Genomic DNA, 144,179 nt, shown 5'->3' on the forward strand with positions numbered 1-144,179 from the left:
TCATCAACACTCTGATAGTCCACAGATTACAGAATGGCTCCATATGTGCATCGGAAACTACTACTGGACTTCCAGGGAACGATCAAAGCGTGGACTGTTTGAGACATTACTCCCATCGAGGAAAGTGCAAACGGTGACTTTTGTATTCAATCCCGATGCAATTTCTGTGTTTCACCAACACTCTGATAGTCCACAGGTTACAGAAGGCCACCAGATGTGCATCCGAAACTACTACTGGTCTTCCAGGGAATCATCAAAGCCTAGACTGTTTGAGACATTAGTCCCGTGGAGGAAAGTGCGCATGGTGAATTCAATCGCGATACAATTTCTGCGTTTCATCAACGCTCTGATTGTCCACAGATTACAGAATGCCACCAGATGTGCATTGAAACTACTACTGGTCTTCCACTGAACGATCAAAGCGTAAATTGTTTATGACATTACTCACATTGAGGAAAGTGCGCATGGTGACTGTTGTATTCAATCGCGATGCAATTTCTGTGTTTCATCAACACTCTGATATTCCACAGATTACAGAATGCCTCCAGTTGTGCATCGGAAATAACTTCTGGTCTTCCAGGGAACGATCAAAGCGTAGACACCTTGAGATACTACTCCCATGGAGGAAAGTGCGCATGGAGACTGTTGTATTCAATCCCGATGCAATTTCTGTGTTTCATAAACAGTCTTATAGTCCACAGATTACAGAATGCCTCCAGATGCGCATCGGAAACTACTACTGGTCTTCCAGGGAACGATCAAAGCGTAGACTGTATGAGACATTACTCCCATGGAGGAAAGAGCGCATGGTGACTGTTGTATTCAATCCCGATGGAATTTCTGTGTTTCATCAACAGTCTGATAGTCCACAGATTACAGAATGCCACCAGATGTGCATCGGAAACTACTACTGGTCTTCCAGGGAACGATCAAAGCGTAAATTGTTTATGACATTACTCACATTGAAGAAAGTGCGCATGGTGACTGTTGTATTCAATCCCGATGCAATTTCTCTCTTTCATCAACACTCTGATAGTTCACAGATTACAGAATGCCACCAGATGTGCATCGGAAACTACTACTGGACTTCCAGGGAACGATCAAAGCGTGGACTGTTTGAGACATTACTCCCATGGAGGAAAGTGGGCATGGTGACTTTTGTATTCAATCCCGATGCAATTTCTGTGTTTCATAAACACTCTGATAGTCCACTGATTACAGAATGCCTCCAAATGTGCATCGGAAACTACTACTGGTCTTCCAGGGAAAGATCAAACCGTAGACTGTTTGAGACATTACTCCCTTGGAGGAAAGTGCGGATGGTCACTGTTGTATTCAATCCCGATGCAATTTCTCTGTTTCATCAACATTCTGATAGTCCACAGTTTACAGAATGCCTACAGATGTGCATCGGAAACTACCACTGGTCTTCCAGGGAACGATTAAAGCGTAGACTGTTTGAAACATTACTCCCATGGAGGAAAGTGCGCATGGTGACTGCTGTATTCAATCCCGATGCAATTTCTGTGTTTCATCAAAACTTTGAAGGTCAACAGATTACAGAATGCCTCCAGATGTGCATCGGAAACTACTACTGGTCTTCCAGGGAACGATCAGATCGTAGACTGTTTGAGACATTGCTCCCATGGAGGAAAGTGCGCATGGTGACCGTTGTATTCAATCGCAATGCAATTTCTGTGGTTTATCAACACTCTGATAGTCCACAGATTACAGAATGCCTCCAGATGTGCATCGGAAACTACTACTGGTCTTCAAGAGAACAATCAAAGCGTAGACTGTTTGAGACACTACTCCCATGGAGGAAAGTGCGCATGGTGACTGTTCTATTAAATCGCGATGCAATTTCTGTGTTTCATCAACACTCTGATAGTCCACAGATTACAGAATGGCTCCATATGTGCATCGGAAACTACTACTGGACTTCCAGGGAACGATCAAAGCGTGGACTGTTTGAGACATTACTCCCATCGAGGAAAGTGCAAACGGTGACTTTTGTATTCAATCCCGATGCAATTTCTGTGTTTCACCAACACTCTGATAGTCCACAGATTACAGAAGGCCACCAGATGTGCATCGGAAACTACTACTGGTCTTCCAGGGAATCATCAGAGCCTAGACTGTTTGAGACATTAGTCCCGTGGAGGAAAGTGCGCATGGTGAATTCAATCGCGATACAATTTCTGCGTTTCATCAACGCTCTGTTTGTCCACAGATTACAGAATGCCACCAGATGTGCATTGAAACTACTACTGGTCTTCCACTGAACGATCAAAGCGTAAATTGTTTATGACATTACTCACATTGAGGAAAGTGCGCATGGTGACTGTTGTATTCAATCGCGATGCAATTTCTGTGTTTCATCAACACTCTGATATTCCACAGATTACAGAATGCCTCCAGTTGTGCATCGGAAATAACTTCTGGTCTTCCAGGGAAGGATCAAAGCGTAGACACCTTGAGATACTACTCCCATGGAGGAAAGTGCGCATGGAGACTGTTGTATTCAATCCCGATGCAATTTCTGTGTTTCATAAACACTCTGATAGTCCACAGATTACCGAATGCCTTCAGATGTGCATCGGAAACTACAACTGGTCATCCAGGGTAAGATCAAAGCGTAGACTGTTTGAGACATTTCTCCCATGGAGGAAAGTGCGCATGGTTACTGTTGTATTCAATCCCGATGCAATTTCTTTGTTTCATCATCACTCTGATAGTCCACAGATTACAGAATGCCTCCAGATGTGCATCGGAAACTACTTCTGGTCTTCCAGAGAACGATCAAAGCGTAGACTGTTTGAGACATTACTATCATGGAGGAAAGTGCGCATGGTGACTGTTGTATTCAATCCCGATGCAATTTCTGTGTTTCATCAACACTCTGATATTCCACAGATTACAGAATGCCTCCAGATGTGCATCGGAAACTACTTCTGGTCTTCCAGGGAATGATCAAAGCGTAGACTATTTCAGAATTACTCCCTTGGAGGAAAGTGGGCTTGGTGACTTTTGTATTCAATCCCGATGCAATTTCTGTGTTTCATAAACACTCTGATAGTCCACAGATTACCGAATGCCTTCAGATGTGCATCGGAAACTACAACTGGTCATCCAGGCTAAGATCAAAGCGTAGACTGTTTGAGACATTTCTCCCATGGAGGAAAGTGCGCATGGTTACTGTTGTATTCAATCTCGATGCAATATCTGTGTTTCAACAACACTCTGATAGTCCACAGATTACAAATGCCTCCAGATATGCATCGGAAACTACTACTGGTCTTCCAGGGAACGATCAGTGCGTAAACTCTTTGAGACATTGCTCCCACGGAGGGAAGTGCGCATGGTGACTGTTGTACGCAATCCCGATGCAATTTCTGTGTTTCATCAACAGTCTTATAGTACACAGATTTCAGAATGCCTCCAGATGTGCATCGGAAACTACTACTGGTCTTCCAGGGAACGACCAAAGCGTTGACCTTTTGAGACATTACTCCCATGGAGGAAAGTGCGCATGGTGACTGTTGTATTCAATGCCGATGGAATTTCTGTGTTTCATCAACAGTCTGACAGTCCACTGATTACAGAATGCCTCCAAATGTGCATCGGAAACTACTACTGGTCTTCCAGGGAAAGATCAAACCGTAGACTGTTTGAGACATTACTCCCTTGGAGGAAAGTGCGGATGGTCACTGTTGTATTCAATCCCGATGCAATTTCTCTGTTTCATCAACATTCTGATAGTCCACAGTTTACTGAATGCCTAGAGATGTGCATCGGAAACTACCACTGGTCTTCCAGGGAACGATTAAAGCGTAGACTGTTTGAAACATTACTCCCATGGAGGAAAGTGCGCATGGTGACTGCTGTATTCAATCCCGATGCAATTTCTGTGTTTCATCAAAACTTTGAAGGTCAACAGATTACAGAATGCCTCCAGATGTGCATCGGAAACTACTACTGGTCTTCCAGGGAACGATCAGATCGTAGACTGTTTGAGACATTGCTCCCATGGAGGAAAGTGCGCATGGTGACCGTTGTATTCAATCGCAATGCAATTTCTGTGGTTCATCAACACTCTGATAGTCCACAGATTACAGAATGCCTCCAGATGTGCATCGGAAACTACTACTGGTCTTCAAGAGAACAATCAAAGCGTAGACTGTTTGAGACACTACTCCCATGGAGGAAAGTGCGCATGGTGACTGTTCTATTAAATCGCGATGCAATTTCTGTGTTTCATCAACACTCTGATAGTCCACAGATTACAGAATGGCTCCATATGTGCATCGGAAACTACTACTGGACTTCCAGGGAACGATCAAAGCGTGGACTGTTTGAGACATTACTCCCATCGAGGAAAGTGCAAACGGTGACTTTTGTATTCAATCCCGATGCAATTTCTGTGTTTCACCAACACTCTGATAGTCCACAGATTACAGAAGGCCACCAGATGTGCATCGGAAACTACTACTGGTCTTCCAGGGAATCATCAAAGCCTAGACTGTTTGAGACATTAGTCCCGTGGAGGAAAGTGCGCATGGTGAATTCAATCGCGATACAATTTCTGCGTTTCATCAACGCTCTGATTGTCCACAGATTACAGAATGCCACCAGATGTGCATTGAAACTACTACTGGTCTTCCACTGAACGATCAAAGCGTAAATTGTTTATGACATTACTCACATTGAGGAAAGTGCGCATGGTGACTGTTGTATTCAATCGCGATGCAATTTCTGTGTTTCATCAACACTCTGATATTCCACAGATTACAGAATGCCTCCAGTTGTGCATCGGAAATAACTTCTGGTCTTCCAGGGAACGATCAAAGCGTAGACACCTTGAGATACTACTCCCATGGAGGAAAGTGCGCATGGAGACTGTTGTATTCAATCCCGATGCAATTTCTGTGTTTCATAAACAGTCTTATAGTCCACAGATTACAGAATGCCTCCAGATGCGCATCGGAAACTACTACTGGTCTTCCAGGGAACGATCAAAGCGTAGACTGTATGAGACATTACTCCCATGGAGGAAAGAGCGCATGGTGACTGTTGTATTCAATCCCGATGGAATTTCTGTGTTTCATCAACAGTCTGATAGTCCACAGATTACAGAATGCCACCAGATGTGCATCGGAAACTACTACTGGTCTTCCAGGGAACGATCAAAGCGTAAATTGTTTATGACATTACTCACATTGAAGAAAGTGCGCATGGTGACTGTTGTATTCAATCCCGATGCAATTTCTCTCTTTCATCAACACTCTGATAGTTCACAGATTACAGAATGCCACCAGATGTGCATCGGAAACTACTACTGGACTTCCAGGGAACGATCAAAGCGTGGACTGTTTGAGACATTACTCCCATGGAGGAAAGTGGGCATGGTGACTTTTGTATTCAATCCCGATGCAATTTCTGTGTTTCATAAACACTCTGATAGTCCACAGATTACCGAATGCCTTCAGATGTGCATCGGAAACTACAACTGGTCATCCAGGGTAAGATCAAAGCGTAGACTGTTTGAGACATTTCTCCCATGGAGGAAAGTGCGCATGGTTACTGTTGTATTCAATCCCGATGCAATATCTGTGTTTCAACAACACTCTGATAGTCCACAGATTACAAATGCCTCCAGATGTGCATCGGAAACTACTACTGGTCCTCCAGGGAACGATCAGTGCGTAAACTCTTTGAGACATTGCTCCCATGGAGGAAAGTGCGCATGGTGACTGTTGTATTCAATCCCGATGCAATTTCTGTGTTTCATCAACAGTCTGATTGTCCACTGATTACAGAATGCCTCCAAATGTGCATCGGAAACTACTACAGGTCTTCCAGGGAAATATCAAACCGTAGACTGTTTGAGACATTACTCCCATGGAGGAAAGTGCGCATGGTCACTGTTGTATTCAATCCCGATGCAATTTCTCTGTTTCATCAACACTCTGATAGTCCACAGATTACAGAATGCCTACAGATGTGCATCGGAAACTACCACTGGTCTTCCAGGGAACGATTAAAGCGTAGACTGTTTGAAACATTACTCCCATGAAGGAAAGTGCGCATGGTGACTGCTATATTCAATCCCGATGCAATTTCTGTGTTTCATCAAAACTTTGAAGGTCAACAGATTACAGAATGCCTCCAGATGTGCATCGGAAACTACTACTGGTCTTCCAGGGAACGATCAGAGCGTAGACTGTTTGAGACATTGCTCCCATGGAGGAAAGTGCGCATGGTGACTGTTGTATTCAATCCCAATGCAATTTCTGTGGTTCATCAACTCTCTGATATTCCACAGATTACAGAATGCCTCCAGATGTGCATCGGAAACTAATACTGGTCTTCAAGAGAACAATCAAAGCGTAGACTGTTTGAGACACTACTCCCATGGAGGAAAGTGCGCATGGTGACTGTTCTATTAAACCGCGATGCAATTTCTGTGTTTCATCAACACTCTGATAGTCCACAGATTACAGAATGGCTCCATATGTGCATCGGAAACTACTACTGTACTTCCAGGGAACGATCAAAGCGTGGACTGTTTGAGACATTACTCCCATGGAGGAAAGTGCGAACGGTGACTTTTGTATTCAATCCCGATGCAATTTCTGTGTTTCACCAACACTCTGATAGTCCACAGATTACAGAAGGCCACCAGATGTGCATCGGAAACTACTAGTGGTCTTCCAGGGAATGATCAAAGCCTAGACTGTTTGAGACATTAGTCCCGTGGAGGAAAGTGCGCATGGTGAATTCAATCGAAATACAATTTCTGCGTTTCATCAACGCTCTGATTGTCCACAGATTACAGAATGCCACCAGATGTGCATTGAAACTACTACTGGTCTTCCACTGAACGATCAAAGCGTAAATTGTTTATGACATTACTCACATTGAGGAAAGTGCGCATGGTGACTGTTGTATTCAATCGCGATGCAATTTCTGTGTTTCATCAACACTCTGATATTCCACAGATTACAGAATGCCTCCAGTTGTGCATCGGAAATAACTTCTGGTCTTCCAGGGAACGATCAAATCGTAGACACCTTGAGATACTACTCCCATGGAGGAAAGTGCGCATGGAGACTGTTGTATTCAATCCCGATGCAATTTCTGTGTTTCATAAACAGTCTTATAGTCCACAGATTACAGAATGCCTCCAGATGCGCATCGGAAACTACTACTGGTCTTCCAGGGAACGATCAAAGTGTAGACTGTTTGAGACATTACTCCCATGGAGGAAAGAGCGCATGGTGACTGTTGTATTCAATCCCGATGGAATTTCTGTGTTTCATCAACAGTCTGATAGTCCACAGATTACAGAATGCCTCCAGATGTGCATCGGAAACTACTACTGGTCTTCAAGAAAACGATCAAAGCGTAGACTGTTAGAGACACTACTCCCATGGAGGAAAGTGCGCATGGTGACTGTTCTATTAAATCGCGATGCAATTTCTGTGTTTCATCAACACTCTGATAGTCCACAGATTACAGAATGGCTCCATATGTGCATCGGAAACTACTACTGGTCTTCCTTGGAATGATCAAAGCGTAGACTGTTTGAGAATTACTCCCATGGAGGAAAGTTTGTGTTGTGCCTGTTGTATTCAATCCCGATACAATTTCTGTGTTTCATCAACGCTCTGATAGTCCACAGATTACAGAAGGCCACCAGATGTGCATCGGAAACTACTAGTGGTCTTCCAGGGAATGATCAAAGCCTAGACTGTTTGAGACATTAGTCCCGTGGAGGAAAGTGCGCATGGTGAATTCAATCGAAATACAATTTCTGCGTTTCATCAACGCTCTGATTGTCCACAGATTACAGAATGCCACCAGATGTGCATTGAAACTACTACTGGTCTTCCACTGAACGATCAAAGCGTAAATTGTTTATGACATTACTCACATTGAGGAAAGTGCGCATGGTGACTGTTGTATTCAATCGCGATGCAATTTCTGTGTTTCATCAACACTCTGATATTCCACAGATTACAGAATGCCTCCAGTTGTGCATCGGAAATAACTTCTGGTCTTCCAGGGAACGATCAAATCGTAGACACCTTGAGATACTACTCCCATGGAGGAAAGTGCGCATGGAGACTGTTGTATTCAATCCCGATGCAATTTCTGTGTTTCATCAACAGTCTTATAGTCAACAGATTACAGAATGCCTCCAGATGCGCATCGGAAACTACTACTGGTCTTCCAGGGAACAATCAAAGCGTAGACTGTTTGAGGGATTTCTCCCATGGAGGAAAGTGCGCATGGTGACAGTTGTATTCAATCCCGATGCAATTTCTGTGTTTCATCAACGCTCTGATAGTCCACAGATTACAGAATGCCACCAGATGTGCATCGGAAACTACTACTGGTCTTCCAGGGTACGATCAAAGCGTTCACTCTATGAGAAATAACTCCCGTGGAGGAAAGTGGGCATGGTGACTGTTGTATTCAAATCTCGATGCAATTTCTTTGTTTCATCAGCACTCTGATTGTCCACAGATTTCAGAATGCTACCAGATGTGCATCGGAAACTACTACTGGTCTTCCAGGGAACGATCAAAGCGTAAATTGTTTATGACATTACTCACATTGAAGAAAGTGCGCATGGTGACTGTTGTATTCAATCCCGATGCAATTTCTCTCTTTCATCAACACTCTGATAGTTCACAGATTACAGAATGCCACCAGATGTGCATCGGAAACTACTACTGGACTTCCAGGGAACGATCAAAGCGTGGACTGTTTGAGACATTACTCCCATGGAGGAAAGTGGGCATGGTGACTTTTGTATTCAATCCCGATGCAATTTCTGTGTTTCATAAACACTCTGATAGTCCACAGATTACCGAATGCCTTCAGATGTGCATCGGAAACTACAACTGGTCATCCAGGGTAAGATCAAAGCGTAGACTGTTTGAGACATTTCTCCCATGGAGGAAAGTGCGCATGGTTACTGTTGTATTCAATCCCGATGCAATATCTGTGTTTCAACAACACTCTGATAGTCCACAGATTACAAATGCCTCCAGATGTGCATCGGAAACTACTACTGGTCCTCCAGGGAACGATCAGTGCGTAAACTCTTTGAGACATTGCTCCCATGGAGGAAAGTGCGCATGGTGACTGTTGTATTCAATCCCGATGCAATTTCTGTGTTTCATCAACAGTCTGATTGTCCACTGATTACAGAATGCCTCCAAATGTGCATCGGAAACTACTACAGGTCTTCCAGGGAAATATCAAACCGTAGACTGTTTGAGACATTACTCCCATGGAGGAAAGTGCGCATGGTCACTGTTGTATTCAATCCCGATGCAATTTCTCTGTTTCATCAACACTCTGATAGTCCACAGATTACAGAATGCCTACAGATGTGCATCGGAAACTACCACTGGTCTTCCAGGGAACGATTAAAGCGTAGACTGTTTGAAACATTACTCCCATGAAGGAAAGTGCGCATGGTGACTGCTATATTCAATCCCGATGCAATTTCTGTGTTTCATCAAAACTTTGAAGGTCAACAGATTACAGAATGCCTCCAGATGTGCATCGGAAACTACTACTGGTCTTCCAGGGAACGATCAGAGCGTAGACTGTTTGAGACATTGCTCCCATGGAGGAAAGTGCGCATGGTGACTGTTGTATTCAATCCCAATGCAATTTCTGTGGTTCATCAACTCTCTGATATTCCACAGATTACAGAATGCCTCCAGATGTGCATCGGAAACTAATACTGGTCTTCAAGAGAACAATCAAAGCGTAGACTGTTTGAGACACTACTCCCATGGAGGAAAGTGCGCATGGTGACTGTTCTATTAAACCGCGATGCAATTTCTGTGTTTCATCAACACTCTGATAGTCCACAGATTACAGAATGGCTCCATATGTGCATCGGAAACTACTACTGTACTTCCAGGGAACGATCAAAGCGTGGACTGTTTGAGACATTACTCCCATGGAGGAAAGTGCGAACGGTGACTTTTGTATTCAATCCCGATGCAATTTCTGTGTTTCACCAACACTCTGATAGTCCACAGATTACAGAAGGCCACCAGATGTGCATCGGAAACTACTAGTGGTCTTCCAGGGAATGATCAAAGCCTAGACTGTTTGAGACATTAGTCCCGTGGAGGAAAGTGCGCATGGTGAATTCAATCGAAATACAATTTCTGCGTTTCATCAACGCTCTGATTGTCCACAGATTACAGAATGCCACCAGATGTGCATTGAAACTACTACTGGTCTTCCACTGAACGATCAAAGCGTAAATTGTTTATGACATTACTCACATTGAGGAAAGTGCGCATGGTGACTGTTGTATTCAATCGCGATGCAATTTCTGTGTTTCATCAACACTCTGATATTCCACAGATTACAGAATGCCTCCAGTTGTGCATCGGAAATAACTTCTGGTCTTCCAGGGAACGATCAAATCGTAGACACCTTGAGATACTACTCCCATGGAGGAAAGTGCGCATGGAGACTGTTGTATTCAATCCCGATGCAATTTCTGTGTTTCATAAACAGTCTTATAGTCCACAGATTACAGAATGCCTCCAGATGCGCATCGGAAACTACTACTGGTCTTCCAGGGAACGATCAAAGTGTAGACTGTTTGAGACATTACTCCCATGGAGGAAAGAGCGCATGGTGACTGTTGTATTCAATCCCGATGGAATTTCTGTGTTTCATCAACAGTCTGATAGTCCACAGATTACAGAATGCCTCCAGATGTGCATCGGAAACTACTACTGGTCTTCAAGAAAACGATCAAAGCGTAGACTGTTAGAGACACTACTCCCATGGAGGAAAGTGCGCATGGTGACTGTTCTATTAAATCGCGATGCAATTTCTGTGTTTCATCAACACTCTGATAGTCCACAGATTACAGAATGGCTCCATATGTGCATCGGAAACTACTACTGGTCTTCCTTGGAATGATCAAAGCGTAGACTGTTTGAGAATTACTCCCATGGAGGAAAGTTTGTGTTGTGCCTGTTGTATTCAATCCCGATACAATTTCTGTGTTTCATCAACGCTCTGATAGTCCACAGATTACAGAAGGCCACCAGATGTGCATCGGAAACTACTAGTGGTCTTCCAGGGAATGATCAAAGCCTAGACTGTTTGAGACATTAGTCCCGTGGAGGAAAGTGCGCATGGTGAATTCAATCGAAATACAATTTCTGCGTTTCATCAACGCTCTGATTGTCCACAGATTACAGAATGCCACCAGATGTGCATTGAAACTACTACTGGTCTTCCACTGAACGATCAAAGCGTAAATTGTTTATGACATTACTCACATTGAGGAAAGTGCGCATGGTGACTGTTGTATTCAATCGCGATGCAATTTCTGTGTTTCATCAACACTCTGATATTCCACAGATTACAGAATGCCTCCAGTTGTGCATCGGAAATAACTTCTGGTCTTCCAGGGAACGATCAAATCGTAGACACCTTGAGATACTACTCCCATGGAGGAAAGTGCGCATGGAGACTGTTGTATTCAATCCCGATGCAATTTCTGTGTTTCATCAACAGTCTTATAGTCAACAGATTACAGAATGCCTCCAGATGCGCATCGGAAACTACTACTGGTCTTCCAGGGAACAATCAAAGCGTAGACTGTTTGAGGGATTTCTCCCATGGAGGAAAGTGCGCATGGTGACAGTTGTATTCAATCCCGATGCAATTTCTGTGTTTCATCAACGCTCTGATAGTCCACAGATTACAGAATGCCACCAGATGTGCATCGGAAACTACTACTGGTCTTCCAGGGTACGATCAAAGCGTTCACTCTATGAGAAATAACTCCCGTGGAGGAAAGTGGGCATGGTGACTGTTGTATTCAAATCTCGATGCAATTTCTTTGTTTCATCAGCACTCTGATTGTCCACAGATTTCAGAATGCTACCAGATGTGCATCGGAAACTAATACTGGTCTTCCAGGGTACGATCGAAGCGTAGACTGTTTGAGACATTACTCCCATGGAGGAAAGTGCGCATGGTGACTGTTGTATTCAATCCCGATGCAATTTCTTTGTTTCATCAACACTCTGATATTCCACAGATTACAGAATGCCTCCAGATGTGCATCGGAAACTACTACTGGTCTTCCAGGGAACGACCAAAGTGTTGACTGTTTGAGACATTACTCCCATGGAGGAAAGTGCGCATGGTGACTGTTGTATTCAATCCCAATGCAATTTCTGTGGTTCATCAACACTCTGATAGTCCACAGATTACAGAATGCCTCCAGATGTGCATCGGAAACTACTACTGGTCTTCAAGAGAACAATCAAAGCGTGGACTGTTTGAGACATTACTCCCATGGAGGAGAGTGCGCATGGTGACTGTTGTACTCAATCCCGATGCAATTTCTGTGTTTCATCAACAATCTTATAGTACACAGATTACAGAATGCCCCCAGATGTGCATCGGAAACTACTACTGGTCTTCCAGGGAACGACCAAAGCGTTGACTGTTTGAGACATTACTCCCATGGAGGAAAGTGCGCATGGTGACTGTTGTATTCAATGCCGATGGAATTTCTGTGTTTCATCAACAGTCTGATAGTCCACTGATTACAGAATGCCTCCAAATGTGCATCGGAAACTACTACTGGTCTTCCAGGGAAAGATCAAACCGTAGACTGTTTGAGACATTCCTCCCATGGAGGAAAGTGCGCATGGTCACTGTTGTATTCAATCCCGATGCAATTTCTCTGTTTCATCAACACTCTGATAGTCCACAGATTACAGAATGCCTACAGATGTGCATCGGAAACTACCACTGGTCTTCCAGGGAACGATTAAAGCGTAGACTGTTTGAAACATTACTCCCATGGAGGAAAGTGCGCATGGTGACTGCTGTATTCAATCTCGATGCATCTTCTGTGTTTCATCAAAACTTTGAAGGTCAACAGATTACAGAATGCCTCCAGATGTGCATCGGAATCTACTACTGGTCTTCCAGGGAACGATCAGATCGTAGACTGTTTGAGACATTGCTCCCATTGAGGAAAGTGCGCATGGTGACTGTTGTATTCAATCCCAATGCAATTTCTGTGTTTCATCAAAACTCTGATAGTCCACCGATTACAGAATGGCTCCATATGTGCATCGGAAACTACTACTGGACTTCCAGGGAACGATCAAAGCGTGGACTGATTGAGACATTAGTCCCATGGAGGAAAGTGCGAATGGTGACTTTTGTATTCAATCCCGATGCAATTTCTGTGTTTCACCAACACTCTGATAGTCCACAGACTACAGAATGCCACCAGATGTGCATCGGAAACTACTACTGGTCTTCCAGGGAATAATCAAAGCCTAGACTGTTTGAGACATTAGTCCCGTGGAGGAAAGTGCGTATGGTGAATTCAATCGCGATACAATTTCTGCGTTTCATCAACGCTCTGATAGTCCACAGATTACAGAATGCCACCAGATGTGCATCGGAAACTACTACTGGTCTTCCAGGGAACGATCAAAGCGTAAATTGTTTATGACATTACTCACATTGAAGAAAGTGCGCATGGTGACTGTTGTATTCAATCCCGATGCAATTTCTCTCTTTCATCAACACTCTGATAGTTCACAGATTACAGAATGCCACCAGATGTGCATCGGAAACTACTACTGGACTTCCAGGGAACGATCAAAGCGTGGACTGTTTGAGACATTACTCCCATGGAGGAAAGTGCGAATGTTGACTGTTGTATTCAATCCCGATGCAATTTCTGTGTTTTATCAACGCTCTGATAGTCCACAGATTACAGAATGCCACCAGATGTGCATCGGAAACTGCTACTGGTCTTCCAGGGTACGATCAAAGCGTAGACTCTTTGAGAAATTACTCCCGTGGAGGAAAGTGGGCATGGTGACTGTTGTATTCAATCTCGATGCAATTTCTTTGTTTCATCAGCACTCTGATTGTCCACAGATTTCAGAATGCCACCAGATGTGCATCGGAAACTAATACTGGTCTTCCAGGGAACGATCAAAGCGTAGACTGTTTAAAACATTACTCCCATGGAGGAAAGTTCGCATGGTGACTGTTGAATTCAATCCGATGCAATTTCTGTGTTTTATCAACAGTCTGATAGTCCACAGATTACAGAATGCCTCCAGATGTGCATCGGATACTACTACTGGTCTTCCAATGAACGATCAAAGCGTAGACTGTTAGAGACATTACTCCCGTGGAGGAAAGTGCGCATGGTGACTGCTGTATTCAATCCGATGCAATTTCTGTGTTTTATCAACACTTTGAAGGGCAACAGATTACGGAATGCCTCCAGACGTGCACCGGAAACTACTACTGGTCTTCCAGGGAACGATCAAAGCGTAGACTGTTTGAGACATTACTCCCATGGAGGAAAGTGCGCATGGTGACTGTTGTATTCAATCCCTATGCAATTTCTTTGTTTCATAAACACTCTGATAGTCCACAGATTAGAGAATGCCACCAGATGTGCATCGGAAACTATACTGGACTTCCAGGGAACGATCAAAGCGTGGACTGTTTGGGGCATTACTCCCATGGAGGAAAGTGCGAATGGTGACTGTTGTTTTCAATTTCGATGCAATATCTGTGTTTCATCATCACTCTGATAGTCCACAGATTACAGAATGCCTCCAGATGTGCATCGGAAATTACTTCTGGTCTTCCAGAGAACGATCAAAGCGTAGACTGTTTGAGACATTACTCCCATGGAGGAATGAGCGCATGGTGACTGTTGTATTCAATCCCGATGGAATTTCTGTGTTTCATCAACAGTCTGATAGTCCACAGATTACAGAATGCCTCCAGATGTGCATCGGATACTACTACTGGTCTTCCAATGAACGATCAAAGCGTAGACTGTTAGAGACATTACTCCCGTGGAGGAAAGTGCGCATGGTGACTGCTGTATTCAATCCGATGCAATTTCTGTGTTTTATCAACACTTTGAAGGGCAACAGATTACGGAATGCCTCCAGATGTGCACCGGAAACTACTACTGGTCTTCCAGGGAACGATCAAAGCGTAGACTGTTTGAGACATTACTCCCATGGAGGAAAGTGCGCATGGTGACTGTTGTATTCAATCCCTATGCAATTTCTGTGTTTCATAAACACTCTGATAGTCCACAGATTAGAGAATGCCACCAGATGTGCATCGGAAACTATACTGGACTTCCAGGGAACGATCAAAGCGTGGACTGTTTGGGGCATTACTCCCATGGAGGAAAGTGCGAATGGTGACTGTTGTTTTCAATTCCGATGCAATATCTGTGTTTCATCATCACTCTGATAGTCCACAGATTACAGAATGCCTCCAGATGTGCATCGGAAATTACTTCTGGTCTTCCAGAGAACGATCAAAGCGTAGACTGTTTGAGACATTACTCCCATGGAGGAAAGTGCGAATGGTGACTTTTGTATTCAATCCCGATGCAATTTCTCTGTTTCATCAACACTCTGATAGTCCACAGATTACAGAATGCCACCAGATGTGCATCGGAAACTACTACTGGACTTCCAGGGAACGATCAAATCGTGGACTGTTTGAGACATTACTCCCATGGAGGAATGTGCGAATGGGTACTGTTGTATTCAATCCCGATGCAATTTCTGTGTTTCACCAACACTCTGATAGTCCACAGATTACAGAATGCCACCAGATGTGCATCGGAAACTACTAATGGTCTTTCAGGGACGATCAGTGCGTAAACTCTTTGAGACATTGCTCCCATGGAGGAAAGTGCGCATGGTGACTGTTGTATTCAATCCCGATGCCATTTCTGTGTTTCATCAACAGCCTTATAGTACACAGATTACAGAATGCCTCCAGATGTGCATCAGAAACTAATACTGGTCTTCCAGGGAATGATTAAAGCGTAGACTATTTGAGAATTACTCCCTTGGAGGAAAGTGGGCATGGTGACTTTTGTATTCAATCCCGATGCAATTTCTGTGTTTCATAAACACTCTGATAGTCCACAGATTACCGAATGCCTTCAGATGTGCATCGGAAACTACAACTGGTCATCTTGGGTAAGATCAAAGCGTAGACTGTTTGAGACATTTCTCCAATGGAGGAAAGTGCGCATGGTTACTGTTGTATTCAATCCCGATGCAATATCTGTGTTTCAACAACACTCTGATAGTCCACAGATTACAAATGCCTCCAGATGTGCATCGGAAACTACTACTGGTCTTCCAGGGAACGATCAGTGCGTAAACTCTTTGAGACATTGCTCCCATGGAGGAAAGTGCGCATGGTGACTGTTGTATTCAATCCCGATGCAATTTCTGTGTTTCATCAACAGTCTTATAGTACACAGATCACAGAATGCCTCCAGATGTGCATCGGAAACTACTACTGGTCCTCCAGGGAACGATCAGTGCGTAAACTCTTTGAGACATTGCTCCCATGGAGGAAAGTGCGCATGGTGACTGTTGTATTCAATCCCGATGCCATTTCTGTGTTTCATCAACAGTCTTATAGTACACAGATTACAGAATGCCTCCAGATGTGCATCGGATACTACTACTGGTCTTCCAATGAACGATCAAAGCGTAGAATGTTAGAGACATTACTCCCGTGGAGGAAAGTGCGCATGTTGACAGCTGTATTCAATCCGATGCAATTTCTGTGTTTTATCAACACTTTGAAGGGCAACAGATTACGGAATGCCTCCAGATGTGCACCGGAAACTACTACTGGTCTTCCAGGGAACGATCAAAGCGTAGACTGTTTGAGACATTACTCCCATGGAGGACAGTGCGCATGGTGACTGTTGTATTCAATCCCTATGCAATTTCTGTGTTTCATAAACACTCTGATAGTCCACAGATTAGAGAATGCCACCAGATGTGCATCGGAAACTATACTGGACTTCCAGGGAACAATCAAAGCGTGGACTGTTTGAGGCATTACTCCCATGGAGGAAAGTGCGAATGGTGACTGTTGTATTCAATCCCGATGCAATATCTGTGTTTCATCATCACTCTGATACTCCACAGATTACAGAATGCCTCCAGATGTGCATCGGAAATTACTTTTGGTCTTCCAGAGAACGATCAAAGCGTAGACTGTTTGAGACATTACTCCCATGGAGGAAAGTGCGAATGGTGACTTTTGTATTCAATCCCGATGCAATTTCTCTGTTTCATCAACACTCTGATAGTCCACAGATTACAGAATGCCACCAGATGTGCATCGGAAACTACTACTGGACTTCCAGGGAACGATCAAATCGTGGACTGTTTGAGACATTACTCCCATGGAGGAATGTGCGAATGGGTACTGTTGTATTCAATCCCGATGCAATTTCTGTGTTTCACCAACACTCTGATAGTCCACAGATTACAGAATGCCACCAGATGTGCATCGGAAACTACTACTGGTCTTCCAGGGACGATCAGTGCGTAAACTCTTAGAGACATTGCTCCCATGGAGGAAAGTGCGCTTGGTGACTGTTGTATTCAATCCCGATGCCATTTCTGTGTTTCATCAACAGCCTTATAGTACACAGATTACAGAATGCCTCCAGATGTGCATCGGAAACTACTACTGGTCTTCCAGGGAATGATTAAAGCGTAGACTATTTGAGAATTACTCCCATGGAGGAAAGTGGGCATGGTGACTTTTGTATTCAATCCCGATGCAATTTCTGTGTTTCATAAACACTCTGATAGTCCACAGATTACCGAATGCCTTCAGATGTGCATCGGAAACTACAACTGGTCATCCAGGGTAAGATCAAAGCGTAGACTGTTTGAGACATTTCTCCCATGGAGGAAAGTGCGCATGGTTACTGTTGTATTCAATCCCGATGCAATATCTGTGTTTCAACAACACTCTGATAGTCCACAGATTACAAATGCCTCCAGATGTGCATCGGAAACTACTACTGGTCTTCCAGGGAACGATCAGTGCGTAAACTCTTTGAGACATTGCTCCCATGGAGGAAAGTGCGCATGGTGACTGTTGTATTCAATCCCGATGCAATTTCTGTGTTTCATCAACAGTCTTATAGTACACAGATCAAAGAATGCCTCCAGATGTGCATCGGAAACTACTACTGCTCTTCCAGGGAACGACTAAAGCGTTGACTGTTTGAAACATTAGTCCCATGGAGGAAAGTGCGAATGGTGACTTTTGTATTCAATCCCGATGCAATTTCTGTGTTTCACCAACACTCTGATAGTCCACAGACTACAGAATGCCACCAGATGTGCATCGGAAACTACTACTGGTCTTCCAGGGAATAATCAAAGCCTAGACTGTTTGAGACATTAGTCCCGTGGAGGAAACTGCGTATGGTGAATTCAATCGCGATACAATTTCTGCGTTTCATCAACGCTCTGATAGTCCACAGATTACAGAATGCCACCAGATGTGCATCGGAAACTACTACTGGTCTTCCAGGGAACGATCAAAGCGTAAATTGTTTATGACATTACTCACATTGAAGAAAGTGCGCATGGTGACTGTTGTATTCAATCCCGATGCAATTTCTCTCTTTCATCAACACTCTGATAGTTCACAGATTACAGAATGCCACCAGATTTGCATCGGAAACTACTACTGGACTTCCAGGGAACGATCAAAGCGTGGACTGTTTGAGACATTACTCCCATGGAGGAAAGTGCGAATGGTGACTGTTGTATTCAATCCCGACGCAATTTCTGTGTTTCATCAACGCTCTGATAGTCCACAGATTACAGAATGCCACCAGATGTGCATCGGAAACTGCTACTTGTCTTCCAGGGTACGATCAAAGCGTAGACTCTTTGAGAAATTACTCCCGTGGAGGAAAGTGGGCATGGTGACTGTTGTATTCAATCCCGATGCAATTTCTTTGTTTCATCAGCACTCTGATTGTCCACAGATTTCAGAATGCCACCAGATGTGCATCGGAAACTAATACTGGTGTTCCAGGGAACGATCAAAGCGTAGACTGTTTAAAACATTACTCCCATGGAGGAAAGTTCGCATGGTGACTGTTGTATTCAATCCCGATGCAATTTCTGTGTTTCTTCAACACTCTGATATTCCACAGATTACAGAATGCCTCCAGTTGTGCAATGGAAATAACTTCTGGTCTTCCAGGGAACGATCAAAGCGTAGACACCTTGAGATACTACTCCCATGGAGGAAAGTGCGCTGGGGACTGTTGTATTCAATCCCGATGCAATTTCTGTGTTTCATCAACTCTCTGATAGTGCACAGATTACAGAATGCCTCCATATGTGCATCGGAAACTACTACTGGTCTTCCAGGGAACGATCAGAGCGTAAACTCTTTGAGACATTGCTCAGATGGAGGAAAGTGCTCATGGTGACTGTTGTATTCAATCCCGATGCAATTTCTGTTTTTCATCAACAGTCTTATAGTCCACAGATTACAGAATGCCTCCAGATGCGCATCGGAAACTACTACTGGTCTTCCAGGGAACGATCAAAGCGTCGACTGTTTGAGACATTACTCCCATGGAGGAAAGAGCGCATGGTGACTGTTGTATTCAATCCCGATGGAATTTCTGTGTTTCATCAACAGTCTGATAGTCCACAGATTACAGAATGCCTCCAGATGTGCATCGGATACTACTACTGGTCTTCCAATGAACGATCAAAGCGTAGACTGTTAGAGACATTACTCCCGTGGAGGAAAGTGCGCATGGTGACTGCTGTATTCAATCCGATGCAATTTCTGTGTTTTATCAACACTTTGAAGGGCAACAGATTACGGAATGCCTCCAGATGTGCACCGGAAACTACTACTGGTCATCCAGGGAACGATCAAAGCGTAGACTGTTTGAGACATTACTCCCATGGAGGAAAGTGCGCATGGTGACTGTTGTATTCAATCCCTATGCAATTTCTGTGTTTGATAAACACTCTGATAGTCCACAGATTAGAGAATGCCACCAGATGTGCATCGGAAACTATACTGGACTTCCAGGGAACGATCAAAGCGTGGACTGTTTGAGGCATTACTCCCATGGAGGAAAGTGCGAATGGTGACTGTTGTATTCAATCCCGATGCAATATCTGTGTTTCCTCATCACTCTGATAGTCCACAGATTACAGAATGCCTCCAGATGTGCATCGGAAATTACTTCTGGTCTTCCAGAGAACGATCAAAGCGTAGACTGTTTGAGACATTACTCCCATGGAGGAAAGTGCGAATGGTGACTTTTGTATTCAATCCCGATGCAATTTCTCTGTTTCATCAACACTCTGATAGTCCACAGATTACAGAATGCCAAAAGATGTGCCTCGGAAACTACTACTGGACTTCCAGGGAACGATCAAATCGTGGACTGTTTGAGACATTACTCCCATGGAGGAATGTGCGAATGGGTACTGTTGTATTCAATCCCGATGCAATTTCTGTGTTTCACCAACACTCTGATAGTCCACAGATTACAGAATGCCACCAGATGTGCATCGGAAACTACTACTGGTCTTCCAGGGACGATCAGTGCGAAAACTCTTTGAGACATTGCCCCCATGGAGGAAAGTGCGCATGGTGACTGTTGTATTCAATCCCGATGCCATTTCTGTGTTTCATCAACAGCCTTATAGTACACAGATTACAGAATGCCTCCAGATGTGCATCGGAAACTACTACTGGTCTTCCAGGGAATGATTAAAGCGTAGACTATTTGAGAATTACTCCCTTGGAGGAAAGTGGGCATGGTGACTTTTGTATTCAATCCCGATGCAATTTCTGTGTTTCATAAACACTCTGATAGTCCACAGATTACCGAATGCCTTCAGATGTGCATCGGAAACTACAACTGGTCATCCAGGGTAAGATCAAAGCGTAGACTGTTTCAGACATTTCTCCCATGGAGGAAAGTGCGCATGGTTACTGTTGTATTCAATCCCGATGCAATATCTGTGTTTCATCAACAGTCTTATAGTACACAGATCACAGAATGCCTCCAGATGTGCATCGGAAACTACTACTGCTCTTCCAGGGAACGACCAAAGTGTTGACTGTTTGAGACATTAGTCCCATGGAGGAAAGTGCGAATGGTGACTTTTGTATTCAATCCCGATGCAATTTCTGTGTTTCACCAACACTCTGATAGTCCACAGACTACTGAATGCCACCAGATGTGCATCGGAAACTACTACTGGTCTTCCAGGGAATAATCAAAGCCTAGACAGTTTGAGACATTAGTCCCGTGGAGGAAAGTGCGTATGGTGAATTCAATCGCGATACAATTTCTGCGTTTCATCAACGCTCTGATAGTCCACAGATTACAGAATGCCACCAGATGTGCATCGGAAACTACTACTGGTCTTCCAGGGAACGATCAAAGCGTAAATTGTTTATGACATTACTCACATTGAAGAAAGTGCGCATGGTGACTGTTGTATTCAATCCCGATGCAATTTCTCTCTTTCATCAACACTCTGATAGTTCACAGATTACAGAATGCCACCAGATTTGCATCGGAAACTACTATTGGACTTCCAGGGAACGATCAAAGCGTGGACTGTTTGAGACATTACTCCCATGGAGGAAAGTGCGAATGGTGACTGTTGTATTCAATCCCGATGCAATTTCTGTGTTTCATCAACGCTCTGATAGTCCACAGATTACAGAATGCCACCAGATGTGCATCGGAAACTGCTACTGGTCTTCCAGGGTACGATCAAAGCGTAGACTCTTTGAGAAATTACTCCCGTGGAGGAAAGTGGGCATGGTGACTGTTGTATTCAATCTCGATGCAATTTCTTTGTTTCATCAGCACTCTGATTGTCCAAAGATTTCAGAATGCCACCAGATGTGCATCGGAAAGTAATACTGGTCTTCCAGGGAACGATCAAAGCGTAGACTGTTTAAAACATTACTCCCATGGAGGAAAGTTCGCATGGTGACTGTTGTATTCAATCCCGATGCAATTTCTGTGTTTCTTCAACACTCTGATATTCCACAGATTACAGAATGCCGCCAGTTGTGCATCGGAAATAACTTCTGGTCTTCCAGGGAACGATCAAAGCGTAGACACCTTGAGATACTACTCCCATGGAGGAAAGTACGCTGGGGACTGTTGTATTCAATCCCGATGCAATTTCTGTGTTTCATCAACACTCTGATAGTGCACAGATTACAGAATGCCTCCAGATGTGCATCGGATACTACTACTGGTCTTCCAATGAACGATCAAAGCGTAGACTGTTAGAGACATTACTCCCGTGGAGGAAAGTGCGCATGGTGACTGCTGTATTCAATCCGATGCAATTTCTGTGTTTTTTATCAACACTTTGAAGGGCAACAGATTACGGAATGCCTCCAGATGTGCACCGGAAACTACTACTGGTCATCCAGGGAACGATCAAAGCGTAGACTGTTTGAGACATTACTCCCATGGAGGAAAGTGCGCATGGTGACTGTTGTATTCAATCCCTATGCAATTTCTGTGTTTCATAAACACTCTGATAGTCCACAGATTAGAGAATGCCACCAGATGTGCATCGGAAACTATACTGGACTTCCAGGGAACGATCAAAGCGTGGGGTGTTTGAGGCATTACTCCCATGGAGGAAAGTGCGAATGGTGACTGTTGTATTCAATCCCGATGCAATATCTGTGTTTCATCATCACTCTGATAGTCCACAGATTACAGAATGCCTCCTGATGTGCATCGGGAATTACTTCTGGTCTTCCAGAGGACGATCAAAGCGTAGACTGTTTGAGACATTACTCCCATGGAGGAAAGTGCGAATGGTGACTTTTGTATTCAATCCCGATGCAATTTCTCTGTTTCATCAACACTCTGATAGTCCACAGATTACAGAATGCCACCAGATGTGCCTCGGAAACTACTACTGGACTTCCAGGGACGATCAGTGCGTAAACCCTTTGAGACATTGCTCCCATGGAGGAAAGTGCGCATGGTGACTGTTGTATTCAATCCCGATGCCATTTCTGTGTTTCATCAACAGCCTTATAGTACACAGATTACAGAATGCCTCCAGATGTGCATCGGAAACTACTACTGGTCTTCCAGGGAATGATTAAAGCGTAGACTATTTGAGAATTACTCCCTTGGAGGAAAGTGGCCATGGTGACTTTTGTATTCAATCCCGATGCAATTTCTGTGTTTCATAAACACTCTGATAGTCCACAGATTACCGAATGCCTTCAGATGTGCATCTTAAACTACAACTGGTCATCCAGGGTAAGATCAAAGCGTAGACTGTTTGAGACATTTCTCCCATGGAGGAAAGTGCGCATGGTTACTGTTGTATTCAATCCCGATGCAATATCTGTGTTTCAACAACACTCTGATAGTCCACAGATTACAAATGCCTCCAGATGTGCATCGGAAACTACTACTGGTCTTCCAGGGAACGATCAGTGCGTAAACTCTTTGAGACATTGCTCCCATGGAGGAAAGTGCGCATGGTGACTGTTGTATTCAATCCCGATGCAAATTCTGTGTTTCATCAACAGTCTTATAGTACACAGATCACAGAATGCCTCCAGATGTGCATCGGAAACTACTACTGCTCTTCCAGGGAACGACCAAGGCGTTGACTGTTTGAGACATTACTCCCATGGAGAAAAGTGCGAATGGTGACTGTTGTATTCAATTCCGATGGAATTTCTGTGTTTCATCAACAGTCTGATTGTCCACTGATTACAGAATGCCTCCAAATGTGCATCGGAAACTACTACTGGTCTTCCAGGGAAAGATCAAACCGTAGACTGTTTGAGACATTACTCCCATGGAGGAAAGTGCGCATGGTCACTGTTGTATTCAATCCCGATGCAATTTCTCTGTTTCATCAACACTCTGATAGTCCACAGATTACAGAATGCCTCCAAATGTGCATCGGAAACTACTACTGGTCTTCCAGGGAAAGATCAAACCGTAGACTGTTTGAGACATTACTCCCATGGAGGAAAGTGCGCATGGTCACTGTTGTATTCAATCCCGATGCAATTTCTCTGTTTCATCAACACTCTGATAGTCCACAGATTACAGAATGCCACCAGATGTGCATCGGAAACTACCACTGGTCTTCCAGGGAAAGATCAAACCGTAGACTCTTTGAGACATTACTCATATGGAGGAAAGTGCGCATGGTCACTGTTGTCTTCAATCCCGATGCAATTTCTCTGTTTCATCAACACTCTGATAGTCCACAGATTAGAGAATGCCACCAGATGTGCATCGGAAACTATACTGGACTTCCAGGGAACGATCAAAGCGTGGACTGTTTGAGGCATTACTCCCATGGAGGAAAGTGCGAATGGTGACTGTTGTATTCAATCCCGATGCAATATCTGTGTTTCATCATCACTCTGATAGTCCACAGATTACAGAATGCCTCCAGATGTGCATCGGAAATTACTTCTGGTCTTCCAGGGAACGATCAAAGCGTAGACTGTTTGAGACATTACTCCCATGGAGGAAAGTGCGAATGGTGTCTTTTGTATTCAATCCCGATGCAATATCTCTGTTTCATTAACACTCTGATAGTCCACAGATTACAGAATGCCACCAGATGTGCATCGGAAACTACTACTGGTCCTCCAGGGAACGATCAGTGCGTAAACTCTTTGAGACATTGCTCCCATGGAGGAAAGTGCGCATGGTGACTGTTGTATTCAATCCCGATGCCATTTCTGTGTTTCATCAACAGTCTTATAGTACACAGATTACAGAATGCCTCCAGATGTGCATCGGAAACTACTTCTGGTCTTCCAGGGAATGATTAAAGCGTAGACTATTTGAGAATTACTCCCTTGGAGGAAAGTGGGCATGGTGACTTTTGTATTCAATCCCAATGCAATTTCTGTGTTTCATAAACACTCTGATAGTCCGCAGATTACCGAATGCCTTCAGATGTGCATCGGAAACTACAACTGGTCATCCAGGGTAAGATCAAAGCGTAGACTGTTTGAGACATTTCTCCCATGGAGGAAAGTGCGCATGGTTACTGTTGTATTCAATCCCGATGCAATATCTGTGTTTCAACAACACTCTGATAGTCCACAGATTACAAATGCCTCCAGATGTGCATCGGAAACTACTACTGGTCTTCCAGGGAACGATCAGTGCGTAAACTCTTTGAGACATTACTCCCATGGAGGAAAGTGCGCATGGTGACTGTTGTATTCAATCCCTATGCAATTTCTGTGTTTCATAAACACTCTGATAGTCCACAGATTAGAGAATGCCACCAGATGTGCATCGGAAACTATACTGGACTTCCAGGGAACGATCAAAGCGTGGGCTGTTTGAGGCATTACTCCCATGGAGGTAAGTGCGAATGGTGACAGTTGTATTCAATCCCGATGCAATATCTGTGTTTCATCATCACTCTGATAGTCCACAGATTACAGAATGCCTCCAGATGTGCATCGGAAATTACTTCTGGTCTTCCAGAGGACGATCAAAGCGTAGACTGTTTGAGACATTACTCCCATGGAGGAAAGTGCGAATGGTGACTTTTGTATTCAATCCCGATGCAATTTCTCTGTTTCATCAACACTCTGATAGTCCACAGATTACAGAATGCCACCAGATGTGCCTCGGAAACTACTACTGGACTTCCAGGGACGATCAGTGCGTAAACCCTTTGAGACATTGCTCCCATGGAGGAAAGTGCGCATGGTGACTGTTGTATTCAATCCCGATGCCATTTCTGTGTTTCATCAACAGCCTTATAGTACACAGATCACAGAATGCCTCCAGATGTGCATCGGAAACTACTACTGCTCTTCCAGGGAACGACCAAAGCGTTGACTGTTTGAGACATTACTCCCATGGAGAAAAGTGCGAATGGTGACTGTTGTATTCAATTCCGATGGAATTTCTGTGTTTCATCAACAGTCTGATTGTCCACTGATTACAGAATGCCTCCAAGTGTGCATCGGAAACTACTACTGGTCTTCCAGGGAAAGATCAAACCGTAGACTGTTTGAGACATTACTCCCATGGAGGAAAGTGCGCATGGTCACTGTTGTATTCAATCCCGATGCAATTTCTCTGTTTCATCAACACTCTGATAGTCCACAGATTACAGAATGCCTCCAAATGTGCATCGGAAACTACTACTGGTCTTCCAGGGAAAGATCAAACCGTAGACTGTTTGAGACATTACTCCCATGGAGGAAAGTGCGCATGGTCACTGTTGTATTCAATCCCGATGCAATTTCTCTGTTTCATCAACACTCTGATAGTCCACAGATTACAGAATGCCACCAGATGTGCATCGGAAACTACCACTGGTCTTCCAGGGAAAGATCAAACCGTAGACTCTTTGAGACATTACTCATATGGAGGAAAGTGCGCATGGTCACTGTTGTCTTCAATCCCGATGCAATTTCTCTGTTTCATCAACACTCTGATAGTCCACAGATTAGAGAATGCCACCAGATGTGCATCGGAAACTATACTGGACTTCCAGGGAACGATCAAAGCGTGGACTGTTTGAGGCATTACTCCCGTGGAGGAAAGTGCGAATGGTGACTGTTGTATTCAATCCCGATGCAATATCTGTGTTTCATCATCACTCTGATAGTCCACAGATTACAGAATGCCTCCAGATGTGCATCGGAAATTACTTCTGGTCTTCCAGGGAACGATCAAAGCGTAGACTGTTTGAGACATTACTCCCATGGAGGAAAGTGCGAATGGTGACTTTTGTATTCAATCCCGATGCAATTTCTCTGTTTCATTAACACTCTGATAGTCCACAGATTACAGAATGCCACCAGATGTGCATCGGAAACTACTACTGGTCCTCCAGGTAACGATCAGTGCGTAAACTCTTTGAGACATTGCTCCCATGGAGGAAAGTGCGCATGGTGACTGTTGTATTCAATCCCGATGCCATTTCTGTGTTTCATCAACAGTCTTATAGTACACAGATTACAGAATTCCTCCAGATGTGCATCGGAAACTACTTCTGGTCTTCCAGGGAATGATTAAAGCGTAGACTATTTGAGAATTACTCCCTTGGAGGAAAGTGGGCATGGTGACTTTTGTATTCAATCCCGATGCAATTTCTGTGTTTCATAAACACTCTGATAGTCCACAGATTACAAATGCCTCCAGATGTGCATCGGAAACTACTACTGGTCTTCCAGGGAACGATCAGTGCGTAAACTCTTTGAGACATTGCTCCCATGGAGGAAAGTGCGTATGGTGACTGTTGTATTCAATCCCGATGCAATTTCTGTGTTTCATCAACAGTCTTATAGTACACAGATCACAGAATGCCTCCAGATGTGCATCGGAAACTACTACTGCTCTTCCAGGGAACGACCAAAGCGTTGACTGTTTGAGACATTACTCCCATGGAGAAAAGTGCGAATGGTGACTGTTGTATTCAATTCCGATGGAATTTCTGTGTTTCATCAACAGTCTGATTGTCCACTGATTACAGAATGCCTCCAAATGTGCATCGGAAACTACTACTGGTCTTCCAGGGAAAGATCAAACCGTAGACTGTTTGAGACATTACTCCCATGGAGGAAAGTGCGCATGGTCACTGTTATATTCAATCCCGATGCAATTTCTCTGTTTCATCAACACTCTGATAGTCCACAGATTACAGAATGCCTCCAAATGTGCATCGGAAACTACTACTGGTCTTCCAGGGAAAGATCAAACCGTAGACTGTTTGAGACATTACTCCCATGGAGGAAAGTGCGCATGGTCACTGTTGTATTCAATCCCGATGCAATTTCTCTGTTTCATCAGTACTCTGATAGTCTACAGATTACAGAATGCCACCTGATGTGCATCGGAAACTACCACTGGTCTTCCAGGGAACGATTAAAGCGTAGACTGTTTGAAACATTACTCCCATGGAGGAAAGTGCGCATGGTGACTGCTGTATTCAATCCCGATGCAATTTCTGCGTTTCATCAAAACTTTGAAGGTCAACAGATTACAGAATGCCTCCAGATGTGTATCGGAAACTACTACTGGTCTTCCAGGGAACGATCAGAGCGTAGACTGTTTGAAACATTGCTCCCATGGAGGAAAGTGCGCTTGGTGACTGTTGTTTTCAATCCCAATGCAATTTCTGTGGTTCATCAACACTCTGATAGTCCACAGATTACAGAATGCCTCCAGATGTGCATCGGAAACTACTACTGGTCTTCAAGAGAACAATCAAAGCGTAGACTGTTTGAGACACTACTCCCATGGAGGAAAGTGCGCATGGTGACTGTTCTATTAAATCGCGATGCAATTTCTATGTTTCATCAACACTCTGATAGTCCACAGATTACAGAATGGCTCCATATGTGCATCGGAAACTACTACTGGACTTCCAGGGAACGATCAAAGCGTGGACTTTTGAGACATTACTCCCATGGAGGAAAGTGCGAATGGTGACTTTTGTATTCAATCCCGATGCAATTTCTGTGTTTCACCAACACTCTGATAGTCCACAGATTACAGAATGCCACCAGATGTGCATCGGAAACTACTACTGGTCTTCCAGGGAACGATCAAAGCGTAAATTGTTTATGACATTACTCACATTGAGGAAAGTGCGCATGGTGACTGTTGTATTCAATCCCGATGCAATTTCTGTGATTCATCAACGCTCTGATAGTCCACAGATTACAGAATGCCACCAGATGTGCATCGGAAACTACTACTGGTCTTCCAGGGTACGATCAAAGCGTAAACTCTTTGAGAAATTACTCCTGTGGAGGAAAGAGGGCATGGTGACTGTTGTATTCAATCCCGATGCAATTTCTGTGTTTCATCAACAGTCTTATAGTACAAGGATCACAGAATGCCTCCAGATGTGCATCGGAAACTACTACTGCTCTTCCAGGGAACGACAAAAGCGTTGACTGTTTGAGACATTAGTCCCATGGAGGAAAGTGCGAATGGTGACTTTTGTATTCAATCCCGATGCAATTTCTGTGTTTCACCAACACTCTGATAGTCCACAGACTACAGAATGCCACCAGATGTGCATCGGAAACTACTACTGGTCTTCCAGGGAATAATCAAAGCCTAGACTGTTTGAGACATTAGTCCCGTGGAGGAAAGTGCGTATGGTGAATTCAATCGCGATACAATTTCTGCGTTTCATCAACGCTCTGATAGTCCACAGATTACAGAATTCCACCAGATGTGCATCGGAAACTACTACTGGTCTTCCAGGGAACGATCAAAGCGTAAATTGTTTATGACATTACTCACATTGAAGAAAGTGCGCATGGTGACTGTTGTATTCAATCCCGATGCAATTTCTCTCTTTCATCAACACTCTGATAGTTCACAGATTACAGAATGCCACCAGATTTGCATCGGAAACTACTACTGGACTTCCAGGGAACGATCAAAGCGTGGACTGTTTGAGACATTACTCCCATGGAGGGAAGTGCGAATGGTGACTGTTGTATTCAATCCCGATGCAATTTCTGTGTTTCATCAACGCTCTGATAGTCCACAGATTACAGAATGCCACCAGATGTGCATCGGAAACTGCTACTGGTCTTCCAGGGTACGATCAAAGCGTAGACTCTTTGAGAAATTACTCCCGTGGAGGAAAGTGGGCATGGTGACTGTTGTATTCAATCTCGATGCAATTTCTTTGTTTCATCAGCACTCTGATTGTCCACAGATTTCAGAATGCCACCAGATGTGCATCGGAAAGTAATACTGGTCTTCCAGGGAACGATCAAAGCGTAGACTGTTTAAAACATTACTCCCATGGAGGAAAGTTCGCATGGTGACTGTTGTATTCAATCCCGATGCAATTTCTGTGTTTCTTCAACACTCTGATATTCCACAGAATACAGAATGCCTCCAGTTGTGCATCGGAAATAACTTCTGGTCTTCCAGGGAACGATCAAAGCGTAGACACCTTGAGATACTACTCCCATGGAGGAAAGTGCGCTGGGGACTGTTGTATTCAATCCCGATGCAATTTCTGTGTTTCATCAACACTCTGATAGTGCACAGATTACAGAATGCCTCCATATGTGCATCGGAAACTACTACTGGTCTTCCAGGGAACGATCAGAGCGTAAACTCTTTGAGACATTGCTCAGATGGAGGAAAGTGCCCATGGTGACTGTTGTATTCAATCCCGATTCAATTTCTGTTTTTCATCAACAGTCTTATAGTCCACAGATTACAGAATGCCTCCAGATGCGCATCGGAAACTACTACTGGTCTTCCAGGGAACGATCAAAGCGTAGACTGTTTGAGACATTACTCCCATGGAGGAAAGAGCGCATGGTGACTGTTGTATTCAATCCCGATGGAATTTCTGTGTTTCATCAACAGTCTGATAGTCCACAGATTACAGAATGCCTCCAGATGTGCATCGGATACTACTACTGGTCTTCCAATGAACGATCAAAGCGTAGACTGTTAGAGACATTACTCCCGTGGAGGAAAGTGCGCATGGTGACTGCTGTATTCAATCCGATGCAATTTCTGTGTTTTATCAACACTTTGAAGGGCAACAGATTACGGAAGGCCTCCAGATGTGCACCGGAAACTACTACTGGTCATCCAGGGAACGATCAAAGCGTAGACTGTTTGAGACATTACTCCCATGGAGGAAAGTGCGAATGGTGACTGTTGTATTCAATCCCGATGCAATATCTGTGTTTCATCATCACTCTGATAGTCCACAGATTACAGAATGCCTCCAGTTGTGCATCGGAAATAACTTCTGGTCTTCCAGGGAACGATCAAAGCGTAGACACCTTGAGATACTACTCCCATGGAGGAAAGTGCGCTGGGGACTGTTGTATTCAATCCCGATGCAATTTCTGTGTTTCATCAACACTCTGATAGTGCACAGATTACAGAATGCCTCCATATGTGCATCGGAAACTACTACTGGTCTTCCAGGGAACGATCAGAGCGTAAACTCTTTGAGACATTGCTCAGATGGAGGAAAGTGCCCATGGTGACTGTTGTATTCAATCCCGATTCAATTTCTGTTTTTCATCAACACTCTGATAGTGCACAGATTACAGAATGCCTCCATATATACATCGGAAACTACTACTGGTCTTCCAGGGAACGATCAGAGCGTAAACTCTTTGAGACATTGCTCAGATGGAGGAAAGTTGCGCATGGTGACTGTTGTATTCAATCCCGATGCAATTTCTGTGTTTCATCAACAGTCTTATAGTCCACAGATTACAGAATGCCACCAGATGCGCATCGGAAACTACCACTGGTCTTCCAGGGAACGATCAAAGCGTAGACTGTTTGAGACATTACTCCCATGGAGGAAAGAGCGCATGGTGACTGTTGTATTCAATCCCGATGGAATTTCTGTGTTTCATCAACAGTCTGATAGTCCACAGATTACAGAATGCCTCCAATTGTGCATCGGATACTACTACTGGTCTTCCAATGAACGATCAAAGCGTAGACTGTTAGAGACATTACTCCCGTGGAGGAAAGTGCGCATGGTGACTGCTGTATTCAATCCGATGCAATTTCTGTGTTTTATCAACACTTTGAAGGTCAACAGATTACGGAATGCCTCCAGATGTGCACCGCAAACTACTACTGATCTTCCAGGGAACGATCAAAGCGTAGACTGTTTGAGACATTACTCCCATGGAGGAAAGTGCGCATGGTGACTGTTGTATTCAATCCCTATGCAATTTCTGTGTTTCATCAACAATCTGATAGTCCACAGATTAGAGAATGCCACCAGATGTGCATCGGAAACTACTACTGGACTTCCAGGGAACGATCAAAGCGTGGACTGTTTGAGACATTACTCCCATGGAAGAAAGTGCGAATGGTGAATTGAATCCCGATGCAATTTCTGCGTTTCATCAACACTCTGATAGTCCACAGATTACAGAATGCCACCAGATGTGCATCGGAAACTACTACTGGACTTCCAGGGAACGATCAAAGCGTGGACTGTTTGAGACATTACTCCCATGGAGGAAAGTGTGAATGGTGACTGTTGTATTCAATCCCGATGCAACTTCTGTGTTTCACCAACACTCTGATAGTCCACAGATTACAGAATGCCTCCAGTTGTGCATCGGAAATAATTTCTGGTCTTCAAGGGAACGATCAAAGCGTAGAAACTTTGAGGTACTACTCCCGTGGAGGAAAGTGCGCATGGGGCTGTTGTATTCAATCCCAAAGCAATTTCTGTGTTTCATCAACACTCTGATACGGCACAGATTACAGAATGCCTCCATATGTGCATCGGAAACTACTACTGGTCTTCCAGGGAACGATCAGAGCGTAAACTCTTTGAGACATTGCTCAGATGGAGGAAAGTGCGCATGGTGACTGTTGTATTCAATCCCGATGCAATTTCTGTGTTTCATCAACAGTCTTATAGTCCACAGATTACAGAATGCCTCCAGATGTGCATCGGATACTACAACTGGTCTTCCAATGAACGATCAAAGCGTAGGCTGTTAGAGACATTACTCCCATGGAGGAAAGTGCGCATGGTGACTGTTGTATTCAATCCCGAGGCAATTTCTGTGTTTCATCAACACTTTGAAGGTCCACAGATTACAGAATGCCTCCAGATGTGCATCGGAAACTACTACTGGTCTTCCAGTGAACGATCAAAGAGTAGGCTGTTTGAGATATTACTCGCAAGGAAGAAGGTTCACATGGTGACTGTTGTATTCAATGCCATTGCGATAACTGTGTTTCATCAACACTCTGATAGGCCACAGATTACAGAATGCTTACAGATGTGCATCGGAAACTACTACTGGTCTTCCAGGGAACGATCAAAGCGTAGACTGTTTGAGACATTACTCCCATGGAGGAAAGTGCGCATGGTGACTGTTGTATTCAATCCAGAGGCAATTTCTGTTTTATCAACACTCTGATAGTCCACAGATTACATAATGCCTCCAGATGTGCATTGGAAACTACTACTGGTCTTCCAGGGAACGATCAAAGCGTAGACTCTTTGAGACATCACTCCCATGGAGGAAAGTGTGCATGGTGACTGTTGTATTCAATCCCGATGCAATTTCTGTGTTTCATCAACTCTCTGATCGTCTACAGATTACAGAATGCCTCCACATGTGCATCGGAAACTACTACTGGTTTTCCAGAGAACGATGAAAGCGTAGACTGTTTGAGACATTACTCCCATGGAGGAAAGTGCGCATGGTGACTGTTGTATTCAATCCCGATGCAGTTTCTGTGTTTCATCAACACTCTGATAGTCCACAGATTACAGAATGCCTCCAGATGTGCATCGGAAACTACTACTAGTCTTCCAGGGAACGATCAATGCGTAGACTTTTTGAGACATTACTCCCATGGAGGAAAGTTCGCATGGTGATTGTTGTATTCAATCCCGAGGCAATTTCTGTGTTTCATCAACACTTTGAAGGTCCACAGATTACAGAATGGCTCCATATGTGCATCGAAAACTACTACTGGTCTTCCGGGGAATGATCAAAGTGTAGTCTGTTTGAGAATTACTCCCATGGAGGAAAGTATGTATGGTGACTGTCGTATTCAATCACGATACGGTTTCTGAGTTTCGTAAACACTCTGATAGTCCACAGATTACAGAATGCCTAAAGAAGTGCATCGGAAACTACTACTGTCCTTCCTGGGAACGATCAAAACGTAGACTGTATGAGACATCACTCCCTTGGAGGAAAGTGCGCATGGTGAATTTAATCCCGATGCAATTTCTGTGTTTCATCAACACTCTGATATTCCACAGATTACAGAATGCCTCCATATGTGCATCGGAAACTACTACTGGTCTTCCAGGGAACGATCAGAGCGTAAATTCTTTGAGACATTGCTGAGATGGAGGAAACTGCGCATGGTGACTGTTGTATTCAATCCCGATGCAATTTCTGTGTTTCATCAACAGTCTTATAGTCCACAGATTACAGAATGCCACCAGATGTGCATCGGAAACTACTACTGGTATTCGAGGGAACGTTCAAAGCGTAAATTGTTTATGACATTACTCATATTGAGGAAAGTGGCCATGGTGACTGTTGTTTTCAATCCCGATGCAATTTCTGTGTTTCATGAACACTCTGACAGTCGACAGATTACAGAATGCCACAAGATGTGCATCGGAAACTACTACTGGACTTCCAGGGAACGATCAAAGCGTGGACTGTTTGAGACATTACTCCCATGGAGGAAAGTGCGAGTGGTGACTGTTGTATTCAATCCCGATGCAATTTCTGTGTTTCACCAACACTCTGATAGTCCACAGATTACAGAATGCCACCAGATGTGCATCGGAAACTACTACTGGTCATCCAGGGTACGATCAAAGCGTAGACTCTTTGAGATATTATTCCCGTGGAGGAAAGTGGGCGTGGTGACTGTTGTATTTAATCCCGATGCAATTTCTTTGTTTCATCAGCACTCTGATTGTCCACAGATTTCAGAATACCACCAGATGTGCATCGGAAACTAATACTGCTCTTCCAGTTATTGATCAAAGCGTAGACTGTTTGAGACATTACTCCCATGGAGAAAAGTGCGCATGGTGACTGTTGTATTCAATCCCGATGCAATTTCTGTCTTTCATCAACACTCTGATATTCCACAGATTACAGAATGCCTCCAGTTGTGCATCGGAAATAACTTCTGGTCTTCCAGGGAACGATCAAAGCGTAGACACTTTGAGATACTACTCCCATGGAGGAGAGTGCGCATGTGGACTGTTGTATTCAATCCCGATGCAATTTCTGTGTTTCATCAACACTCTGATAGTGCACAGATTACAGAATGCCTCCATATGTGCATCGGAAACTACTACTGGTCTTCCAGGGAACGATCAGAGCGTAAATTCCTTGAGACATTGCTCAGATGGAGGAAAGTGCGCATGGTGACTGTTGTATTCAATCCCGATGCAATTTCTGTGTTTCATCAACAGTCTTATAGTCCACAGATTACAAAATGCCTCCAGATGTCCATCGGAAACTACTACTGGTTTTCCAGGGAACGATCAAAGCGTAGACTGTTTGAGACATTACTCCCATGGAGGAAGGAGCGCATGGTGACTGTTGTATTCAATTCCGATGGAATTTCTGTGTTTCATCAACAGTCTGATAGTCCACAGATTACAGAATGCCTCCAGATGTGCATCGGATACTACTACTGGTCTTCCAGGGAATGATAAAAGCGTAGACTGTTACAGACATTACTCCCGTGGAGGAAAGTGCGCATGGTGACTGTTGTATTCAATCCCAATGCAATTTCTGTGTTTCATCAACAGTCTTATAGTCCACAGATTACAGAATGCTTCCAGATGCGCATCGGAAACTACTACTGGTCTTCCAGGGAACGATCAATGCGTAGACTCTTTGAGACATCACTCCCATGGAGGAAAGTGTGCATGGTGACTGTTGTATTCAATCCCGATGCAATTTCTGTGTTTCATCAACTCTCTGATCGTCTACAGATTACAGAATGCCTCCACATGTGCATCGGAAACTACTACTGGTTTTCCAGAGAACGATGAAAGCGTAGACTGTTTGAGACATTACTCCCATGGAGGAAAGTGCGCATGGTGACTGTTGTATTCAATCCCGATGCAGTTTCTGTGTTTCATCAACACTCTGATAGTCCACAGATTACAGAATGCCTCCAGATGTGCATCGGAAACTACTACTAGTCTTCCAGGGAACGATCAATGCGTAGACTTTTTGAGACATTACTCCCATGGAGGAAAGTTCGCATGGTGATTGTTGTATTCAATCCCGAGGCAATTTCTGTGTTTCATCAACACTTTGAAGGTCCACAGATTACAGAATGGCTCCATATGTGCATCGAAAACTACTACTGGTCTTCCGGGGAATGATCAAAGTGTAGTCTGTTTGAGAATTACTCCCATGGAGGAAAGTATGTATGGTGACTGTCGTATTCAATCACGATACGGTTTCTGAGTTTCGTAAACACTCTGACAGTCCACAGATTACAGAATGCCTAAAGAAGTGCATCGGAAACTACTACTGTCCTTCCTGGGAACGATCAAAACGTAGACTGTATGAGACATCACTCCCTTGGAGGAAAGTGCGCATGGTGAATTTAATCCCGATGCAATTTCTGTGTTTCATCAACACTCTGATATTCCACAGATTACAGAATGCCTCCATATGTGCATCGGAAACTACTACTGGTCTTCCAGGGAACGATCAGAGCGTAAATTCTTTGAGACATTGCTGAGATGGAGGAAACTGCGCATGGTGACTGTTGTATTCAATCCCGATGCAATTTCTGTGTTTCATCAACAGTCTTATAGTCCACAGATTACAGAATGCCACCAGATGTGCATCGGAAACTACTACTGGTATTCGAGGGAACGTTCAAAGCGTAAATTGTTTATGACATTACTCATATTGAGGAAAGTGGCCATGGTGACTGTTGTTTTCAATCCCGATGCAATTTCTGTGTTTCATGAACACTCTGACAGTCGACAGATTACAGAATGCCACAAGATGTGCATCGGAAACTACTACTGGACTTCCAGGGAACGATCAAAGCGTGGACTGTTTGAGACATTACTCCCATGGAGGAAAGTGCGAGTGGTGACTGTTGTATTCAATCCCGATGCAATTTCTGTGTTTCACCAACACTCTGATAGTCCACAGATTACAGAATGCCACCAGATGTGCATCGGAAACTACTACTGGTCATCCAGGGTACGATCAAAGCGTAGACTCTTTGAGATATTATTCCCGTGGAGGAAAGTGGGCGTGGTGACTGTTGTATTTAATCCCGATGCAATTTCTTTGTTTCATCAGCACTCTGATTGTCCACAGATTTCAGAATACCACCAGATGTGCATCGGAAACTAATACTGCTCTTCCAGTTATTGATCAAAGCGTAGACTGTTTGAGACATTACTCCCATGGAGAAAAGTGCGCATGGTGACTGTTGTATTCAATCCCGATGCAATTTCTGTCTTTCATCAACACTCTGATATTCCACAGATTACAGAATGCCTCCAGTTGTGCATCGGAAATAACTTCTGGTCTTCCAGGGAACGATCAAAGCGTAGACACTTTGAGATACTACTCCCATGGAGGAGAGTGCGCATGTGGACTGTTGTATTCAATCCCGATGCAATTTCTGTGTTTCATCAACACTCTGATAGTGCACAGATTACAGAATGCCTCCATATGTGCATCGGAAACTACTACTGGTCTTCCAGGGAACGATCAGAGCGTAAATTCCTTGAGACATTGCTCAGATGGAGGAAAGTGCGCATGGTGACTGTTGTATTCAATCCCGATGCAATTTCTGTGTTTCATCAACAGTCTTATAGTCCACAGATTACAAAATGCCTCCAGATGTCCATCGGAAACTACTACTGGTTTTCCAGGGAACGATCAAAGCGTAGACTGTTTGAGACATTACTCCCATGGAGGAAGGAGCGCATGGTGACTGTTGTATTCAATTCCGATGGAATTTCTGTGTTTCATCAACAGTCTGATAGTCCACAGATTACAGAATGCCTCCAGATGTGCATCGGATACTACTACTGGTCTTCCAGGGAATGATAAAAGCGTAGACTGTTACAGACATTACTCCCGTGGAGGAAAGTGCGCATGGTGACTGTTGTATTCAATCCCAATGCAATTTCTGTGTTTCATCAACAGTCTTATAGTCCACAGATTACAGAATGCTTCCAGATGCGCATCGGAAACTACTACTGGTCTTCCAGGGAACGATCAATGCGTAGACTGTTTGAGACATTACTCCCATGGAGGAAAGAGCGCATGGTGACTGTTGTATTCAATCCCGATGGAATTTCTGTGTTTCATCAACAGTCTGATAGTCCACAGATTACAGAATGCCTCCAGATGTGCATCGGATACTACTACTGGTCTTCCAGGGAACGATCAAAGCGTAGACTGTTAGAGACATTACTCCCGTGGAGGAAAGTGCGCATGGTGACTGCTGTATTCAATCCCGATGCAATTTCTGTGTTTTATCAACACTTTGAAGGTCAACAGATTACAGAATGCCTCCAGATGTGCACCGGAAACTACTACTGGTCTTCCAGGGAACGATCAAAGCGTAGACTGTTTGAGACATTGGTCTCATGGAGGAAAGTGCGCATGGTGACTGTTGTATTCAATCAGAATGCAATTTCTGTGGTTCATCAACACTCTGATAGTCCACAGATTACAGAATGCCTCCAAATGTGCATCGGAATCTACTTGTGGTCTTCCAGTGAACGATCAAAGCTTAGGCTGCTTGAGATATTACTCGCATGGAGGAAAGTGCGCATGGTGACTGTTGTATTCAATCCCATTGTGATAACTGTGTTTCATCAACACTCTGATAGTCCACAGATTACAGAATGCCACCAGATGTGCATCGGAAACTACTACTGGTCTTCCAGGGTACGATCAAAGCGTTGACTCTTTGAGAAATTACTCCGTTGGAGGAAAGTGGGCGTGGTGACTGTTGTATTCAATGCCGATGCAATTTCTTTGTTTCATCAGCACTCTGATTGTCCCCAGACTTCAGAATGCCACCAGATGTGCATCGGAAACTAATACTGGTCTTCCAGGGATTGATCAAAGCGTAGACTGTTTGAGACATTACTCCCATGGAGGAAACTGCGCATGGGGACTGTTGTATTCAATCCCGATGCAATTTCTGTGTTTCATCAACACTCTGATAGTGCACAGATTACAGAATGCCTCCATCTGTGCATCGGAAACTACTACCGGTCTTCCAGGGAACGATCAGAGCGTAAATTCTGTGAGACATTGCACAGATGGAGGAAAGTGCGCATGGTGGCTGTTGTATTCAATCCCGATGCAATTTCTGTGTTTCATCAACAGTCTTATAGTCCACAGATTACAGAATGCCTCCAGATGCGCATCGGAAACTACTACTGGTCTTCCAGGGAACGATCAAAGCGTAGACTGTTTGAGACATTACTTCCATGGAGAAAAGAGCGCATGGTGACTGTTGTATTCAATCCCGATGGAATTTCCGTGTTTCATCAACAGTCTGATAGTCCACAGATTACAGAATGCCTCCAGATGTGCATCGGATACTACTACTGGTCTTCCAGGGAACGATCAAAGCGTAGACTGTTAGAGACATTACTCCCGTGGAGGAAAGTGCGCATGGTGACTGTTGTATTCAATCCCAATGCAATTTCTGTGCTTCATCAACAGTCTTATAGTCCACAGATTACAGAATGCCTCCAGATGCGCATCGGAAACTACTACTGGTCTTCCAGGGAACGATCAATGCCTAGACTGTTTGAGACATTACTCCCATGGAGGAAAGAGCGCATGGTGACTGTTGTATTCAATCCCGATGGAATTTCTGTGTTTCATTAACAGTCTGATAGTCCACAGCATACAGAATGCCTCCAGATGTGCATCGGATACTACTACTGGTCTTCCAGGGAACGATCAAAGCGTAGACTATTAGAGACATTACTCCCTTGGAGGAAAGTGCGCATGGTGACTGCTGTATTCAACCCCGATGCAATTTCTGTGTTTTATCAACACTTTGAAGGTCAACAGATTACAGAATGCCTCCAGATGTGTACAGCAAACTACTACTGGTCTTCCAGGGAACGATCAATGCGTAGACTGTTTGAGACATTGGTCTCATGGAGGAAAGTGCGCATTATGACTGTTGTATTCAATCCCAATGCAATTTCTGTGGTTCATTAACACTCTGATAGTCCACAGATTACAGAATGCCACCAGATGTGCATCGGAAACTACTACTGGACTTCCAGGGAACGATCAAAGCGTGGACTGTTTGAGACATTACTCCCATGGAGGAAAGTGCGAATGGTTACTGTTGTATTCAATCCCGATGCAATTTCTGTGTTTCATCAACGCTCTGATAGTCCACAGATTACAGAATGCCACCAGATGTGCATCGGAAACTACTACTGGTCTTCCAGGGTACGATCAAAGCGTAGACTCTTTGAGAAATTACTCCCGTTTAGGAGAGTGGGCATGGTGACTGTTGTATTCAATCTCGATGCAATTTCTTTGTTTCATCAGCACTCTGATTGTCCACAGATTTCAGAATGCCACCAGATGTGCATCGGAAACTAATACTGCTCTTCCAGGGATTGATCAAAGCGTAGACTGTTTGAGACATTACTCCCATGGAGAAAAGTGCGCATGGTGACTGTTGTATTCAATCCCGATGCAATTTCTGTCTTTCATCAACACTCTGATATTCCACAGATTACAGAATGCCTCCTTGTTGTGCATCGGAAATAACTTCTGGTCTTCCAGGGAACGATCAAAGCGTAGACACTTTGAGATACTACTCCCATGGAGGAGAGTGCGCATGTGGACTGATGTATTCAATCCCGATGCAATTTCTGTGTTTCATCAACACTCTGATAGTGCACAGATTACAGAATGCCTCCATATGTGCATCGGAAACTACTACTGGTCTTCCAGGGAACGATCAGAGCGTAAATTCCTTGAGACATTGCTCAGATGGAGGAAAGTGCGCGTGGTGACTGTAGTATTCAATCCCGATGCAATTTCTGTGTTTCATCAACAGTCTTATAGTCCACAGATTACAAAATGCCTCTAGATGCGCATCGGAAACTACTACTGGTTTTCCAGGGAACGATCAAAGCGTAGACTGTTTGAGACATTACTCCCATGGAGGAAAGAGCGCATGGTGACTGTTGTATTCAATTCCGAAGGAATTTCTGTGTTTCATCAACATTCTGATAGTCCACAGATTACAGAATGCCTCCAGATGTGCATCGGATACTACTACTGGTCTTCCAGGGAACGATAAAAGCGTAGACTGTTACAGACATTACTCCCGTGGAGGAAAGTGCGCATGGTGACTGTTGTATTCAATCCCAATGCAATTTCTGTGTTTCATCAACAGTCTTATAGTCCACAGATTACAGAATGCTTCCAGATGCGCATCGGAAACTACTACTGGTCTTCCAGGGAACGATCAATGCGTAGACTGTTTGAGACATTACTCCCATGGAGGAAAGAGCGCATGGTGACTGTTGTATTCAATCCCGATGGAATTTCTGTGTTTCATCAACAGTCTGATAGTCCACAGATTACAGAATGCCTCCAGATGTGCATCGGATACTACTACTGGTCTTCCAGGGAACGATCAAAGCGTAGACTGTTAGAGACATTACTCCCGTGGAGGAAAGTGCGCATGGTGACTGCTGTATTCAATCCCGATGCAATTTCTGTGTTTTATCAACACTTTGAAGGTCAACAGATTACAGAATGCCTCCAGATGTGCTCCGGAAACTACTACTGGTCTTCCAGGGAACGATCAAAGCGTAGACTGTTTGAGACATTGGTCTCATGGAGGAAAGTGCGCATGGTGACTTTTGTATTCAATCAGAATGCAATTTCTGTGGTTCATCAACACTCTGATAGTCCACAGATTACAGAATGCCTCCAAATGTGCATCGGAAACTACTTGTGGTCTTCCAGTGAACGATCAAAGCTTAGGCTGCTTGAGATATTACTCGCATGGAGGAAAGTGCGCATGTTGACTGTTGTATTCAATCCCATTGTGATAACTGTGTTTCATCAACACTCTGATAGTCCACAGATTACAGAATGCCACCAGATGTGCATCGGAAACTACTACTGGTCATCCAGGGTACGATCAAAGCGTAGACTCTTTGAGAAATTACTCCGTTGGAGGAAAGTGGGCGTGGTGACTGTTGTATTCAATGCCGATGCAATTTCTTTGTTTCATCAGCACTCTGATTGTCCCCAGATTTCGGAATGCCACCAGATGTGCATCGGAAACTAATACTGGTCTTCCAGGGATAGATCAAAGCGTAGACTGTTTGAGACATTACTCCCATGGAGGCAAGTGCGCATGGGGACTGTTGTATTCAATCCCGATGCAATTTCTGTGTTTCATCAACACTCTGATAGTGCACAGATTACAGAATGCCTCCATATGTGCATCGGAAACTACTACCGGTCTTCCAGGGAACGATCAGAGCGTAAATTCTGTGAGACATTGCTCAGATGGAGGAAAGTGCGCATGGTGGCTGTTGTATTCAATCCCGATGCAATTTCTGTGTTTCATCAACAGTCTTATAGTCCACAGATTACAGAATGCCTCCAGATGCGCATCGGAAACTACTACTGGTCTTCCAGGGAACGATCAAAGCGTAGACTGTTTGAGACATTACTTCCATGGAGAAAAGAGCGCATGGTGACTGTTGTATTCAGTCCCGATGGAATTTCCGTGTTTCATCAACAGTCTGATAGTCCACAGATTACAGAATGCCTCCAGATGTGCATCGGATACTACTACTGGTCTTCCAGGGAACGATCAAAGCGTAGACTGTTAGAGACATTACTCCCGTGGAGGAAAGTGCGCATGGTGACTGTTGTATTCAATCCCAATGCAATTTCTGTGCTTCATCAACAGTCTTATAGTCCACAGATTACAGAATGCCTCCAGATGCGCATCGGAAACTACTACTGGTCTTCCAGGGAACGATCAATGCCTAGACTGTTCGAGACATTACTCCCATGGAGGAAAGAGCGCATGGTGACTGTTGTATTCAATCCCGATGGAATTTCTGTGTTTCATTAACAGTCTGATAGTCCACAGCATACAGAATGCCTCCAGATGTGCATCGGATACTACTACTGGTCTTCCAGGGAACGATCAAAGCGTAGACTATTAGAGACATTACTCCCTTGGAGGAAAGTGCGCATGGTGACTGCTGTATTCAACCCCGATGCAATTTCTGTGTTTTATCAACACTTTGAAGGTCAACAGATTACAGAATGCCTCCAGATGTGTACCGGAAACTACTACTGGTCTTCAAGGGAACGATCAATACGTAGACTGTTTGAGACATTGGTCTCATGGAGGAAAGTGCGCATTATGACTGTTGCATTCAATCCCAATGCAATTTCTGTGGTTCATCAACACTCTGATAGTCCACAGATTACAGAATGCCACCAGATGTGCATCGGAAACTACTACTGGACTTCCAGGGAACGATCAAAGCGTGGACTGTTTCAGACATTACTCCCATGGAGGAAAGTGCGAATGGTTACTGTTGTATTCAATCCCGATGCAATTTCTGTGTTTCATCAACGCTCTGATAGTCCACAGATTACAGAATGCCACCAGATGTGCATCGGAAACTACTACTGGTCTTCCAGGGTACGATCAAAGCGTAGACTCTTTGAGAAATTACTCCCGTTTAGGAAAGTGGGCATGGTGACTGTTGTATTCAATCTCGATGCAATTTCTTTGTTTCATCAGCACTCTGATTGTCCACAGATTTCAGAATGCCACCAGATGTGCATCGGAAACTAATACTGGTCTTCCAGGGAACGATCAAAGCGTAGACTGTTCGAGACATTACTCCCATGGAGGAAAGTGCGCATGGGGACTATTGTATTCAATCCCGATGCAATTTCTGTGTTTCATCAACACTCTGATAGTGAACAGATTACAGAATGCCTCCATATGTGCATCGGAAACTACTACTTGTCTTCCAGGGAACGATCAGAGCGTAAACTCTTTGAAACATTGCTCAGATGGAGGAAAGTGCGCATGGTGACTGTTGTATTCAATCCCGATGCAATTTCTGTGTTTCATCAACAGTCTTATAGTCCACAGATTACAGAATGCCTCCAGATGCGCATCGGAAACTACTACTGGTCTTCCAGGGAACGATCAAAGCGTAGACTGTTTGAGACATTACTCCCATGGAGGAAAGAGCGCATGGTGACTTTTGTATTCAATCCCGATGGAATTTCTGTGTTTCATCAACAGTCTGATAGTCCACAGATTACAGAATGCCTCCAATTGTGCATCGGATACTACTACTGGTCTTCCAATGAACGATCAAAGCGTAGACTGTTAGAGACATTACTCCCGTGGAGGAAAGTGCGCATGGTGACTGTTGTATTCAATCCGATGCAATTTCTGTGTTTTATCAACACTTTGAAGGTCAACAGATTACGGAATGCCTCCAGATGTGCACCGCAAACTACTACTGGTCTTCCAGGGAACGATCAAAGCGTAGACTGTTTGAGACATTACTCCCATCGAGGAAAGAGCGAATGGTGACTGCTGTATTCAATCCCGATGGAATTTCTGTGTTTCATCAACAGTCTGATAGTCCACAGATTACAGAATGCCTCCAGATGTGCATCGGATACTACTACTGGTCTTCCAGGGAACGATCAAAGCGTAGACTGTTTGAGACATTACTCCCATGGAGGAAAGTGCGCATGGTGACTGTTGTATTCAATCCCTATGCAATTTCTGTGTTTCATCAACACTCTGATAGTCCACAGATTAGAGAATGCCACCAGATGTGCATCGGAAACTACTACTGGACTTTCAGGGAACGATCAAAGCGTGGACTGTTTGAGACATTACTCCCATGGAGGAAAATGTGAATGGAGACTGTTGTATTCAATCCCGATGCAATTTCTGTGTTTCACCAACACTCTGATAGTCCACAGATTACAGAATGCCTCCAGTTGTGCATCGGAAATAATTTCTGGTCTTCAAGGGAACGATCAAAGCGTAGACACTTTGAGGTACTACTCCCATGGAGGAAAGTGCGCATGGGGACTGTTGTATTCAATCCCAATGCAATTTCTGTGCTTCATCAACACTTTGAAGGTCCACAGATTACAGAATGCCTCCAGATGTGCATCGGAAACTACTACTGGTCTTCCAGGGAACGATCAGAGCGTAAACTCTTTGAGACATTGCTCAGATGGAGGAAAGTGCGCATGGTGACTGTTGTATTCAATCCCGATGCAATTTCTGTGTTGCATCAACAGTCTTATAGTCCACAGATTACAGAATGCTTCCAGATGCGCATCGGAAACTACTACTGGTCTTCCAGGGAACGATCAAAACGTAGACTGTTTGAGACAATACTCCCATGGAGGAAAGAGCGAATGGTGACTGCTGTATTCAATCCCGATGGAATTTCTGTGTTTCATCAACAGTCTGATAGTCCACAGATTACAGAATGCCTCCAGATGTGCATCGGATACTACTACTGGTCTTCCAATGAACGATCAAAGCGTAGGCTGTTAGAGACATTACTCCCGTGGAGGAAAGTGCGCATGGTGACTGTTGTATTCAATCCCGAGGCAATTTCTGTGTTTCATCAACACTTTGAAGGTCCACAGATTACAGAATGCCTCCAGATGTGCATCGGAAACTACTACTGGTCTTCCAGTGAACGATCAAAGAGTAGGCTGTTTGAGATATTACTCGCATGGAGGAAGGTTCGCATCGTGACTGTTGTATTCAATGCCATTGCGATAACTGTGTTTCATCAACACTCTGATAGTCCACAGATTACAGAATGCTTACAGATGTGCATCGGAAACTACTACTGGTCTTCCAGGGAACGATCAAAGCGTAGACTGTTTGAGACATTACTCCCATGGAGGAAAGTGCGCATGGTGACTGTTGTATTCAATCCAGACGCAATTTCTGTGTTTCATCAACACTCTGATAGTCCACAGATTACATAATGCCTCCAGATGTGCATTGGAAACTACTACTGGTCTTCCAGGCAACGATCAAAGCGTAGACTCTTTGAGACATCACTCCCATGGAGGAAAGTGTGCATGGTGACTGTTGTATTCAATCCCGATGCAATTTCTGTGTTTCATCAACTCTCTGATCGTCTACAGATTACAGAATGCCTCCACATGTTCATCGGAAACTACTACTGGTTTTCCAGGGAACGATGAAAGCGTAGAATGTTTGAGACATTACTCCCATGGAGGAAAGTGCGCATGGTGACTGTTGTATTCAATCCCGATGCAGTTTCTGTGTTTCATCAACACTCTGATAGTCCACAGATTACAGAATGCCTCCAGATGTGCATCGGAAACTACTACTAGTCTTCCAGGGAACGATCAATGCGTAGACTTTTTGAGACATTACTCCCATGGAGGAAAGTTCGCATGGTGATTGTTGTATTCAATCCCGAGGCAATTTCTGTGTTTCATCAACACTTTGAAGGTCCACAGATTACTGAATGGCTCCATATGTGCATCGGAAACTACTACTGGTCTTCCGGGGAATGATCAAAGTGTAGTCTGTTCGAGAATTACTCCCATGGAGGAAAGTATGTATGGTGACTGTCGTATTCAATCCCGATACGGATTCTAAGTTTCGTAAACACTCTGATAGTTCACAGATTACAGAATGCCTAAAGAAGTGCATCGGAAACTACTACTGGCCTTCCTGGGAACGATCAAAACGTAGACTGTATGAGACATCACTCCCATGGAGGAAAGTGCGCATGGTGAATTTAATCCCGATGCAATTTCTGTGTTTCATCAACACTCTGATATTCCACAGATTACAGAATGCATCCATATGTGCATCGGAAACTACTACTGGTCTTCCAGGGAACGATCAGAGCGTAAATTCTTTGAGACATTGCTCAGATGGAGGAAAGTGCGCATGGTGACTGTTGTAATCAATCCCGATGCAATTTCTGTGTTTCATCAACAGTCTTATAGTCAACAGATTACAGAATGCCACAAGATGTGCATCGGAAACTACTACTGGACTTCCAGGGAACGATCAAAGCGTGGACTGTTTGAGACATTACTCCCATGGAGGAAAGTGCGAATGGTGACTGTTGTATTCAATCCCGATGCAATTTCTGTGTTTCATCAACAGTCTTATAGCCAACAGATTACAAAATGCCTCCAGATGCGCATCGGAAACTACTACTGGTTTTCCAGGGAGCGATCAAAGCGTAGACTGTTTGAGACATTACTCCAATGGAGGAAAGAGCGCATGGTGACTGTTGTATTCAATCCCGATGGAATTTCTGTGTTTCATCAACAGTCTGATAGTCCACAGATTACAGAATGCCTCCAGATGTGCATCGGATACTACTACTGGTCTTCCAGGAAACGATAAAAGTGTAGACTGTTACAGACATTACTCCCGTGGAGGAAAGTGCGCATGGTGACTGTTGTATTCAATCAAAATGCAATTTCTGTGTTTCATCAACAATCTTATAGTCCACAGATTACAGAATGCTTCCAGATGCGCATCGGAAACTACTACTGGTCTTCCAGGGAACGATCAATGCGTAGACTGTTTGAGACATTACTCCCATGGAGGAAAGAGCGCATGGTGACTGTTGTATTCAATCCCGATGGAATTTCTGTGTTTCATCAACAGTCTGATAGTCCACAGATTTCAGAATGCCTCCAGATGTGCATCGGATACTACTACTGGTCTTCCAGGGAACGATCAATGCGTAGACTGTTAGAGACATTACTCCCGTGGAGGAAAGTGCGCATGGTGACTGCTGTATTCAATCCCGATGCAATTTCTGTGTTTTATCAACACTTTGAAGGTCAACAGATTACAGAATGCCTCCAGATGTGCACCGGAAACTACTACTGGTCTTCCAGGGAACGATCAAAGCGTAGACTGTTTGAGACATTGGTCTCATGGAGGAAAGTGCGCATGGTGACTGTTGTATTCAATCAGAATGCAATTTCTGTGGTTCATCAACACTCTGATAGTCCACAGATTACAGAATGCCTCCAGATGTGCATCGGAAACTACTTTTGGTCTTCCAGTGAACGATCAAAGCTTAGGCTGCTTGAGATATTACTCGCATGGAGGAAAGTGCGCATGGTGACTGTTGTATTCAATCCCATTGTGATAACTGTGTTTCATCAACACTCTGATAGTCCACAGATTACAGAATGCCACCACATGTGCATCGGAAACTACTACTGGTCTTCCAGGGTACGATCAAAGCGTAGACTCTTTGAGAAATTACTCCGTTGGAGGAAAGTGGGCGTGGTGACTGTTGTATTCAATGCCGATGCAATTTCTTTGTTTCATGAGCACTCTGATTGTCCCCAGATTACAGAATGCCACCAGATGTGCATCGGAAACTAATACTGGTCTTCCAGGGATTGATCAAAGCGTAGACTGTTTGAGACATTACTCCCATGGAGGAAAGTGCGCATGGGGACTGTTGTATTCAATCCCGATGCAATTTCTGTGTTTCATCAACACTCTGATAGTGCACAGATTACAGAATGCCTCCATATGTGCATCGGAAACTACTACCGGTCTTCCAGGGAACGATCAGAGCGTAAATTCTGTGAGACATTGCTCAGATGGAGGAAAGTGCGCATGGTGGCTGTTGTATTCAATCCCGATGCAATTTCTGTGTTTCATCAACAGTCTTATAGTCCACAGATTACAGAATGCCTCCAGATGCGCATCGGAAACTACTACTGGTCTTCCAGCGAACGATCAAAGCGTAGACTGTTTGAGACATTACTTCCATGGAGGAAAGAGCGCATGGTGACTGTTGTATTCAATCCCGATGGAATTTCCGTGTTTCATCAACAGTCTGATAGTCCACAGATTACAGAATGCCTCCAGATGTGCATCGGATACTACTAGTGGTCTTCCAGGGAACGATCAAATTGTAGACTGTTAGAGACATTACTCCCGTGGAGGAAAGTGCGCATGGTGACTGTTGTATTCAATCCCAATGCAATTTCTGTGCTTCATCAACAGTCTTATAGTACACAGATTACAGAATGCCTCCAGATGCGCATCGGAAACTACTACTTGTCTTCCAGGGAACGATCAATGCCTAGACTGTTTGAGACATTACTCCCATGGAGGAAAGAGCGCATGGTGACTGTTGTATTCAATCCCGATGGAATTTCTGTGTTTCATTAACAGTCTGATAGTCCACAGCATACAGAATGCCTCCAGATGTGCATCGGATACTACTACTGGTCTTCCAGGGAACTATCAAAGCGTAGACTATTAGAGACATTACTCCCTTGGAGGAAAGTGCGCATGGTGACTGCTGTATACAACCCCGATGCAATTTCTGTGTTTTATCAACACTTTGAAGGTCAACAGATTACAGAATGCCTCCAGATGTGTACCGGAAACTACTACTGGTCTTCCAGGGAACGATCAATGCGTAGACTGTTTGAGACATTGGTCTCATGGAGGAAAGTGCGCATTATGACTGTTGTATTCAATCCCAATGCAATTTCTGTGGTTCATCAACACTCTGATAGTCCACAGATTACAGAATGCCTCCAGATGCGCATCGGAAACTACTTTTGGTCTTCCAGTGAACGATCAAAGCGTAGGCTGTTTGAGATATTACTCGCATTGAGGAAGTGCGCATGGTGAATGTTGTATTCAATGACATTGCGATAACTGTGTTTCATCAACACTCTGATAGTCCACAGATTACAGAATGCCTCCAGAAGTGCATCGGAAACTACCACTGGTCTTCCTGGGAACGATGAAAGCGTAGACTGTTTGAGACATTACTCCCACATAGGACATTGGGCATGGTGACTGTTGTATTCAATCCCGATGCAATTTCTGTGTTTCATCAACACTCGGATAGTCCACAGATTAAAGAATGCCTCCAGATGCGCATCGGAAACTACTTTTGGTCTTCCAGTGAACGATCAAAGCGTAGGCTGTTTGAGATATTACTCGCATTGAGGAAGTGCGCATGGTGAATGTTGTATTCAATGACATTGCGATAACTGTGTTTCATCAACACTCTGATAGTCCACAGATGACAGAATGCTTCCAGATGTGCATCGGAAACTACTACTGGTCTTCCAGGGAACGATCAAAGCGTAGACTGTTTGAGACATTACTCCCATGGAGGAAAGTGCGCATGGTGACTGTTGTATTCAATCCCGATGCAACTTCTGTGTTTCATTACCACTCTGACAGTCGACAGATTACAGAATGCCACCAGATGTGCATCGGAAACTACTACTGGTCTTCCAGGGAACGATCAAAGCGTAGACTGTTTGAGAATTACTCCCATGGACTAAAGTAGGCATGGTGACCGTTGTATTCCATCCCGATGCAATATCTGTCTTTCATCAACACTTTGATAGTCCACAGATTACAGAATGCCTCCAGAAGTGCATCGGAAACTACCACTGGTCTTCCTGGGAACGATGAAAGCGTAGACTGTTTGAGACATTACTCCCACATAGGACATTGGGCATGGTGACTGTTGTATTCATTCCCGATGCAATTTCTGTGTTTCATCAACACTCGGATAGTCCACAGATTAAAGAATGCCTCCAGATGCGCATCGGAAACTACTACTGGTCTTCCAGGGAACGATGAAATCGTAGACTCTTTGAGACATCACTCCCATGGAGGAAAGTGTGCATGGTGACTGTTGTATTCAATCCCGATGCAGTTTCTGTGTTTCATCAACACTCTGATAGTCCACAGATTACAGAATGCCTCCAGATGTGCATCGGAAACTACTACTAGTCTTCCAGGGAACGATCAAAGCGTAGACTGTTTGAGACATTACTCCCATGGAGGAAAGTGCGCATGGTGACTGTTGTATTCAATCCCGATGCAACTTCTGTGTTTCATTACCACTCTGACAGTCGACAGATTACAGAATGCCACCAGATGTGCATCGGAAACTACTTCTGGACTTCCAGGGAACGATCAAAGCGTGGACTGTTTGAGACATTACTCCCATGGAGGAAAGTGCGCTGGTGACTGCTGTATTCAATCCCGATGCAATTTCTGTGTTTCACCAACACTCTGATAGTCCACAGATTACAGAATGCCACCAGATGTGCATCGGAAACTACTACTGGTCTTCCAGGGTACGATCAAAGCGTAGACTCTTTGAGAAATTACTCCCGTGGAGGAAAGTGGGAGTGGTGAATGTTGTATTCATTCCCGATGCAATTTCTTTGTTTCATCAGCACTCTGATTGTCCACAGATTTCAGAATGAGACCAGATGTGCATCGGAAACTAATACTGGTCTTCCAGGGAACGATCAAAGCGTAGACTGTTTGAGACATTACTCCCATGGAGGAATGTGCGCATGGTGACTGTTGTATTCAATCCCGATGCAATTTCTGTGTTTCATCAACACTCTGATATTCCACAGATTACAGAATGCCTCCAGTTGTGCATCAGAAATAACTTCTGGTCTTCCAGGGAACGATCAAAGCGTAGACACTTTGAGATACTACTCCCATGGAGGAAAGTGCGCATGGGGACTGTTGTATTCAATCCCAATGCAATTTCTGGGTTTCATCAACACTCTGATAGTGCACAGATTACAGAATGCCTCCACATGTGCATCGGAAACTACTACTGGTCTTTCAGGGAACGATCAGAGCGTAAACTCTTTGAGACATTGCTCAGATGGAGGAAAGTACGCATGGTGACTGTTGTATTTAATCCCGATGCAATTTCTGTGTTTCATCAACACTTTGAAGGTCAACAGATTACAGAATGCCTCCAGATGTGAACCGAAAACTACTACTGGTCTTGCAGGGAACGATCAAAGCGTAGACTGTTTGAGACATTGGTCTCATGGAGGAAAGTGCGCATGGTGACTGTTGTATTCAATCCCAATGCAATTTCTGTGTTTCATCAACAGTCTTATAGTCCACAGATTACAGAATGCCTCCAGATGTGCATCGGAAACTACTACTGGTTTTCCAGGGAACGATCAAAGCGTAGACTGTTTGAGACATTACTCCCATGGAGGAAAGAGCGCATGGTGACTGTTGTATTCAATCCCGATGGAATTTCTGTGTTTGATCAACAGTCTGATAGTCCACAGATTACAGAATGCCTCCAGATGTGCATCGGATACTACTACTGGTCTTCCAGGGAACAATCTAAGCGTAGACTGTTTGAGACATTACTCCCGTGGAGGAAAGTGCGCATGGTGACTGCTGTATCCAATCCCGATGCAGTTTATGTGTTTTATCAACACTTTGAAGGTCAACTGATTACAGAATGCTTCCAGATGTGCATCGGAAACTACTACTGGTCTTCCAGGGAACGATCAAATCGTAGACTGTTTGAGATTTACTCCCATGGAGGAAAGTGGACATGGTGACTGTTGTATTCAATCCCGATACAATTTCTGTGTTTCATGAACACTCTGTTAGTCCACAGATTACAGAATGCCTACATATGTGCATCGGAAAATACTTTTGGTCTTCCAGGGAACGATCAAAGCGTAGACTGTTTGCGACATTACTCCCATGGAGGAAAGTGCGCATGGTGACTGTTGTATTCGATCCCGATGCAATATCCGTCTTTCATCAACACTTTGATAGTCCACAGATTACAGAATGCCTCCAGAAGTGCATCGGAAACTACCACTGGTCTTCCTGGGAACGAAGAAAGCGTAGACTGTTTGAGACATTACTCCCACGGAGGAAATTGGGCATGGTGAGTGTTGTATTCAATTCCGATGCAATTTCTTTGTTTCATCAGCACTCTGATTGTCCAGAGATTTCAGAATGAGACCAGATGTGCATCGGAAACTAATACTGGTCTTCCAGGGAACGATCAAAGCGTAGACTGTTTAAGACATTACTCCCACGGAGGAAATTGGGCATGGTGAGTGTTGTATTCAATCCCGATGCAATTTCTGTGTTTCACCAACACTCTGATATTTCACAGATTACAGAATGCCTCCAAATGTGCATCGGAAACTACTACTGGTCTTTCAGGGAACGATCAAGGCGTAGACTGTTTGAGACATTACTCCCATGGAGGAAAGTTCGCATGGTGACTGTTGTATTCAATCCCGAGGCAATTTCTGTGTTTCATCAACACTTTGAAGGTCCACAGATTACAGAATGGCTCCATATGTGCATCGGAAACTACTACTGGTCTTCTTGGGAATGATCAAAGCGTAGTCTGTTTGAGAATTGCTCCCATGGAGGAAAGTGGTTATGGTGACTGTTGTATTCAATCCCGTTACGGTTTCTGTGTTTCATAAACACTCTGATAGTCCACAGATTACAGAATGACTAAAGAAGCGCATCGGAAACTACTACTGGCCTTTCTGGGAAAGATCAAAACGTAGACTGTTTGAGACATTACTCCCACGGAGGAAATTGGGCATGGTGAGTGTTGTATTCAATCCCGATGGAATTTCGGTTTTTTTATCAACAGTCTGATGGTCCACAGATTACAGAATGCCTCCAGATGTGCATCGGAAATAACTTCTAGTCTTCCAGGGTACGATCAAAGCGTAGACTCTTTGAGAAATTACACCTGTGGAGGAGAGTGGGCGTGGTGACTGTTGTATTCAATCCCGATGCAATTTCTTTGTTTCATCAGCACTCTGATTGTCCACAGATTTCAGAATGAGACCAGATGTGCATCGGAAACTAGTACTGGTCTTCCAGGGAACGATCAAAGCGTAGACTGTTTGAGACATTACTCCCATGGAGGAAAGTGCGCATGGTGACTGTTGTATTCAATCCCGATGCAATTTCTGTGTTTCATCAACACTCTGATATTCCACAGATTACAGAATGCCTCCAGTTGTGCATCAGAAATAACTTCTGGTCTTCCAGGGAACGATCAAAGCGTTGACACTTTGAGATACTACTCCCATGGAGGAAAGTGCGCATGGGGACTGTTGTATTGAATCCCGATGCAACTTTCTGTGTTTCATCAACACTCTGATAGTGCACAGATTACAGAATGCCTCAATATGTGCATCGGAAACTACTACTGGTCTTCCAGGGAACGATCAGAGCGTAAACTCTTTGAGACATGGCTCAGATGGAGGAAAGTGCGCATGGTGACTGTTGTATTTAATCCCGATGCAATTTCTGTGTTTCATCAACAGTCTTATAGTCCACAGATTACAGAATGCCTCCAGATGCGCATCGGAAACTACTACTGGTCTTCCAGGGAACGATCAAAGCGTAGACTGTTTGAGACATTACTCCCATGGAGAAAAGAGCACATGGTGACTGTTGTATTCAATCCCGATGGAATTTCGTTGTTTTATCAACAGTCTGATGGTCCACAGATTACAGTATGCCTCCAGATGTGCATCGGATACTACTACTGGTCTTCCAGGGAACGATCAAAGCGTAGACTGTTAGAGACATTACTCCCATGGAGGAAAGTGCGCATGGTGACTGCTGTATTCAATCCCGATGCAATTTCTGTGTTTTATCAACACTTTGAAGGTCAACAGAATACAGAATGCCTCCAGATGTGAACCGGAAACTACTACTGGTCTTCCATTGAACGATCAAAGCGTAGACTGTTTGAGACATTGGTCTCAAGGAGGAAAGTGCGCATGGTGAATGTTGTATTCAATCCCAATGCAATTTCTGTGTTTCATCAACAGTCTTATAGTCCACAGATTAAAGAATGCCTCCAGATGTGCATCGGAAACTACTACTCGTCTTCCAGTGAACGATCAAAGCGTAGGCTGTTTGAGACATTACTCCCATGGAGGAATGTGCGCATGGTGACTGTTGTATTCAATCCAGAGGCAATTTCTCTGGTTCATCAACACTCTGATAACCCACAGATTACATAATGCCTCCAGATGTGCATCGGAAACTACTACTGGTCTTCCAGGGCACGATCAAAGCGTAGACTCTTTGAGAAATTACTCCCGTGGAGGAAAGTGGGCGTGGTGACTGTTGTATTCAATCCCGATGCAATTTCTTTGTTTCATCAGCACTCTGATTGTCCACAGATTTCAGATTGCCACCAGATGCGCATCGGAAACTAATACTGCTCTTCCAGGGATTGATCAAATCGCAGACTGTTTGAGACATTACTCACATGGAGGAAAGTGCGCATGGTGACTGTTGTATTCAATCCCGATGCAATTTCTGTGTTTCATAAACACTCTGATATTCCACAGATTACAGAATGCCTCCATATGTGCATCGGAAACTACTACTGGTCTTCCGGGGAATGATCAAAGTGTAGTCTGTTTGAGAATTACTCCCATGGAGGAAAGTATGTATGGTGACTGTTGTATTCAATCCCGATACGGTTTCTGTGTTTCGTAAACACTCTGATAGTCCACAGATTACAGAATGCCTAAAGAAGTGCATCGGAAACTACTACTGGCCTTCCTGGGAACGATCAAAACGTAGACTGTTTGAGACATCACTCCCATGGAGGAAAGTGCGCATGGTGAATTCAATCCCGATGCAATTTCTGTGTTTCATCAACACTCTGATTTTCCACAGATTACAGAATGCCTCCAGTTGTGCATCGGAAATAACTTCTGGTCTTCCAGGGAACGATCAAAGCGTAGACACTTTGAGATACTACTCCCATGGAGGAAAGTGCGCATCGGGACTGTTGTATTCAATCCCGATGCAATTTCTGTGTTTCATCAACACTCTGATAGTGCACAGATTACAGAATGCCTCCATATGTGCATCGGAAACTACTACTGGTCTTCCAGGGAACGATCAGAGCGTAAATTCTTTCAGACATTGCCCAGATGGAGGAAAGTGCGCATGGTGACTGTTGTATTCAATCCTGATGCAATTTCTGTGTTTCATCAACAGTCTTATATTCCACAGATTACAGAATGCCACCAGATGTGCATCGGAAACTACTACTGCTATTCGAGGGAACGATCAAAGCGTAAATTGTTTATGACATTACTCACATCGACGAAAGTGCGCATGGTGAATGTTGTTTTCAATCCCGATGCAATCTCTGTGTTTCATGAACACTCTGACAGTCAACAGATTACAGAATGCCACCAGATGTGCATCGGAAACTACTACTGGACTTCCAGGGAACGATCAAAGCGTGGACTGTTTGAGACATTACTCCCATGGAGGAAAGTGCGAATGGTGATTGTTGTATTCAATCCCGATGCAATTTCTGTGTTTCACCAACACTCTGATAGTCCACAGATTACAGAATGCCACCAGATGTGCATCGGAAACTACTACTGGTCTTCCAGGGTACTATCAAAGCGTAGACTCTTTGAGAAATTACTCCCGTGGAGAAAAGTGAGCGTGGTGACTGTTGTATTCAATCCCGATGCAGTTTCTGTGTTTCATCAACACTCTGATAGTCCACAGATTACAGAATGCCTCCATATGTGCATCGGAAACTACTACTGGTCTTCCAGGGAACGATCAGAGCGTAAATTCTTTGAGACATTGCTCAGATGGAGGAAAGTGCGCATGGTGACTGTTGTATTCAATCCCGATGCAATTTCTGTGTTTCATCAACAGTCTTATAGTCCACAGATTACAGAATGCCACCAGATGTGCATCGGAAACTACTACCGGTATTCGAGGGATCGTTCAAAGCGTAAATTGTTTATGACATTACTCACATTGAGGAAAGTGCGCATGGTGACTGTTGTTTTCAATCCCGATGCAATTTCTGTGTTTCATGAACACTCTGACAGTCGACAGATTACAGAATGCCACAAGATGTGCTTCGGAAACTACTACTGGACTTCCAGGGAACGATCAAAGCGTGGACTGTTTGAGACATTACTCCCATGGAGGAAAGTGCGAATGGTGACTGTTGTATTCAATCCCGATGCAATTTCTGTGTTTCACCAACAGTCTGATAGTCCACAGATTACAGAATGCCACCAGATGTGCATCGGAAACTACTACTGGTCATCCAGGGTACGATCAAAGCGTAGACTCTTTGAGAAATTACTCCCGTGGAGGAAAGTGGGCGTGGTGACTGTTGTATTTAATCCCGATGCAATTTCTTTGTTTCATCAGCACTCTGATTGTCCACAGATTTCAGAATGCCACCTGATGTGCATCGGAAACTAATACTGCTCTTCCAGGGATTGATCAAAGCGTAGACTGTTTGAGACATTACTCCCATGGAGAAAAGTGCGCATGGTGACTGTTGTATTCTATCCCGATGCAATTTCTGTCTTTCATCAACACTCTGATATTCCACAGATTACAGAATGCCTCCAGTTGTGCATCGGAAATAACTTCTGGTCTTCCAGGGAACGATCAGAGCGTAGACACTTTGAGATACTACTCCCATGGAGGAGAGTGCGCATGTGGACTGTTGTATTCAATCCCGATGCAATTTCTGTGTTTCATCAACACTCTGATACTGCACAGATTACAGAATGCCTCCATATGTGCATCGGAAACTACTACTGGTCTTCCAGGGAACGATCAGAGCGTAAAATCCTTGAGACATTGCTCAGATGGAGGAAAGTGCGCATGGTGACTGTTGTATTCAATCCCAATGCAATTTCTGTGTTTCATCAACAGTCTTATAGTCCACAGATTACAGAATGCTTCCAGATGCGCATCGGAAACTACTACTGGTCTTCCAGGGAACGATCAATGCGTAGACTGTTTGAGACATTACTCCCATGGAGCAAAGAGCGCATGGTGACTGTTGTATTCAATCCCGATGGAATTTCTGTGTTTCATCAACAGTCTGATAGTCCACAGATTACAGAATGCCTCCAGATGTGCATCGGATACTACTACTGGTCTTCCAGGGAACGATCAAAGCGTAGACTGTTAGAGACATTACTCCCGTGGAGGAAAGTGCGCATGGTGACTGTTGTATTCAATCCCAATGCAATTTCTGTGCTTCATCAACAGTCTTATAGTCCACAGATTACAGAATGCCTCCAGATGCGCATCGGAAACTACTACTGGTCTTCCAGGGAACGATCAATGCCTAGACTGTTTGAGACATTACTCCCTTGGAGGAAAGTGCGCATGGTGACTGCTGTATTCAACCCCGATGCAATTTCTGTGTTTTATCAACACTTTGAATTTCAACAGATTACAGAATGCCTCCAGATGTGTACCGGAAGCTACTACTGGTCTTCCAGGGAACGATCAATGCGTAGACTGTTTGAGACATTGGTCTCATGGAGGAAAGTGCGCATTATGACTGTTGTATTCAATCCCATTGCAATTTCTGTGGTTCATCAACACTCTGATAGTCCACAGATTACAGAATGCCTCCAGATGTGCATCGGAAACTTCTTTTGGTCTTCCAGTGAACGATCAAAGCTTAGACTGTTTGAGATATAACTCGCATGGAGGAAAGTGCGCATGGTGACTGTTGTATTCAATGACATTGGGATAACTGTGTTTCATCAACACTCTGATAGTCCACAGATGACAGAATGCTTCCAGATGTGCATCGGAAACTATTACTGGTCTTCCAGGGAACGATCAAAGCGTATACTCTTTGAGACATCACTCCCATGGAGGAAAGTGTGCATGGTGACTGTTGTATTCAATCCCGATGCAATTTCTGTGTTTCATCAACACTCTGATTTTCCACAGATTACAGAATGCCTCCAGTTGTGCATCGGAAATAACTTCTGGTCTTCCAGGGAACGATCAAAGCGTAGACACTTTGAGATACTACTCCCATGGAGGAAAGTGCGCATCGGGACTGTTGTATTCAATCCCGATGCAATTTCTGTGTTTCATCAACACTCTGATAGTGCACAGATTACAGAATGCCTCCATATGTGCATCGGAAACTACTACTGGTCTTCCAGGGAACGATCAGAGCGTAAATTCTTTCAGACATTGCCCAGATGGAGGAAAGTGCGCATGGTGACTGTTGTATTCAATCCTGATGCAATTTCTGTGTTTCATCAACAGTCTTATATTCCACAGATTACAGAATGCCACCAGATGTGCATCGGAAACTACTACTGCTATTCGAGGGAACGATCAAAGCGTAAATTGTTTATGACATTACTCACATCGACGAAAGTGCGCATGGTGAATGTTGTTTTCAATCCCGATGCAATCTCTGTGTTTCATGAACACTCTGACAGTCAACAGATTACAGAATGCCACCAGATGTGCATCGGAAACTACTACTGGACTTCCAGGGAACGATCAAAGCGTGGACTGTTTGAGACATTACTCCCATGGAGGAAAGTGCGAATGGTGATTGTTGTATTCAATCCCGATGCAATTTCTGTGTTTCACCAACACTCTGATAGTCCACAGATTACAGAATGCCACCAGATGTGCATCGGAAACTACTACTGGTCTTCCAGGGTACTATCAAAGCGTAGACTCTTTGAGAAATTACTCCCGTGGAGAAAAGTGAGCGTGGTGACTGTTGTATTCAATCCCGATGCAGTTTCTGTGTTTCATCAACACTCTGATAGTCCACAGATTACAGAATGCCTCCATATGTGCATCGGAAACTACTACTGGTCTTCCAGGGAACGATCAGAGCGTAAATTCTTTGAGACATTGCTCAGATGGAGGAAAGTGCGCATGGTGACTGTTGTATTCAATCCCGATGCAATTTCTGTGTTTCATCAACAGTCTTATAGTCCACAGATTACAGAATGCCACCAGATGTGCATCGGAAACTACTACCGGTATTCGAGGGATCGTTCAAAGCGTAAATTGTTTATGACATTACTCACATTGAGGAAAGTGCGCATGGTGACTGTTGTTTTCAATCCCGATGCAATTTCTGTGTTTCATGAACACTCTGACAGTCGACAGATTACAGAATGCCACAAGATGTGCTTCGGAAACTACTACTGGACTTCCAGGGAACGATCAAAGCGTGGACTGTTTGAGACATTACTCCCATGGAGGAAAGTGCGAATGGTGACTGTTGTATTCAATCCCGATGCAATTTCTGTGTTTCACCAACAGTCTGATAGTCCACAGATTACAGAATGCCACCAGATGTGCATCGGAAACTACTACTGGTCATCCAGGGTACGATCAAAGCGTAGACTCTTTGAGAAATTACTCCCGTGGAGGAAAGTGGGCGTGGTGACTGTTGTATTTAATCCCGATGCAATTTCTTTGTTTCGTCAGCACTCTGATTGTCCACAGATTTCAGAATGCCACCTGATGTGCATCGGAAACTAATACTGCTCTTCCAGGGATTGATCAAAGCGTAGACTGTTTGAGACATTACTCCCATGGAGAAAAGTGCGCATGGTGACTGTTGTATTCTATCCCGATGCAATTTCTGTCTTTCATCAACACTCTGATATTCCACAGATTACAGAATGCCTCCAGTTGTGCATCGGAAATAACTTCTGGTCTTCCAGGGAACGATCAGAGCGTAGACACTTTGAGATACTACTCCCATGGAGGAGAGTGCGCATGTGGACTGTTGTATTCAATCCCGATGCAATTTCTGTGTTTCATCAACACTCTGATACTGCACAGATTACAGAATGCCTCCATATGTGCATCGGAAACTACTACTGGTCTTCCAGGGAACGATCAGAGCGTAAAATCCTTGAGACATTGCTCAGATGGAGGAAAGTGCGCATGGTGACTGTTGTATTCAATCCCAATGCAATTTCTGTGTTTCATCAACAGTCTTATAGTCCACAGATTACAGAATGCTTCCAGATGCGCATCGGAAACTACTACTGGTCTTCCAGGGAACGATCAATGCGTAGACTGTTTGAGACATTACTCCCATGGAGCAAAGAGCGCATGGTGACTGTTGTATTCAATCCCGATGGAATTTCTGTGTTTCATCAACAGTCTGATAGTCCACAGATTACAGAATGCCTCCAGATGTGCATCGGATACTACTACTGGTCTTCCAGGGAACGATCAAAGCGTAGACTGTTAGAGACATTACTCTCGTGGAGGAAAGTGCGCATGGTGACTGTTGTATTCAATCCCAATGCAATTTCTGTGCTTCATCAACAGTCTTATAGTCCACAGATTACAGAATGCCTCCAGATGCGCATCGGAAACTACTACTGGTCTTCCAGGGAACGATCAATGCCTAGACTGTTTGAGACATTACTCCCTTGGAGGAAAGTGCGCATGGTGACTGCTGTATTCAACCCCGATGCAATTTCTGTGTTTTATCAACACTTTGAATTTCAACAGATTACAGAATGCCTCCAGATGTGTACCGGAAGCTACTACTGGTCTTCCAGGGAACGATCAATGCGTAGACTGTTTGAGACATTGGTCTCATGGAGGAAAGTGCGCATTATGACTGTTGTATTCAATCCCATTGCAATTTCTGTGGTTCATCAACACTCTGATAGTCCACAGATTACAGAATGCCTCCAGATGTGCATCGGAAACTTCTTTTGGTCTCCCAGTGAACGATCAAAGCTTAGACTGTTTGAGATATAACTCGCATGGAGGAAAGTGCGCATGGTGACTGTTGTATTCAATGACATTGGGATAACTGTGTTTCATCAACACTCTGATAGTCCACAGATGACAGAATGCTTCCAGATGTGCATCGGAAACTATTACTGGTCTTCCAGGGAACGATCAAAGCGTATACTCTTTGAGACATCACTCCCATGGAGGAAAGTGTGCATGGTGACTGTTGTATTCAATCCCGATGCAGTTTCTGTGTTTCATCAACACTCTGATAGTCCACAGATTACAGAATGCCTCCAGATGTGCATCGGAAACTACTACTAGTCTTCCAGGGAACGATCAAAGCGTAGACTGTTTGAGACATTACTCCCATGGAGGAAAGTTCGCATGGTGACTGTTGTATTGAATCCCGAGGCAATTTCTGTGTTTCATCAACACTTTGAAGGTCCACAGATTACAGAATGGCTCCATATGTGCATCGGAAACTACTACTGGTCTTAGATGGAATGATCAAAGCGTAGACTGTTTGAGAATTACTCCCATGGAGGGAAGTGGGTATGGTGACTGTTGTATTCAATCCCGATACGGTTTCTGTGTTTCATAAACACTCTGATAGTCCACAGATTACAGATTGCCTAAAGAAGTGCATCGGAAACTACTACCGGCCTTCCTGGGAACGATCAAATCGTAGACTGTTTGAGACATTACTCCCATGGAGGAAAGTGCGCATGGTGAATTCAATCCCAATGCAATTTCTCTGTTTCATCAACACTCTGATAGTCCACAGATTACAGAATGCCACCAGATGTGCATCGGAAACTACTACTGGTATTCGAGGGAACGGTCAAAGCGTAAATTGTTTATGACATTACTCACACTGAGGAAAGTGCGCATGGTGACTGTTGTATTCAATCCCGATGCAACTTCTGTGTTTCATTACCACTCTGACAGTCGACAGATTACAGAATGCCACCAGATGTGCATCGGAAACTACTACTGGACTTCCAGGGAACGATCAAATCGTGGACTGTTTGAGACATTACTCACATGGAGGAAAGTGCGCTGGTGACTGTTGTATTCAATCCCGATGCAATTTCTGTGTTTCATCAACACTCTGATATTCCACAGATTACAGAATGCCTCCAGTTGTGCATCAGAAATAACTTCTGGTCTTCCAGGGAACGATCAAAGCGTAGACACTTTGAGATACTACTCCCATGGAGGAAAGTGCGCATGGGGACTGTTGTATTCAATCCCAATGCAATTTCTGTGTTTCATCAACACTCTGATAGTGCACAGATTACAGAATGCCTCCATATGTGCATCGGAAACTACTACTGGTCTTCCAGTGAACGATCAGAGCGTAAACTCTTTGAGACATTGCTCAGATGGAGGAAAGTACGCATGGTGACTGTTGTATTTAATCCCGATGCAATTTCTGTGTTTCATCAACACTTTGAAGGTCAACAGATTACAGAATGCCTCCAGATGAGAACCGGAAACTACTACTGGTCTTCCAGGGAACGATCAAAGCGTAGACTGTTTGAGACATTGGTCTCATGGAGGAAAGTGCGCATGGTGACTGTTGTATTCAATGCCAATGCAATTTCTGTGTTTCATCAACAGTCTTATAGTCCACAGATTACAGAATGCCTCCAGATGTGCATCGGAAACTACTACTGGTTTTCCAGGGAACGATCAAAGCGTAGACTGTTTGAGACATTACTCCCATGGAGGAAAGAGCGCATGGTGACTGTTGTATTCAATCCCGATGGAATTTCTGTGTTTGATCAACAGTCTGATAGTCCACAGATTACAGAATGCCTCCAGATGTGCATCGGATACTACTACTGGTCTTCCAGGGAACAATCTAAGCGTAGACTGTTTGAGACATTACTCCCGTGGAGGAAAGTGCGCATGGTGACTGCTGTATCCAATCCCGATGCAGTTTATGTGTTTTATCAACACTTTGAAGGTCAACAGATTACAGAATGCTTCCAGATGTGCATCGGAAACTACTACTGGTCTTCCAGGGAACGATCAAAGCGTAGACTGTTTGAGATTTACTCCCATGGAGGAAAGTGGACATGGTGACTGTTGTATTCAATCCCGATACAATTTCTGTGTTTCATGAACACTCTGATAGTCCACAGATTACAGAATGCCTACATATGTGCATCGGAAACTACTTTTGGTCTTCCAGGGAGCGATCAAAGCGTAGACTGTTTGAGTCATTACTCCCATGGAGGAAAGTGCGCATGGTGACTGTTGTATTCGATCCCGATGCAATGTCCGTCTTTCATCAACACTTTGATAGTCCACAGATTACAGAATGCCTCGTGAAGTGCATCGGAAACTACCACTGGTCTTCCTGGGAACGATGAAAGCGTAGACTGTTTGAGACATTACTCCCACGGAGGAAATTGGGCATGGTGAGTGTTGTATTCAATCCCGATGCAATTTCTTTGTTTCATCAGCACTCTGATTGTCCAGAGATTTCAGAATGAGACCAGATGTGCATCGGAAACTAATACTGGTCTTCTAGGGAACGATCAAAGCGTAGACTGTTTGAGACATTACTCCCACGGAGGAAATTGGGCATGGTGGGTGTTGTATTCAATCCCGATGCAATTTCTGTGTTTCACCAACACTCTGATATTCCACAGATTACAGAATGCCTCCACATGTGCATCGGAAACTACTACTGGTCTTCCAGGGAACGATCAAGGCGTAGACTGTTTGAGACATTACTCCCATGGAGGAAAGTTCGCATGGTGACTGTTGTATTCAATCCCGAGGCAATTTCTGTGTTTCATCAACACTTTGAAGGTCCACAGATTACAGAATGGCTCCACATGTGCATCGGAAACTACTACTGGTCTTCCGGGGAATGATCAAAGCGTAGTCTGTTTGAGAATTGCTCCCATGGAGGAAAGTGGGTATGGTGACTGTTGTATTCAATCCCGATACGGTTTCTGTGTTTCATAAACACTCTGATAGTCCACAGATTACAGAATGACTAAAGAAGCGCATCGGAAACTACTACTGGCCTTTCTGGGAAAGATCAAAACGTAGACTGTTTGAGACATTACTCCCACGGAGGAAATTGGGCATGGTGAGTGTTGTATTCAATCCCGATGGAATTTCGGTGTTTTATCAACAGTCTGATGGTCCACAGATTACAGAATGCCTCCAGATGTGCATCGGAAATAACTTCTAGTCTTCCAGGGTACGATCAAAGCGTAGACTCTTTGAGAAATTACACCCGTGGAGGAAAGTGGCGTGGTGACTGTTGTATTCAATCCCGATGCAATTTCTTTGTTTCATCAGCACTCTGATTGTCCACAGATTTCAGAATGAGACCAGATGTGCATCGGAAACTAATACTGGTCTTCCAGGGAAAGATCAAAGCGTAGACTGTTTGAGACATTACTCCCATGGAGGAAAGTGCGCATGGTGACTGTTGTATTCAATCCCGATGCAATTTCTGTGTTTCATCAACACTCTGTTATTCCACAGATTACAGAATGCCTCCAGTTGTGCATCAGAAATAACTTCTGGTCTTCCAGGGAACGATCAAAGCGTTGACACTTTGAGATACTACTCCCATGGAGGAAAGTGCGCATGGGGACTGTTGTATTCAATCCCGATGCAACTTTCTGTGTTTCATCAACACTCTGATAGTGCACAGATTACAGAATGCCTCAATATGTGCATCGGAAACTACTACTGGTATTTAGGGAACGATCAGAGCGTAAACTCTTTGAGACATGGCTCAGATGGAGGAAAGTGCGCATGGTGACTGTTGTATTTAATCCCGATGCAATTTCTGTGTTTCATCAACAGTCTTATAGTCCACAGATTACAGAATGCCTCCAGATGCGCATCGGAAACTACTACTGGTCTTCCAGGGAACGATCAAAGCGTAGACTGTTTGAGACATTACTCCCATGGAGAAAAGAGCACATGGTGACTGTTGTATTCAATCCCGATGGAATTTCGTTGTTTTATCAACAGTCTGATGGTCCACAGATAACAGAATGCCTCCAGATGTGCATCGGATACTACTACTGGTCTTCCAGGGAACGATCAAAGCGTAGACTGTTAGAGACATTACTCCCATGGAGGAAAGTGCGCATGGTGACTGCTGTATTCAATCCCGATGCAATTTCTGTGTTTTATCAACACTTTGAAGATCAGCAGATTACAGAATGCCTCCAGATGTGAACCGGAAACTACTACTGGTCTTCCATTGAACGATCAAAGCGTAGACTGTTTGAGACATTGGTCTCATGGAGGAAAGTGCGCATGGTGACTGTTGTATTTAATCCCGATGCAACTTTCTGTGTTTCATCAACACTCTGATAGTGCACAGATTACAGAATGCCTCAATATGTGCATCGGAAACTACTACTGGTATTTAGGGAACGATCAGAGCGTAAACTCTTTCAGACATGGCTCAGATGGAGGAAAGTGCGCATGGTGACTGTTGTATTTAATCCCGATGCAATTTCTGTGTTTCATCAACACTCTGATAGTCCACAGATTACAGAATGCCTCCAGATGCGCATCGGAAACTACTACTGGTCTTCCAGGGAACGATCAAAGCGTAGACTGTTTGAGACATTACTCCCATGGAGGAAAGAGCGCATGGTGACTGTTGTATTCAATCCCGATGGAATTTCTGTGTTTCATCAACAGTCTGATAGTCCACAGATTACAGAATGCCTCCAGATGTGCATCGGAAACTACTACTGGTCTTCCAGTGAACGATCAAAGCGTAGGCTGTTTGAGACATTACTCCCATGGAGGAATGTGCGCATGGTGACTGTTGTATTCAATCCAGAGGCAATTCCTGTGTTTCATCAACACTCTGATAGTCCACAGATTACATAATGCCTCCAGATGTGCATCGGAAACTACTACTGGTCTTCCAGGGTACGATCAAAGCGTAGACTCTTTGAGAAATTACTCCCGTGGAGGAAAGTGGGCGTGGTGACTGTTGTATTCAATCCCGATGCAATTTCTTTGTTTCATCAGCACTCTGATTGTAAACAGATTTCAGAATGCCACCAGATGTGCATCGGAAACTAATACTGCTCTTCCAGGGATTGATCAAAGCGCAGACTGTTTGAGACATTACTAACATGGAGGAAAGTGCGCATGGTGACTGTTGTATTCAATCCCGATGCAATTTCTGTGTTTCATCAACACTCTGATATTCCACAGATTACAGAATGCCTCCAGTTGTGCATCGGAGACAACTTCTGGTCTTCCAGGGAACGATCAAAGCGTAGACACTTTGAGATACTACTCCCATGGAGGAAAGTTCGCATGGTGACTGTTGTATTCAATCCCGAGGCAATTTCTGTGTTTCATCAACACTTTGAAGGTCCACAGATTACAGAATGGCTCCATATGTGCATCGGAAACTACTACTGGTCTTCCGGGGAATGATCAAAGTGTAGTCTGTTTGAGAATTACTCCCATGGAGGAAAGTATGTATGGTGACTGTTGTATTGAATCCCGATACGGTTTCTGTGTTTCGTAAACACTCTGATAGTCCACAGATTACAGAATGCCTAAAGAAGTGCATCGGAAACTACTACTGGCCTTCCTGGGAACGATCAAAACGTAGACTGTTTGAGACATCACTCCCATGGAGGAAAGTGCGCATGGTGAATTCAATCCCGATGCAATTTCTGTGTTTCATCAACACTCTGTTTTTCCATAGATTAATGAATGCCTCCAGTTGTGCATCGGAAATAACTTCTGGTCTTCCAGGGAACGATCAAAGCGTAGACACTTTGAGATACTACTGCCATGGAGGAAAGTGCGCATGGGGACTGTTGTATTCAATCCCGATGCAATTTCTGTGTTTCATCAACACTCTGATAGTGCACAGATTACAGAATGCCTCCATATGTGCATCGGAAACTACTACTGGTCTTCCAGGGAACGATCAGAGCGTAAATTCTTTAGGACATTGCTCAGATGGAGAAAAGTGCGCATGGTGACTGTTGTAATCAATCCTGATGCAATTTCTGTGTTTCATCAACAGTCTTATATTCCACAGATTACAGAATGCCACCAGATGTGCATCGGAAACTACTACTGCTATTCGAGGGTACGATCAAAGCGTAAATTGTTTATGACATTACTCACATTGAGGAAAGTGCGCATGGTGAATGTTGTTTTCAATCCCGATGCAATTTCTGTGTTTCATGAACACTCTGACAGTCAACAGATTACAGAATGCCAACAGATGTGCATCGGAAACTACTACTGGACTTCCAGGGAACGATCAAAGCGTTGACTGTTTGAGACATTACTCCCATGGAGGAAAGTGCGAATGGTGACTGTTGTATTCAATCCCGATGCAATTTCTGTGTTTCACCAACACTCTGATAGTCCACAGATTACAGAATGCCACCAGATGTGCATCGGAAACTACTACTGGTCTTCCAGGGTACGATCAAAGCGTAGACTCTTTGAGAAATTACTCCCGTGGAGGAAAGTGGGAGTGGTGACTGTTGTATTCAATCCCGATGCAATTTCTTTGTTTCATCAGCACTCTGATTGTCCACAGATTTCAGAATGCCACCAGATGTGCATCGGAAACTAATACTGCTCTTCCAGGGATTGATCAAAGCGTAGACTGTTTGAGACATTACTCCCATGGAGGAAAGTGGGCATGGGGACTGTTGTATTCAATCCCGATGCAATTTCGGTGTTTCATCAACACTCTGATAGTGCACAGATTACAGAATGCCTCCATATGTGCATCGGAAACTACTACTGGTCTTCCAGGGAACGATCAGAGCGTAAATTCTTTGAGACATTGCTCAGATGGAGGAAAGTGCGCATGGTGACTGTTGTATTCAATCACGATGCAATTTCTGTGTTTCATCAAAAGTCGTATAGTCCACAGATTACAGAATGCCTCCAGATGCGCATCGGAAACTACTACTGGTCTTCCAGGGAACGATCAAAGCGTAGACTGTTTGAGACATTACTCCCATTGAGGAAAGAGCGCATGGTGACTGTTGTATTCAATCCCGATGGAATTTCTGTGTTTCATCAACCGTCTGAAAGTCCACAGATTACAGAATGCCTCCAGACGTGCATCGGATACTACTACTTGTCTTCCAGGGAACGATCAAAGCGTAGACTGTTAGAGACATTACTCCCGTGGAGGAAAGTGCGCATGGTGACTGTTGTATTCAATCCCAATGCAATTTCTGTGCTTCATCAACAGTCTTATAGTCAACAGATTACAGATTGCCTCTAGATGCGCATCGGTAACTACTACTGGTCTTCCAGGGAACGATCAATGCGTAGACTGTTTGAGACATTACTCCCATGGAGGAAAGAGCGCATGGTGACTGTTGTATTCAATCCCGATGGAATTTCTGTGTTTCATTAACAGGCTGATAGTCCATAGATTACAGAATGCCTCCAGATGCGCATCGGAAACTACTACTGGTCTTCCAGGGAACGATCAAAGCGTAGATTGTTTGAGACATTACTCCCATGGAGGAAAGAGGGCATGGTGACTGTTGTATTCAATCCCGATGCAATTTCTCCATTTCATCAACACTCTGACAGTCCACAGATTACAGAATGCCTCCAGATGTGCATCGGATACTACTACTTGTCTTCCAGGGAACGATCAAAGCGTAGACTGTTAAAAACATTACTCCCGTGGAGGAAAGTGCGCATGGTGACTGTTGTATTCAATCCCAATACAATTTCTGTGCTTCATCTACAGTCTTATAGTCAACAGATTACAGAATGCCTCCAGATGCGCATCGGTAACTACTACTGGTCTTCCAGGGAACGATCAATGCGTAGACTGTTTGAGACATTACTCCCATGGAGGAAAGAGCGCATGGTGACTGTTGTATTCAATCCCGATGGAATTTCTGTGTTTCATTAAGAGGCTGATAGTCCACAGATTACAGAATGCCTCCAGATGTGCATCGGATACTACTACTGGTCTTCCAGGGAACGATCAAAGCGTAGACTGTTAGAGACATTACTCCCTTGAAGGAAAGTGCGCAAGGTGACTGCTATATTCAATCCCGATGCAATTTCTGTGTTTCATCAACACTTTGAAGGTCAACAGATTACAGAATTCCTCCAGGTGTGTACCGGAAACTAATACTGGTCTTCCAGGGAACGATCAAAGCGTAGACTGTTTGAGACATTTTTCTCATGGAGGAAAGAGTGCATGGTGACTGTTGTATTCAATCCCGATGCAATTTCTGTGTTTCATCAACTCTCTGATCGTGTACAGATTACAGAATGCCTCCACATGTGCATCGGAAACTACTACTGGTTTTCCAGGGAACGATGAAAGCGTGGACTGTTTGAGACATTACTCCCATGGAGGAAAGTGCGCATGGTGACTGTTGTATTCAATCCCGATGCAATTTCTGTGTTTAATCAACACTCTGATATTCCACAGATTACAGAATGCCTCCAGTTGTGCATCAGAAATAACTTCTGGTCATCCAGGGAACGATCAAAGCGTAGACACTTTGAGATACTACTCCCATGGAGGAAAGTGCGCATGGGGACTGTTGTATTCAATCCCCATGCAATTTCTGTGTTTCGTCAACAGTCGTATAGTCCACAGATTACAGAATGCCTCCAGATGCGCATCGGAAACTACTACTGGTCTTCCAGGGAACGATCAAAGCGTAGACTGTTTGAGACATTACTCCCATGGAGGAAAGAGCGCATGGTGACTGTTGTATTCAATCCCGATGGAATTTCTGTGTTTCATCAACAGTCTGATAGTCCACAGATTACAGAATGCCTCCAGATGTGCATCGGATACTACTACTGGTCATCCAGGGAACGATAAAAGCGTAGACTGTGAGAGACATTACTCCCGTGGAGGAAAGAGCGCATGGTGACTGTTGTATTCAATCCCGACGGAATTTCTGTGTTTCATCAACAGTCTGATAGTCCACAGATTACAGAATGCCTCCAGATGTGCATCGGATACTACTACTGGTCTTCCAGGGAACGATCAAAGCGTAGACTGTTAGAGACATTACTCCCGTGGTGGAAACTGAGCATGGTGACTGCTGCATTCAATCCCGGTGCAATTTCTGTGTTTTATCAACACTTTGAAGGTCAACAGATTACAGAATGCCTCCAGATGTGCACCGGAAACTACTACTGGTCTTCCAGGGAAGGATCAAAGCGTAGACTGTTTGAGACATTGGTCTCATGAAGGAAAGTGCGCATGGTGACTGTTGTATTCAATCAGAATGCAAATTCTGTGGTTCATCAACACTCTGATAGTCCACAGATTACAGAATGCCTCCAGATGGGCATCGGAAACTACTTTTGGTCTTCCAGTGAACGATCAAAGCGTAGGCTGATTGAGACATTACTCGCATGGAGGAAAGTGCGCATGGTGACTGTTGTATTCAATCCCATTGCGATAACTGTGTTTCATCAACACTCTGATAGTCCACAGATTTCAGAATGAGACCAGATGTGCATCGGAAACTACTACTGGTCTTCCGGGGTACGATCAAAGCGTAGACTCTTTGAGAAATTATTCCCGTGGAGGAAAGTGGGCGTGGTGACTGTTGTATTCAATCCCGATGCAATTTCTTTGTTTCATCAGCACTCTGATTGTCCACAGATTTCAGAATGAGACCAGATGTGCATCGGAAACTAATACTGGTCTTCCAGGGGACGATCAAAGCGTAGACTGTTTGAGACATTACTCCCATGGAGGAAAGTGCGCATGGTGACTGTTGTATTCAATCCCGATGCAATTTCTGTGTTTAATCAACACTCTGATATTCCACAGATTACAGAATGCCTCCAGTTGTGCATCAGAAATAACTTCTGGTCTTCCAGGGAACGATCAAAGCGTAGACACTTTGAGATACTACTCCCATGGAGGAAAGTGCGCATGGGGACTGTTGTATTCAATCCCGATGCAAATTTCTGTGTTTCATCAACACTCTGATAGTGCACAGATTACAGAATGCCTCCATATGTGCATCGGAAACTACTACTGGTCTTCCAGTGAACGATCAGAGCGTAAACTCTTTGAGACATTGCTCAGATGGAGGAAAATGCGAATGGTGACTGCTGTATTCAATCCCGATGCAATGTCTGTGTTTTATCAACACTTTGAAGGTCAACAGATTACAGAATGCCTCCAGATGAGAACCGGAAACTACTACTGGTCTTCCAGGGAACGATCAAAGCGTAGACTGTTTGAGACATTTCTCTCATGGAGGAATGTGCGCATGGTGACTGTTGTATTCAATCCCAATGCAATTTCAGTGTTTCATCAACAGTCTTATAGTCCACAGATTACAGAACGCCTCCAGATGTGCATCGGAAACTACTACTGGTTTTCCAGGGAACGATCAAAGCGTAGACTGCTTGAGACATTACTCCCATGGAGGAAAGAGCGCATGATGACTGTTGTATTCAATCCCGATGGAATTTCTGTGTTTCATCTACAGTCTGATAGTCCACAGATTACAGAATGCCTCCAGATGTGCATCGGATACTACTACTGGTCTTCCAGGGAACGATAAAAGCGTAGACTGTTAGAGACATTATCCCGTGGAGGAAAGTGCACATGGTGACTGCTGTATTCAATCCCGATGCAGTTTATGTGTATTATCAACATTTTAAAGGTCAACAGATTACAGAATGCCTCCAGATGTGCACCGGAAACTACCACTGGTTTTCCAGGGAACGATCAAATCTTAGGCTGTTTGAGATATTACTCGCATGGAGGAAAGTGCGCATGGTGACTGTTGTATTCAATTCCATTGCGATAACTGTGTTTCATCAACACTCTGATAGTCCACAGATTACAGAATGCTTCCACATGTGCATCGGAACCTACTACTGGTCTTCCAGGGAACGATCAAAGCGTAGACTGTTTGAGATTTACTCCCATGGAGGAAAGTGGGCATGGTGGCTGTTGTATTAAATCCCGATACAATTTCTGTGTTTCATGAACACTCTGATAGTCCAAAGATTACAGAATGCCTACATATGTGCATCGGAAACTACTTTTGGTCTTCCAGGGAGCGATCAAAGGGTAGACTGTTTGAGACATTACTCCCACGGAGGAAAGTGCGAATGGTGACTGTTGTATTCAATCCGGATGCAATATCTGTCTTTCATCAACACATTGATAGTCCACAGATTACAGAATGCCTCCAGAAGTGCATCGGAAACTACCTCTTGTCTTCCTGGGAACGATGAAAGCGTAGACTGTTTGAGACATTACTCCCACGGAGGAAATTGGGCATGGTGAGTGTTTTATTCAATCCCGATGCAATTTCTGTGTTTCATCAACACTCTGATAGTCCACAGATTAAGGAATGCCTCCAGATGTGCATCGGAAACTACTTTTGGTCTTCCAGTGAACGATCAAACCGTAGGCTGTTTGAGATATTACTCGCATGGAGGAAAGTGCGCATGGTGACTGTTGTATTCAATCCCGATGCAAATTTCTGCGTTTCATCAACACTCTGATAGTGCACAGATTACAGAATTCCTCCATATGAGCATCGGAAACTACTACTGGTCTTCCAAGGAACGATCAGAGCGTAAACTCTTTGAGACATTGCTCAGATGGAGGAAAGTGCGCATGGTGACTGTTGTATTCAATCCCGATGCAATTTCTGTGTTTCATCAACAGTCTTACAGTCCACAGATTACAGAATGCCTCCAGATGTGAAAGGGAAACTACTACTGGTCTTCCAGGGAACGATCAAAGCGTAGACTGTTTGAGACATTGGTCTCATTGAGGAAAGTGCGCATGGTGACTGTTGTATTCAATCCCAATGCAATTTCTGTGTTTCATCAACAGTCTTATAGTCCACAGTTACAGAATGCCTCCAGATGTGCATCGGAAACTACTACTGGTTTTCCAGGGAACGATCAAAGCGTAGACTGTTTGAGACATTACTCCCATGGAGGAAAGAGCGCATGGTGACTGTTGTATTCAATTCCGATGGAATTTCTGTGTTTCATGAACAGTCTGATAGTCCACAGATTACAGAATGCCTCCATATCTGCATCGGAAACTACTACTGGTCTTCCAGTCAATGATCAAAGCGTAGACTCTTTGATATTTACTCCCATGGAGGAAAGTGGGCATGGTGACTGTTGTATTCAATCCCGATACAATTTCTGTGCTTCATATACACTCTGATAGTCCACAGATTACCGAATGCCTAAAGAAGTGCATCGGAAACTACTACTGATCTTCCTGGGAACGATCAAAACGTAGACTGTTTGAGACATTACTCCCATGGAGGAAAGTGCGCATGGTGAATTCAATCCCGATGCAATTTCTGTGTTTCATCAACACTCTGATAGTCCACAGATTACAGAATGCCACCAGATGTGCATCGGAAACTACTACTGGTCTTCGAGGGAACGATCAAAGCGTAAATTGTTTATGACATTACTCACATTGAGGAAAGTGCTGTTGTGACTGTTGTATTCAATCCCGATGCAATTTCTGTGTTTCATGAACACTCTGACAGTCGACAGATTACAGAATGCCACTAGATGTGCATCGGAAACTACTACTGGACTTCCAGGGAACGATCAAAGCGTGGACTGTTTGAGACATTACTCCCATGGAGGAAAGTGCTCATGGTGACTGTTGTATTTAATCCCGATGCAATTTCTGTGTTTCATCGACACTCTGATATTCCACAGATTACAGAATGCCTCCAGTTGTGAAACGGAGAAACTTCTGCTCCTCCAGGGAACGATCAAAGCGTAGACACTTTGAGATACTACTCCCATGGAGGAAAGTGCGCATGGGGACTGTTGTATTCAATCCCGATGGAATATCTGTGTTTCATCAACCCTCTGATAGTGCACAGACTACAGAATGCCTCCATATGTGCATCGGAAACTACTACTGGTCTTCCAGGGAACGATCAGAGCGTAAACTATTTGAGACATTGCTCAGATGGAGGAAAGTGCGCATGGTGACTGTTGTATTAAATCCCGATGCAATTTCTGTGGTTCATCAACACTCTGATAGTCCACAGATTACAGAATGCCTCCAGATGTGCATCGGATACTACTACTGGTCTTCCAGGGAACGATCAAAGCGCAGACTGTTAGAGACACTACTCCCGTGTGGGAAAGTGCGCATGGTGACGGTTGTATTCAATCCTGATGCAATCTCTGTGTTTCATCAACACTTTGAAGGTCAACAGATTACAGCATGCGTCCAGATGAGCATCGGAAACTACTACTGGTCTTCCAGGGAACGATCAAAGCGTAGACTGTTTGAGACATTGGTCTCATGGAGGAAAGTGCGCATTGTGACTGTTGTATTCAATCCCATTTCGATAACTGTGTTTCATCAACACTCTGATAGTCCACGGATTACAGAATGCTTCCAGAAGTGCATCGGAAACTACTTCTGGTCTTCCAGGGAACGATCAAAGCGTAGACTGTTAGAGACATCACTCCCATGGGGGAAAGTGCGAATGGTGACTGTTGTATTCAATCCCGATGCAATATCTGTCTTTTATCAACAGTTTGATAGTCCACAGATTACAGAATGCCTCCAGAAGTTCATCGGAAACTACCACTGGTCTTCCTGGGAACGATGAAAGCGTAGACTGTTTGAGTCATTACTCCCACGGAGGAAATTGCGGATGGTGACTGTTGTATTCAATCCCGATGTATTTCTGTGTTTCATCTACACTCTGATAGTCCACAGATTACAGAATGCTTCCAGATGTGCATCGGAAACTACTACTGTTCTTCCAGGGAACGATCAAAGCGTAGACTGTTTGAGACATTGGTCTCATGGAGGAAAGTGCGCATGGTGACTGTTGTATTTAATCCCAATGCAATTTCTGTGGTTCATCAACACTCTGATAGTCCACAGATTACAGAATGCCTCCAGATGTGCATCGGAAACTACTACTGGTCTTCAAGGGAACGATCAAAGCGTAGACTGTTTGAGACACTACTCCCATGGAGGAAAGTGCGCATGGTGACTGCTGTATTCAATCCCGATGCAATTTCTGTGTTTCATCAACACTCTGATAGTCCACAGATTACAGAATGCCTCCATATGTGCACCGGAAACTACTACTGGTCTTCCAGTCAATGATCAAAGCGTAGACTGTTTGATATTTACTCCCATGGAGTAAAGTGGGCATGGTGACTGTTGTATTCAATCCCGATACAATTTCGGTGCTTCATAAACACTCTGATAGTCCACAGATTACCGAATGCCTAAAGAAGTGCATCGGAAACTACTACTGCCCTTCCTGGGAACGATCAAAACGTAGACTGTTTGAGACATTACTCCCATGGAGGAAAGTGCGCATGGTGAATTCAATCCCGATGCAATATCTGTGCTTCATCAACACTCTGATAGACCACAGATTACAGAATGCCACCAGATGTGCATCGGAAACTACTACTGGTCTTCCAGGGAACGACCAATGCGTAAACTGTTTGAGACATAACTCCCATGGAGGAAAGAGCGCATTTTGACTATTGTTTTCAATCCCGATGCAATTTCTGCTTTCATCAACACTCTGATAGTCCACAGATTACAGAATGCCTCCAGTTGTGCATCGGAGTCAACTTCTGGTCTTCCAGGGAACGATCAAAGCGTGGACACTTTGAGATACTACTCCCATGGAGGAAAGTGCGCATGGAGACTGTTGTATTCAATCCCGATGGAACTTCTGTGTTTCATCAACACTCTGATAGTGCACAGATTACTGAATGCCTCCATATCTGCATCGGAAACTACTACTGGTCTTCCAGGGAACGATCAGAGCGTAAACTCTTTGAGACATTGCTCAGATGGAGGAAAGTGAGCATGGTGACTGTTGTATTCAATCCCGATGCAACTTCTGTGTTTCATCAACAGTCTGATAGTACACAGATTACAGAATGCTTCCAGATGTGCATCGGATACCACTACTGGTCTTCCAGGGAACGATCAAAGCGTAGACTGTTAGAGGCACTACTCCCGTGGAGGAAAGTGTGCATGGTGACTGCTGTATTCAATCCCGATGCAATCTCTGTGTTTCATCAACAATTTGAAGGTCAACAGATTACAGAATGCGTCCAGATGTGCATCGGAAACTACTACTGGTCTTCCTGGGAACGATCAAAGCGTAGACTGTTTGAGACATTGGTCTCATGGAGGAAAGTGCCCATGGTGACTGTTGTATTTAATCCCAATGCAATTTCTGTGGTTCATCAACACTCTGATAGTCCACAGATTACAGAATGCCTCCAGATGTGCATCGGAAACTACTACTGGTCTTCAAGGGAACGATCAAAGCGTAGACTGTTTGAGACACTACTCCCATGGAGGAAAGTGCGCATGGTGACTGTTGTATTCAATCCCGATGCAATATCTGTGTTTCATCAACACTCTGATAGTCCACAGATTACAGAATGCCTCCAGATGTGCATCGGAATCTACTACTGGTCTTCCAGGGAATGATCAATGCGTAGACTGTTTGATATTTACTCCCATGGAGGAAAGTGGGCATGGTGACTGTTGTATTCAATCCCGATACAATTTCTGTGCTTCATAAACACTCTGATAGTCCACAGATTACCGAATGCCTAAAGAAGTGCATCGGAAACTACTACTGGCCTTCCTGGGAACGATCAAAACGTAGACGGTTTGAGACATTACTCCCATGGAGGAAAGTGCGCATGGTGAATTCAATCCCGATGCAATTTCTGTGTTTCATCAACACTCTGATAGTCCACAGATTACAGAATGCCACCAGATATGCATCGGAAACTACTACTGGTCTTTGAGGGAACGATCAAAGCGTAAATTTTTTATGACATTACTCACATTGAGGAAAGTGCTGTTGTGACTGTTGTATTCAATCCCGATGCAATTTCTGTGTTTCATGAACACTCTGACAGTCGACAGATTACAGAATGCCACCAGATGTGCATCGGAAACTACTACTGGACTTCCAGGGAACGATCAAAGCGTGGACTGTTTGAGACATTACTCCCATGGAGGAAAGTGCTCATGGTGGCTGTTGTATTCAATCCCGATGCAATTTCTGTGTTTCATCTACACTCTGATAGGCCACAGATTACAGAATGCTTCCAGATGTGCATCGGAGACTACTACTGGTATTCCAGGGAACGATCAAAGCGTAGACTATTTGAGACATTACTCCCACGGAGGAAAGTGCGCAAGATGACTGTTGTATTTAATCCCGATGCAATTTCTGTGTTTCATCGACACTCTGATATTCCACAGATTACAGAATGCCTCCAGTTGTGAAACGGAGAAACTTCTGGTCTTCCAGGGAACGATCAAAGCGTAGACACTTTGAGATACTACTCCCATGGAAGAAAGTGCGCATGGGGACTGTTGTATTCAATCCCGATGGAATATCTGTGTTTCATCAACACTCTGATAGTGCACAGATTACAGAATGCCTCCATATGTGCATCGGAAACTACTACTGGTCTTCCAGGGAACGATCAGAGCGTAAACTATTTGAGACATTGCTCAGATGGAGGAAAGTGCGCATGGTGACTGTTGTATTAAATCCCGATGCAATTTCTGTGTTTCATCAACAGTCTGATAGTCCACAGATTACAGAATGCCTCCAGATGTGCATCGGATACTACTACTGGTCTTCCAGGGAACGATCAAAGCGCAGACTGTTAGAGACACTACTCCCGTGTAGGAAAGTGCGCATGGTGACTGTTGTATTCAATCCTGATGCAATCTCTGTGTTTCATCAACACTTTGAAGGTCAACAGATTACAGAATGCGTCCAGATGAGCATCGGAAACTACTACTGGTCTTCCAGGGAACGATCAAATCATAGACTGTTTGAGACATTGGTCTCATGGAGGAAAGTGCGCATTGTGACTGTTGTATTCAATCCCATTTCGATAACTGTGTTTCATCAACACTCTGATAGTCCACAGATTACAGAATGCTTCCAGAAGTGCATCGGAAACTACTTCTATTCTTCCAGGGAACGATCAAAGCGTAGACTGTTTGAGACATCACTCCCATGGAGGAAAGTGCGAATGGTGACTGTTGTATTCAATCCCGATGCAATATCTGTCTTTTATCAACAGTTTGATAGTCCATAGATTACAGAATGCCTCTAGAAGTTCATCGGAAACTACCACTGGTATTCCTGGGAACGATGAAAGCGTAGACTGTTTGAGTCATTACTCCCACGGAGGAAATTGCGCATGGTGACTGTTGTATTCAATCCCGATGTATTTCTGTGTCTCATCTACACTCTGATAGTCCACAGATTACAGAATGCTTCCAGATGTGCATCGGAAACTACTACTGTTCTTCCAGGGAACGATCAAAGCGTAGACTGTTTGAGACATTGGTCTCATGGAGGAAAGTGCGCTGGGTGACTGTTGTATTTAATTCCAATGCAATTTCTGTGGTTCATCAACACTCTGATAGTCCACAGATTACAGAATGCCTCCATATGTGCATCGGAAACTACTACTGGTCTTCCAGTCAATGATCAAAGCGTAGACTGTTTGATATTTACTCCCATGGAGGAAAGTGGGCATGGTGACTGTTGTATTCAATCCCGATACAATTTCTGTGCTTCATAAACACTCTGATAGTCCACAGATTACCGAATGCCTAAAGAAGTGCATCGGAAACTACTACTGCCCTTCCTGGGAACGATCAAAACGTAGACTGTTTGAGACATTACTCCCATGGAGGAAAGTGCGCATGGTGAATTCAATCCCGATGCAATTTCTGTGTTTCATCAACACTCTGATAGTCCACAGATTACAGAATGCCACCAGATGTGCATCGGAAACTACTACTGGTCTTCCCCGGAACGACCAATGCGTAAACTGTTTGAGATATAACTCCCATGGAGGAAAGAGCGCATTTTGACTATTGTATTCAATCCCGATGCAATCTCTGCTTTCATCAACACTCTGATAGTCCACAGATTACAGAATGCCTCCAGTTGTGCATCGGAGTCAACTTCTGGTCTTCCAGGGAACGATCAAAGCGTAGACACTTTGAGATACTACTCCCATGGAGGAAAGTGCGCATGGGGACTGTTGTATTCAATCCCGATGGAACTTCTGTGTTTCATCAACACTCTGATAGTGCACAGATGACTGAATGCCTCCATATCTGCATCGGAAACTACTACTGGTCTTCCAGGGAACGATCAGAGCGTAAACTCTTTGAGACATTGCTCAGATGGAGGAAAGTGAGCATGGTGACTGTTGTATTCAATCCCGATTCAATTTCTGTGTTTCATCACCAGTCTGATAGTACACAGATTACAGAATGCCTCCAGATGTGCATCGGATACCACTACTGGTCTTCCAGGGAACGATCAAAGCGTAGACTGTTAGAGACACTACTCCCGTGGAGGAAAGTGCGCATGGTGACTGCTGTATTCAATCCCGATGCAATCTCTGTGTTTCATCAACAATTTGAAGGTCAACAGATTACAGAATGCGTCCAGATGTGCATCGGAAACTACTACTGGTCTTCCTGGGAACGATCAAAGCGTAGACTGGTTGAGACATTGGTCTCATGGAGGAAAGTGCCCATGGTGACTGTTGTATTTAATCCCAATGCAATTTCTGTGGTTCATCAACACTCTGATAGTCCACAGATTACAGAATGCCTCCAGATGTGCATCGGAAACTACTACTGGTCTTCAAGGGAACGATCAAAGCGTAGACTGTTTGAGACACTACTCCCATGGAGGAAAGTGCGCATGGTGACTGTTGTATTCAATCCCGATGCAATATCTGTGTTTCATCAACACTCTGATAGTCCACAGATTACAGAATGCCTCCAGATGTGCATCGGAATCTACTACTGGTCTTCCAGGGAATGATCAATGCGTAGACTGTTTGATATTTACTCCCATGGAGGAAAGTGGGCATGGTGACTGTTGTATTCAATCCCGATACAATTTCTGTGCTTCATAAACACTCTGATAGTCTACTGATTACCGAATGCCTAAAGAAGTGCATCGGAAACTACTACTGGCCTTCCTGGGAACGATCAAAACGTAGACTGTTTGAGACATTACTCCCATGGAGGAAAGTGCGCATGGTGAATTCAATCCCGATGCAATTTCTGTGTTTCATCAACACTCTGATAGTCCACAGATTACAGAATGCCACCAGATGTGCATCGGAAACTACTACTGGTCTTTGAGGGAACGATCAAAGCGTAAATTTTTTATGACATTACTCACATTGAGGAAAGTGCTGTTGTGACTGTTGTATTCAATCCCGATGCAATTTCTGTGTTTCATGAACACTCTGACAGTCGACAGATTACAGAATGCCACCAGATGTGCATCGGAAACTACTACTGGACTTCCAGGGAACAATCAAAGCGTGGACTGTTTGAGACATTACTCCCATGGAGGAAAGTGCTCATGGTGACTGTTGTATTCAATCCCGATGCAATTTCTGTGTTTCATCTACACTCTGATAGGCCACAGATTACAGAATGCTTCCAGATGTGCATCGGAAACTACTACTGGTATTCCAGGGAACGATCAAAGCGTAGACTATTTGAGACATTACTCCCACGGAGGAAAGTGCGCAAGATGACTGTTGTATTTAATCCCGATGCAATTTCTGTGTTTCATCGACACTCTGATATTCCACAGATTACAGAATGCCTCCAGGTGTGAAACGGAGAAACTTCTGGTCTTCCAGGGAACGATCAAAGCGTAGACACTTTGAGATACTACTCCCATGGAGGAAACTGCGCATGGGGACTGTTGTATTCAATCCCGATGGAATATCTGTGTTTCATCAACACTCTGATAGTGCACAGATTACAGAATGCCTCCATATGTGCATCGGAAACTACTACTGGTCTTCCAGGGAACGATCAGAGCGTAAACTATTTGAGACTTTGCTCAGATGGAGGAAAGTGCGCATGGTGACTGTTGTATTAAATCCCGATGCAATTTCTGTGTTTCATCAACAGTCTGATAGTCCACAGATTACAGAATGCCTCAAGATGTGCATCGGATACTACTACTGGTTTTCCAGGGAACGATCAAAGCGCAGACTGTTAGAGACACTACTCCCGTGGAGGAAAGTGCGCATGGTGACTGTTGTATTCAATCCTGATGCAATCTCTGTGTTTCATCAACACTTTGAAGGTCAACAGATTACAGAATGCGTCCAGATGAGCATCGGAAACTACTACTGGTCTTCCAGGGAACGATCAAAGCGTAGAGTGTTTGAGACATTGGTCTCATGGAGGAAAGTGCGCATTGTGACTGTTGTATTCAATCCCATTTCGATAACTGTGTTTCATCAACACTCTGATAGTCCACAGATTACAGAATGCTTCCAGAAGTGCATCGGAAACTACTTCTGGTCTTCCAGGGAACGATGAAAGCGTAGACTGTTTGAGACATTACTCCCATGGAGGAAAGTGCGAATGGTGACTGTTGAATTCAATCCCGATGCAATATCTGTCTTTTATCAACAGTTTGATAGTCCACAGATTACAGAATGCCTCCAGAAGTTCATCGGAAACTACCACTGGTCTTCCTGGGAACGATGAAAGCGTAGACTGTTTGAGTCATTACTCCCACGGAGGAAATTGCGCATGGTGACTGTTGTATTCAATCCCGATGTATTTCTGTGTTTCATCTACATTCTGATAGTCCACAGATTACAGAATGCTTCCAGATGTGCATCGGAAACTACTACTGGTATTATAGGAAACGATCAAAGCGTAGACTGTTTGAGACATTTCTCCCACGGAGAAAAGTGCGCATGGTGACTGTTGTACTGAATCCCGATACAATTTCTGTGTTTCATCAACACTCTGATAGTCCACAGATTACAGAATGCCTCCAGATGTGCATCGGAAACTACTGCTGGTCTTCCAGGGAACGATCAATGCGTAGGCTCTTTGAGACATCGCTCCCATGGAGGAAAGTGCGCATGGTGACTGTTGTATTCAATCCCGATGCAATTTCTGTGTTTCATCAACTCTCTGATCGTCTACAGATTACAGAATGCCTCCAGATGTGCATCGGAAACTACTACTGGTTTTCCAGGGAACGATGAAAGCGTAGACTGTTTGCGACATTACTCCCATTGAGGAAAGTTCGCATGGTGACGGTTGTATTCAATCCCGAGGCAATTTCTGTGTTTCATCAACACTTTGACCGTCCACAGATTACAGAATGCCTCCAGATATGCATCGGAAACTACTACTGGTCTTCCAGGGAACGATCAAAGCGTAGACTGTTAGACAATTACTGCCATGTAGTAAAGCGCGCATAGTGACTGTTGTTTCAATTCCGATGCAAATTCTGTGTTTCATGAACACTCTGATAGTCCACAGATTACAGAATGCCTCCAGATGTGCATCGGAAACTACTACTGGTCTTCCACGGAACGATCAAAGCGTAGACTGTTTGAGACATTACTCCCATGGAGGAAAGTGCGCATGGTGACTGTTGTATTCAACCGCGAAGCAATTTCTGTTTTCCTAAACACTCTGATAGTCCACAGATTACTGAATGCCTCCAGATGTGTATCGGAAACTACTACTGGTCTTCCTGGGAACGATCAAGGCGTAGACTGTTTGAGACATTACTCCTATGGAGGAATGTGTGCATGGTGACTGTTGTATTCAATTCCGAGGCAATTTCTGTGCTTCATCAACACTTTGAAGGTCCACAGATTACAGAATGCCTCCAGATATGCATCGGAAACTACTACTGGTCTTCCAGGGAACGATCAAAAGCGTAGACTGTTTGAGAATTACTCCCATGGAGGAAAGTGCGCATGGTGACTGTTGTATTCAATTCCGATGCAATTTCTGTGTTTCAGGAACACTCTGATAGTCCACAGATTACAGAATGCCTCCAGATGTGCATCGGAAACTACTACTGCTCTTCCAGGGAACGATCGAAGCGTAGACTGTTTGAGACATTACTGCTATGGAGGAAAGTGCGCATGGTGACTGTTGTATTCAATCCCCATGCGATAACTGTGTTTCATCAACACTCTGATAGTCCACAGATTACAAAATGCTTCCAGATGTGCATCTGAAACTACTACTGGTCTTCCAGGGAACGATCAAAGCGTAGACTGTTTGAGACATTACTACCATGTAGGAATGTGCCCATGGTGACTGTTGTATTCAATCCCTATGCAATTTCTGTGTTTCATCAACACTCTGATAGTCCACAGATTAGAGAATGCCTAGAGATGTGCATCGGAAACTACTACTGGTCTTCGAGGAACGATCAATGCGTAGACTGTTTTAAAAATCACTCCAATGGAGGAAAGTGAGCATGGTGAATGTTGTGTTCAATCTCGATGCAATTTCTGTGTTTCATCAACACTCTGATAGTCCACAGATTACAGAATGCCTCCAGATGTGCATTGGAAACTACTACTGGTCTTCCGGGGAACGATCAAGGCGTAAACTCTTTGAGACTATACTCCCATGGAGGAAAGTGCGCATGGTGACTGTTGTATTGAATCCCTAAGCAATTTCTGTGTTCCTAAACACTCTGATAGTCCACAGATTACAGAATGCTTCCAGATGTGCATCGGAATCTACTACTGGTCTTCCAGGGAACGATCAAAGCGTAGACTCTTTGAGACATTACTCCCATTGAGGAAAGTGCGCATGGTGACTGTTGTATTCAATCTTGATGCAATTTCTGTGTTTCATCAACAATCTGATAGTCACAGATTACAGGATGCCTCCAGATGTGCATCGGAAACTACTACTGGTCTTCCAGTTAAAGACCAAAGGGTAGATTGTTTGAGACATACTCCCATGGAGGAAAGTGTGCATGGTGACTATTGTTTTCAATCCCGATGCAATTTTTTTTTCACGAACACTCTGATAGACCACAGAATACAGAATGCCTCCAGATGTGCATCGGAAACTACTACTGGTCTTCCAGGGAACTATCAAAGCGTAGACTCTTTGAGACAATACTCCCATGGAGGAAAGTGCGCATGGTGACTGTTGTATTCAATCCCGAAGCAATTTCTGTGTTCCTAAACATTCTGATAGTCCACAGATTACAGAATGCCTCCAGATGTGTATGGGAAACTACTACTGGTCTTCCTGAGATCGATCAAAGCGTAGACTGTTTGAGACTTTACTCCCATGGAGGAAACTGCGCATGGTGACTGTTGTATTCAATCCCGATGCAATTTCTGTGTTTCATCAACATTCTCATGGTCCACAGATTACAGAATGCCTCCAGATGTGCATCGGAAACTACTACCGGTCTTCCAGGGAACGTTCAAAGCGTAGTCTCTTTGAGACATTACTCCCATGAAGGAAAGTGCGCATGGTGATGTTGTATTCAATCCCGATGCAATTTCTGTGTTTCATCAACACTCTGATAGTCCGCAGATTACAGAATGCCTCCAGATGTGCATCGCAAACTACTACTGGTCTTCCAGGGAACGATCAAAATGTAGACCCTTTGAGAATTACTCCCATGGAGGAAAGAGCGCATGGTGACAATTATATTCAATTCCGATGCAATTTCTGTGTATCATGAACACTCTGATGGTCCACAGATTACAGAATGTCTCCAGTTGTGCATCGGAAACTACTACTGCTCTTCCAGGGAACGATCAAAGCGTAGACTGTTTGAGACATTACACCTATGGAGGAAAGTGCGCATGGTGACTGTTGTATTCAATCCCGATGCGATAGCTGTGTTTCAGCAACACTCTGATAGTCCACAGATTACATAATGCTTCCACATGTGCATCTCAAACTACTACTGGTCTTCCAGGGAACGATCAAATCGTAGACTGTTTGAGACATTACTACCATGGAGGAATGTGCCCATGGTGATTGTTGTATTCAATCCCTATGCAATTTCTATATTTCATCAACACTCTGATAGTCCACAGATTACAGAATGCCTCCAGATGTGCATCGGAAACTAATACTGCTCTTCGAGGAACGATCAAAGCGTAGACTGTTTGAGACATCACTCCCATGGAGGAAAGTGCGCATGGTGACTGTTGTAATCTATCTCGATGCAATTTCTGTGTTTCATCAACACTCTGATAGTCCACTGATTACAGAATGCCTCCAGATGTGCATCGGAAACTACTACTGGTCTTCCAGGTAACGATCAAGTCGTAAACTGTTTGTGACAATACTCCCATGGAGGAAAGTGCGCATGGTGACTGTTGTATTCAATCCCGTAGCAATTTCTGTGTTCCTAAACACTCTGATAGTTCACAGATTACAGAATGCCTCCAGATGAGTATCCTAAACTACTACTGGTCGTCCTGGGAACAATCAAAGCGTAGACTGTTTGAGACATTACTCCCATGGAGGAAAGTACGCATGGTGACTGTTGTATTCAATCGTGATGCAATTTCTGTGTTTCATCAACACTCTGATAGTCCACAGATTACAGAATGCCTCCAGAAGTGCATCGGAAACTACTACTGGTCTTCCAGGGAAAGACCAAAGCGTAGACTGTTTGAAACATCACTCCCATGGAGGAAAGTGCGCATGGTGACTGTTGTATTCACTCCCGATGCCATATCTGTGTTTCATCAACACTCTGATGGTCCACAGATTACAGAATGCCTCCAGATGTGCATCAAAAATACTACTGGTCTTCCTGAGAACGATCAAAGCGTAGACTGTTTGAGATATTACTCGCATTGAGGAAAGTGCGCATGGTGACTGTTGTATTCAATCCCGATGCAATTCTAGTGTTTTATCAACACTCTAAAAGTCCACAGATTACAGAATGCTTCCAGATATGCATCGGAAACTACTACTGGTCTTCCAGGGAACGATCAAATCGTAGACTGTTTGAGACATTACTGCCATGGAGGAAAGTGCGCATGGTAACTGTTATATTCAATCCCGATGCAATTTCTGTGTTTCATCAACACTCTGATAGTCCACAGATTACAGAATGCCTCCAGATGTGCATCGGAAACTACTACAGGTCTTCGAGGGAACGATCAAAGCGTAGCCTGTTTGAGAAATTACTCGCATTGAGGAAAGTGCGCTTGGTGACTGTTGTATTCAATCCCAATGCAATTCTAGTGTTTCATCAACACTCTAATAGTCCACAGATTACAGAATGCTTCTAGATGTGCATCGGAAACTACTACTGGTCTTCCTGGGATCGATAAAAGCGTAGATTGTTTGAGACATTACTCCCATGAAGGAAAGTGCGCATGGTGAGTGTTGTATTCAATCCCGATGCAATTTCTGTGTTTCATCAACTCTCTGACCGTCCACAGATTACAGATTGCCTCCAGATGTGCATCGGAAGCTACTACTGGTCTTCCAGGGAACGATGAAACCGTAGACTGTTTGAGACATTACTCCCATGGAGGAAATTGCGCATGGTGACTGTTGTATTCAATTCCGATGCAATTTCTGTGTTTCATGAACACTCTGATAGTCCACAGATTACAGAATGCCTCCAGATGTGCATCGGAAACAACTACTGCTCTTCCAGGAAACGATCGAAGCGTAGACTGTTTGAGACATTACTGCTATGGAGGAAAGTGCGCATGGTGACTGTTGTATTCAATCCCGATGCGATAACTGTGTTTCATCAACACTCTGATAGTCCACAGATTACAAAATGCTTCCAGATGTGCATCTGAAACAACTACTGGTCTTCCAGGGAACGATCAAAGCGTAGACTGTTTGAGACGTTACTACCATGTAGGAATGTGCCCATGGTGACTGTTGTATTCAATCCCTATGCAATTTCTGTGTTTCATCAACACTCTGATAGTCCACAGATTACAGAATGCCTCCAGATGTGCATCGGAAAGTCCTACTGGTCTTCCGGGGAACGATCAAGGGGTAAACCCTTTGAGACTATACTCCCATGGAGGAAAGTGCGCATGGTGACTGTTGTATTGAATCCCTAAGCAATTTCTGTGTTCCTAAACACTCTGATAGTCCACAGATTACGGAATGCCTCCAGATGTGTATCGGAAACTACTACTGGTCGTCCTGGGAACGATCAAATCGTGGACTGTTTTAGACATTACTCCCATGGAGGATACTGCTCATGGTGAATGTTGTATTCAATCCCGATGCAAATTCTGTGTTTCATCAACTCTCTGATGGTCGACAGATTACAGAATGCTTCCAGATGTGCATCGGAATCTACTACTGGTCTTCCAGGGAACGATCAAAGCGTAGACTCTTTGAGACATTACTCCCATTGAGGAAAGTGCGCATGGTGACTGTTGTATTCAATCTTGATGCAATTTCTGTGTTTCATCAACACTCTGATAGTCACAGATTACAGGATGCCTCCAGATGTGCATCGGAAACTACTACTGGTCTTCCAGTTAAAGACCAAAGCGTAGATTGTTTGAGACATACTCCCATGGAGGAAAGTGTGCATGGTGACTATTGTTTTCAATCCCGATGCAATTTTTTTTTCACGAACACTCTGATAGACCACAGAATACAGAATGCCTCCAGATGTGCATCGGAAACTACTACTGGTCTTCCAGGGAACGATCAAAGCGTAGACTCTTTGAGACAATACTCCCATGGAGGAAAGTGCGCATGGTGACTGTTGTATTCAATCCCGAATCAATTTCTGTGTTCCTAAACACTCTGATGGTCCACAGATTACAGAATGCCTCCAGATGTGTATCGGAAACTACTACTGGTCTTCCTGAGAACGATCAAAGCGTAGACTGTTTTAGATATTACTCCCATGGAGGAAACTGCGCATGGTGACTGTTGTATTCAATCCCGATGCAATTTCTGTGTTTCATCAACACTCTGATGGTCCACAGATTACAGAATGTCTCCAGATGTGCATCGGAAACTACTACTGGTCCTCCAGGGAAAGATCAAAGCGTAGACTGTTTGAGATATTACTCGCATTGAGGAAAGTGCGCATGGTGACAGTTGTATTCAATCAAGATGCAATTTCTGTGTGTCATCAACTCTCTGATCACCCACAGATTACAGAATGCCTCCAGATGTGCATCTTAAACTACTACTGGTCTTCTAGGGAACGATCAAAGCGTAGACTGTTTGAGACATCACTCCCATGGAGGAATGTGCGCATGGCGACTGTTGTATTCAATCCCGATGCAATTTCTGTGTTTCATCAACACTCTGATAGTCCACAGATTACAGAATGCTTCCAGGTGTGCATCGGAAACTACTACTGGTCTTCCTGGAAACGATCAGAGCGTAGACTGTTTGAGACATTATTCCCATGGAGGAAAGTGCGCATGGTGACTGTTGTATTCAATCCCGATGCAATTTCTGTGTTTCATCAACACTCTGATAGTCCACAGATTACAGAATGCTTCCAGATGTGCATCGGAAACTACTACTGGTCTTCCAGGGAACGATCAAAGCGTAGACTGTTTGAGACATTACTCCCATGGAGGAAAATGCGCATGGTGACTGTTGTATTCAACCCGATGCAATTTCTGTGTTTCATCAACGCTCTGATAGTCCACAGATTACAGAATGCATCCAGATGTGCATCGGATATTACTACTGGTCTTCCAGGGTACGATCAAAGCGTAGACTGTTTGAGACATTACTCCTGTGGAGGAAACTGCGCATGGTGACTGTTGTATTCAATCCCGAAGCAATTTCTGTGTTCCTAAACACTCTGATGGTCCACAGATTACGGAATGCCTCCAGATGTGTATCGGAAACTACTACTGGTCTTCCTGAGAACGATCAAAGCGTAGACTGTCTGAGATATTACTCCCATGGAGGAAACTGCGCATGGTGACTGTTGTATTCAATCCCCATTTAATTTCTGTGTTTCATCAACACTCTGATAGTCCACAGATTACAGAATGACTCCAGATGTGCATCGGAAACTACTACTGGTCTTCGAGGGAACGATCAAAGCGTAGCCTGTTTGAGCAATTACTCGCATTGAGGAAAGTGCGCTTGGTGACTGTTGTATTCAATCCCGCTGCAATTCTAGTGTTTCATCAACACTCTGATAGTCCACAGATTACAGAATGTTTCCAGATGTGCATCGGAAACTACTACTGGTCTTCCTGGGATCGATAAAAGCGTAGATTGTTTGAGACATTACTCCCATGAAGGAAAGTGCGCATGGTGACTGTTGTATTCAATCCCGATGCAATTTCTGTGTTTCATCAACTCTCTGACCGTCCACAGATTACAGAATGCCTCCAGATGTGCATCGGAAACTACTACTGGTCTTCCAGGGAACGATGAAACCGTAGACTGTTTGAGACATTAATCCCATGGATTAAAGTGCGCATGGTGACTGTTGTATTCAATCAAGATGCAATTTCTGTGTGTCATCAACACTCTGATCATCCACAGATTACAGAATGCCTCCAGATGTGCATCTTAAACTACTACTGGTCTTCGAGGGAACGATTAAAGCGTAGACTGTTTGAGACATTACTCCCATGGAGGAATGTGCGCATGGCGACTGTTGTATTCAATCCCGATGCAATTTCTGTGTTTCATCAACACTCTCATAGTCCACAGATTACAGAATGCTTCCAGGTGTGCATCGGAAACTACTACTGGTCATCCTGGAAACGATCAAAGCGTAGACTGTTTGAGACATTATTCCCATGGAGGAAAGTCTGCATGGTGACTGTTGTATTAAATCCCGATGCATTTTCTGTGTTTCATCAACGCTCTGATAGTCCACAGATTACAGAATGCCTCCAGATGTGCATCGGAAATTAGTACTGGTCTTCCAGGGAACGATGAAAGCGTAAACTGCTTGAGACATTACTCCCATGGAGGAAAGTGCGCATGGTGACTGTTGTATTCAATCCCGATGCAATTCCTGTGTTTCATCAACTCTCTGATCGTCCTCAGATTACAGAATGCCTCCAGATGTGCATCGGAAACTTCTACTGGTCTTCCAGGGAACGATGAAAGCGTAGACTCTTTGAGACATTACTCCCATATAGGAAAGTGCGCATTGTGACTGTTGTATTCAATCCCGTAGCAATTTCTGTGTTTCATCAACTCTCTGACCGTCACAGATTACAGAATGCCTCCAGATGTGCATCGGAAACTACTACTGGTCTTCCAGGGAACGATGAAACGGTAGACTGTTTGAGACATTACTAACATGGATTAAAGTACGCATGGTGACTGTTGTATTCAATCAAGATGCAATTTCTGTGTGTCATCAACTCTCTGATCACCCACAGATTACAGAATGCCTCCAGATGTGCATCTTAAACTACTACTGGTCTTCTAGGGAACGATCAAAGCGTAGACTGTTTGAGACATCACTCCCATGGAGGAATGTGCGCATGGCGACTGTTGTATTCAATCCCGATGCAATTTCTGTGTTTCATCAACACTCTGATAGTCCACAGATTACAGAATGCCTCCAGATGTGTATCGGAAACTACTACTGGTCTTCCTGAGAACGATCAAAGCGTAGACTGTTTGAGACATTACTGCCATGGAGGAAAGTGCGCATGGTAACTGTTATATTCAATCCCTATGCAATTTCTGTGTTTCATCAACACTCTGATAGTCCACAGATTACAGAATGCCTCCAGATTTGCATCGGAAACTACTACTGGTCTTCGAGGGAACGATCAAAACGTAGCCTGTTTGAGAAATTACTCGCATTGGGGAAAGTGCGCTTGGTGACAGTTGTATTCAATCCCGATGCAATTCTAGTGTTTCATCAACACTCTAATAGTCCACAGATTACAGAATGCTTCCAGATGTGCATCGGAAACTACTACTGGTCTTCCTGGGATCGATAAAAGCGTAGATTGTTTGAGACATTACTCCCATGAAGGAAAGTGCGCATGGTGACTGTTGTATTCAATGCCGATGCAATTTCTGTGTTTCATCAACTCTCTGACCGTCACAGATTACAGAATGCCTCCAGATGTGCATCGGAAACTACTACTGGTCTTCCAGGGAACGATGAAACCGTAGACTGTTTGAGACATTACTCCCATGGATTAAAGTGCGCATGGTGACTGTTGTATTCAATCAAGATGCAATTTCTGTGTGTCATCAACTCTCTGATCACCCACAGATTACGGAATGCCTCCAGATGTGCATCTTAAACTACTACTGGTCTTCTAGGGAACGATCAAAGCGTAGACTGTTTGAGACATCACTCCCATGGAGGAATGTGCGCATGGCGACTGTTGTATTCAATCCCGATGCAATTTCTGTGTTTCATCAACACTCTGATAGTCCACAGATTACAGAATGCTTCCAGGTGTGCATCGGAAACTACTACTGGTCTTCCTGGAAACGATCAAAGCGTAGACTGTTTGAGACATTATTCCCATGGAGGAAAGTGCGCATGGTGACTGTTGTATTCAATCCCGATGCAATTTCTGTGTTTCATCAACACTCTGATAGTCCACAGATTACAGAATGCCTCCAGATGTGCATCGGAAACTACTACTGGGCTTCCAGGGAACGATCAAAGCGTAAACTGTTTGAGACATTACTCCCATGGAGGAAAATGCGCATGGTGACTGTTGTATTCAACCCGATGCAATTTCTGTGTTTCATCAACTCTCTGATAGTCCACAGATTACAGAATGCCTCCAGATGTGCATCGGATATTACTACTGGTCTTCCAGGGAACGATCAAAGCGTAGACTGTTTGAGACATTACTCCTGTGGAGGAAACTGCGCATGGTGACTTTTGTATTCAATCCCGAAGCAATTTCTGTGTTCCTAAACACTCTGATGGTCCACAGATTACGGAATGCCTCCAGATGTGTATCGGAAACTACTACTGGTCTTCCTGAGAACGATCAAAGCGTAGACTGTTTGAGATATTACTCCCATGGAGGAAACTGCGCATGGTGACTGTTGTATTCAATCCCCATTAAATTTCTGTGTTTCATCAACACTCTGATAGTCCACAGATTACAGAATGCCTCCAGATGTGCATCGGAAACTACTACTGGTCTTCGAGGGAACGATCAAAGCGTAGCCTGTTTGAGAAATTACTCGCATTGAGGAAAGTGCGCTTGGTGACTGTTGTATTCAATCCCGCTGCAATTCTAGTGTTTCATCAACACTCTGATAGTCCACAGATTACAGAATGCCTCCAGATGTGCATCGGAGATTACTACTGGTCTTCCAGGGAACGATGAAAGCGTAAACTGCTTGAGACATTACTCCCATGGAGGAAAGTGCGCATGGTGACTGTTGTATTCAATCCCGATGCAATTCCTGTGTTTCATCAACTCTCTGATCGTCCTCAGATTACAGAATGCCTCCAGATGTGCATCGGAAACTTCTACTGGTCTTCCAGGGAACGATGAAAGCGTAGACTGTTTGAGACATTACTCCCATGGAGGAAAGTGCGCATTGTGACTGTTGTATTCAATCCCGTAGCAATTTCTGTGTTCCTAAACATTCTGATAGTCCAAAGATTACAGAATGCCTCCAGAAGTGCATCGGAAACTACTACTGGTCTTCCAGGGAAAGACCAAAGCGTAGACTGTTTGAAACATCACTCCCATGGAGAAAAGTGCGCATGGTGACTGTTGTATTCACTCCCGATGCCATATCTGTGTTTCATCAACACTCTGCTGGTCCACAGATTACAGAATGCCTCCAGATGTGCATCAAAAATACTACTGGTCTTCCTGGGAACGATCAAAGCGTAGACTGTTTGAGACATTACTCCCATGGAGGAATTTGTGCATAGTGACTGTTGTATTCAATCCCGATGCAATTTTGGTTTCATCAACACTCTGATAGTCCACAGAATATAGAATGCCTCCAGATGTGCATCGGAAACTACTACTGTTCTTCCAGGGAACGATCAAAGCGTAGACGCTCTGAGACATTACTCCCATGGAGGAAAGTGTAAATGTTGACTGTTGTAATCAATCCCGATGCAATTTCTGTGTTCCTAAACACTCTGATGGTCCACAGATTACAGAATGCCTCCAGATGTGTATCGGAAACTACTACTGGTCTTCCTGAGAACGATCAAAGCGTAGACTGTTTGAGATATTACTCCCATGGAGGAAACTGCGCATGGTGACTGTTGTATTCAATCCCGATGAAATTTCTGTGTTTCATCAACACTCTGATGGTCCACATATTACAGAATGCCTCCAGATGTGCATCGGAAACTACTACTGGTCCTCCAGGGAACGATCAAAGCGTAGACTGTTTGAGATGTTACTCGCATTGAGGAAAGTGCGCTTGGTGACTGTTGTATTCAATCCCGATTCAATTCTAGTGTTTCATCAACACTCTGATAGTCCACAGATTACAGAATGCTTCCAGATGTGCATCGGAAACTACTACTGGTCTTCCTGGGATAGATAAAAGCGTAGATTGTTTGAGACATTACTCCCATGAAGGAAAGTGCGCATGGTGACTGTTGTATTCAATCCCGATGCAATTTCTGTGTTTCATCAACTCTCTGACCATCCACAGATTACAGAATGCCTCCAGATGTGCATCGGAAACTACTACTGGTCTTCCAGGGAACGATGAAACCGTAGAATGTTTGAGACATTACTCCCATGGATTAAAGTGCGCATGGTGACTGTTGTATTCAATCAAGATGCAATTTCTGTGTGTCATCAACTCTCTGATCATCCACAGATTACAGAATGCCTCCAGATGTGCATCTTAAACTACTACTGGTCTTCGAGGGAACGATCAAAGCGTAGACTGTTTGAGACATCACTCCCATGGAGGAATGTGCGCATGGCGACTGTTGTATTCAATCCCGATGCAATTTCTGTGTTTCATCAACACTCTGATAGTCCACAGATTACAGAATGCTTCCAGGTGTGCATCGGAAACTTCTACTGGTCATCCAGGGAACGATGAAAGCGTAGACTGTTTGAGACATTACTCCCATGGAGGAAAGTGCGCATGGTGACTGTTGTATTCAATCCCGTAGCAATTTCTGTGTTCCTAAACACTCTGATAGTCCACAGATTACAAAATGCCTCCAGAAGTGCATCGGAAACTACTACTGGTCTTCCAGGGAAAGACCAAAGCGTAGACTGTTTGAAACATCACTCCCATGGAGGAAAGTGCGCATGGTGACTGTTGTATTCACTCCCGATGCCATATCTGTGTTTCATCAACACTCTGATGGTCCACAGATTACAGAATGCCTCCAGATGTGCATCAAAAATACTACTGGTCTTCCTGGGAACGATCAAAGCGTAGACTGTTTGAGACATTACTCCCATGGAGGAATTTGTGCATAGTGACTGTTGTATTCAATCCCGATGCAATTTTGGTTTCATCAACACTCTGATAGTCCACAGAATATAGAATGCCTCCAGATGTGCATCGGAAACTACTACTGTTCTTCCAGGGAACGATCAAAGCGTAGACGCTTTGAGACATTACTCCCATGGAGGAAAGTGTAAATGTTGACTGTTGCTATCAATCCCGAAGCAATTTCTGTGTTCCTAAACACTCTGATGGTCCACAGATTACAGAATGCCTCCAGATGTGTATCGGAAACTACTACCGGTCTTTCTGAGAGCGATCAAAGCGTAGACTGTTTGAGATATTACTCCCATGGAGGAAACTGCGCATGGTGACTGTTGTATTCAATCCCGATGAAATTTCTGTGTTTCATCAACACTCTGATGGTCCACATATTACAGAATGCCTCCAGATGTGCATCGGAAACTACTACTGGTCTTCCTGGGAACGATCAAAGCGTAGACTGTTTCAGATATTACTCGCATTGATCAAAGTGCGCATGGTGACTGTTGTAATCAATCCCGATGCAATTCAAGTGTTTCATCAACACTCTAAAAGTCCACAGATTACAGAATGCTTCCAGATATGCATCGGAAACTACTACTGGTCTACCAGGGAACGATCAAATCGTAGACTGTTTGAGACATTACTGCCATGGAGGAAAGTGCGCATGGTAACTGTTATATTCAATCCCGATGCAATTTCTGTGTTTCATCAACACTCTGATAGTCCACAGATTACAAAATGCCTCCAGATGTGCATCGGAAACTACTACTGGTCTTCGAGGGAATGATCAAAGCGTAGCCTGTTTGAGAAATTACTCGCATTGAGGAAAGTGCGCTTGGTGACTGTTGTATTCAATCCCGATGCAATTCTAGTGTTTCATCAACACTCTGATAGTCCACAGATTACAGAATGCTTCCAGATGTGCATCGGAAACTACTACTGGTCTTCCTGGGATCGATAAAAGCGTAGATTGTTTGAGACATTACTCCCATGAAGGAAAGTGCGCATGGTGACTGTTGTATTCAATCCCGATGCAATTTCTGTGTTTCATCAACTCTCCGACCGTCCACAGATTACAGAATGCCTCCAGATGTGCATCGGAAACTACTACTGGTCTTCCAGGGAACGATGAAACCGTAGACTGTTTGAGACATTACTCCCATGGATTAAAGTGCGCATGGTGACTGTTGTATTCAATCAAGATGCAATTTCTGTGTGTCATCAACTCTCTGATCATCCACAGATTACAGAATGCCTCCAGATGTGCATCTTAAACTACTACTGGTCTTCGAGGGAACGATCAAAGCGTAGACTGTTTGAGACATCATTCCCATGGAGGAATGTGCGCATGGCGACTGTTGTATTCAATCCCGATGCAATTTCTGTGTTTCATCAACACTCTGATAGTCCACAGATTACAGAATGCTTCCAGGTGTGCATCGGAAACTACTACTGGTCTTCCTGGAAACGATCAAAGCGTAGAGTGTTTGAGACATTATTCCCATGGAGGAAAGTGCGCATGGTGACTGTTGTATTCAATCCCGAGGCAATTTCTGTGTTTCATCAACACTCTGATAGTCCACAGATTACAGAATGCCTCCAGATGTGCATCGGAAACTACTACTGGTCTTCCAGGGAACGATCAAAGCGTAGACTGTTTGAGACATTACTCCCATTTTGCAAAGTGCGCATGGTAACTGTTGTGTTCAATTTCGATGCAATTTCTGTGTTTCATGAACACTCTGATAGTCCACAGATTACAAAATGGCTCCAGATGTGCATCGGAACTTACTACTGGTCCTCCAGGGAACGATCAAAGCGTAGACTGTTTGAGATATTACTCGCATTGAGGAAAGTGCGCATGGTGACTGTTGTATTCAATCCCAACGCATTTCTAGTGTTTCATCAACACTCTAAAAGTCCACAGATTACAGAATGCTTCCAGATGTGCATCGAAAACTACTACTGGTCTTCCTGGGATCGATCAAAGCGTAGATTGTTTGAGACATTACTCCCATGAAGGAAAGTGCGCATGGTGACTGTTGTATTCAATCCCGATGCAATTTCTGTGTTTCATCAACTCTCTGATCATCCACAGAATACAGAATGCCTCCAGATGTGCATCGGAAACTACTACTGGTCTTCCAGGGAACGATGAAACCGTAGACTGTTTGAGACATTACTCCCATGGATTAAAATGCGCATGGTAACTGTTGAATTCAATCCAGATGCAATTTCTGTGTTTCATCAACACTCTGACAGTCCACAGATTACAGAATGCCTCCAGATGTGCATCGGAAATTACTACTGGTCTTCCAGGGAACGATGAAAGCGTAAACTGTTTGAGACATTACTCCCATGGAGGAAAGTGCGCATGGTGACTGTTGTATTCAATCCCGATGCAATTCCTGTGTTTCATCAACTCTCTGATCGTCCTCAGATTACAGAATGCCTCCAAATGTGCATCGGAAACTTCTACTGGTCTTCCAGGAAACGATGAAAGCGTAGACTGTTTGAGACATTACTCCCATGGAGGAAAGTGCGCATGGTGACTGTTGTCTTCCATCAAGATGCAATTTCTGTGTTTCATCAACATTCTGATAGTCCACAGATTTCAGAATGCTTCCAGATGTGCATCGGAAACCACTACTGGTCTTCCAGGGAACGATCAAAGCGTATACTGTTTGAGACATTACACCCACGGAGGAAAGTGCGCATGGTGACTGTTCTATTCAATCCCGAGGCAATTTCTGTGTTTCATGAACACTTTGAAGGTCCACAGATTACAGAATGCCTCCAGATATGCAACGGAAACTACTACTGGTCTTCCAGGGAACGATCAAATCGTAGACTGATTAAGAATTACTTGCATGGAGGAAAGTGCGCATGGTGACAGTTGTATTCAATTCCGATGCAATTTCTGTGTTTCATGAACACTCTGATAGTCCACAGATTACAGAATGCCTCCAGATGTGCATCGGAAACTACTACTGGTCTTCCAGGGAACGATCAAAGCGTAGACTGTTTGAGACATTACTCCTATGGAGGAAAGTGCGCATGGTGACTGTTTTATTCAATCCCGATGCGATAACTGTGTTTCATCAACACTCTGATAGTCCACAGATTACAGAATGCTTCCAGATGTGCATCGGAAACTGCTACTGGTCTTCCAGGGAACGATCAAAGCGTAGACTGTTTGAGACATTACTAAAATGGAGGAAAGTGGGCATGGTGACTGTTGTATTCAATCCCGCTGCAATTTCTGTGTTTCATCAACACTCTGACAGTCCACAGATTACAGAATGCCTCCAGATGTGCATCGGAAACTATTACTGGTCTTCCAGAGAACAATCAAAGTGTAGACTGTTTGAGAATTAATCCCATTTTGGAAAGTGCGCATGGTGATTGTTGTGTTCAATTTCGATGCAATTTCTGTGTTTCATGAACACTCTGATAGTCCACAGATTACAAAATGGCTCCAGATGTGCATCGAAAACTACTACTGGTCTTCCTGGGATCGATCAAAGCGTAGATTGTTTGAGACATTACTCCCATGAAGGAAAGTGCGCATGGTGACTGTTGTATTCAATCCCGATGCAATTTCTGTGTTTCATCAACTCTCTGATCGTCCACAGAATACAGAATGCCTCCAGATGTGCATCGGAAACTACTACTGGTCTTCCAGGGAACGATGAAACCGTAGACTGTTTGAGACATTACTCCCATGGATTAAAATGCGCATGGTAACTGTTGAATTCAATCCAGATGCAATTTCTGTGTTTCATCAACACTCTGATAGTCCACAGATTAGAGAATGGCTCCAGATGTGTGTCGGAAATTACTACTGGTCTTCCAGGGAGCGATCAAAGCTTAGGCTGTTTGAGATATTACTCGCATGGAGGAAAGTGCGCATGGTGACTGTTGTATTCAATCCCGATGCAATTTCTGTGTTTCATCAACGCTCTGATAGTCCACAGATTACAGAATGCCTCCAGATGTGCATCGCAAATTACTACTGGTCTTCCAGGGAACGATGAAAGCGTAAACTGTTTGAGACATTACTCCCATGGAGGAAAGTGCGCATGGTGACTGTTGTATTCAATCCCGATGCAATTTCTGTGTTTCATCAACTCTCTGATCGTCCTCAGATTACAGAATGCCTCCAGATGTGCACCGGAAACTTCTACTGGTCTTCCAGGGAACGATGAAAGCGTAGACTGTTTGAGACATTACTTCCTTGGAGGAAAGTGCGCATGGTGACTGTTGTATTCAATCAAGAAGCAATTTCTGTGTTTCATCAACACTCTGATAGTCCACAGATTTCAGAATGCTTCCAGATGTGCATCGGAAACCACTACTGGTCTTCCAGGGAACGATCAAAGCGTATACTGTTTGAGACATTACACCCACGGAGGAAAGTGCGCATGGTGACTGTTCTATTCAATCCCGAGGCAATTTCTGTGTTTCATGAACACTTTGAAGGTCCACAGATTACAGAATGCCTCCAGATATGCAACGGAAACTACTACTGGTCTTCCAGGGAACGATCAAATCGTAGACTGATTAAGAATTACTTGCATGGAGGAAAGTGCGCATGGTGACAGTTGTATTCAATTCCGATGCAATTTCTGTGTTTCATGAACACTCTGATAGTCCACAGATTACAGAATGCCTAGAGATGTGCATCGGAAACTACTACTGGTCATCCAGGGAACGATCAAAGCGTAGAGTGTTTGAGACATTACTCCTATGGAGGGTAGTGCGCCTGGTGACTGTTGTATTCAATCCCGATGCGATAACTGTGTTTCATCAACACTCTGATAGTCCACAGATTAATAAATGCTTCCAGATGTGCATCGGGAACTACTACTGGTCTTCCATTGAACGATCAAAGCGTACACTGTTTGAGACATTACTACCATGGAGGAAAGTGGGCATGGTGACTGTTGTATTCAATCCCGAGGCAATTTCTGTGTTTCATCAACACTCTGATAGTCCACAGATTACAGAATGCCTCCAGATGTGCATCGGAAACTATTACTAGTCTTCCAGGGAACAATCAAAGTGTAGACTGTTTGAGAATTAATCCCATTTAGGAAAGTGCGCATGGTGACTATTGTGTTCAATTTCGATGCAATTTCTGTGTTTCATGAACACTCTGATAGTCCACAGATTAAAAAATGCTTCCAGATGTGCATCGGAAACTACTACTGGTCTTCCAGGGAACGATCAAAGCGTAGACTGTTTGAGACATTACTCCTATGGAGGAAAGTGCGCATGGTGACTGTTGTATTCAATCCCGATGCAATTTCTGTGTTTCATCAACACTCTGATAGTCCACAGATTACAGAATGCCTCCAGATGTGTATCGGAAACAACTAATGGTCGTCCTGGGAACGATCAAAGCGTAGACTGTTTGAGACATTACCCCCATGGAGGAAACTGCGCATGGTGACTGTTGTATTCAATCTCGATGCAATTTCTGTGTTTCAACAACACTCTGATGGTCCACAGATTACAGAATGCCTCCAGATGTGAATCGGAAACTACTACTGGTCTTCCAGGGAACGACCAAAGCGTAGACTCCTTGAGACATTACTCCAATGGAGGAAAGTGCGCATGGCGACTGTTGTATTCAATCCCGATGCAATTTCTGTGTTTCATCAACACTCTGATGGTCCACAGATTTCAGAATGCAGATGTGCATAGGAAACTACTACTGGTCTTCCAGGGAACGATGAAACCGTAGACTGTTTGAGACATTACTCCCATGGATTAAAGTGCGCATGGTGACTGTTGTATACAATCAAGATGCAATTTCTTTGTGTCATCAACTCTCTGATCATCCACAGATTACAGAATGCCTCCAGATGTGCATCTTAAACTACTACTGGTCTTCGAGGGAACGATCAAAGCGTAGACTGTTTGAGACATCACTCATATGGAGGAATGTGCGCATGGCGACTGTTGTATTCAATCCCGATGCAATTTCTGTGTTTCATCAACACTCTGATAGTCCACAGATTACAGAATGCTTCCAGGTGTGCATCGGAAACTACTACTGGTCTTCCTGGAAACGATCAAAGCGTAGACTGTTTGAGACATTATTCCCATCTAGGAAAGTGCGCATGGTGACTGTTGTATTCAATCCCGATGCAATTTTAGTGTTTCATCAACACTCTGATAGTCCACAGATTACAGAATGCCTCCAGATGTGCATCGGAAACTTCTATTGGTCGTCCAGGGAACGATCAAAGCTCAGACTGTTTGAGACATTACTACCATGGAGGAAAGTGGGCATGGTGACTGTTGTATACAATCCAGAGGCAATTTCTGTGTTTCATCAACACTATGACAGTCCACAGATTACAGAATGCCTCCAGATGTGCATCGGAAACTATTACTGGTCTTCCAGAGAACAATCAAAGTGTAGACTGTTTGAGAATTAATCCCATTTTGGAAAGTGCGCATGGTGACTGTTGTGTTCAATTTCGATGCAATTTCTGTGTTTCATGAACACTCTGATAGTCCAAAGATTACAGAATGCCTCCAGATGTGCATCGGAAACTACTACTGGTCTTCCAGGGAACGTTCAAAGCGTAGTCTCTTTGAGACATTACTCCCATGGAGGAAAGTGCGCATGGTGACTGTTGTATTCAATCCCGATGCAATTTCTGTGTTTCATCAACATTCTGATAGTCCACAGTTTACAAAATGGCTCCAGATGTGCATCGGAAACTACTACTGATCCTCCAGGGAACGATCAAAGCGTAGACTGTTTGAGATATTACTCGCATTGAGAAAAGTGCGCATGGTGACTGTTGTATTCAATCCCGATGCAATTCTAGTGTTTCATCAACACTCTAAAAGTCCACAGATTACAGAATGCTTCCAGATGTGCATCGAAAACTACTACTGGTCTTCCTGGGATCGATCAAAGCGTAGATTGTTTGAGACATTACTCCCATGAAGGAAAGTGCGCATGGTGACTGTTGTATTCAATCCCGATGCAATTTCTGTATTTCATCAACTCTCTGATGGTCCACAGAATACAGAATGCCTCCAGATGTGCATCGGAAACTACTACTGGTCTTCCAGGGAACGATGAAACCGTAGACTGTTTGAGACATTACTCCCATGGATTAAAATGCGCATGGTAACTGTTGAATTCAATCCAGATGCAATTTCTGTGTTTCATCAACACTCTGATAGTCCACAGATTAGAGAATGGCTCCAGATGTGTGTCGGAAATTACTACTGGTCTTCCGGGGAGCGATCAAAGCGTAGGCTGTTTGAGACGTTATTCCCATGGAGGAAAGTGCGCATGGTGACTGTTGTATTCAATCCCGATGCAATTTCTGTGTTTCATCAACACTCTGATAGTCCATAGATTACAGAATGCCTCCAGATGTGCATCGGAAACTACTACTGGTCTTCCAGGGAACGATCAAAGCGTAGACTGTTTGAGACATTACTCCCATGGAGGAAAATGCGCATGGTGACTGTTGTATTCAATCCCGATGCAATTTCTGTGTTTCATCAACGCTCTGATAGTCCACAGATTACAGAATGCCTCCAGATGTGCATCGCAAATTACTACTGGTCTTCCAGGGAACGATGAAAGCGTAAACTGTTTGAGACATTACTCCCATGGAGGAAAGTGCGCATGGTGACTGTTGTATTCAATCCCGATGCAATTTCTGTGTTTCATCAACTCTCTGATCGTCCTCAGATTACAGAATGCCTCCAGATGTGCACCGGAAACTTCTACTGGTCTTCCAGGGAACGATGAAAGCGTAGACTGTTTGAGACATTACTCCCTTGGAGGAAAGTGCGCATGGTGACTGTTGTATTCAATCAAGATGCAATTTCTGTGTTTCATCAACACTCTGATAGTCCACAGATTTCAGAATGCTTCCAGATGTGCATCGGAAACCACTACTGGTCTTCCAGGGAACGATCAAAGCGTATACTGTTTGAGACATTACTACCACGGACGAAAGTGCGCATGGTGACTGTTCTATTTAATCCCGAGGCAATTTCTGTATTTCATGAACACTTTGAAGGTCCACAGATTACAGAATGCCCCCAGATATGCAACGGAAACTACTACTGGTCTTCCAGGGAACGATCAAATCGTAGACTGATTAAGAATTACTTGCATGGAGGAAAGTGCGCATGGTGACAGTTGTATTCAATTCCGATGCAATTTCTGTGTTTCATGAACACTGTGATAGTCCACAGATGACAGAATGCCTCCAGATGTGCATCGCAAACTACTACTAGTCTTCCAGGGAACGATCAAAGCGTAGAGTGTTTGAGACATTACTCCTATGGAGGGAAGTGCGCCTGGTGACTGTTGTATTCAATCCCGATGCGATAACTGTGTTTCATCAACACTCTGATAGTCCACAGATTACAGAATGCTTCCAGATGTGCATCGGAAACTACTACTGGTCTTCCTGGAAACGATCAAAGCGTAGACTGTTTGAGACGTTATTCCCATGGAGGAAAGTGCGCATGGTGACTGTTGTATTCAATCCCGATGCAATTTCTGTGTTTCATCAACACTCTGATAGTCCATAGATTACAGAATGCCTCCAGATGTGCATCGGAAACTACTACTGGTCTTCCAGGGAACGATCAAAGCGTAGACTGTTTGAGACATTACTCCCATGGAGGAAAATGCGCATGGTGACTGTTGTATTCAATCCCGATGCAATTTCTGTGTTTCATCAACGCTCTGATAGTCCACAGATTTCAGAATGCTTCCAGATGTGCATCGGAAACCACTACTGGTCTTCCAGGGAACGATCAAAGCGTATACTGTTTGAGACATTACTACCACGGACGAAAGTGCGCATGGTGACTGTTCTATTCAATCACGAGGCAATTTCTGTATTTCATGAACACTTTGAAGGTCCACAGATTACAGAATGCCCCCAGATATGCAACGGAAACTACTACTGGTCTTCCAGGGAACGATCAAATCGTAGACTGATTAAGAATTACTTGCATGGAGGAAAGTGCGCATGGTGACAGTTGTATTCAATTCCGATGCAATTTCTGTGTTTCATGAACACTGTGATAGTCCACAGATTACAGAATGCCTCCAGATGTGCATCGCAAACTACTACTAGTCTTCCAGGGAACGATCAAAGCGTAGAGTGTTTGAGACATTACTCCTATGGAGGGAAGTGCGCCTGGTGACTGTTGTATTCAATCCCGATGCGATAACTGTGTTTCATCAACACTCTGATAGTCCACAGATTACAGAATGCTTCCAGATGTGCATCGGAAACTGCTACTGGTCTTCCAAGGAACGATCAAAACGTAGACTGTTTGAGACATTACTACCATGGAGGAAAGTTGGCATGGTGACTGTTGTATTCAATCCCGAGGCAATTTCTGTGTTTCATCAACACTCTGATAGTCCACAGATTACAGAATGCCTCCAGATGTGCATCGGAAACTATTACTAGTCTTCCAGGGAACAATCAAAGTGTAGACTGTTTGAGAATTAATCCCATTTTGGAAAGTGCGCATGGTGACTGTTGTGTTCAATTTCGATGCAATTTCTGTGTTTCATGAACACTCTGATAGTCCACAGATTACAGAATGCCTCCAGATGTGCATCGGAAACTACTACTGGTCTTCCAGGGAACGATCAAATCGTAGACTGTTTGAGACATTACTCCTATGGAGGAAAGTGCGCATGGTGACTGTTGTATTCAATCCCGATGCGATAACTGTGTTTCATCAACACTCTGATAGTCCACAGATTAAAAAATGCTTCCAGATGTGCATCGGAAACTACTACTGGTCTTCCAGGGAACGATCAAAGCGTAGACTGTTTGAGACATTACTCCAATGGAGGAAAGTGCGCATGGTGACTGTTGTATTCAATCCCGATGCGATAACTGTATTTCATCAACACTCTGATAGTCCACAGATTAATAAATGCTTCCAGATGTGCATCGGAAACTACTACTGGTCTTCCATTGAACGATCAAAGCGTAGACTGTTTGAGACATTACTAACATGGAGGAATGTGCGCATCGTGACTGTTGTATTCAATCCCGATGCAATTTCTGTGTTTCATCAACACTCTGATAGTCAACAGATTACAGAATGCCTCCAGATGTGTATCGGAAACAACTACTGGTCGTCCTGGGAACGATCAAAGCGTAGACTGTTTGAGACATTACCCCCATGGAGGAAACTGCGCATGGTGACTGTTGTATTCAATCCCGATGCAATTTCTGTGTTTCAACAACACTCTGATGGTCCACAGATTACAGAATGCCTCCAGATGTGAATCGGAAACTACTACTGGTCTTCCAGGGAACGACCAAAGCGTAGACTCCTTGAGACATTACTCCAATAGAGGAAAGTGCGCATGGTGACTGTTGTATTCAATCCCGATGCAATTTCTGTGTTTCATCAACACTCTGATGGTCCACAGATTACAGAATGCCTCCAGATGTGCATTTCAAACTACTACTGGTCTTCGAGGGAACGATCAAAGCGTAGACTGTTTGAGACATCACTCCCATGGAGGAATGTGCGCATGGCGACTGTTGTATTCAATCCCGATGCAATTTCTGTGTTTCATCAACACTCTGATGACCCACAGATTTCAGAATGCAGATGTGCATAGGAAACTACTACTGGTCTTCCAGGGAACGATCAAAGCGTAGGCTGTTTGAGATATTACACGCATGGAGGAAAGTGCGCATGGTGTCTGTTGTATTCAATCCCGATGCGATAACTGTGCTTCATCAACACTCTGATATTCCACAGATTACAGAATCCTTCCAGATGTGCATCGGAAACTACTACTGGTCTTCCAGGGACCTATCAAAGCGTAAACTGTTTGAGACACTACTCCCATGGAGGAAAGTACGCAAGGTGACTGATGTATTCAATCTCGATGCAATTTCTGTGTTTCATCAACACTCTGATAGTCCACAGATTACAGAATGACTCCAGATATGCAACGGCAATTACTACTGGTCTTCCAAGGAACGATCAAAGCGTAAACTGTTTGAGACATTACCCCATGGAGGATAGTGCGCATGGTGACTGTTGTATTCTATCCCGATGCAATTTCTGTGTTTCATCAACTCTCTGATCGTCCACAGATTACAGAATGCCTCCAGATGTGCATCGGAAACTACTACTGGTCTTCCAGGGAACGATGAAGGCGTAGACTGTTTGAGACATTCCTCCCATGGAGGAAAATGCGTGTGGTGACTGTTGTATTCAATCTCGATGCAATTTCTGTGTTTCATCAAGACTCTGATAGTATACAGATTACAGAATGCCTCCAGATGTGCATCGGAAATTACTACTGGTCTTCCAGGGAACGATGAAAGCGTAAACTGTTTGAGACATTACTCCCATGGAATAAAGTGCGCATATTGACTGTTGTATTTAATCTCGATGCAATTTCTGTGTTTCATAAACTCTCTGATCGTCCACAGATTACAGAATGCCTCCAGATGTCCATCGGAAACTACAACTGGTCTTCCAGGGAACGATGAAAGCGTAGACTCTTTGAGACATTACTCCCATGGAGGGAAGTTCGCATGGTGACTGTTGTATTAGATCAAGATGCAATTTCTGTGTTTCATCAACACTCTGATAGTCCACAGATTACAGAATGACTCCAGATGTGCATCGGAAACTACTACTGGTTTTCCAGAGAACGATCAAAGCGTAGACTGTCTTAGACATTACTACCATGGAGGAGAGTGGGCATGGTGACTGTTTTATTCAATCCGGAGGCAATTTCTGTGTTTCATCAACACTCTGATAGTCCACAGATTACAGAATGCCTCCAGATGTGCATCGGAAACTACTACTGGTCTTCCAGGGAGCGATCAAAGCGTAATCTGTTAGAGATATTACTCGCATTGGAGGAAAGTGCGCATGGTGACTGTTGTATTCAATCCCGATGCGATAACTGTGTTTCATCAACACTCTGATAGTCCACAGATTACAGAATGCTTCCAGATGTGCATCGGAAACTACTACTGGTCTTCCAGGAAACGATCAAAGCGTAGACTGTTTGAGACATTACTCCCATGGAGGAAAGTGCGCATAGTGACTGTTGGATTCAATCCCGATGCAATTTTTGTGTTTCATCACCACTCTGATAGTCCACAGATTACAGAATGCCTCCAGATGTGCATCGGAAACTACTACTGGTCTTCCAGGGAACGATCAAAGCGTAGACTGTTTGAGACATTACTCCCATGGAGGAAAGTGCGCAAGGTGACTGTTGTATTCAATCTCGATGCAATTTCTGTGTTTCATCAACACTCTGATAGTCCACAGATTACAGAATGCTTCCAGATGTGCAACGGAAATTACTACTGGTCTTCCAAGGAACGATCAAAGCGGAAACTGTTTGAGACATTACCAATGGAGAAAAGTACGCATGGTGACTGTTGTATTCAATCCCGATGCAATTTCTGTGTTTCATCAACTCTCTGATCGTCCACAGATTACAGAATGCATCCAGATGTGCATCGGAAACTACTACTGGTCTTCCAGGGAACGATGAAAGCGTAGACTCTTTGAGACATTACTCCCATGGAGGAAAATGCGTATGGTGACTGTTGTATTCAATCCCGATGCAATTTCTGTGTTTCATCAACGCTCTGATAGTCCACAGATTACAGAATGCCTCCAGATGTGCATCATAAATTACTACTGGTCTTCCAGGGAACGATGAAAGCGTAAACTGTTTGAGACATTACTCCCATGGAGCAAAGTGCGCATGGTGACTGTTGTATTCAATCCCGATGCAATTTCTGTGTTTCATCAACTCTCTGATCGTCCTCAGATTACAGAATGCCTCCAGATGTGCATCGGAAACTACTACTGGTCTTCCGGGGAACGATGAAAGCGTAGACTGTTTGAGACATTACTCCCATGGAGGAAAGTGCGCATGGTGACTGTTGTATTCATTCAAGATGCAATTTCTGTGTTTCATCAACACTCTGATAGTCCACCGATTTCAGAATGCCTCCAGATGTGCATCGGAAACTACTACTGGTCTTCCAGGGAACGATCAAAGCGTATACTGTTTGAGACATTACTCCTATGGAGGAAAGTGCGCATGGTGACTGTTGTATTCAATCCCGATGCGATAACTGCGTTTCATCAACACTCTGATAGTCCACAGATTACAGAATGCCTCCAGATGTTCAACGGAAATTACTACTGGTCTTCCAAGGAACGATCAAAGCGTAAACTGTTTGAGACATTACCAATGGAGGAAAGTGCGCATGGTGACTGTTGTATTCAATCCCGATCAATTTCTGTGTTTCATCAACTCTCTGATCGTCCACAGATTACAGAATGCTTCCAGATGTGCATCGGAAACTATTACTGGTCTTCCAGAGAACAATCAAAGCGTAGTCTCTTTGAGACATTACTCCCATGGAGGAAAGTGCGCATGGTGACTGTTGTATTCAATCCCAATGCAATTTCTGTGTTTCATCAACATTCTGATAGTCCACAGATTACAAAATGGCTCCAGATGTGCATCGGAAACTACTACTGGTCCTCCAGGGAACGATCAAAGCGTAGACTGTTTGAGATATTACTCGCATTGAGGAATATGCGCATGGTGACTGTTGTATTCAATCCCGATGCAATTCTAGTGTTTCATCAACACTCTAAAAGTCCACAGACTAAAGAATGCTTCCAGATATGCATCGGAAACTACTACTGGTCTTCCAGGGAACGATCAAAGCGTAGACTGTTTGAGACATTACTGCTATGGAGGAAAGTGCGCATGGTAACTGTTATATTCAATCCCGATGAAATTTCTGTGTTTCATCAACACTCTGATAGTCCAAAGATTACAGAATGCCTCCAGATGTGCATCGGAAACTACTACTGGTCTTCGAGGGAACGATCAAAGCGTAGCCTGTTTGAGATATTACTCGCATTGAGGAAAATGCGCTTGGTGACAGTTGTATTCAATCCCGATGCAATTCTAGTGTTTCATCAACACTCTGAAAGTCCACGGATTACAGAATGCTTCCAGATGTGCATCGGAAATTACTACTGGTCTTCCTGGGATCGATCAAAGCGTAGATTGTTTGAGACATTACGCCCATGAAGGAAAGTGCGCATGGTGACTGTTGTATTCAATCCCGATGCAATTTCTGTGTTTCATCAACCCTCTGATCGTCCACAGAATACAGAATGCCTCCAGATGTGCATCGGAAACTACTACTGGTCTTCCAGGGAACGATGAAACCGTAGACTGTTTGAGACATTACTCCCGTGGATTAAAATGCGCATGGTAACTGTTGAATTCAATCCAGATGCAATTTCTGTGCTTCATCAACACTCTGATAGTCCACAGATTAGAGAATGGCTCCAGATTTGCGTCGGAAATTGCTACTGGTCTTCCAGGGAGCGATCAAAGCGTAGGCTGTTTGAGATATTACTCGCATGGAGGAAAGTGCGCATGGTGACTGTTGTATTCAATCCCGATGCGATAACTGTGTTTCATCAACACTCTGATAGTCCACAGATTACAGAATGCTTCCAGATGTGCATCGGAAACTACTACTGGTCTTCCAGGAAACGATCTAAGCGTAGACTGTTTGAGACATTATTCCCATGGAGGAAAGTGCGCATGGTGACTGTTGTATTCAGTCCCGATGCAATTTCTGTGTTTCATCAACACTCTGATAGTCCACAGATTACAGAATGCCTCCAGATGTGCATCGGAAACTGTTACTGGTCTTCCAGGGAACGATCAAAGCGTATACTGTTTGAGACATTACTCCCTTGGAGGAAAGTGCGCAAGGTGACTGTTGTATTCAATCAAGATGGAATTTCTGTGTTTCATGAACACTCTGATAGTCCACAGATTACAGAATGCCTCCAGATGTGCATCGGAAACTACTACTAGTCTTCCAGGGAACGATCAAAGCGTAGACTGTTTGAGCTATTACTCCAATGGAGGAAAGTTCGCATGGTGACTGTTTTATTCAATCCCGATGCGATAACTGTGTTTCATCAACACTCTGATAGTCCACAGATTACAGAATGCTTCCAGATGTGCATCGGAAACTGCTACTGGTCTTCCAGGGAACGATCAAAGCGTAGACTGTTTGAGACATTACTACCATGGAGGAAAATGCGCATGGTGACTGTTGTATTCAATCCCGATGCAATTTCTGTGTTTCATCAACGCTCTGATAGTCCACAGATTACAGAATGCCTCCAGATGTGCATCGGAAATTACTACTGGTCTTCCAGGGAACGATGAAAGCGTAAACTGTTTGAGACATTACTCCCATGGAGGAAAGTGCGCATGGTGACTGTTGTATTCAATCACGATGCAATTTCTGTGTTTCATCAACTCCCTGATCGTCCTCAGATTACAGAATGCCTCCAGATGTGCATCGGAAACTGTTACTGGTCTTCCAGGGAACGATCAAAGCGTATACTGTTTGAGACATTACTCCCTTGGAGGAAAGTGCGCAAGGTGACTGTTGTATTCAATCAAGATGCAATTTCTGTGTTTCATGAACACTCTGATAGTCCACAGATTACAGAATGCCTCCAGATGTGCATCGGAAACTACTACTAGTCTTCCAGGGAACGATCAAAGCGTAGACTGTTTGAGCTATTACTCCAATGGAGGAAAGTTCGCATGGTGACTGTTTTATTCAATCCCGATGCGATAACTGTGTTTCATCAACACTCTGATAGTCCACAGATTACAGAATGCTTCCAGATGTGCATCGGAAACTGCTACTGGTCTTCCAGGGAACGATCAAAGCGTAGACTGTTTGAGACATTACTACCATGGAGGAAAGTGGGCATGGTGACTGTTGTATTCAATCCCGAGGCAATTTCTGTGTTTCATCAGCACTCTGATAGTCCACAGATTACAGAATGCCTCCAGATGTGCATCGGAAACTATTACTGGTCTTCCAGGGAACAATCAAAGTGTAGACTGTTTGAGAATTGATCCCATTTTGGAAAGTGCGCATAGTGTCTGTTGTGTTCAATTTCGATGCAATTTCTGTGTTTCATGAACACTCTGATAGTCAACAGATTACAGAATGCCTCCAGATGTGAATCGGAAACTACTACTGGTCTTCCAGGGAACGATCAAAGCGTAGACTGTTTGAGACATTACCCCCATCTAGGAAACTGCGCAAGGTGACTGTTGTATTCAATCTCGATGCAATTTCTGTGTTTCATCAACACTCTGATGGTCCACAGATTACAGAATGCCTCCAGATGTGAATCGGAAACTACTACTGGCCTTCCAGGGAACGTCCAAAGCGTAGACTCCTTGAGACATTACTCCAATGGAGGAAAGTGCGCATTGTGACTGTTGTATTGTATCCCGATGCAATTTCTGTGTTTCATCAACTCTCTGATCGTCCCCAGATTACAGAATGCCTCCAGATGTGCATCGGAAACTACTACTGGTCTTCCAGGGAACGATCAAGGCGTAGACTGTTTGAAACATTACTCCCATGGAGGAAAATGCGTGTGGTGACTGTTGTATTCAATCTCGATGCAATTTCTGTGTTTCATCAACACTCTGATAGTCCACAGATTACAGAATGCCTCCAGATGTGCATCGGAAATTACTACTGGTCTTCCAGGGAACGATGAAAGCGTAAACTGTTTGAGACATAACTCCCATGGAGGAAAGTGCGCATATTGACTGTTGTATTTAATCCCGAGGCAATTTCTGTGTTTCATAAACTCTCTGATCGTCCACAGATTACAGAATGCCTCCAGATGTCCATCGGAAACTTCTACTGGTCTTCCAGGGAACGATGAAAGCGTAGACTCTTTGAGACATTACTCACATGGAGGAAAGTGCGCATGGTGACTGTCGTATTAGATCAAGATGCAATTTCTGTGTTTCATCAACACTCTGATAGTCCACAGATTACAGAATGACTCCAGATGTGCATCGGAAATTACTACTGGTTTTCCAGAGAACGATCAAAGCGTAGACTGTCTTAGACACTACAACCATGGAGGAGAGTTGGCATGGTGACTGTTTTATTCAATTCGGAGGCAATTTCTGTGTTTCATCAACACTCTGATAGTCCACAGATTACAGAATGCATCCAATTGTGAATCGGAAACTACTACTGGACTTCCATGGAACGATCAAAACGTAGACTCTTCGAGACATCACTCCCATGGAGGAAAGTGTGCATGGTGACTGTTGTATTCAATCCCGATGCAATTTCTGTGTTTCATCAACACTCTGATAGTCCGCAGATTACAGAATGCCTCCAGATGTGCATCGGAAACTACTACTGGTCTTCCAGGGAACGATCAAAATATAGACTGTTTGAGAATTACTCCCATGGAGGAAAGTGCGCATGGTGACTGTTCTATTCAATCCCGAGGCAATTTCTGTGTTTCATGAACACTTTGAAGGTCCACACATTACAGAATGCCTCCTGATATGTAATGGAAACTACCACTGGTCTTCCAGGGAACGATCAAATCGTAGACTGATTAAGAATTACTTGCATGGAGGAAAGTGCGCATGGTGACAGTTGTATTCAATTCCGATGCAATTTCTGTGTTTCATGAACACTCTGATAGTCCACAGATTACAGAATGCCTCCAGATGTGCATCGGAAACTACTACTGGTCTTCCAGGGAACGATCAAAGCGTAGACTGTTTGAGACCTTACACCTATAGAATAAAGTGATCATGGTGACTGTTGTATTCAATCCCGATGCGATAACTGTGTTTCATCAACACTCTGATTGTCCACAGATTACAGAATGCTTCCAGATGTGCATCGCTAACTGCTACTGTTCTTCCAGGGAACGATCAAAGCGTAGACTGTTTGAGACATTACTACCATGGAGGAAAGTGGGCATGGTGACTGTTGTATTCAATCCCGAGGCAATTTCTGTGTTTCATCAACACTCTGATAGTCCACAGATTACAGAATGCCTCCAGATGTGCATCGGAAACTATTACTGGTCTGCCAGGGAACAATCAAAGTGTAGACTGTTTGAGACATTACTCCTGTGGAGGAAAGTTCGCATGGTGACTGTTGTATTCAATCACGATGCGATAACTGTGTTTCATGAACACTCTGATAGTCCACAGATTAATAAATGCTTCCAGATGTGCAACGGAAACTACTACTGGTCTTCCAGGGAACGATCAAAGCGTAGACTGTTTGAGACATTACTCCCATGGAGGAAAGTGCGCAAATTGACTGTTGTATTCAATCCCGATGCAATTTCTGTGTTTCATCAACTCTCTGATCGTCCACAGATTACAGAATGCCTCCAGATGTGCATCGGAAACTACTACTGGTCTTCCAGGGAACGATCAAGGCGTAGACTGTGTGAGACATTACTCCCATGGAGGAAAATGCGTATGGTGACTGTTGTATTCAATCTCGATGCAATTTCTGAGTTTCATCAACACTCTGATAGTCCACAGATTACAGAATGCCTCCAGATGTGCATCGGAAATTACTACTGGTCTTCCAGGGAATGATGAAAGCGTAAACTGTTTGAGACATTACTCCCAAGGAGGAAAGTGCGCATATTGACTGTTGTATTCAATCCCGATGCAATTTCTGTGTTTCATCAACTCTCTGATCGTCCACAGATTACAGAATGCCTCCAGATGTGCATCGGAAACTACTACTGGTCTTCCAGGGAACGATGAAAGCGTAGACTGTTTGAGACATTACTCCCATGGAGGAAAGTGTGCATGGTGACTGTTGTATTCAATCAAGATGGAATTTCTGTGTTTCATCAACACTCTGATAGTCCACAGATTAAAGAATGCCTCCAGATGTGCATCGGAAACTACTACTGGTTTTCCAGAGAACGATCAAAACGTAGACTATTTGAGACAATACTACCATGGAGGAAAGTGAGCATGGTGACTGTTTTATTCAATCCGGTGGCAATTTCTGTGTTTCATCAACACTCTGATAGTCCACAGATTACAGATTGACTCCAGATGTGCAACGGAAATTACTACTGGTCTTCCAATTAACGATCAAAGCGTAAACTGTTTGAGACATTACCCCATGGAGGAAAGTGCCCATGGTGACTGTTGTATTCAATCCGGATGCAATTTCTGTCTTTCATCAACACTCTGATAGTCCACAGATTTCAGAATGCCTCCAGATGTGCGTCGGAAACTACTACTGGTCTTCCAGGGAACGATCAAACCGTATACTGTTTGAGACATTACACCCATGGAGGAAAGTGCGCATGGTGACTGTTCTATTCAATCCCGAGGCAATTTCTGTGTTTCATGAACACTTTGAAGGTCCACAGATTACAGAATGCCTCCTGATATGTAACGGAAACTACTACTGGTCTTCCAGGGAACGATCAAATCGTAGACTGATTAAGAATTACTTGCATGGAGGAAAGTGCGCATGGTGACAGTTGTATTCAATTCCGATGCAATTTCTGTGTTTCATGAACACTCTGATAGTCCACAGATTACAGAATGCCTCCAGATGTGCATCGGAAACTACTACTGGTCTTCCAGGGAACGATCAAAGCGTAGACTGTTTGAGACCTTACACCTATGGAATAAAGTGCGCATGGTGACTGTTGTATTCAATCCCGATGCAATAACTGTGTTTCATCAACACTCTGATTGTCCACAGATTACAGAATGCTTCCAGATGTGCATCGCTAACTGCTACTGTTCTTCCAGGGAACGATCAAAGCGTAGACTGTTTGAGACATTACTACCATGGAGGAAAGTGGGCATGGTGACTGTTGTATTCAATCCCGAGGCAATTTCTGTGTTTCATCAACACTCTGATAGTCCACAGATTACAGAATGCCTCCAGATGTGCATCGGAAACTATTACTGGTCTTCCAGGGAACAATCAAAGTGTAGACTGTTTGAGACATTACTCCTGTGGAGGAAAGTTCGCATGGTGACTGTTGTATTCAATCCCGATGCGATAACTGTGTTTCATGAACACTCTGATAGTCCACAGATTAATAAATGCTTCCAGATGTGCAACGGAAACTACTACTGGTCTTCCAGGGAACGATCAAAGCGTAGACTGTTTGAGATATTACTCGCATTGAGGAAAGTGCGCTTGGTGACAGTTGTATTCAATCCCGATGCAATTCTAGTGTTTCATCAACACTCTGAAAGTCCACAGATTACAGAATGCTTCCAGATGTGCATCGGAAATTACTACTGGTCTTCCTGGGATCGATCAAAGCGTAGATTGTTTGAGACATTACGCCCATGAAGGAAAGTGCGCATGGTGACTGTTGTATTCAATCCCGATGCAATTTCTGTGTTTCATCAACCCTCTGATCGTCCACAGAATACAGAATGCCTCCAGATGTGCATCGGAAACTACTACTGGTCTTCCAGGGAACGATGAAACCGTAGACTGTTTGAGACATTACTCCCGTGGATTAAAATGCGCATGGTAACTGTTGAATTCAATCCAGATGCAATTTCTGTGCTTCATCAACACTCTGATGGTCCACAGATTAGAGAATGGCTCCAGATTTGCGTCGGAAATTGCTACTGGTCTTCCAGGGAGCGATCAAAGCGTAGGCTGTTTGAGATATTACTCGCATGGAGGAAAGTGCGCATGGTTACTGTTGTATTCAATCCCGATGCGATAACTGTGTTTCATCAACACTCTGATAGTCCACAGATTACAGAATGCTTCCAGATGTGCATCGGAAACTACTACTGGTCTTCCAGGAAACGATCTAAGCGTAGACTGTTTGAGACATTATTCCCATGGAGGAAAGTGCGCATGGTGACTGTTGTATTCAGTCCCGATGCAATTTCTGTGTTTCATCAACACTATGATAGTCCACAGATTACAGAATGCCTCCAGATGTGCATCGGAAACTACTACTGGTCTTCCAGGGAACGATCAAAGCGTAGACTGTTTGAGACATTACTCCCATGGAGGAAAATGCGCATGGTGACTGTTGTATTCAATCCCGATGCAATTTCTGTGTTTCATCAACGCTCTGATAGTCCACAGATTACAGAATGCCTCCAGATGTGCATCGGAAATTACTACTGGTCTTCCAGGGAACGATGAAAGCGTAAACTGTTTGAGACATTACTCCCATGGAGGAAAGTGCGCATGGTGACTGTTGTATTTAATCACGATGCAATTTCTGTGTTTCATCAACTCCCTGATCGTCCTCAGATTACAGAATGCCTCCAGATGTGCATCGGACACTGTTACTGGTCTTCCAGGGAACGATCAAAGCGTATACTGTTTGAGACATTACTCCCTTGGAGGAAAGTGCGCAAGGTGACTGTTGTATTCAATCAAGATGGAATTTCTGTGTTTCATGAACACTCTGATAGTCCACAGATTACAGAATGCCTCCAGATGTGCATCGGAAACTACTACTAGTCTTCCAGGGAACGATCAAAGCGTAGACTGTTTGAGCTATTACTCCAATGGAGGAAAGTTCGCATGGTGACTGTTTTATTCAATCCCGATGCGATAACTGTGTTTCATCAACACTCTGATAGTCCACAGATTACAGAATGCTTCCAGATGTGCATCGGAAACTGCTACTGGTCTTCCAGGGAACGATCAAAGCGTAGACTGTTTGAGACATTACTACCATGGAGGAAAGTGGGCATGGTGACTGTTGTATTCAATCCCGAGGCAATTTCTGTGTTTCATCAGCACTCTGATAGTCCACAGATTACAGAATGCCTCCAGATGTGCATCGGAAACTATTACTGGTCTTCCAGGGAACAATCAAAGTGTAGACTGTTTGAGAATTGATCCCATTTTGGAAAGTGCGCATAGTGACTGTTGTGTTCAATTTCGATGCAATTTCTGTGTTTCATGAACACTCTGATAGTCAACAGATTACAGAATGCCTCCAGATGTGCATCGGAAACTACTACTGGTCTTCCAGGGAACGATCAAAGCGTAGACTGTTTGAGACATTACCCCCATCTAGGGAACTGCGCAAGGTGACTGTTGTATTCAATCTCGATGCAAATTCTGTGTTTCATCAACACTCTGATGGTCCACAGATTACAGAATGCCTCCAGATGTGAATCGGAAACTACTACTGGCCTTCCAGGGAACGTCCAAAGCGTAGACTCCTTGAGACATTACTCCAATGGAGGAAAGTGCGCATTGTGACTGTTGTATTGTATCCCGATGCAATTTCTGTGTTTCATCAACTCTCTGATCGTCCCCAGATTACAGAATGCCTCCAGATGTGCATCGGAAACTACTACTGGTCTTCCAGGGAACGATCAAGGCGTAGACTGTTTGAAACATTACTCCCATGGAGGAAAATGCGTGTGGTGACTGTTGTATTCAATCTCGATGCAATTTCTGTGTTTCATCAACACTCTGATAGTCCACAGATTACAGAATGCCTCCAGATGTGCATCGGAAATTACTACTGGTCTTCCAGGGAACGATGAAAGCGTAAACTGTTTGAGACATTACTCCCATGGAGGAAAGTGCGCATATTGACTGTTGTATTTAATCCCGAGGCAATTTCTGTGTTTCATAAACTCTCTGATCGTCCACAGATTACAGAATGCCTCCAGATGTCCATCGGAAACTACTACTGGTCTTCCAGGGAACGATGAAAGCGTAGACTCTTTGAGACATTACTCACATGGAGGAAAGTGCGCATGGTGACTGTCGTATTAGATCAAGATGCAATTTCTGTGTTTCATCAACACTCTGATAGTCCACAGATTACAGAATGACTCCAGATGTGCATCGGAAATTACTACTGGTTTTCCAGAGAACGATCAAAGCGTAGACTGTCTTAGACACTACTACCATGGAGGAGAGTTGGCATGGTGACTGTTTTATTCAATTCGGAGGCAATTTCTGTGTTTCATCAACACTCTGATAGTCCACAGATTACAGAATGCATCCAGATGTGAATCGGAAACTACTACTGGACTTCCATGGAACGATCAAAACGTAGACTCTTTGAGACATCACTCCCATGGAGGAAAGTGTGCATGGTGACTGTTGTATTCAATCCCGATGCAATTTCTGTGTTTCATCAACACTCTGATAGTCCGCAGATTACAGAATGCCTCCAGATGTGCATCGGAAACTACTACTGGTCTTCCAGGGAACGATCAAAATATAGACTGTTTGAGAATTACTCCCATGGAGGAAAGTGCGCATGGTGACTGTTCTATTCAATCCCGAGGCAATTTCTGTGTTTCATGAACACTTTGAAGGTCCACAGATTACAGAATGCCTCCTGATATGTAACGGAAACTACTACTGGTCTTCCAGGGAACGATCAAATCGTAGACTGATTAAGAATTACTTGCATGGAGGAAAGTGCGCATAGTGACAGTTGTATTCAATTCCGATGCAATTTCTGTGTTTCATGAACACTCTGATAGTCCACAGATTACAGAATGCCTCCAGATGTGCGTCGGAAACTACTACTGGTCTTCCAGGGAACGATCAAAGCGTAGACTGTTTGAGACCTTACACCTATAGAATAAAGTGCGCATGGTGACTGTTGTATTCAATCCCGATGCGATAACTGTGTTTCATCAACACTCTGATTGTCCACAGATTACAGAATGCTTCCAGATGTGCATCGCTAACTGCTACTGTTCTTCCAGGGAACGATCAAAGCGTAGACTGTTTGAGACATTACTACCATGGAGGAAAGTGGGCATGGTGACTGTTGTATTCAATCCCGAGGCAATTTCTGTGTTTCATCAACACTCTGATAGTCCACAGATTACAGAATGCCTCCAGATGTGCATCGGAAACTATTACTGGTCTGCCAGGGAACAATCAAAGTGTAGACTGTTTGAGACATTACTCCTGTGGAGGAAAGTTCGCATGGTGACTGTTGTATTCAATCCCGATGCGATAACTGTGTTTCATGAACACTCTGATAGTCCACAGATTAATAAATGCTTCCAGATGTGCAACGGAAACTACTACTGGTCTTCCAGGGAACGATCAAAGCGTAGACTGTTTGAGACATTACTCCCATGGAGGAAAGTGCGCATATTGACTGTTGTATTCAATCCCGATGCAATTTCTGTGTTTCATCAACTCTCTGATCGTCCACAGATTACAGAATGCCTCCAGATGTGCATCGGAAACTACTACTGGTCTTCCAGGGAACGATCAAGGCGTAGACTGTGTGAGACATTACTCCCATGGAGGAAAATGCGTATGGTGACTGTTGTATTCAATCTCGATGCAATTTCTGTGTTTCATCAACACTCTGATAGTCCACAGATTACAGAATGCCTCCAGATGTGCATCGGAAATTACTACTGGTCTTCCAGGGAATGATGAAAGCGTAAACTGTTTGAGACATTACTCCCAAGGAGGAAAGTGCGCATATTGACTGTTGTATTCAATCCCGATGCAATTTCTGTGTTTCATCAACTCTCTGATCGTCCACAGATTACAGAATGCCTCCAGATGTGCATCGGAAACTACTACTGGTCTTCCAGGGAACGATGAAAGCGTAGACTGTTTGAGACATTACTCCCATGGAGGAAAGTGTGCATGGTGACTGCTGTATTCAACCAAGATGGAATTTCTGTGTTTCATCAACACTCTGATAGTCCACAGATTAAAGAATGCCTCCAGATGTGCATCGGAAACTACTACTGGTTTTCCAGAGAACGATCAAAGCGTAGACTATTTGAGACAATACTACCATGGAGGAAAGTGAGCATGGTGACTGTTTTATTCAATCCGGAGGCAATTTCTGTGTTTCATCAACACTCTGATAGTCCACAGATTACAGATTGACTCTAGATGTGCAACGGAAATTACTACTGGTCTTCCAATTAACGATCAAAGCGTAAACTGTTTGAGACATTACCCCATGGAGGAAAGTGCCCATGGTGACTGTTGTATTCAATCCGGATGCAATTTCTGTCTTTCATCAACACTCTGATAGTCCACAGATTTCAGAATGCCTCCAGATGTGCGTCGGAAACTACTACTGGTCTTCCAGGGAACGATCAAACCGTATACTGTTTGAGACATTACACCCATGGAGGAAAGTGCGCATGGTGACTGTTCTATTCAATCCCGAGGCAATTTCTGTGTTTCATGAACACTTTGAAGGTCCACAGATTACAGAATGCCTCCTGATATGTAACGGAAACTACTACTGGTCTTCCAGGGAACGATCAAATCGTAGACTGATTAAGAATTACTTGCATGGAGGAAAGTGCGCATGGTGACAGTTGTATTCAATTCCGATGCAATTTCTGTGTTTCATGAACACTCTGATAGTCCACAGATTACAGAATGCCTCCAGATGTGCATCGGAAACTACTACTGGTCTTCCAGGGAACGATCAAAGCGTAGACTGTTTGAGACCTTACACCTATGGAATAAAGTGCGCATGGTGACTGTTGTATTCAATCCCGATGCGATAACTGTGTTTCATCAACACTCTGATTGTCCACAGATTACAGAATGCTTCCAGATGTGCATCGCTAACTGCTACTGTTCTTCCAGGGAACGATCAAAGCGTAGACTGTTTGAGACATTACTACCATGGAGGAAAGTGGGCATGGTGACTGTTGTATTCAATCCCGAGGCAATTTCTGTGTTTCATCAACACTCTGATAGTCCACAGATTACAGAATGCCTCCAGATGTGCATCGGAAACTATTACTGGTCTTCCAGGGAACAATCAAAGTGTAGACTGTTTGAGACATTACTCCTGTGGAGGAAAGTTCGCATGGTGACTGTTGTATTCAATCCCGATGCGATAACTGTGTTTCATGAACACTCTGATAGTCCACAGATTAATAAATGCTTCCAGATGTGCAACGGAAACTACTACTGGTCTTCCAGGGAACGATCAAAGCGTAGACTGTTTGAGACATTACTCCCATGGAGGAAAGTGCGCATATTGACTGTTGTATTCAATCCCGATGCAATTTCTGTGTTTCATCAACTCTCTGATCGTCCACAGATTACAGAATGCCTCCAGATGTGCATCGGAAACTACTACTGGTCTTCCAGGAAACGATCAAGGCGTAGACTGTGTGAGACATTACTCCCATGGAGGAAAATGCGTATGGTGACTGTTGTATTCAATCTCGATGCAATTTCTGTGTTTCATCAACACTCTGATAGTCCACAGATTACAGAATGCCTCCAGATGTGCATCGGAAATTACTACTGGTCTTCCAGGGAATGATGAAAGCGTAAACTGTTTGAGACATTACTCCCATGGAGGAAAGTGCGCATATTGACTGTTGTATTCAAGCCCGATGCAATTTCTGTGTTTCATCAACTCTCTGATCGTCCACAGATTACAGAATGCCTCCAGATGTGCATCGGAAACTACTACTGGTCTTCCAGGGAACGATGAAAGCGTAGACTGTTTGAGACATTACTCCCATGGAGGAAAGTGCGCATGGTGACTGTTGTATTCAATCAAGATGGAATTTCTGTGTTTCATCAACACTCTGATAGTCCACAGATTAAAGAATGCCTCCAGATGTGCATCGGAAACTACTACTGGTTTTCCAGAGAACGATCAAAGCGTAGACTGTTTGAGACTTTACTCCTATGGAGGAAAGTGCGCATGGTGACTGTTGTATTCAATCCCGATGCGATAGCTGTGTTTCATCAACTCTCTGATCGTCCACAGATTTCAGAATGCCTCCAGATGTGCATCAGAAACTACTACTGGTCTTCCAGGGAACGATCAAAGCGTAGTCTCTTTGAGAAATTACTCCCACGGAGGAAAGGGCGCATGGTAACTGTTGAATTCAATCCAGATGCAATTTCTGTGTTTCATCAACACTCTGATGGTCCACAGATTAGAGAATAGCTCCAGATGTGCGTCGGAAATTACTACTGGTCTTCCAGGGAGCGATCAAAGCGTAGGCAGTTTGAGATATTACTCGCATGGAGGAATGTGCGCATGGTGACTGTTGTATTCAAACCCGTTGCGATAACTGTGTTTCATCAACACTCTGATAGTCCACAGATTACAGAATGCTTCCAGATGTGCATCAAAAACTACTACTGGTCTTCCAGGAAACGATCAAAGCGTAGACTGTTTGAGACATTACTCCCATGGAGGAAAGTGCGCATGGTGACTGTTGTATTCAATCCCGATGCAATTTCTGTGTTTTATCAACACTCTGATAGTCCACAGATTACAGAATGCCTCCAGATGTGCATCGGAAACTACTACTGGTCTTCCAGGGAACGATCAAAGCGTAGACTGTTTGAGACATTACTCCCATGGAGGAAAGTGCGCAAGGTGACTGTTGTATTCAATCTCGATGCAATTTCTGTGTTTCATCAACACTCTGATAGTCCACAGATTACAGATTGACTCCAGATGTGCAACGGAAATTACTACTGGTCTTCCAATTAACGATCAAAGCGTAAACTGTTTGAGACATTACCCCATGGAGGAAAGTGCCCATGGTGACTGTTGTATTCAATCCGGATGCAATTTCTGTGTTTCATCAACTCTCTGATCGTCCACAGATTACAGAATGCCTCTAGATGTGCATCGGAAACTATTACTGGTCTTCCAGGGAACGATCAAAGCGTAGACTGTTTGAGACATTACTCCTATGGAGGAAGGTGCGCATGGTGACTGTTGTATTCAATCCCGATGCAATTTCTGTGCTTCATCAACACTCTGATGGTCCACAGATTACAGAATGCCTCCAGATGTGCATCGGAAACTACTACTGGTCTTCCAGGGAACGATCAAAGCGTAGACTGTTTGAGACATTACTAGCATGTAGGAAAGTGTGCATGGTGATTGTTGTTTTAAATCCCGATGCAATATCTGCGTTTCATCAACACTCTGATGGTCCACAGATTACAGAATGCCTCCAGATGTGCATCGGAAACTAATACTGGTCTTCCTGGGAACGATCAAAGCGTAGACTGTTTGAGACATTACTCCCATGGAGGAAAGTGCGCCTGGTGACTGTAATATACAATCCCGATGCAATTTCTGTGTTTCATCAACTCTCTGATAGTCCACAGATTACAGAATGCCTCCAGATGTGCATCGGAAACTACTACTGGTCTTCCAGGGAACGATCAAAGCGCAAACTGTTTGAGACATTACTCCCATGGAGGAAAGTGCGCATGGTGACTGTTGTATTCAATCCCGATGCAATTTCTGTGTTTCGTCAACTCTCTGATCGTCCACAGATTACAGAATGCCTCCAGATGTGCATCGGAAACTACTACTGGTCTTCCATGGAACGATCAATGCGTAGACTGTTTGAGACACCACTCCCATGGAGGAAAGTGCGCATGGTGACTGTTGTATTCAATCTCGATGCAATTTCTGTGTTTCATCAACACTCTGGTAGTCCACAAATTACAGATTGCCTCCAGATGTGCATCGGAAACTACTACTGGTCTTCCAGGGAACGATCAAAGCGTAAACTGTTTGAGACATTACTCCCATGGAGGAAAGTGGGAATGATGACTGTTGTTTTCAATCCCTATGCAATTTCTGTGTTTCATCAACAATCTGATGGTCCACAGATTACAGAATGCCTCCAGATGTGCATCGGAAACTACTACTATTCTTCCAGGGAACGATCAAAGCGTAGACTCTGTGAGACATTACTCCGAAAGAGGAAAGTGCGCATGGTGAATGTTGTATTCAATCCCAATGCAATTTCTGTGTTTCATCAACAATCTGATAGTCCACAGATTACAGGATGCCTCCAGATGTGGATCGGAAATTACTACTGGTCTTCCAGGAAAGACCAAAGCGTAGACTGTTTGAGACATTACTCCCATTGAGGACAGTGGGCATGGTGACAGTTGTATTCAATCCCGATGCAATTTCTGTGTTTCATCAACACTCTGATAGTCCACAGATTACAGAATGCCTCCAGCTGTGCATCGGGAACTACTACTCGTCTTCCATGGAACGATCAAGGCGTAGACTGTTTGAGACATTACTCCCATGGAAGAAAGTGAGCATGGTGACTGTTGTATTCAATCTCGATGCAATTTCTGTGTTTCATCAACACTCTGATAGTCCACAGATTACAGAATGCCTCCAGATGTGCATCGGAAACTACTACTGGTCTTCCAGGGAACGACCTATGCGTAAACTCTTTGAGACATTACTCCCATGGAGGAAAGTTCACATGGTGACTGTTGTATTCAATCCCGACGCAATTTCTGTTTTCATCAACTCTCTGATCGTCCACAGATTCCAGAACGCCTCCAGATGTGCATCGGAAACTACTACTGATCTTCCAGGGAACGATGGAAACGTAGACTGTTTGAGACATTACTCCCATGGAGGAAAGTGCGCATGGTGATTATTGTATTCAATCCCGAAGCAATTCCTGTGTTCCTAAACACTCTGACAGTCCACAGATTACACAATGCCTACAGATGTGTATCGGAAACTTCTACTGGTCTTCCAGGGAACGATCAAACCGTAGACTGTTTGAGACATTACTCCCATGGAGGAATGTGTGCATGGTGAATGTTGTTTTCGATCCCGATGCTATTTCTGCGTTTCATCAACACTCTGATGGTCCACTGATTACAGAATGCCTCCAGATCTGCATCGGAAACTAATACTGGTCTTCCTGGGAACGATCAAAGCGTAGACTGTTTGAGACATTACTCCCATGGAGGAAACGGCGCATGGTGACTGTTGTATTCAATCCCGATGCAATTTCTGTGTTTCATCAACACTCTGGTGGTCCACAGATTACAGAATGCCTCCAGATGTGCATCGGAAACTGCTACTGGTTTTCCAGGGAACGATCAAAGCGTAGTCTCTTTGAGACATAACTCCGATGGAGGAAAGTGCGCATGGTGACTGTTGAATTCAATCCCGATGAAATTTCTGTGTTTCATCAACACTTTGAAGGTCCACAGATTACAAAATGCCTCCAGATGTGCATCGAAAACTAATACTGGTCTTCCTGGGAACGATCAAAGCGTAGACTGTTTGAGACATTACTCCCATGGAGGAAAGTGCGCCTGGTGACTGTAATATACAATCCCGATGCAATTTCTGTGTTTCATCAACTCTCTGATATTCCACAGATTACAGAATGCCTCCAGATGTGCATCGGAAAATACTACTGGTCTTCCAGGGAACGATCAAAGCGCAAACTGTTTGAGACATTACTCCCATGGAGGAAAGTGCGCATGGTGACTGTTGTATTCAATCCCGATGCAATTTCTGTTTTCATCAACTCTCTGATCGTCCACAGATTGCAGAACGCCTCCAGATGTGCATCGGAAACTACTACTGATCTTCCAGGGAACGATGGAAACGTAGACTGTTTGAGACATTACTCCCATGGAGGAAAGTGCGCATGGTGATTATTGTATTCAATCCTGAAGCAATTCCTGTGTTCCTAAACACTCTGACAGTCCACAGATTACACAATGCCTACAGATGTGTATCGGAAACTACTACTGGTCTTAAAGGGAACGATCAAAGCGTAGACTGTTTGAGACATTACTCCCATGGAGGAAACGGCCCATGGTGACTGTTGTATTCAATCCCGATGCAATTTCTGTGTTTCATCAACACTCTGGTGGTCCACAGATTACAGAATGCCTCCAGATGTGCATCGGAAACTGCTACTGGTTTTCCAGGGAACGATCAAAGCGTAGTCTCTTTGAGACATAACTCCGATGGAGGAAAGTGCGCATGGTGACTGTTGAATTCAATCCCGATGAAATTTCTGTGTTTCATCAACACTTTGAAGGTCCATAGATTACAGAATGCCTCCAGATGTGCATCGGAAACTACTACTGGTCTTCCAGGGAACGATCAAAGCGTAGACTGTTTGAGACATTACTCCCATGGAGGAAACTGCGCATGGTGACTGTTGTATTCAATCCCGATGCAATTTCTGTGTTTCATCAACACTCTGATGGTCCACAGATTACAGAATGCCTCCAGATGTGCATCGGAAACTAATACTGGGCTCCCTGGGAACGATCAAAGCGTAGACTGTTTGAGACATTACTCCCATGGGGGAAAGTGCGCCTGGTGACTGTAATATACAATCCCGATGCAATTTCTGTGTTTCATCAACTCTCTGATAGTCCACAGATTACAGAATGCCTCCAGATGTTCATCGGAAACTACTACTGGTCTGCCAGGGAACGATCAAAGCGCAAACTGTTTGAGACATTACTCCCATGGAGGAATGTGCGCATGGTGACTGTTGTATTCAATCCCGATGCAATTTCTGTGTTTCGTCAACTATCTGATCGTCCACAGATTACAGAAAGCCTCCAGATGTGCATCGGAAACTACTACTGGTCTTCCATGGAACGATCAAGGCGTAGACTGTTTGAGACACCACTCCCATGGAGGAAAGTGCGCATGGTGACTGTTGTATTCAATCTCGATGCAATTTCTGTGTTTCATCAACACTCTGGTAGTCCACAAATTACAGATTGCCTCCAGATGTGCATCGGAAACTACTACTGGTCTTCCAGGGAACGATCAAAGCGTAAACTGTTTGAGACATTACTCCCATGGAGGGAAGTGGGCATGATGACTGTTGTTTTCAATCCCTATGCAATTTCTGTGTTTCATCAACAATCTGATGGTCCACAGATTACAGAATGCCTCCAGATGTGCATCGGAAACTACTACTATTCTTCCAGGGAACGATCAAAGCGTAGACTCTGTGAGACATTACTCCGAAAGAGGAAAGTGCGCATGGTGAATGTTGTATTCAATCCCAATGCAATTTCTGTGTTTCATCAACAACCTGATAGTCCACAGATTACAGGATGCCTCCAGATGTGGATCGGAAATTACTACTGGTCTTCCAGGAAAGACCAAAGCGTAGACTGTTTGAGACATTACTCCCATTGAGGACAGTGGGCATGGTGACTGTTGTATTCAATCCCGATGCAATTTCTGTGTTTCATCAACACTCTGATAGTCCACAGATTACAGAATGCCTCCAGCTGTGCATCGGGAACTACTACTCGTCTTCCATGGAACGATCAAGGCGTAGACTGTTTGAGACATTACTCCCATGGAAGAAAGTGCGCATGGTGACTGTTGTATTCAATCTCGATGCAATTTCTGTGTTTCATCAACACTCTGATAGTCCACAGATTACAGAATGCCTCCAGATGTGCATCGGAAACTACTACTGGTCTTCCAGGGAACGACCAATGCGTAAACTCTTTGAGACATTACTCCCATGGAGGAAAGTTCGCATGGTGACTGTTGTATTCAATCCCGATGCAATTTCTGTTTTCATCAACTCTCTGATCGTCCACAGATTACAGAACGCCTCCAGATGTGCATCGGAAACTACTACTGATCTTCCAGGGAACGATGGAAACGTAGACTGTTTGAGACATTACTCCCATGGAGGAAAGTGCGCATGGTGATTATTGTATTCAATCCCGAAGCAATTCCTGTGTTCCTAAACACTCTGACAGTCCACAGATTACACAATGCCTACAGATGTGTATCGGAAACTACTACTGGTCTTCCAGGGAGCGATCAAAGCGTAGACTGTTTGAGACATTACTCCCATGGAGGAATGTGTGTATGGTGACTGTTGTTTTCAATCCCGATGCAATTTCTGCGTTTCATCAACACTCTGATGGTCCACTGATTACAGAATGCCTCCAGATGTGCATCGGAAACTAATACTGGTCTTCCTGGGAACGATCAAAGCGTAGACTGTTTGAGACATTACTCCCATGGAGGAAACGGCGCATGGTGACTGTTGTATTCAATCCCGATGCAATTTCTGTGTTTCATCAACACTCTGGTGGTCCACAGATTACAGAATGCCTCCAGATGTGCATCGGAAACTGCTACTGGTTTTCCAGGGAACGATCAAAGCGTAGTCTCTTTGAGACATAACTCCGATGGAGGAAAGTGCGCATGGTGACTGTTGAATTCAATCCCGATGAAATTTCTGTGTTTCATCAACACTTTGAAGGTCCACAGATTACAGAATGCCTCCAGATGTGCATCGGAAACTACTACTGGTCTTCCAGGGAACGATCAAAGCGTAGACTGTTTGAGACATTACTCCCATGGAGGAATGTGCGCATTGTGACTGTTGTATTCAATCCCAATGCAATTTCTGTGTTTCATCAACAGTCTGATAGTCCACAGATTACAGAATGCCTCCAGATGTGCATCGGAAACTACTACTGCTCTTCCAGGGAACGATCAAAGCGCAAACTGTTTGAGACATTACTCCCATGGAGGAAAGTGCGCATGGTGACTGTTGTATTCAATCCCGATGCAATTTCTGTGTTTCGTCAACTCTCTGATCGTCCACAGATTACAGAATGCCTCCAGATGTGCATCGGAAACTATTACTGGTCTTCCATGGAACGATCAATTCGTAGACTGTTTGAGACACCACTCCCATGGAGGAAAGTGCGCATGGTGACTGTTGTTTCAATCTCGATGCAATTTCTGTGTTTCATCAACACTCTGGTAGTCCACAAATTACAGATTGCCTCCAGATGTGCATCGGAAACTACTACTGGTCTTCCAGGGAACGATCAAAGCGTAAACTGTTTGAGACATTACTCCCATGGAGGGAAGTGGGCATGATGACTGTTGTTTTCAATACCTATGCAATTTCTCTGTTTCATCAACAATCTGATGGTCCACAGATTACAGAATGCCTCCAGATGTGCATCGGAAACTACTACTATTCATCCAGGGAACGATCAAAGCGTAGACTCTGTGAGACATTACTCCGAAAGAGGAAAGTGCGCATGGTGAATGTTGTATTCAATCCCAATGCAATTTCTGTGTTTCATCAACAACCTGATAGTCCACAGATTACAGGATGCCTCCAGATGTAGATCGGAAATTACTTCTGGTCTTCCAGGAAAGACCAAAGCGTAGACTGTTTGAGACATTACTCCCATTGAGGACAGTGGGCATGGTGACTGTTGTATTCAATCCCGATGCAATTTCTGTGTTTCATCAACACTCTGATAGTCCACAGATTACAGAATGCCCCAGCTGTGCATCGGGAACTACTACTCGTCTTCCATGGAACGATCAAGGCGTAGACTGTTTGAGACATTACTCCCATGGAAGAAAGTGCGCATGGTGACTGTTGTATTCAATCTCGATGCAATTTCTGTGTTTCATCAACACTCTGATAGTCCACAGATTACAGAATGCCTCCAGATGTGCATCGGAAACTACTACTGGTCTTCCAGGGAACGACCAATGCGTAAACTCTTTGAGACATTACTCCCATGGAGGAAACTGCGCATGGTGACTGTTGTATTCAATCCCGATGCAATTTCTGCGTTTCATCAACACTCTGATGGTCCACAGATTACAGAATGCCTCCAGATGTGCATCGGAAACTACTACTGATCTTCCAGGGAACGATGGAAACGTAGACTGTTTGAGACATTACTCCCATTGAGGAAAGTGCGCATGGTGATTATTGTATTCAATCCCGAAGCAATTCCTATGTTCCTAAACACTCTGACAGTCCACAGATTACACAATGCCTACAGATGTGTATCGGAAACTACTACTGGTCTTCCAGGGAACGATCAAAGCGTAGACTGTTTGAGACATTACTCCCATGTAGGAATGTGTGCAAGGTGACTGTTGTTTTCAATCCCGATGCAATTTCTGCGTTTCATCAACACTCTGATGGTCCACTGATTACAGAATGCCTCCAGATGTGCATCGGAAACTAATACTGGTCTTCCTGGGAACGATCAAAGCGTAGACTGTTTGAGACATTACTCCCATGGAGGAAACGGCGCATGGTGACTGTTGTATTCAATCCCGATGCAATTTCTGTGTTTCATCAACACTCTGGTGGTCCACAGATTACAGAATGCTTCCAGATGTGCATCGGAAACTGCTACTGGTTTTCCAGGGAACGATCAAAGCGTAGTCTCTTTGAGACATAACTCCGATGGAGGAAATTGCGCATGGTGACTGTTGAATTCAATCCCGATGAAATTTCTGTGTTTCATCAACACTTTGAAGGTCCACAGATTACAGAATGCCTCCAGATGTGCATCGGAAACTACTACTGGTCTTCCAGGGAACGATCAAAGCGCAAACTGTTTGAGACATTACTCCCATGGAGGAAAGTGCGCATGGTGACTGTTGTATTCAATCCCGATGCAATTTCTGAGTTTCGTCAACTCTCTGATCGTCCACAGATTACAGAATGCCTCCAGATGTGCATCGGAAACTACTACTGGTCTTCCATGGAACGATCAATGCGTAGACTGTTTGAGACACCACTCCCATGGAGGAAAGTGCGCATGGTGACTGTTGTATTCAATCTCGATGCAATTTCTGTGTTTCATCAACACTCTGGTAGTCCACAAATTACAGATTGCCTCCAGATGTGCATCGGAAACTACTACTGGTCTTCCAGGGAACGATCAAAGCGTAAACTGTTTGAGACATTACTCCCATGGAGGGAAGTGGGCATGATGACTGTTGTTTTCAATCCCTATGCAATTTCTGTGTTTCATCAACAATCTGATGGTCCGCAGATTACAGAATGCCTCCAGATGTGCATCGGAAACTACTACTATTCTTCCAGGGAACGATCAAAGCGTAGACTCTGTGAGACATTACTCCGAAATAGGAAAGTGCGCATGGTGATTGTGTATTCAATCCCAATGCAATTTCTGTGTTTCATCAACAACCTGATAGTCCATAGATTACAGGATGGCTCCAGATGTGGATCGGAAATTACTACTGGTCTTCCAGGAAAGACCAAAGCGTAGACTGTTTGAGACATTACTCCCATTGAGGAAAGTGGGCATGGTGACTGTTGTATTCAATCCCGATGCAATTTCTGTGTTTTATCAACACTCTGATAGTCCACAGATTACAGAATGCCTCCAGCTGTGCATCGGGAACTACTACTCGTCTTCCATGGAACGATCAAGGCGTAGACTGTTTGAGACATTACTCCCATGGAAGAAAGTGCGCATGGTGACTGTTGTATTCAATCTCGATGCAATTTCTGTGTTTCATCAACACTCTGATAGTCCACAGATTACAGAATGCCTCCAGATGTGCATCGGAAACTACTACTGGTCTTCCAGGGAACGACCAATGCGTAAACTCTTTGAGACATTACTCCCATGGAGGAAAGTTCGCATGGTGACTGTTGTATTCAATCCCGATGCAATTTCTGTTTTCATCAACTCTCTGATCGTCCACAGATTACAGAACGCCTCCAGATGTGCATCGGAAACTACTACTGATCTTCCAGGGAACGATGGAAACGTAGACTGTTTGAGACATTACTCCCATGGAGGAAAGTGCGCATGGTGATTATTGTATTCAATCCCGAAGCAATTCCTGTGTTCCTAAACACTCTGACAGTCCACAGATTACACAATGCCTACAGATGTGTATCGGAAACTACTACTGGTCTTCCAGGGAGCGATCAAAGCGTAGACTGTTTGAGACATTACTCCCATGGAGGAATGTGTGTATGGTGACTGTTGTTTTCAATCCCGATGCAATTTCGGCGTTTCATCAACACTCTGATGGTCCACTGATTACAGAATGCCTCCAGATGTGCATCGGAAACTAATACTGGTCTTCCTGGGAACGATCAAAGCGTAGACTGTTTGAGACATTACTCCCATGGAGGAAACGGCGCATGGTGACTGTTGTATTCAATCCCGATGCAATTTCTGTGTTTCATCAACACTCTGGTGGTCCACAGATTACAGAATGCCTCCAGATGTGCATCGGAAACTGCTACTGGTTTTCCAGGGAACGATCAAAGCGTAGTCTCTTTGAGACATAACTCCGATGGAGGAAAGTGCGCATGGTGACTGTTGAATTCAATCCCGATGAAATTTCTGTGTTTCATCAACACTTTGAAGGTCCACGGATTACAGAATGCCTCCAGATGTGCATCGGAAACTACTACTGGTCTTCCAGGGAACGATCAAAACGTAGACTGTTTGAGACATTACTCCCATGGAGGAATGTGCGCATTGTGACTGTTGTATTCAATCCCAATGCAATTTCTGTGTTTCATCAACAGTCTGATAGTCCACAGATTACAGAATGCCTCCAGATGTGCATCGGAAACTACTACTGCTCTTCCAGGGAACGATCAAAGCGCAAACTGTTTGAGACATTACTCCCATGGAGGAAAGTGCGCATGGTGACTGTTGTATTCAATCCCGATGCAATTTCTGTGTTTCGTCAACTCTCTGATCGTCCACAGATTACAGAATGCCTCCAGATGTGCATCGGAAACTACTACTGGTCTTCCATGGAACGATCAATGCGTAGACTGTTTGAGACACCACTCCCATGGAGGAAAGTGTGCATGGTGACTGTTGTTTCAATCTCGATGCAATTTCTGTGTTTCATCAACACTCTGGTAGTCCACAAATTACAGATTGCCTCCAGATGTGCATCGGAAACTACTACTGGTCTTCCAGGGAACGATCAAAGCGTAAACTGTTTGAGACATTACTCCCATGGAGGGAAGTGGGCATGATGACTGTTGTTTTCAATACCTATGCAATTTCTCTGTTTCATCAACAATCTGATGGTCCACAGATTACAGAATGCCTCCAGATGTGCATCGGAAACTACTACTATTCATCCAGGGAACGATCAAAGCGTAGACTCTGTGAGACATTACTCCGAAAGAGGAAAGTGCGCATGGTGAATGTTGTATTCAATCCCAATGCAATTTCTGTGTTTCATCAACAACCTGACAGTCCACAGATTACAGGATGCCTCCAGATGTAGATCGGAAATTACTACTGGTCTTCCAGGAAAGACCAAAGCGTAGACTGTTTGAGACATTACTCCCATTGAGGACAGTGGGCATGGTGACTGTTGTATTCAATCCCGATGCAATTTCTGTGTTTCATCAACACTCTGATAGTCCACAGATTACAGAATGCCCCAGCTGTGCATCGGGAACTACTACTCGTCTTCCATGGAACGATCAAGGCGTAGACTGTTTGAGACATTACTCCCATGGAAGAAAGTGCGCATGGTGACTGTTGTATTCAATCTCGATGCAATTTCTGTGTTTCATCAACACTCTGATAGTCCACAGATTACAGAATGCCTCCAGATGTGCATCGGAAACTACTACTGGTCTTCCAGGGAACGACCAATGCGTAAACTCTTTGAGACATTACTCCCATGGAGGAAACTGCGCATGGTGACTGTTGTATTCAATCCCGATGCAATTTCTGCGTTTCATCAACACTCTGATGGTCCACAGATTACAGAATGCCTCCAGATGTGCATCGGAAACTACTACTGATCTTCCAGGGAACGATGGAAACGTAGACTGTTTGAGACATTACTCCCATTGAGGAAAGTGCGCATGGTGATTATTGTATTCAATCCCGAAGCAATTCCTATGTTCCTAAACACTCTGACAGTCCACAGATTACACAATGCCTACAGATGTGTATCGGAAACTACTACTGGTCTTCCAGGGAACGATCAAAGCGTAGACTGTTTGAGACATTACTCCCATGTAGGAATGTGTGCATGGTGACTGTTGTTTTCAATCCCGATGCAATTTCTGCGTTTCATCAACACTCTGATGGTCCACTGATTACAGAATGCCTCCAGATGTGCATCGGAAACTAATACTGGTCTTCCTGGGAACGATCAAAGCGTAGACTGTTTGAGACATTACTCCCATGGAGGAAACGGCGCATGGTGACTGTTGTATTCAATCCCGATGCAATTTCTGTGTTTCATCAACACTCTGGTGGTCCACAGATTACAGAATGCTTCCAGATGTGCATCGGAAACTGCTACTGGTTTTCCAGGGAACGATCAAAGCGTAGTCTCTTTGAGACATAACTCCGATGGAGGAAATTGCGCATGGTGACTGTTGAATTCAATCCCGATGAAATTTCTGTGTTTCATCAACACTTTGAAGGTCCACAGATTACAGAATGCCTACAGATGTGCATCGGAAACTACTACTGGTCTTCCAGGGAACGATCAAAGCGCAAACTGTTTGAGACATTACTCCCATGGAGGAAAGTGCGCATGGTGACTGTTGTATTCAATCCCGATGCAATTTCTGTGTTTCGTCAACTCTCTGATCGTCCACAGATTACAGAATGCCTCCAGATGTGCATCGGAAAATGCTACTGGTCTTCCATGGAACGATCAATGCGTAGACTGTTTGAGACACCACTCCCATGGAGGAAAGTGCGCATGGTGACTGTTGTATTCAATCTCGATGCAATTTCTGTGTTTCATCAACACTCTGGTAGTCCACAAATTACAGATTGCCTCCAGATGTGCATCGGAAACTACTACTGGTCTTCCAGGGAACGATCAAAGCGTAAACTGTGTGAGACATTACTCCCGTGGAGGGAAGTGGGCATGATGACTGTTGTTTTCAATCCCTATGCAATTTCTGTGTTTCATCAACAATCTGATGGTCCACAGATTACAGAATGCCTCCAGATGTGCATCGGAAACTACTACTATTCTTCCAGGGAACGATCAAAGCGTAGACTCCGTGAGACATTACTCCGAAATAGGAAAGTGCGCATGGTGAATGTTGTATTCAATCCCAATGCAATTTCTGTGTTTCATCAACAACCTGATAGTCCACAGATTACAGGATGCCTCCAGATGTGGATCGGAAATTACTACTGGTCTTCCAGGAAAGACCAAAGCGTAGACCGTTTGAGACATTACTCCCATTGAGGACAGTGGGCATGGTGACTGTTGTATTCAATCCCGATGCAATTTCTGTGTTTCATCAAAACTCTGATAGTCCACAGATTACAGAATGCCTCCAGCTGTGCATCGGGAACTACTACTCGTCTTCCATGGAACGATCAAGGCGTAGACTGTTTGAGACATTACTCCCATGGAAGAAAGTGCGCATGGTGACTGTTGTATTCAATCTCGATGCAATTTCTGTGTTTCATCAACACTCTGATAGTCCACAGATTACAGAATGCCTCCAGATGTGCATCGGAAACTACTACTGATCTTCCATGGAACGACCAATGCGTAAACTCTTTGAGACACTACTCCCATGGAGGAAAGTTCGCATGGTGACTGTTGTATTCAATCCCGATGCAATTTCTGTTTTCATCAACTCTCTGATCGTCCACAGATTACAGAACGCCTCCAGATGTGCATCGGAAACTACTACTGATCTTCCAGGGAACGATGGATACGTAGACTGTTTGAGACATTACTCCCATGGAGGAAAGTGCGCATGGTGATTATTGTATTCAATCCCGAAGCTATTTCTGTGATCCTAAACACTCTGACAGTCCACAGATTACACAATGCCTACAGATGTGTATCGGAAACTACTACTGGTCTTCCAGGGAACGATCAAAGCGTAGACTGTTTGAGACATTACTCCCATGGAGGAATGTGTGCATGGTGACTGCTGTTTTCAATCCCGATGCAATTTCTGCGTTTCATCAACACTCTGATGGTCCACTGATTACAGAATGCCTCCAGATGTGCATCGGAAACTAATACTGGTCTTCCTGGGAACGATCAAAGCGTAGACTGCTGAGACATTACTCCCATGGAGGAAACGGCGCATGGTGACTGTTGTATTCAATCCCGATGCAATTTCTGTGTTTCATCAACACTCTGGTGGTCCACAGATTACAGAATGCCTCCAGATGTGCATCGGAAACTGCTACTGGTTTTCCAGGGAACGATCAAAGCGTAGTCTCTTTGAGACATAACTCCGATGGAGGAAAGTGCCCATGGTGACTGTTGAATTCAATCCCGATGAAATTTCTGTGTTTCATCAACACTTTGAAGGTCCACAGATTACAGAATGCCTCCAGATGTGCATCGGAAACTACTACTGGTCTTCCAGGGAACGATCAAAGCGTAGACTGTTTGAGACATTACTCCCATGGAGGAAACTGCGCATGGTGACTGTTGTATTCAATCCCGATGCAATTTCTGTGTTTCGTCAAATCTCTGATCGTCCACAGATTACAGAATGCCTCCAGATGTGCATCGGAAACTACTACTGGTCTTCCATGGAACGATCAATGCGTAGACTGTTTGAGACACCACTCCCATGGAGGAAAGTGCGCATGGTGACTGTTGTATTCAATCTCGATGCAATTTCTGTGTTTCATCAACACTCTGGTAGTCCACAAATTACAGATTGCCTCCAGATGTGCATCGGAAACTACTACTGGTCTTAAAGGGAACGATCAAAGCGTAAACTGTTTGAGACATTACTCCCAAGGAGGGAAGTGGGCATGATGACTGTTGTTTTCAATACCTATGCAATTTCTGTGTTTCATCAACAATCTGATGGTCCACAGATTACAGAATGCCTCCAGATGTGCATCGGAAACTACTACTATTCTTCCAGGGAACGATCAAAGCGTAGACACTGTGAGACATTACTCCGAAAGAGGAAAGTGCGCATGGTGAATGTTGTATTCAATCCCAATGCAATTTCTGTGTTTCATCAACAACCTGATAGTCCACAGATTACAGGATGCCTCCAGATGTAGATCGGAAATTACTACTGGTCTTCCAGGAAAGACCAAAGTGTAGACTGTTTGAGACATTACTCCCATTGAGGACAGTGGGCATGGTGACTGTTGTATTCAAGCCCGATGCAATTTCTGTGTTTCATCAACACTCTGATAGTCCACAGATTACAGAATGCCTCCAGCTGTGCATCGGGAACTACTACTCGTCTTCCATGGAACGATCAAGGCGTAGACTGTTTGAGACATTACTCCCATGGAAGAAAGTGCGCATGGTGACTGTTGTATTCAATCTCGATGCAATTTCTGTGTTTCATCAACACTCTGATAGTCCACAGATTACAGAATGCCTCCTGATGTGCATCGGAAACTACTACTGGTCTTCCAGGGAACGACCAATGCGTAAACGCTTTGAGACATTACTCCCATGGAGGAAAGTGCGCATGGTGACTGTTGTATTCAATCCCGATGCAATCTCTGCGTTTCATCAACACTCTGATGGTCCACAGATTACAGAATGCCTCCAGATGTGCATCGGAAACTACTACTGATCTTCCAGGGAACGATGGAAACGTAGACTGTTTGAGACATTACTCCCATTGAGGAAAGTGCGCATGGTGATTATTGAATTCAATCCCGAAGCAATTCCTATGTTCCTAAACACTCTGACAGTCCACAGATTACACAATGCCTACAGATGTGTATCGGAAACTACTACTGGTCTTCCAGGGAACGATCAAAGCGTAGACTGTTTGAGACATTACTCCCATGGAGGAATGTGTGCATGGTGGCTGTTGTTTTCAATCCCGATGCAATTTCTGCGTTTCATCAACACTCTGATGGTCCACTGATTACAGAATGCCTCCAGATGTGCATCGGAAACTAATACTGGTCTTCCTGGGAACGATCAAAGCGTAGACTGTTTGAGACATTACTCCCATGGAGGAAACGGCGCATGGTGACTGTTGTATTCAATCCCGATGCAATTTCTGTGTTTCATCAACACTCTGGTGGTCCACAGATTACAGAATGCCTCCAGATGTGCATCGGAAACTGCTACTGGTTTTCCAGGGAACGATCAAAGCGTAGTCTCTTTGAGACATAACTCCGATGGAGGAAAGTGCGCATGGTGACTGTTGAATTCAATCCCGATGAAATTTCTGTGTTTCATCAACACTTTGAAGGTCCACAGATTACAGAATGCCTCCAGATGTGCATCGGAAACTACTACTGGTCTTCCAGGGAACGATCAAAGCGTAGACTGTTTGAGACATTACTCCCATGGAGGAAACTGCGCATGGTGACTGTTGTATTCAATCCCGATGCAATTTCTGTGTTTCGTCAACTCTCTGATCGTCCACAGATTACAGAATGCCTCCAGATGTGCATCGGAAACTACTACTGGTCTTCCATGGAACGATCAATGCATAGACTGTTTGAGACACCACTCCCATGGAGGAAAGTGCGCATGGTGACTGTTGTATTCAATCTCGATGCAATTTCTGTGTTTCATCAACAATCTGGTAGTCCACAAATTACAGATTGCCTCCAGATGTGCATCGGAAACTACTACTGGTCTTCCAGGGAACGATCAAAGCGTAAACTGTTTGAGACATTACTCCCATGGAGGGAAGTGGGCATGATGACTGTTGATTTCAATACCTATGCAATTTCTGTGTTTCATCAACAATCTGATGGTCCATAGATTACAGAATGCCTCCAGATGTGCATCGGAAACTACTACTATTCTTCCAGGGAACGATCAAAGCGTAGACTCTGTGAGACATTACTCCGAAAGAGGAAAGTGCGCATGGTGAGTGTTGTATTCAATCCCAATGCAATTTCTGTGTTTCATCAACAACCTGATGGTCCACAGATTACAGGATGCCTCAAGATGTAGATCGGAAATAACTACTGGTCTTCCAGGAAAGACCAAAGCGTAGACTGTTTGAGACATTACTCCCATTGAGGACAGTGGGCATGGTGACTGTTGTATTCAATCCCGATGCAATTTCTGTGTTTCATCAACAACCTGATAGTCCACAGATTACAGAATGCCTCCAGATGTGCATCGGAAACTACTACTGGTCTTCCAGGGAACGACCAATGCGTAAACGCTTTGAGACATTACTCCCACGGAGGAAACTGCGCATGGTGACTGTTGTATTCACCCCGATGCAATTTCTGCGTTTCATCAACACTCTGATGGTCCACAGATTACAGAATGCCTCCAGATGTGCATCGGAAACTACTACTGATCTTCCAGGGAACGATGGAAACGTAGACTGTTTGAGACATTACTCCCATTGAGGAAAGTGCGCATGGTGATTATTGTATTCAATCCCGAAGCAATTTCTATGTTCCTAAACACTCTGACAGTCCACAGATTACACAATGCCTACAGATGTGTATCGGAAACTACTACTGGTCTTCCAGGGAACCATCAAAGCGTAGACTGTTTGAGACATTACTCCCATGGAGGAATGTGTGCATGGTGACTGTTGTTTTCAATCCCGATGCAATTTCTGCGTTTCATCAACACTCTGATGGTCCACTGATTACAGAATGCCTCCAGATGTGCATCGGAAACTAATACTGGTCTTCCTGGGAACGATCAAAGCGTAGAGTGTTTGAGACATTACTCCCATGGAGGAAACGGCGCATGGTGACTGTTGTATTCAATCCCGATACAATTTCTGTGTTTCATCAACACTCTGGTGGTCCACAGATTACAAAATGCCTCCAGATGTGCATCGGAAACTGCTACTGGTTTTCCAGGGAACGATCAAAGCGTAGTCTCTTTGAGACATAACTCCGATGGAGGAAAGTGCGCTTGGTGACTGTTGAATTCAATCCCGATGAAATTTCTGTGTTTCATCAACACTTTGAAGGTCCACAGATTACAGAATGCCTCCAGATGTGCATCGGAAACTACTACTGGTCTTCCAGGGAACGATCAAAGCGTAGACTGTTAGAGACATTACTCCCATGGAGGAAACTGCGAATGGTGACTGTTGTATTCAATCCCGATGCAATTTCTGCGTTTCATCAACACTCTGATGGTCCACAGATTACAGTATGCCTCCAGATGTGCATCGGAAACTATTACTGGTCTTCCTGCGAACGATCAAAGCGTAGACTGTTTGAGACATTACTCCCATTGAGGACAGTGGGCATGGTGACTGTTGTATTCAATTCCGATGCAATTTCTGTGTTTCATCAACACTTTGAAGGTCCACAGATTACAGAATGCCTCCAGATGTGCATCGGAAACTACTACTGGTCTTCCAGGGAACGATCAAAGCGTAGACTGTTTGAGACATTACTCCCATGGAGGAAACTGCGCATGGTGACTGTTGTATTCAATCCCGATGCAATTTCTGCGTTTCATCAACACTCTGATGGTCCACAGATTACAGAATGCCTCCAGATGTGCATCGGAAACTAATACTGGTCTTCCTGGGAACGATCAAAGCGTAGACTGTTTGAAACATTACTCCCATGGAGGAATGTGCGCATTGTGACTGTTGTATTCAATCCCAATGCAATTTCTGTGTTTCATCAACAGTCTGATAGTCCACAGATTACAGAATGCCTCCAGATGTGCATCGGAAACTACTACTGCTCTTCCAGGGAACGATCAAAGCGCAAACTGTTTGAGACATTACTCCCATGGAGGAAAGTGCGCATGGTGACTGTTGTATTCAATCCCGATGCAATTTCTGTGTTTCGTCAACTCTCTGATCGTCCACAGGTTACAGAATGCCTCCAGATGTGCATCGGAAACTACTACTATTATTCCATGGAACGATCAATGCGTAGACTGTTTGAGACACCACTCCCATGGAGGAAAGTGCGCATGGTGACTGTTGAATTCAATCTCGATGCAATTTCTGTGTTTCATCAACACTCTGGTAGTCCACAAATTACAGATTGCCTCCAGATGTGCATCGGAAACTACTACTGGTCTTCCAGGGAACGATCAAAGCGTAAACTGTTTGAGACATTACTCCCATGGAGGGAAGTGGGCATGATGACTGTTGTTTTCAATACCTATGCAATTTCTGTGTTTCATCAACAATCTGATGGTCCACAGATTACAGAATGCCTCCAGATGTGCATCGGAAACTACTACTATTCTTCCAGGGAACGATCAAAGCGTAGACTCTGTGAGACATTACTCCGAAAGAGGAAAGTGCGCATGGTGAATGTTGTATTCAATCCCAATGCAATTTCTGTGTTTCATCAACAACCTGATAGTCCACAGACTACAGGATGCCTCCAGATGTAGATCGGATATTACTACTGGTCTTCCAGGAAAGACCAAAGCGTAGACTGTTTGAGACATTACTCCCATTGAGGACAGTGGGCATGGTGACTGTTGTATTCAATCCCGATGCAATTTCTTTGTTTCATCAACACTCTGATAGTCCACAGATTACAGAATGCCTCCAGCTGTGCATCGGGAACTACTACTCGTCTTCCATGGAACGATCAAGGCGTAGACTGTTTGAGACATTACTCCCATGGAAGAAAGTGCGCATGGTGACTGTTGTATTCAATCTCGATGCAATTTCTGTGCTTCATCAACACTCTGATAGTCCACAGATCACAGAATGCCTCCAGATGTGCATCGGAAACTACTACTGGTCTTCCAGGGAACGACCAATGCGTAAACTCTTTGAGACATTACTCCCATGGAGGAAACTGCGCATGGTGACTGTTGTATTTAATCCCGATGCAATTTCTGCGTTTCATCAACACTCTGATGGTCCACAGATTACAGAATGCCTCCAGATGTGCATCGGAAACTACTACTGATCTTCCAGGGAACGATGGAAACGTAGACTGTTTGAGACATTACTCCCATTGAGGAAAGTGCGCATGGTGATTATTGTATTCAATCCCGAAGCAATTCCTATGTTCCTAAACACTCTGACAGCCCACAGATTACACAATGCCTACAGATGTGTATCGGAAACTACTACTGGTCTTCCAGGGAACGATCAAAGCGTAGACTGTTTAAGACATTACTCCCATGGAGGAATGTGTGCATGGTGACTGTTGTTTTCAATCCCGATGCAATTTCTGCGTTTCATCAACACTCTGATGGTCCACTGATTACAGAATGCCTCCAGATGTGCATCGGAAACTAATACTGGTTTTCCTGGGAACGATCAAAGCGTAGACTGTTTGAGACATTACTCCCATGGAGGAAACGGCGCATGGTGACTGTTGTATTCAATCCCGATGCAATTTCTGTGTTTCATCAACACTCTGGTGGTCCACAGATTACAGAATGCCTCCAGATGTGCATCGGAAACTGCTACTGGTTTTCCAGGGAACGATCAAAGCGTAGTCTCTTTGAGACATAACTCCGATGGAGGAAAGTGCGCTTGGTGACTGTTGAATTCAATCCCGATGAAATTTCTGTGTTGCATCAACACTTTGAAGGTCCACAGATTACAGAATGCCTCCAGATGTGCATCGGAAACTAATACTGGTCTTCCTGGGAACGATCAAAGCGTAGACTGTTTGGAACATTACTCCCATGGAGGAAAGTGCGCCTGGTGACTGTAATATACAATCCCGATGCAATTTCTGTGTTTCATCAACTCTCTGATAGCCCACAGATTACAGAATGCCTCCAGATGTTCATCGGAAACTACTACTGGTCTTCCAGGGAACTATCAAAGCGCAAACTGTTTGAGACATTACTCCCATGGAGGAAAGTGCGCATGGTGACTGTTGTATTCAATCACGATGCAATTTCTGTGTTTCGTCAACTCTCTGGTCGTCCACAGATTACAGAATGCCTCCACATGTGCATCGGAAACTACTACTGGTCTTCCATGGAACGATCAATGCGTAGACTCTTTGAGACACCTCTCCCATGAAGGAAAGTGCGCATGGTGACTGTTGTATTCAATCTCGATGCAATTTCTGTGTTTCATCAACACTCTGGTAGTCCACAAATTACAGATTGCCTCCAGATGTGCATCGGTAACTACTACTGGTCTTCCAGGGAACGATCAAAGCGTAAACTGTTTGAGACATTACTCCCATGGAGGGAAGTGGGCATGATGACTGTTGTTTTCAATCCCTATGCAATTTCTGTGTTTCATCAACAATCTGATGGTCCACAGATTACAGAATGCCTCCAGATGTGCATCGGAAACTACTACTATTCTTCCAGGGAACGATCAAAGTGTAGACTCTGTGAGACATTACTCCGAAAGAGGAAAGAGCGCATGGTGAATGTTGTATTCAATCCCAATGCAATTTCTGTGTTTCATCAACAACCTGATAGTCCACAGATTACAGGATGCCTCCAGATGTGGATCGGAAACTACTACTGATCTTCCAGGGAGCGATGGAAACGTAGACTCTTTGAGACTTTACTCCCATGGAGGAAAGTGCGCATGGTGATTATTGTATTCAATGCCGAAGCAATTCCTGTGTTCCTAAACACTCTGACAGTCTACAGATTACACAATGCCTACAGATGTGTATCGGAAACTACTACTGGTCTTAAAGGGAACGATCAAAGCGTAGACTGTTTGAGACATTACTCCCATGGAGGAATGTGTGCATGGTGACTGTTGTTTTCAATCCCGATGCAATTTCTGCGTTTCATCAACACTCTGATGGTCCACTGATTACAGAATGCCTCCAGATGTGCATCGGAAACTAATACTGGTCTTCCTGGGAACGATCAAAGCGTAGACTGTTTGAGACATTACTCCCATGGAGGAAACGGCGCATGGTGACTGTTGTATTCAATCCCGATGCAATTTCTGTGTTTCATCAACACTCTGGTGGTCCACAGATTACAGAATGCCTCCAGATGTGCATCGGAAACTGCTACTGGTTTTCCAGGGAACGATCAAAGCGTAGTCTCTTTGAGACATAACTCCGATGGAGGAAAGTGCGCATGGTGACTGTTGAATTCAATCCCGATGAAATTTCTGTGTTTCATCAACACTTTGAAGGTCCATAGATTACAGAATGCCTCCAGATGTGCATCGGAAACTACTACTGGTCTTCCAGGGAACGATCAAAGCGTAGACTGTTTGAGACATTACTCCCATGGAGGAAACTGCGCATGGTGACTGTTGTATTCAATCCCGATCCAATTTCTGCGTTTCATCAACACTCTGATGCTCCACAGATTACAGAATGCCTCCAGATGTGCATCGGAAACTAATACTGGTCTTCCTGGGAACGATCAAAGCGTAGACTGTTTGGAACATTACTCCCATGGAGGAAAGTGCGCCAGGTGCCTGTAATATACAATCCCGATGCAATTTCTGTGTTTCATCAACTCTCTGATAGTCCACAGATTACAGAATGCCTCCAGATGTTCATCGGAAACTACTACTGGTCTTCCAGGGAACGATCAAAGCGCAAACTGTTTGAGACATTACTCCCATGGAGGAAAGTGCGCATGGTGACTGTTGTATTCAATCCCGATGCAATTTCTGTTTTCATCAACTCTCTGATCGTCCACAGATTACAGAACGCCTCCAGATGTGCATCGAAAACTACTACTGATCTTCCAGGGAACGATGGAAACGTAGACTGTTTGAGACATTACTCCCATGGAAGAAAGTGCGCATGGTGATTATTGTATTCAATCCCGAAGCAATTCCTGTGTTCCTAAACACTCTGACAGTCCACAGATTACACAATGCCTACAGATGTGTATCGGAAACTACTACTGGTCTTAAAGGGAACGATCAAAGCGTAGACTGTTTGAGACATTACTCCCATGGAGGAATGTGTGCATGGTGACTGTTGTTTTCAATCCCGATGCAATTTCTGCGTTTCATCAACACTCTGATGGTCCACTGATTACAGAATGCCTCCAGATGTGCATCGGAAACTAATACTGGTCTTCCAGGGAACGGTCAAAGCGTAGACTGTTTGAGACATTACTCCCATGGAGGAAACGGCACATGGTGACTGTTGTATTCAATCCCGATGCAATTTCTGTGATTCATCAACACTCTGGTGGTCCACAGATTACAGAATGCCTCCAAATGTGCATCGGAAACTGCTACTGGTTTTCCAGGGAATTATCAAAGCGTAGTCTCTTTGAGACATAACTCCGATGGAGGAAAGTGCGCATGGTGACTGTTGAATTCAATCCCGATGAAATTTCTGTGTTTCATTAACACTTTGAAGGTCCATAGATTACAGAATGCCTCCAGATGTGCATCGGAAACTACTACTGGTCTTCCAGGGAACGATCAAAGCGTAGACTGTTTGAGACATTACTCCCATGGAGGAAACTGCGCATGGTGACTGTTGTATTCAATCCCGATGCAATTTCTGCGTTTCATCAGCACTCTGATGGTCCACAGAT

The sequence above is a fragment of the Schistocerca gregaria genome, chromosome 1, assembly GCF_023897955.1.
Source record: "Schistocerca gregaria isolate iqSchGreg1 chromosome 1, iqSchGreg1.2, whole genome shotgun sequence".
In the NCBI taxonomy this organism is placed as follows: domain Eukaryota; kingdom Metazoa; phylum Arthropoda; class Insecta; order Orthoptera; family Acrididae; genus Schistocerca; species Schistocerca gregaria.